The sequence below is a fragment of the Rhipicephalus microplus genome, chromosome 6 (assembly GCF_043290135.1).
Source record: "Rhipicephalus microplus isolate Deutch F79 chromosome 6, USDA_Rmic, whole genome shotgun sequence".
Lineage (NCBI taxonomy): Eukaryota > Metazoa > Arthropoda > Arachnida > Ixodida > Ixodidae > Rhipicephalus > Rhipicephalus microplus.
Genome location: NC_134705.1, coordinates 92,738,450 through 92,882,628, shown reverse-complemented (window position 1 = coordinate 92,882,628; position 144,179 = coordinate 92,738,450). Strand labels below are relative to the sequence as shown.

The 144,179-nt window shown below is 46.4% G+C and overlaps 4 protein-coding genes across 4 annotated transcripts in view; 2 read left to right on the top strand and 2 right to left on the bottom strand.

The window, feature by feature from the left end:
• The window catches only part of LOC119168531 (protein Skeletor, isoforms B/C-like), a 38,060-nt gene extending 16,701 nt beyond the window's left edge, over positions 1-21,359 (top strand). Inside the window, exons 7-8 of the mRNA XM_075866217.1 lie at positions 16,778-16,864; positions 21,204-21,359. Coding sequence (XP_075722332.1) covers positions 16,778-16,864; positions 21,204-21,232 — 116 coding nt within the window. The 3' untranslated portion in view covers positions 21,233-21,359. The remainder of the gene's footprint in view (positions 1-16,777; positions 16,865-21,203) is intronic.
• Positions 21,360-23,893: 2,534 nt separating this feature from the next.
• LOC119168532 (neprilysin) lies at positions 23,894-25,672 on the bottom strand. The gene has a single exon (XM_037419932.1). It carries the CDS (start codon positions 25,670-25,672, stop codon positions 23,894-23,896), a length of 1,779 nt encoding a protein of 592 aa, XP_037275829.1.
• Positions 25,673-69,563: 43,891 nt separating this feature from the next.
• On the top strand, positions 69,564-91,653 carry LOC119168533 (muscarinic acetylcholine receptor DM1). The gene is made up of 5 exons (XM_075866216.1): positions 69,564-69,752; positions 83,183-83,254; positions 84,191-85,531; positions 86,756-87,520; positions 88,583-91,653. The coding sequence occupies exons 3-4, from the start codon at positions 84,239-84,241 to the stop codon at positions 87,266-87,268; spliced, it is 1,806 nt and encodes a 601-aa protein (XP_075722331.1). The 5' UTR covers positions 69,564-69,752; positions 83,183-83,254; positions 84,191-84,238; the 3' UTR covers positions 87,269-87,520; positions 88,583-91,653.
• A 9,083-nt stretch (positions 91,654-100,736) lies between these two features.
• Positions 100,737-131,268, bottom strand: LOC119168534 (iris-like). Its single transcript, XM_075865360.1, has 7 exons — positions 131,034-131,268; positions 123,886-124,251; positions 121,551-121,704; positions 113,222-113,335; positions 109,344-109,548; positions 106,318-106,535; positions 100,737-100,977 (listed from the first exon to the last, which is right to left on the bottom strand). The coding sequence occupies exons 1-7, from the start codon at positions 131,135-131,137 to the stop codon at positions 100,807-100,809; spliced, it is 1,332 nt and encodes a 443-aa protein (XP_075721475.1). The 5' UTR covers positions 131,138-131,268; the 3' UTR covers positions 100,737-100,806.
• Between the last annotated feature and the right edge of the window lie 12,911 nt (positions 131,269-144,179).

The following is a 144,179-nucleotide window of genomic DNA, read 5'->3' as shown; positions in this document are numbered from 1 at the left end:
TGGAGCAGAGGTCAGACATTCGATGATGGAAAGTAACGATGGGTCATGTCGTTGTTCGGTGGAGATATCACGCAAAGCATGGATGGAGAGCACGCAGGGGTCTAATTCAAGGTCTGTCAAGCCGGGTGTTTCAACCAGATGACGTGACGAACAGTCTGCGTCTGTGTGCAGGCGTCCTGACTGTAGTGCACGATGAACGAGTATTCTTGTAGACGCAGCGCCCACCGACCGAGACGTCCAGATAGGTCCTTTAGCGATGAGAGCCAACAGAGAGCGTGATGGTCAGTAACAACGGAAAGGTTCCGCCATACAGCTCAGGCCTGAATTTTGTCACGGCCCACACTAAAGCTAGGCATTCACGCTCAGTGATGAATAACTTCCGTTTGGCAAGTAAAAGAAGACGACTGGCGTAAGCAATCACGCGGTCCTTCCCGTGCTGTCATTGGCCGGGGACCGCTCCAATTTCATGGCCACTAGCATCGGTACGAAGCTCTGTAGGTGATGCAGGGTCGAAATAGGCCAGTATTGGTGGCGTAGTCAGCAGATGGATAAGAGCTGAAAAAGCGTCTGCTTGCTCTACGCCCCATGCGAAGGGAACGTCTTTCTTTAAGAGATCAGTAAGCGGTCGAGCGACGTCGGCGAAGTTGTGGACAAATTGACGAAAATAGAAACATAGGCTTACAAAACTTCGACGTCCTTGGTTGAACGTGGTTCAGGAAATTCTTGTACTGTTCGCACCTTGTCGGGATGTGGTTGAATACCAGTGGCACTGACAAGGTGGCCGAGTATGGTGATTTGGCGATGTCTGAAACGGCATTTCGCAGAATTGAGCTGGAGAGCGGCTCTTCAAGAAACATCCAGAGCGGCCGACAGACGTGCGATATTGCTGTCGAAGGTAGGTGAAAAGACGATGACATCATCTAAGTAACATAAGCAGATGGACCACTTATATCCTCGGAGAAGGAAGTCCGTCATGCGCTCGAAAGTTTCCGGCGCATTACATAGTCCTAACAGCATTATCTTGAACTGGTAGAGGCCGTCGAGCGTAACGATTGCGGTTTTTTTTCGCGATCCATGGGGTCGACGGAAATTTGCCAATAGCCCGACCGAAAGTCGATAGACGAGAAAGCAATCGAGGGCGTCATCAATCCGAGGCTAAGGGTATACATCTTTATGAATGACATTGTTCAAATGGCGATAGTCCACGCAAAAGCGCCAGCTGCCATTCTTCTCAACGAGGACGACTGGGGAGGCCCAAAGGCTGGATGATGGTTCTATGACGTCTTTAGTAATCATTTTGTCCACTTCATTCTAAATTACTTGGCGTTCCTTGTGAGATACGCGATATGGACGCCGCCGTATAGGAGTGGCATCACAAGTGTTGATCCGGTGAGTCATGGCAGTTGTTTAGCCGAGAGGGTGGTGGTCAAAGTCTAAAATGTTTCTATATGATGTTAGCAGACGGTGGAGCCCGGACTCTTGCGCTGGGATGAGATCGGCAGCAATCATCTTGTTAATGTCATCGGAAGGCAGAGTGTAATTGCGGCCAAGACAGGGGGATGTAGCATCGGTGTCCAAACCAGTAACGTTGCAGCCGTCAAGCGGACATAGGGTGGCCAAAGACTTGTCTTGCGGAATAACTTGAGTCAAAAGACTGACGTTGAGTAGTGCTATAACCACTGTGTTATCGACGACGGAGACAACAGTGTGAGCAGGGGTGACGTTTCGGGCCATCAGTACGTCGACTGTAGGAGTCAAGAAGTAGTCACCATCGGGCATATCACGTGAGCACGACAAAGTGACGTATGTAGCAGCTTTCGGAGGCAAGCGAACGTGATGACGAGAGCATAAACGTGAAGAATGGTCAGCTAGAAAATCGGCAAGCTGCGGCAGCTCAAGCTGAAGAGCACCAGTGGCACAATCAATGAGCGCAGAATGACGTGACAGGAAGTTTAAGCCAAGTATTAGGTCATGAGGACACATTTCAATGACAGCAAACTTAACTAATGTAGGATGACCAGCAATGGACACGCGGGCCGTGCACATCCCTTGATCGGCAGGGGTCCTGCCATCAGCCACTCGGAGTATGCGGGAAGCGGCAGGCGTGAGTACTTTATGTAGGCGTCGGCGAAAGTTCGCACTCATTACAGAAATGCGCACTCCAGTATCTATAAGGGCAGGAATGGTCACAACGTCAACGTCTAACAAACTGTCTCATCGGAAGCGTCAAGAGAGGAATTTCGGAGGAAGTCGATAATCCAGCGTCACCTCAAGGCGCTGCACCGTTTACTTTCCGTGTAGGCAGGAGCGGGGTTGAATGAAGACGACGGCCTGTGAGTCTACGGTCAGCGAGACGACTGGCGACGTCTTGGAGGCGAGCGCGACTGACGACCATGTGGTGACGGAGATCTGCTGTTGAGCATATTGTAATTCTTTGGTGAAGAAGGCTGCGCGGCAGCGGGCACTGTCCTGTCGGTAGTAAGGTTCCGACGACGGCCAAAGTGCGAGGACCAGCGGTAATTGTAGTAACCGACGACATGACCAATACGGTAAAAATGAAAGCAAATTGGTCGATTGTCGGCGGTTCTCCACGCAGCAGGGTCGCGAGATCGAGCCGTAAACTGCTGCTCGTGATAGGACGAGGGTGGGCGCCATGGAGCTCGCTGCGGCCTGGGCAAAGCGCACACCCAGGGAATACCTATCCTGGCGAGTTCTTGGTGGACGGTGGCTTGAACCATGTTAGCAGTGAGTGCGGTCGTGTCACTTGCTGAAGTGTGAGCCGGAGCAGGGGTAATGGCTTCAAGTTCGCGCCATACAACTCGGGTCACCTAATCTGATGAAATTAGATGTGGCAGCTGTGTTCTCACACAGTCTTCGCAAGACGACGTTGCAGCCGTATTCGGAAGGTGGGCAAACACGCTGTCAATCCGCCGGCTCTTCGCTTGCTCAAAGCGCCGGCATTCCTTTGTATTGGTGCCCACTGTGGAATAATTTTTGCAGATTAGGAGGTTGAATGCGTCATCCGCAATTACCTTAAGAATATGTCCAACCTTGTCAGCCTCCGTAATCTGGGCATTGGCTTTGTGACACAATGCTAACGCATCTTCTATATACGAGACGTACGACTGTGTCGAGGTCTGCGCCCGAGACGCGAGCATTTTGTTCGCGGCCCTTTTTCTTCCAATAGGCTCCCCGAACGGGTCCAACATTTTCTCCCTGCACATTCCCCAACTCCCAAGTTCTGCTTCATGGTTCTCATACCACGATTTGGCGGTTCCACTAAGATAAAACAACAGGTTCACCAGCATAAGAGTCGGGCCGCATCGGTATTGAGTACTCACACGTTCGTACTCTGCCAGCCAATCTTCAACGTTCAGTTCATCTGGATCGCCGGAACCACTAAACGTGCCAGGATCCCGCCGGGGTTCGAGAACGAAGGTTGTGGTCGCAGAAGGAGATGTAGTCGCCGCATTATCTCCAGCCGCAGGAACACCAGGAGCAGATGCAGACGCCATAATTTCCATCTCGTAGCAGAATGACCCTTCAAACGACGGCCCCTGCGAAGTTCCGTTGCGAGGCGGTTACCCAGGCCGTTGTTATGCCTGCGAGTCCACCGCGAACGGCCGTGCCTCTCAAAAAGGCAATCGGTGTCAAGGCCAGCCCGCAGTCCACCTGACGCGAACAACTCAACGGCGTAAACACGCGCGGCGCCTTTCTGGCACCCACGTGCAGTGAGTCAGCGCCCAGCAAGCGAGCCCGTCGAGTAAACAACGGGAGTCTTCATGTCTGGGGGTCTGACGCGGCCCAGCGGCGACCCCATTGGAGGAATCTGCCCTGACGACCAGCGGCGCCTCTGGTTGGACATTTGAGTTGGACCCGGTGCATATGAAAGAAGCCCTGCGGCGCGTCGCGATCGGCGGTCCTAGGTGAAAGCTGACATGTGTGTCAGAGTGGACCCGTTTGAGAGCAGACCTATGTGTTAGAGAGGAGAGCTCGGCTCTTCGAGTCTCTGTCGGCCCCAGTGCCGAATTTGTAACGCCTCGCCTCTATATATATGCTGTACATATACCTTGTTTAACTCACCGTCATCTCGTCCGCTCGTCTATCAGCTTTGCGCAGAAGCAGTCGCGAGCTGAGAAACCTACGCTACCAAAACGGCTGGTGACCTTCCCGGCGGAGTTCGAAGCAGTGGCGCCTTCGGGACCGTGTTGGCGTCGCCGTCGTTTGCAACAGTGGTGGCAGCGGTGGGATCGGCCGGCGTCAGCGACATCGATGCGGTGAGTGCCTGATGTTTTCCCCTCAGTTCACCAGATTACTCTAGCCCAGGTTGTAGTAGTTTAGAGAAGGGCTGTGTGAAGCATTGAAGTGAGCTTTGATCGTTTCAAGCCAAGTCGAAGCGCTTTGAAACCAAAGTTAATGCGGAGGGGGTAAACACGTGAGTGTGAAAATTGCTTGTGCGTCTTGCTAGTAGGCTTATAGTGGGTACGGAAAGTAGATTCTTAACAGGGGCAAACAGCAAGAGGCTAGTGTGAACGATGGAGAACCTCAAAGTCAAGGAACTCATTGAAATTTGTGAGGAACTCGGCATTACTTTGGGCCGTGCGAAACGAAAGCAACTGATCCTTGAGATCATGAAGCATGAGGGAGTGTCGGCTGAGGAAGTCGATGAGGCCTGGGTGGATATCAAAGCACGCCGCGAGGAGGCTGAAAGGCGAGAAGCTCGCGAACGTGAGGAGGCTGAAAGGCGAGAAGCTCGTGAAGAGGCTGAAAGGCGCGAAGCTCGCGAAGAAGCTGAAAGGCGCGAAGCTCGCGAAGAAGCTGAAAGGCGCGAACGTCGCGAACGTGAAGAAACTGAAAGGCGCGAACGTCGCGAACGTGAAGAAACTGAAAGGCGCGAACGTCGCGAGCACGAGGAGGCCGAGAGACAGGAGCGCCTCGAGTTGAAACGAATAGAATTGGCAATCCTACAGTGTTCGCAGGCGCCTAGCGTAGCTTCTCCGACGATTCAGGTCAGTGGTTTTAGAATTCGGGACCAACTGCCACCGTTCGTAGTAGGCGAGGACATGGCGAAGTATCTCGTCAAGTTTGAACACGTCTGTGAGCGAAACGCTTTGGAGCGGTCTCTTTGGGCGTAGAACCTCTTAGCTCTTCTTCCCGGCGAAGTGTCCGACGCGATAACTTGCTTGTCGAGGGAAGCGTTTGAGAGCTATGACGAGGTTAAGGAAGTGCTCTTGAGACGTTATAAGTTGTCACCCGTGTCTTTCAGGCAAAGGTTCCGGTATGCTAAAAAGGGGAAAGAGTCACACGTTGACTTCGCGTTTCGTCTTAAAGCCGATTTAATTGAATGGTTCAAGGGCGAAGGTGTTTATGACGACCGCGATAAAGTGGTGGAATGCGTTGCATTGGAGCAATTCTACCGCTGCATCGAGGAGGATGTCAAACTTTGGCTGCAGGACAAACTTGGGGAAGTACAGCTAAACAAGGCAGCAGAGTTAGTTGAGGAGTATTATACTCGCCGAAAGTTGCATAGCAGGGCAGTGCGCGTGGAAAAGGGTGAAAGCAAAGAGGGCTTTTTAAAGAAACCTGATCAACAGAAACCCGCTCCGCACTGTAATTTCAAGAAGGACCCGTCTCTTACGAAGGACACTGTAGGGGAAGGACAAACGGAAGCGGAGAAATCAAGTGAGGTTTCTACCACACGGGCATTTGAATCGGAAAACAAACGGAAGCCGCTAATCTGCTACAACTTCAAAAAGGAAGGACACATCGCGAGAAACTGCCAGGAAAAGTTTGCCTTCGCAACGATTCGAGAATCAGAAAAGAACATGCGGTTGTTGGAGCCGTATCTCCAAGAAATTAGGGTGAATGAGAAAACGTGCCGAGCACTTAGAGACTCAGCGACAACCATGGACGTTGTCCATCCTTCATTGGTGTCTCCGGATGGCTTTACAGGAGAACGCGCGTGGATCAGGCAAGTCGCCGAGGAGCAGAGTGCTTGCCTACCAATAGCTACGGTTGTCATTGAAGGCCCGTTCGGTAAGCTTCGCACCGAAGCGGCTGTGTCTGCCCCGCTAAACAATCGTTTTCCTTATCTTTTCTCTAACAACTCAGAGCAGCTTCTCAAAGAACAGGGCAAATCATTCTTCCCCAACTTAGCGTACATGGCCCTCACGCGATCGCAAGTGCGGAAGCTTTCGCGGAAGCTTGATCTTGTTCAATGCGGTGAACTCTCAAGTGACCTTGTCGGTGGGTCGACGGAACCCCAGAAAGGAAATTTTCCGCGTGAGTCATGTGAGCAGTCACGCGAGCGGCCCGTCGGCGAAGCGACCGGCGCGGTATCCGTAGGGGGAGACGACATGGTGCCATTGAGTCAGAGCGAGAGGGTTGCAACGCTCTCGCCTGTAGCGGAAAGTTGGAGCGAGCTGTCGAGGGATGATCGAGAGACGCCCATTCAAGAGCAGCGCGAGGACCTCTCGATTAAAGCGCCAGTGGAAAGCCACATAAAAGCTGCACAAGTGTTGTCGAAAGAGTACTACGACAAATCGGCAAAGAAGCGCGCTTTTGAACTAGGAAATCAGGTAGTGCTGCTGCGGCCGTTCAATAGAAACAACCTTGAAATTCATTGGGAAGGGCCCGCCAAAGTAATATCGAAGCTTCCCGATACGAATTACGAAGTGAAATTAGGAAGGCGGCCGAACAAAATTTATCACAGTAACTTGAAAGCAGTCGTAAATTTACTTTTAAGTGCTTCAGAGGAAGAGGGAGCGGAAGTTTTGAGTTCTAGTGAGGTAATCAAAGGGGGATCGAAAGTAATCTAAGAGCAGATAAACCTAGAGCCTAGGTTAAGTGAAGTCCGGAAGGATGACCTGAGAAAGATTGTTTCCGAGTTTGGAGACGTGTTTTCGGACCGCCCCGGAAACACGAGGGTGATCGAACACGATATCGAGCTAAGCGGTGAGGAGTCAATCCGTAGCAAGCCGTATCGTTGTTCCCCTGTGCAACGTCGCAAGTGTGAGCCGCTCTTGGTGCCGCATAGGTATCGTCGCCTAAAAGTGGCCGGTTACTGAGGTGAAGCATGTTGCTCCACAGCGCAACTTTGACGTTCGCTATCAAAAAAAAAAAGGGAAAGCTAAACGCTAATGCAGGTGCATTGAGCAGTGCGTTCTAGCTAGTACCTTCTCAACCTTTCGGTTTCTCGCTGGCGATTCGGGGCAAACTTTTCACCTCATCACGACCGGGGCTGAGCGCTCTCGTCCAGAGTGAACTCAAGGAGCCAACTTTATGTTGTATTGTAATTCGTTACGTTGTTGTACGTGGGAAAAAAATTGAGTCGTCATTTTAAGAGTCTTGTGTCCTACATGTGCCTCTTGATGTAGAGGGAACTATATTCAGATGGACACGTAGCTAGGTATATGTTGAACTATACTTTGTCTGGTGTTCTGTCGGGTGACCGAGGGCTCTTGCTCGTGTCGTGTGTTGTCTGTTGTCGATCCGTTCTTGACAAGTTGCAGAACCATCGACAAGTGCTGAAATCGAAGATGGTCAGAAGAGACGAGTGAGCTGGCCGGCAAGTTGTGGCGACAAGCCAGTGGAGCTGGGATCCGTCGTCAAGAATGGAATGTGTTCGCGGAACAGTCTGGAGCTAAATTCTCCCCATGGCCCTGGAGGCGAACCTGGAGGGACCTGGCGAACGAGCGCGCCTGACATACGAGCCTTGTGGAAGCAGCTCGTCTTTTCGGCGCATCATCTGGCGGCGGGGTGCTGTTATGCCTGCGAGTCCACAGCGAACGGCCGTGCCTCTCAAAAAGGCAATCGGTGTCAAGGCCAGCCCGCAGTCCGCCTGACGCGAACAACTCAACGGCGTAAACACGCGCGGCGCCTTTCTGGCGCCCACGCGCAGTGAGTCAGCGCCCAGCAAGCGAGCCCATCGAGTAAACAACGGGCGTCTTCATGTCTGGGGGTCTGACGCGGCCCAGCGGCGACACAATTGGAGGAATCTGCCCTGACGACCAGCGGCGCCTCTGGTTGGACATTTGAGTTGGACCCGGTGCATATAAAAGAAGCCCTGCGGCGCGTCGTGATCGGCGGTCCTAGGTGAAAGCTGACATGTGTGTCAGAGCGGACCCGTTTGAGAGCAGACCTATGTGTTAGAGAGGAGAGCTCGGCTCTTCGAGTCTCTGTCGGCCCCAGTGCCGAATTTGTAACGCCTCGCCTCTATATATATGCTGTACATAAACCTTGTTTAACTCACCGTCGTCTCGTCCGCTCGTCTATCAGCTCTGCGCAGAAGCAGTCACGAGCTGAGAAACCTACGCTACCAAAACGGCTGGTGACCTTCCCGGCGGAGTTCGAAGCAGTGGCGCCTTCGGGACCGTGTTGGCGTCGCCATCTTTCGCAACACCGTCCACCAAATGTGACGGGGCGAGATCTAGGTTTATTGAATAGCGTCCACAGAGAATCGGCAGCCGAACAAGATGGCCGAGTTGCCTCTCGCACAAGCGTCTAAGGCACAGGCGTCTTCGTCCTCTTTTGAAAGTGCTCGATGGTGCACCGTAACTATATCATCATCATCATCTTCATCATCATCATTATCATCAGCCTGACTACGTCCACTGCAGGACAAAGGCCTCTCCCATGTTCCGCCAGTTAACCCGGTCCTGTGCTTGCTGCTGCCAATTTATACCCGCAAACTTCTTAATCTCACCTGCCCACCTAACCTTCTGTCTCCCCCTAACCCGCTTGCCTTCTCTGGGAATCCAGTTAGTTAACCTTAACAACCAGCGGTTATCCTGTCTACGCGCTCCATGCCCTGCCCATGTCCATTTCTTCTCCTTGATTTCAGCTATGATATCCTTAACCCCCGTTTCTTCCCTAATCCACTCTACTCTCTTCTTGTCTCTTAAGGTTACACCTACCATTTTTTTTCATTGCTCGCTACGTCGTCCTCAATTTAAGCTGAACCCTCTTTGTGAGTCTGAAGGTTTCTGCTCCGTAGCTAAGTACCGGCAATTGATTGATTGGTTTGTGGGGTTTAACGTCCCAAAACCACCATATGATTATGAGAGACGCCGTAGTGGAGGGCTCCGGAAATTTCGACCACCTGGGGTTCTTTAACGTGCACCCAAATCTGAGTACACGGGCCTACAACATTTCCGCCTCCATCGGAAATGCAGCCGCCGCAGCCGGGATTTGAACCCGCGACCTGCGGGTCAGCAGCCGAGTACCTTAGCCACTAGACCACCGCGGCGGGGCTAAGTACCGGCAAGATACAGCTGTTATATACCTTCCTCTTGAGCGATAGTGGCAATCTGCCTGTCATAATTTGAGAGTGCTTGCCAAATGTGCTCTACCCTATTCTTATTCTTCTAGTTACTTCAATCTCGTGATTCGGCTCCGCGGTTGTTACCTGCCCTAAGTAGACATAGTCTTTTACAACTTGAAGTGCACTATTACCTATCTCGAAGCACTGCTCTTTTCCGAGGTTGTTGTACGTTACTTTCGTTTTCTGCAGATTCATTTTAAGGCCCACATTTCCGCTCTCCTTGTCTAACTCCGTAATCATGAGTTGCAATTCGTCCCCTGAGTTACTCAGCAATGCAATGTCATCGGCGAAGCGCAGGTTACTAAGGTACTCTCCATTAACTCTTATCCCTAACTGTTCCCATTCTAGGCTTCTGAAAACCTGCTGTAAGCACGCGGTAAATAGCATTAGGGAGATTGTGTCCCCCTGCCTTACACCCTTCTTGATTGGTATTCTGTTGCTTTCTTTATGAAGCACTATGGTAGCAGTTGATGCCCTGTAGATTTCTTCCAGGATGTTTATATATACTTCATCGACGCCCTAATTCAGCAGGGTCTGCATGACGGCTGATATTTCTACTGAATCAAACGCCTTCTCGTAATCTATGAAGGCTATGTATAGTGGTTGGTTATATTTTGAGCATTTCTTTTTTACCTGATTGATAGTATGAATGTGGTCGATTGTTGAATAGCCTGTTCGAAATCCTGCATGTTCCTTTGGTTGATTGAATTCTAATGTTTTCTTTACTCTGTTAGCAATTACCTTTGTAAATAGCTTGTACACTACAGAGAGCAAGCTAATCGGCCTGTAATTCAAGTCCTTGTCATCTCCTTTTTTATGTATTAAGATGATGTTAGCGTTCTTCCAAGACTCTGGTACTCTTCCCGTCAGGAGACACCTCTTAAACAGGGTGGCTAGTTTTTCTAACAATCTGTCCCCCATCTTTCAGCAGATCTGATGTTACCTGATCCTCACCAGCAGTTTTGCCTCTTTGCATGCTCTCCAAAGCTTTTCTGACTTCTTCTATCATTACTAGTGGGGTGTCATCTGGGTTACTGCTAGTTCCTATAGTATTAAAGTCGTGGTTGTCCCAGCTACTGTACAGATCCCTGTAAAACTCCTCCGCTATTTTAACTATCCTATCCATATTGGTAGTTATTTTGCCTTCTTTGTCCTTTAGTGCATACATCCGATTTCTGCCTATCCCAAGTTTTCTCTTCACTGCTTTGAGGCTTCCTCCGTTTTTCAGAGCGTGTTCAGTTCTCTCCATGTCATACCTTCTTACATCGGATACCTTACGCCTATTAATCAACTTCGAAAGCTCTGCCAGTTCTATTTTGTCTGTTGTACTTGAGACTTTCATCATTTCACGCTTCTTAATGAGATTCTTTGTTTGCTGGGAAAGCTTGCCAGTGTCCTGTGTAACTACCCTGCCTCCAACTTCCACTTCACACTCCGCATTGATACTCGTCAGATTATCATTCATTGTATCTATGCTAAGGTTGGTTTCCTCACTAAAAGCCGAGTACCTGTTCTGAAGCGAGACTCTGAATTCCTGTACTTTCCCTCTCAGTGCTAGCTCATTGATTGGCTTCTTGCGTATCAGTTTCTGTCGTTCCTTCCTCAAGTCTAGGCGGATTCGATACCATACCATTCTATGGTCACTACGTGGTACCTTGCCAACCACTTCCACATCCTGCACGATGCCTGGGTGTGCACTCATTATAAAGTCTATTTCGTTCTTATTTTCGCCATTAGGACTCCTCCATGTCCACTTGCGGTTTCCTCGTTTTCGGTTGAAGGTATTCAAAATTCGTAAATTATTCCGTTCTGCGAATTCTACTAGTAGCTCTCCTCTGGCGTTTCTTGTACCGATGCCATAATCTCCTACTGCCTGGTCTCCAGCCTGCTTCTTCCCTACCTCTGCATTAAAGTCGCCCATCACTATAGTATACGGTGTTTTTACCTTACTCATTGCCGATTTCACGTCTTCATAGAAGCTTTCAACTGAAGCGTCATCATGGCTGGATGTAGGCGCGTAAGCCTGTACCACCTTCATCTTGTATCTCTTATTCAGTTTAATTACGATACCTACGATCCTTTCATTATTGCTATAGTATTCTACTATGTTGCCAGCTATGTTTCTGTGAATTAGGAGCCCTACTCCCAGTTCTCTCCTGTCAGCCAAGCCCCGATAGCAAAGAACGTGCCCATTCTGTAGCACCGTATAGGCCTCATCTCTCCTCCTAACCTCACTGAGCCCTATTATATCCCATTTAACACCCTCTAGCTCCTCGAATAGTACAGCTCGACTTCCCTCACTAGATAAGGTTCTAGCGTTAAACGTTGCCAAGTTCAGGTTCCAATGGCGGCCTTTCCGGATCCAGAGATTCTTAGCACCCTCTGCTGCGTTGCAGATCTGACCGCCGCCGTGGTCAGTTGCTTCGCAGCTGCTGGGGACTGAGGGCCGTGAGTTATTTGAGGTTTGCATGTGGCAGGTAGTGGCCAGATACTGCACCAGGGTGGCCAATCCTTCTCTGGTGAGGGAGTGCATTCCCGGCGGTGGTTACCGGTGAGGCCGCACCCCAAGCCTCGTAATGCAGTTCCATCGCCGCACAGGTTTTTTTTATCCGGTTGGGAAGTGCGCGGCACCGTGATTTGAGACACGGACCTTTTGCATGCGAGGCGGATGCTGTAACCACTACGCCATCGCTGCAGAAGAGTCGGTAAGCGCAGTCACCGACTCTTCTCTATCAATTGGACGTGTCATCATCATTTGTATAACTTCCTCATCTGTAGATATCATCATCAGTGTGTGCCAGCTCGAGCTCGCCTCGAATAAGGCTCTTCCTCATAATATATACGTAATTACAACACGACCGAATGCATGTTGCTTGCCGTTGCCTGGAGTTGGACTATTTTTTGTGTCTCAGATATTGTTTAATTAGATACGTTTAATTAATTAACTTTTCAAGAAACGAAGGTAGGTAAAATTTTCAATGAGAGAGTTGGAGATTCGTTTGTAAAACGTCCGATTAGACAGTTTTGAACTTAATATCTGTTAGGCTTTAGTGTTTTTCTGCTAATCGCAAATGCCCGTAAAATACAAAGAAATACCCCGTGACAAAACCACTCGCGCGTCAGTTCGCACGATTATTCTAGTGCTCCCTAACGTTCCGCGTACGAACGACAGGCTTCCCTCGCACTGGTTCATGACAGGGATAAGCAGTCACAGTGGTTATCGTTTTTGTGGCCGATAACAAAACATGTGTGTGTGTGTGTGTGTGTGTGTGTGTGTGTGTGTGTGTGTGTGTGTGTGTGTGTGTGTGTGTGTGTGTGTGTGTGTGTGTGTGTGTGTGTGTGTATGTGTGTGTGTGTGTGTGTGTGTGTGTGTGTGTGTGTGTGTGTGTGTGTGTGTGTGTGTGTGTGTGTGTGTGTGTGTGTGTGTGTGTGTGTGTGTGTGTGTGTGTGTGTGTGTGTGTGTGTGTGTGTGTGTGTGTGTGTGTGTGTGTGTGTGTGTGTGTGTGTGTGTGTGTGTGTGTGTGTGTGTTCTAGTAACCTGCCCATTTGAAGAAACATCGTTTGATATTTTTAACAAGTGCACTTAGCAGTCTATTGCAGCTCCACGGCCAGCTGTGTTGTCCTTCATCGGTTCTATTCGGGGTGCTAGCGATAAGCCGGGCGGCCTATTGAAAGAGCGTTCTTCTTGGACTGTTCTTCTTGGACTTCAAAATTGGCTGGGCATCTCTCCATGGGCGCTAATGGTTCGAATACAATTGATATCACATGATCATGTTACTTCTACAGATTTTCCAGTTCAAAACACAATTTTTCTGCAGCAATTTTTTTATGAATGAAGCATCCCTTAGAGTTGAAACATATGTTCATATTAGGTGGAAATCTTTTTGATTACCTGCTCGGGACTAAAACAACACGATCAGCGCAGAACGAGTAAAATGGGGAAACGAACAAGAGCACTGTTGTTTGTGTCCTTTTTTTGTTGTGCTCCATCTGTTGCATTGTTTCGTTTCCGAGATGTACCAACCCGCCCAAGCTCCACTCCTGCTTTGATCACCTGCTTTGTTGTTGTTGTTGTTGTTGTTGTTGTTGTTGTTGTTGTTGTTGTTGTTGTTGTTGTTGTTGTTGTTGTTGTTGTTGTTGTTGTTGTTGTTGTTGTTGTTGTTGTTGTTGTTGTTTCCTGGATGGGCGGGAGTGGTAGGAGTTGTGAGGAGGTTTATGAGTCGTTAAAGACAGCGACGAGACAGCGTGAACAACCGTCCAGCGATCGGCACAGCAACGAACCGAAGCACGAGCCGAGAGAGCCGGGCGTTGGCGATGCTGCTCGCTGCAGGCACATCTTCTTCTTCACAATCGCCCCCGCTGAAAAAGGAGCCATCCTGGCGACTTCAGAAGTTTCAGGCAGAGGCTCATGGTACGGTTTCAGTCGGTAAACATGGACGATGTCACGTGAACGCCGGCGCATGTCGTCCGATCGGGAAACTGGTTCAATTAGAAAATTAACCGGAGATGTTTTCTCCAAAACGGTGTAAGGCCCCTCGTACCGGGGGACAAGTTTCGAGGAGAGTCCCGGTGTTTGGTGTGGGATGGCAAGCCACACAAGAGACCCTGGGGCATAGCTGGGATCCGGAAGAGAGGTGCTACGGGTTTCTTTCTGGCGTTGTTGCTCTTCCGAGGTGAACGCACGGGCGAGCTGGCGGCACTCTTCGGCTTGTCTAGCAGCATCGGAGATAGGTAGACACTCGGAAGCATCAGGACGGTAAGGAAGTAGGGTATCAATTGTATGGGAAGGCTCGCGTCCGTAAAGAAGAAAGAAAGGTGAGAATCCCGTGGTGGTTTGTATTGCGGTGTTATACGCGAACGTGACGTATGGGAGAACACGGTATGGTCTTTGACGCAGTGGCTGGTGTAGGCCGGTGTCAACATGATGTTTGACTTGTGATGTGCGGCCCAGTTGAGGTTGCGACACATGGAACGAACTCCTGAACTCATGCAGAAGATCCAGCAGGTCGGCATGTTCGGTGGGAGTGAGAGTGTCGGCGATGGCGCTGGAAAACGTATCATTGGATGACTCCCCGAGTGCCGACAGTGCTTTTGGGTGGTCGCAGTAGTCGTCCGGGACATCAAACAGAAACGAAGGGTCGAGATCCTGCACGCGGCCGAGACATTCCCCCGCAAGCAATGTGACAGGTGTGGAAAGCGGATTGCTTACGAACATGTTGCTTCTTCCGGCGGCAAGGTCAATTGTTGCGAAAGGCAGCGGCAAAGCTCGACGACATTTGAAGATATCGGAAGGCATAAAAAGAACTGTAGCGTCAGTGTAGGCGTTGCATGAAACGGGAACAAGGGCGCAATTTTCAGGCGGAATATCGGTATCTTCATGAACGAGCAACTTCGGCGGCTGATGAGAAGCGTCCAGTAATGGGACATCACACAAGGGTGAAAACTCAACTTCGGCGCGTGCGCAGTCTATGACGGCATTGTGGCGGGATAGGAAGTCCCACCCGAGGATGACGTCATGCGAACAGACAGGAAGAACAATAAACTCCACGATCTAAAGAATGCCTTCGATCGAGATTCTTGCAGTACAGGCTGCGAGAGGCGTTACCTGCTGTGCGCTTGCGGTGTGAAGCGACAGTCCGGAAAGCGGCGTCGTTACTTTGCGTAATAAACGGCAGAGATTAGCGGCAATAACAGAAACAGCGGCGCCAGTGTCCACAAGGGCGAAAGTACAATAACCTTCAACAGTTACTGCGACCACGTTAGCAGGAGAGGAGCGAGGGCTTAGACAGTTCGAAAACGGCGCAGTTCTTGCCTCTTGAACTGCGTTGCTTATTTTTCCTGGTCGGAGGGTCCGGGCCGGCGACGCATGGGGGAGGGCGATCGCCGACGAGGAGAGGGTGCGCGTTGCGGCTGGAAGTCAAGGTGGTCAGTAGGCGCATAGCGAGGTGGCGAGACGGGCCCGTATTGGACAAAGGGTTGGCTGCCGGGATGCGACGACCGGGCATAGTTGCCGAACGTCTGAGGTCGACGGCGGCAGTAGCGAGCAACGTGTCCGGGAGTGAAGAAAGCGTAGCAAATCAGTCGGTTATCGGGCGTCCTCCAGGGATTGGCGACTGGTGCTGCCGCCCAAGGTGCGGTATAAGCAGCCGGGTGTGCGGGCTGTGAGCGCGTGGTGTAGGGTGGTTGCGGGAGCCTACGTACAGCGTCTGCATATGTGAGTGGCGCGGCTACGGGCTGCATCTCTTGCGAAAAGGCGACAGGAGGAGCCACAGGCTGCGCTGCATACGTTAGGGGCGCGGCCACAGGCTGAACGGCTGGTGGATAGGCGACAGGAGCGCCTACCGGCTGTGCGCCACCCGGGCAGGGACCACGGCTAGGTAGAGGTGGCTCGTAGTGCACAAGAGGAACAGCTTGTGCAACCTCTTCCGATATAGCAGTGCGAAGCGGGGCAGGTAGACGGGTGGTGGTCTCGTGAGTAAAGGGCACTAGGGAAAGTTGGCGGGCGACTTCCTCCCGGACGAAGGCTCGGACTTGCTGAAGCAATGGTGAATTGTCCGGCATGAAGTCGAAACTGGACAGCGACTCACCACCTGGCTTAGGCTGCCTAGTCAGAGTGCGTTGCTTTTTCAACTCGTCGTAGCTCTGACACAAGCTGACGACTTCAGAAACTGTGCTTGGATTCCTTGCCAAGAGCATTTGAAATGCGCCGTCGTCGATGCCCTTCATGATGTTTTTCACCTTGTCAGATTCGGGCATGGTGTCATTCACACGTCGACAAAGGTCGACGGCGTCCTCAATATAGCTGGTAAAGGTCTCGCCAGTCTGCTGAGAACGGACGCGCAGGCGCTGTTCTGCCCTCTGCTTGCGGACAGCCGGCCGACTGAACACTTCAGCACATGACGTCTTGAAGACGCTCCATGTGGGATGTTGTGTTTGTGGTTATTAAACCACAATTCGGTGATGCCAGTGAGATAAAATATCACGTGGCCCAGCTTGTCGGCTTCATCCTATTTATTGTTGGCGCTCACCAGTTCGTAGTGCTCGAGCCAGTCTTCGACGTCGGTCCCATCTGCACCGCTGAAGACCTTCGGCTCCCGTAGCGTAGGATGGCCAGGGCAGTTGAACTGGAGCGGAGGCGTCGATGTAGTGGCGTTGGCAGTCATGACAGGTGGTAGCGTGCGGCTTCGCAGCTCCAGGGTGTAGCGACGGGGATTAACAGCACCTTCCACCAAATGTGAGGAGGTTTATGAGTCGTTAAAGACAGCGACGAGACAGCGTGAACAACCGTCCAGCGATCGGCACAGCAACGAACCGAAGCACGAGCCGAGAGAGCCGGGCGTTGGCGATGCTGCTCGCTGCAGGCACATCTTTTTCAGAGAGTAATAGCTTGAGAGGACGGGAAGCGAAAAGTCGACCTAATGAAAGTTTTTTTTTTCATTTTGTGCCTTGATGCAGGTTCCATAATGAGCCCCTTCTCGGTAATCACCCTGTTTAGTATGGGTGCGGCTTCAGCAGCGGCAGCTGTCACGTTGCAGTGTCTCGGTGAGTGTCACATTCTTGTAAGAGCACCATCGTTGTTTGGTTTTTCATTTGTTCTTCACGTGCATTTTGTCACAAGATCAAAAACAAAGTGCGAAACAAAGCTGTCAATCGTCGCGTACATTTTTTCACAACATCTAAAACAAAGTGGCAAACGAAGTTGTCATTTGTCAATTGTTCGTGCCTGTTCCTGCACGCTGCTGAGCTTTTCGGTAGCCACTCTTAGGAGCTATAGTATACGTTATATACTTCCGAGTAGAGTAGGCGGAAACGTCCAGTTACTTCGTGAATTAGCATCATCTGGTTAGTGTCGAAGCATACTAGTTGCCTTGTAACAAAGACCTGCATGTCTCAGAGTTAACGTTTTTGGAAGAGACTGTCTACCACTCGCAATTTTTTATTGGGGCTATAGTGATAAGATTGTGACATCAGTGACAACGAGCATGTTTTGGATCTGTAAAAATAAACTATATCTTTAATTTAGCTCTGAAACTCGTACAAGCATGGCGACTAGTGTCGCCAATCTGCGATGTGGTTCATTTTGTTGATAGAGGCTATTCGCATGCGAATATCAAATTTACGAACCTAATCCAATTTGAATACGACTCGAGTTGTATTTAAATTGTTTTCGAATAGTAAGACAACAGCAGAGCCCAGTAATTTTACAAATTTTCATTCGAAACAAACATGGTCTGCCACGCTCGATCAAGGGTTATAGTGCTAGGTTGCTGGCCCTAAGGTCGTTGGTTCGATCCCAGCCGTGGAGGTCGCATTTAGGAGGAGGCGATATTGTGGAAGCCTTTAAATTGTGCAATGTCCGTGTACGTAAAAAAAACACTAGATGGTCAAAATTCAAGAAGCCCTCCTCAGTGACATCCTTCATGTTCATATCGTGGTTTTGGACCTAGAGCTCCAAACATTGTAATATAGAAATAAGTATTCGCAATTTTAACAAAAAATTACAAGCACTTTTACTTCACAAAAGATAGCATAATTGTGAAAATTGAGGTAAGCTCACCTATTGCAGTGCTTAAAGCCTGCGGTAACGTGAAGTTAAAACACCAGAGCAACTACCGTACTCTAGGTGGTACTTTGCCTGTAGCTTCTAAATAAAATTTATGCATGAGAATCTATTACTGAACCAAGCGCAAAATTTACGACATCTATATGCTTTTTTCATTGCTGTTGCCTCATCAAGGGCGAGGCCCCCAGAACGATTTCCAGCTCTTCTATAGTAGAGTACCAAGCACTTTGAATCGTTAACCACTCTTTCTGAATACACCTATAGCAAAATATGTGACGAAGCAGGTGAACATGTAACTTATCACATGTGCTTTCCCACAAAAAGCAGTTAACCGTCATTGCAGAATACTGTACCGGCAAGATGAATTGACAGAAGAACTCACTTGTTATTTCTTCACACGAGTGAAAAATTACACTTCTGAATGTGAGGGTAGCTGTATAGTCATTTTACTTCGATTAATACTACATGAAAACTGGAACGTATGACCCCTAACATTCTGACTGTTTTGTTCCTTTGCGGTTTTCCCGTCGGTGCTCACTGCTGAATATTCGAAAATTATTCTATTATTGAAAGAATATTCTGAATTATACTTGACTCGGTATTCGAATCGAATAGCACATTGAATTCAAATACCGAGTCAAGCACAATGCTGCTCGAAATATTTTTTCTAATGTTTCGAATATTCGCGTGTCCTAGTAGAAAAGAAAACTGTCACAGCGTAATTTTGTTTTTCTCCGCAAACACGGGTGTATAGCCTTAAATTATATTTTATGCAGTTCTGGCAGCATTTCTTTGCGTCAAACAGGAACTTTAGCTTCTTTTTTTTCTAGCTTGTTATTACCCATTTAAGAAATGAAAGCTAACTCAGCCTGAAAAACAGCGTGTGGTCATGGTTCTACACATGCACCGTTACAACCAAGTGTTGCAACCGCTGTTCCGGGCATTCCTACACCATTTGATAATGACAGCGCGGGCATTTAAATAGTCTGTTCTAAGTACTTTTAGTCATTTTCCACTGAGACCACTGCGAGTTATAGTACATCAGGTGGTACCCTTTATACCGCGGCACGAAACAAAACGCCCCACCGCGGTGGTCTAGTGGCTAAGGTACTTGGCTGCTGAGTCGCAGGTCGCGATATCGAATCCCGGCTGCGGCGGCTGCATTTTCGATGGAGGCGGAAATGTTGCAGGTCCGTGTGCTCAGATTTGGGTGCACGTTAAAGAACCCCAGGTGGTCGAAATTTCCGGAGGCCTCCATTACGGCGTCTCTCGTAATCGTATGGTGGTTTTGGGACGTTAAACCCAATAAATCAAGCAGTTACAGAACAAAACAAACAGTTTGAGGGTCCTTAATCTTCGCCTTTCAGAGTTGAACGCGATAGCAAAAACATGTTCATAGTGCGTTTACTAAATTCAAAGTGGCTCTTGTCCGTGAAGCTTTCGTATACGGCAGCATTCTGTGTAATGGGTTGCATGCTTTAAACAACGAGCAATTGTGCGCGTGAAATGTTTTCGGGCAGCAGAGGAAGTCATTTTCACTGTTTTAACAAGCAGATGCACGGCAGTGAAGCAGACCACCCGCTTGCCACGCAAATGACCCGGTTTCGATACCCACCCCCAATGCAGATTTTTTTTACTTTTTTCTTTTCATCTTTCTCCATTTTTCGGTCATGCACAAGATGATGATCGTATGCTCACAACTAACGACACTGACACCGACGCTGACAACGGAATTTCTGCGTAACGAGCTCTTAAGCGCCATCGCGTTAAGGCTGGTAACGCATGTTAGAATCTCTTTAACAGAGATGCTATTTAGGCTATCGGCCACTTTTGCGGCACCCTTCGAAATTCCTCGGTTGGTGGGCACCATATAAATGGGGCTAGCTCGACTACCAAGTGAAACAGTTGCGAGCGTTAAACGAAAGCTATGCTCAGTGAAATTTAGAACGTGCCACACGTGAAAAAGAAAAAAATGTGATACAGAAAATAGAATGATAAAAAAGAGGAAATGGGTAAGAGAGTAAGAGTCAGACAAAAAGTTGAAAAAGAAACAAGAAATATCAGGAACGAAGACCGAAAAAATGAAAAAAACGGAGGAAGATATACGAAGAAATCGGGAAAAACAGAAATCAATGCAGAAATACAGAGACAGAAATAAAGAATTTCAAAGAAACAAACAAAAACAGAAATTAGCAGACAGAGAAAGCGAACGAAAGAAAGTAGAAATGAATAAATTTGACAGAAAGTGATGTCAGACAGAAGAAAAATGGGGTAAATAGAGAGAATTAGGAAGAAATGAATACCTAAAAATAAAGATACAAGAAACGTTGCAAACGAGATAGAAAGTAAAAAATAAAGCCAGACAAGAAACGCCCCACAGCTGCGCTCTTCCTTCGAACATAGCAACACTAGTGCGAAAGTACATAACTTTTGCGTATTTACTTTGCCTTAATTGACAATTCATATGCAGAATAATCTATATACTTAACTTCGTTTCAAACGTACGGTGTGAAGCCCCTTCGAAAATATGATCTCTGAACAAATAAAAGGTTCACTTCAAACATGCTGTCTTGTTAATTGGCGCAAAGGAAGAACATCGCGCAATATAAAAAAATGCTGCAACGTAAATTGGGGAAGCTTCGACCAAGTCGCCCAAGAAGTGTAAAAGTAAGACTGGAAGGTTCTAAGGACCACTCTGGTTGTTTCTAGGCCTTAGCTAATGGGTGCAGATTGATTCCAGGTTGCTTCAAGGTCGTTGCTGGGCTTTATCGAGATGACGCTTGGTTGTTACTGCGTTGATTCTTTGCGCACAGAGGTTCGAGTCAAGCCATGAAAAGTCACAGACGCAGGATGGATGTCCAGAGGCGTAAACGTGCTCAAACCAAGCATTGGCGTTTCTCATAGACATTGTCGGTGACCTGCCATCGCTTCGCAATCTTCTTGTAGTTGCCAATACCTTTCCTGTTGCCTAGTATTATGTTGTTTCATGAACTCGACAACTTCGGCACACCACCATCGCTTCACAGTAATTTTTGGAGCTAACTCTTTGTATTCTTCATTTTTAGTGGACGAGCAAGAATTAGTGCGATCTGCCCCGCTTATTGTGGCTTTTTGTGGCAAAATATTAAGCGTTAACGCCTACATTTTTGGTAGTCTCACTCTCTACAATAGTGCTATTGAACGTACCAGAATGTCTGCTGTCAGTAGCGATATGATGGATAAATAAAAAAGCCTAATGATTTTGGTGTCGTCGACATTACGTTTGTAATTATCCTGTTATGTGCATTTTATACATTTTATACATTTTATTCGTTCCAGAAGCTGACCAACGGGCGAAGAGTTCCTGAATATTGCCGCCTGCAGCACTGCCACCATAGTTTGACCCATAACATGTTCACTCCATACAGGCCTGGCATCAATTATGCCCACCGAAATGTTAGCGTCTCTAATAAATCGATTTTCTTGTTCACTAAAGCGTTGGCACAGGCTTTTTGTTTCCCTAACTTATACCTCTTTGACATCCATAATGCATGAAACGTTGCTTGCATATACAACAAATGTGCATATACAACGAGGACTGTATACAATGGTGAGCGCAGGATATTCGTGCGAAGTGTTTGACAGGTAAATCAGGCTTTCGATTTACAATAGTGGCGCCGTTATTTCTTCACCTAAGCGTTAACACAGCGTTGGTTGACCGATTCTGCGCTGCATCCCTTTGCCGAGGTATAAAGGATAGAAGTGAAAATTTATAGGCTCGTCTTTGATTGTTAGACACAACATTAGTGGCAACAAATGGACAATGATGCCTAGGGGCTCGCGTGCGGGCTTCGCGAACACATCCATATCCCACATCTAAGACTAGAATGCATTTCTCAAAAACTTAAATGCCTAATGGTCATTTTTATTTCTTTACGGGAGGTCCTGTGAAACGTTTTTTGCTTCAAGCAGCTTTTTGCTCTCACCTTGTACTTAGAGGCTGCGGCTTAGTAACGCTTTTTATGACAGCTTTTTCTGCAACTCCCCTATCATTGTATTTTTGAGGCAGAAACACAAAGCACATTATTATTATTATTATTATTATTATTATTATTATTATTATTATTATTATTATTATTATTATTATTATTATTATTATTATTATTATTATTATTATTATTATTATTATTATTATTATTATTATTATTATTATTATTATTATTAGCAACAGCTTCAGCTCTACTGCTATTATCGTATGGTTTACGGTATAGGAAGCATGTATTGCCCGAAAGCAAAACCGTATCTCCTGTCAGCCTTGTTTTCACACTCACAGTACACACAAATTCATTTTTATTTCCTTTTATTCGCGTACCGAGTGAAACAATGGTACAAGTTGTTTGGAATACATTTATAGGAAGAGTGCGAAGAAAAAGTGTATGCTACGCGGCCATCACTTGGACTACCCAGTGAGTGTCGTTTTTTTGTGAGCGACGCCGGCTTTCTCGAGCTGTTTGAAACTTAGAGCCCACTCGAGCAGCGTCCAGTGTTGTCCATAGTACCATGTTTGAGTCCCCCGCACCCAACGGCGATAAAATTGTCATTAGAGCATGTCTTTAAATTAACCGACAACTGCCCATAGCATAAAACAAGATGACTGCACGGATGGTAAGATTGTCCCTCATAGTGACTCAAACCAACCCAATTTTTATCGTGAGAATTCGATTTATATTTTTATTTCATTTTTATTTCTTCATTAAAAAGCGCGAGAATAGTCGGTGGCGCCACCTGGTGGCAGAAGCTTTAAATATCTTAACTGCCCTACCACGTGACTGTAAACTAGTGTACGCGGTCAACATTTTTTTCTGTTGGTATTGCAATAGTGTTTGCTTTTTATAGTAAAAGATATTACTGCATAAAATGTACTTATAGGCCTGCGTTAGCAGTGCGCAATAAAGTGGCGCTGCCTTCTCACGACGTAGCGATCCCGTGCTCGTCAGCGCGTCTTGAGCAACTTTTTTCATGTGCTCATGAAACAGTTCACGCAGTTTCCAGGTCACTAAGATTTTGGAGTGACATAGTTTTTTTTTTACCAACTCTTGTCACAGAAATGAAACACAGTGACATTTTCAGTGACTTGGCTTAGCTCGTGTGTCGAGAGAGTAACGATGATGAGACAATCCACGACAAAGGTGCGTCAACCTTGGGCGCAGGCGCACGCTACGCGGTACAAAAACAAGGAAGCTGTATACACCTTTTCACAGGAAGGAAAAAACACCGCCATGATGGGCTGTGCGCGGGAGTATAAAGGCTAAGGGCGCAACGTTGCCAGTGCATTTTCGAGGGGACGCGCCAATTTGCACAGCCCAAGGAGGGCTATGGCGGCGCTTAGGGAGGCGTTTATGAAAAGGTGAATAAAGTCATATTGCCTCATTGTAATGGCTTGTTAGTTTCAAAAATAACTGTAGACCTCAAAAAAACGTAGTTAAGCATAGTTATAAGAAATTCTGCGTAGGCAGAACAATGACCACATGCCCAAGTCACTAGGAGGGCTACCGGCATCACTATCAATTCTCAGCGTTGGCGTTCAAAGCATTTCGAACCGAAAGATACTGCTTATAAAATAACTACGTTCTTTTGGGAGTAACTACTGCAGCTGTAAACACTGCGATGGGTAAGCTTTCGGTCGCGCCGGAAAAATCTGGGTCGAAAAAAATCAGTTGTCGGTCCTTTTAAGCTTTAAGAAAATTAGCAGATCCTACGTACCGTGTGAATCAATGATATGCGAAAGATCTGTGTAGAAGTTTGCTCTGTGGCACTTTTAAATGAGCACAATGTACCCAGGTGGTTGGATGTACTCGGTAAACATATTTAGACTTTTTAATGGAAGTCCAACAGAAGTGATCATAAGTTTTCACCAGCGTAAATTAGATTCTACGTCGTGGTACAAAACAGGCCACGAGAAATTGCAAAGAAAACTGCTGTAGTAGACTCCAACATGCTTTCTACGAAACATTGTTGTGTATCATATATCAACTGAAAAAAGAGCACTTTCTTTCGGGGTTCATTGAGGATCCTTTCGGACATTCGTAAGTTTCGGCGAAATAGGCCGAATTCCGCACTAGCTTGTTGCAGTCGGCAGCCATAGGGTTGTAGTAGCCAGCTTCCGTGCACGTCATGTAGCAAATAGTCAAGAAGAATACCTTCCCACTTGTCAGTTCAGAACTGAGGGCGAGGTCTGGCTCACCGCGAAGCGTTGCTTCTTTGAAGGATGAGTAGGTGATCTCCAGAGCTGGTATTTCCGGAAAGATGTTTTCTTCCGGTGCACCGAGGCAACTGACCTTGTCGTCATAGGCACGGCGACTGTTATTTGGCAGAATGGACTCTACGAGAGATCCGTCATCCGTCCACCGAAGTCCTTCTCCGTCGATGGACTTGACCAGCTGCATAGCCATAAGGAAACCGAGGCCTCCGTAAAACATGGAGAGCGTACCATTACTGTAATACGATGGAGGAGCCACGGTGGCGGTGGCCACCTTGACGCTGTTCAATGCGTAGTCGTAGTCAACGTACAGTGGTAAGTAGTTGCCTAGTAGGCGCGATGCTTCTTCGAAAGCTTTAGTGGCCCTTGGCTTAAGCATTACCTCGTGGGCTTGGATCCAAAACTCGGCGACGGATTTTCCGTTCCCGAACACGTCAGCGTATATTCTCTCGAGGTTCTTTTGCACCAGAAGAGACTTCGGTGGCCACATTCGTTTACTGACGAGTGCCAACTTATTCGCAATTTGGAGTTTGCTGTCCGCGCCAAACCAGGCTGAGCTCTTGACTTTCTTCACTGCCATTGCGACAAGTCCGTCGAAGCGCGCATCGATGCTATTGCGCAGTTCAGCAGAGAAGTGGGCAACGACGCCTAAGGAAAGGAGGAGTACCTTGAATGATGCCTCCACGTGGTGAGCACAGTATATGGGACGTTCGACGTCCGCCTTGCGCTCGCTTCCAAAGCGAGTAGCCAGGAGGCTGAGGTTACTGAGAGGGAAGTATAGCTGTATGAATTCCCACATTAAAAGGTACTTCATATTTACGTCACCATATTTCTCAACCAGTCTAGCTAGTATCCCAAGCAGAGGAGCATGACTTAGAAGGAGCTCGTCTTCCGGTGTCAGCTGCGGATGCAGCAACAGGCCCGCTTCAAAACTCTTAAACCAGCCACCTTTGATAGTAGATTGGTTGTTAGCGACCATGGCGTCGAATTCGCCGAAAGAAAACGAGGCAGCCTGCTTCCTCTGCTCAAAAACGGAGTTGAACTGTTCCAGGACGTCCGTCTCCATGTCCCGTATTTCGGCGATAAGCGCGTCGCTCAGTCCAGGAGTGCTGCTGTTGCGTTGCGGAAAGACAGCGGCTACATACGCCTTTATGTACTGGTTGTAAAAGCCCATTACCTTGCGATGTTGGGCGAGAAATATTGGAGCGTAGGTTCCAGGCTTGACCACTACGCGTCGCTTCACTCTGAACGATGTGCGGCCACTGAATACGTCTACAGAAAGCCATAAGGGCGACTGCCACTTGTAGGCAAGCCACAAAGCGAAACTAGCCGTCGAGACACTAGCATTAGAAAATCCTCGCCACTTAGGTGGCAGATGGTGTTCGAATTCCACTATCAGCGGAATCTTTGTGGCGTTTGTCGATGACTGAGTGCCGCTCACGCACATGTCGTACATCGCCAACGGCTTTTTGCCCTCGTTTAGCGTGAGCGAGCCTCGACGCAAGGTTTCTCTGAACTTGGCGTACCACGAGTAGCGTAGGTCGTCCATGACGGAGCGGATGTTATCGCGAAAGGGCGTATGCTTAGGGACCCAACGGGAGCAGACGTAAGCTGAGAAGTCATGGCAAGGATCGACGCTCGTGTTAAGGATATCCTTCAGCATATTGGCGTGTACGAGGCAGTCCTCTGTGACGCAGGTCTCGGCGACAACGGCTCTATGGGAGTGTATGAGAACACAAGCCCCTAAAAAGAGTAATAAAATGAAGGTGCCTCCGAGGAAGCCCAGCCATAACGCTGCCCGGCCAACAGATGCTCTCGCTGTTGCCGTGACCTTTTCCGTTGTTCTATCCTGCGAACAAAAAAGACAAAGCAGACAAGAGTGTGAAAATGCCTCCGAGTGTGTTGACATCACGCAAAACAAATTCAGTTTCGACACAAGTCCGAAGCAGTCAGTGCCGTAGCAACCAATTGCAATGTTGTACCAAGTAAGGCTACCACCTAACACTACTGGCTGACATCCCACGTAACTCTAAAAACTGGTGTCATAGAATACGGTAGCTCTAAGAAGAAAAGACAGAGATGCGTTTTTTGTGCAGCCTGTAGCCTGCACACGAAGCGCTGAGATCGCGGCACGTAGAAGGTCGTGCGAGTGGCGTAGCAGCCGTAAACAGCTTATATAGCACTCGTGACCATGCCCTTGTGATCATAATGCACAGGTGCTGCTCAATTGATGCAGCCGGTATTAATTCATACGGCTCCGCCGTGGTGGTCTAGTGGCTTAGGTACTCGGCTGCTGACCCTGTGGGGATCTGAGGCGCGCCTGCGACCATTTCGCCGGCATTCCGCCACACGGCCACACCCTTTCGCTTTCCTGCTCTGTTAACACCACGTGGCGATAGATGGCGCCACGTGCGGGCACGGCGCGCGCCACTGCGCGCGCCGATGGAGCGGGCTCTTCTCCGTTGGTCGGCGCCGGGTAAGCACGTGTTTTCTTTCGTCCGCGGCCCCTTTGGGAATCGCCGGACTGTAGCCTGCCTGGGGTGGCCTTGGGCACCACGGCAGGCGTGTTTACTTGAGTGCTAGCTTCGGTAGCGTACGCTAAGCCCACAGCGGTGCCTAGTGCTTGAAGTGGTCGTACCACAACGAGCCGCACTTGCCGTAGGCCCAGCGCGTACGAGGTTTGCCCTAACACTCGCGACTGGGCCCAGTGGCCATCGTGAGAGTGTGCAGCATAGCCGCGAGGGACCTTTTCCCGACCGGCGTGTCAAAGCTCGCCATTGCCAGCTGCGACGTGCTCGCGGTTTTCCCCTTATTGTGAACGTCCGCGTGCGGGTGCCTTTGCTACCCGCGTCCCGGGAGCGGACGTTGTAATGTTGTTCGGGGTGCCGCCAGAGGCAATAAAGTGTTGTGTACTTTTGCATTAGAACACTGTCTATTTGCCGCGCCGCGCTAAGCGCCTTATTAGTTGAGCGCGCGCGGAGCGGTGCGCTACACGCGAGTAAACGGAGTAGCGGCCCTGTGGCTCGCTAAGCGTGAACCCGCGGTGATCGTCCGCTGCAGTAGGAGCTGGGTCACCCATAACCCGCAGGTCGCGGGTTCAAATCCCGGCTGAAGCGGCTGCATTTCCGATGGAAGCGGAAATGTTGTAGGCCCGTGTGCTCAGATTTGGGTGCACGTTGAAGAACCCCAGGTAGTCAAAATTTCCGGAGCCCTCCACTACGGCATCTCTCATAATCGTATGGTGGTTTTGGGACATTAAACCCCACATATCAATCAATCAATCAGAATACACCCAACCACTACACATAGGTTACGAGAAGGCATTTGATTGAGCAGGGATATAAGCAATCATGTAGACACTTGAAAATCAGTATGTCGACAAAACATATATAAACAATTTGGAAGAAATTTACAGAGGATCAACTGCCACCATAGTGCTCCGTAAAGAAACCTACAGAATACCAATAGAAAAGGGTGTAACACAATGGAGTGCGATATCTTCAGTCCTATTTACCACGTGCTTAAACAAGGTTTTCAGAGGCCTGGTATGGGAAGAATTGTGGATAAGAGTTATAATAGCACCTTAGTAACCTGCGCTTCGCCGGTGGCATTGCATTGCCGAGTAACTCCGGGGACGAATCACAATTTACGACTACGGAATTAGACAAAGAGAACAGAAATCTAGGTCTTAAAAGCGTACGTCTACTTGAAGTAACAAAGAGAATAAATATGGGGTGGAGCAAATTCGGCAAGCATTATCAAATCATGGCTGGTAGATTACTGACAGATTGTCATTATCGCTCAGGAGGAAAATATATATCAGCTGCATCTTGCCGGTACTTGCTTACGGCGCAGAAACCTTGAGGCGCACAAAAAGGGTTCAGTTTGAATTGAGGACGACGCGGCGAGATATAAAAAACTGAGAGGTGTAAGCTTAAGAGACAAGATGGGAGCAGAGTGGCTTAGAAAACAAACCGGCGTTAAGGATATCATAGTTACAATCAAGACGAATAATTTTACATGGGCCGAGCACGTAAAGGTAGGCAGGATAAGCGCTGCTCCTTAAGGGTAACTGACTGGATTTCCAGAGAAGGCAAGCGGGTGAGAAGGAGACAAGGAGTTAGGTCGGCAGTTTAGATGAAGACGTTTGTTAGTATAAACAGGCAGCAGAGGACCAAGTTGACTGGCAGAACATGGGAGAGGCCTTTATCGTACAATGGGAGTAGCCACGCTGATGATGATGATGTTACCTGTACATTACCTCTAATGTTGAAAACATGAACAGTAAAGCGGTGGTGTTCCTCCTACTACTTTAGCTCTAAGTGTAGGTGGCTTGCGGCCACAGATAGATAGATAGATAGATAGATAGATAGATAGATAGATAGATAGATAGATAGATAGATAGATAGATAGATAGATAGATAGATAGATAGATAGATAGATAGATAGATAGATAGATAGATAGATAGATAGATAGATAGATAGATAGATAGATAGATAGATAGATAGATAGATAGAGCTTTTACCATTATTCTATCCGTGGTAGTCGCGCCCGTTCTATGCGAGATAAGGAGCGCACGTGGCTGGGAGTCTTTTGAAGGCGAAGACAGGCCGCCAGAGTTGATAACGCTTTCCGGGCCTGCAGTAGCGTTCGTGTTTGTAGTACTGCGTGCGGAAGATGGAGGCTTTCCTTTCATCACCGTTGCTGTACTCAAATGCGTCGGCCTGTGAGGTGGGGGATCTCTTTCCGTGGATAACATCGGCCTGTAGAGGCCGATGTCAATGGGCTGCGATCCCGGTCTGCTTCCCGCAGTGCTGCTTAAGGCTCCAGCTGCCATTTTTCGCGCTTCCGGACTGGCGGCTCTCGCCCTCGCATCGTCCTTCGGGGCTGTGTCACGATCGCACGACGAAGTGCGGACGATCCCCTGTGCTGCTGGTGAGGCAGTTGCTTTGATAGGTGAAAGCTTAGTCGAGGACTTCGGCATCTTCGCCATGACTTTGGGTGATCCCTGGTGTCTGTCGGCGATTTCACCCTGCTATGTCCTCTTTGCTCTCGGGTTGGCCACAGCAAGACCTGAATTGACGTGGTTGCCGCCGTATCTCTGACAATGCTCGTTAACTCGAGTCAAAACAGCGTCAACTATGATGTCAGCGAGATATTTCCCTCTCGAGATTCAAACAATATCGCTGTCCTCAATCGCACTCACCTATGATACATGAGAATCTCGAGAAAACGAGAGATCAAATTGATGATGATAATAATGATAATGAAGCCTTTCCTAAGGCTCATTCCCATTCGAAGAGAATGGCCAAAAATTTATTATACGATTTGTTTAACACTTCAAGTATTAAGTATTGACAAAGAAAAAATACACGTACTTGCAGACGAAAACACTGCAATCATAGTTTTTTTAACCATTTAGATCAGACAGTAATGTCAAAGTATCCATGTGGTATCTTCTCTCGATTTCATTCGCCAGCTCCTTTGCCACCTGGACTCAACACGGCTGGTATGAAACAGAATGCTGTGAAAGAAATGGTTGCTGTGGGTTATACTCGGCCTACATTGCTGAGGCCTCAGCCATCCGAACAGTGACGACCGGCAGACCTAATGGCAATTATTCTTGCGCTGCGTAAACTCCCATCCCACATTTCTTTAGTGGTGGTGCTAACAGATTTCTTGTCCATGTGCACTGCGCTAGTAGCATCTCACCTCTCCAGCTGCCTCGCAGATCTTTATTCGTACATGACAAATTGTGTGTGGAACGTCCGTCTGGTTTGGGTTCCAGGCCACAATGAATTAGAACTAAATGAAGCGGTGGACACCTTAGCAGCAGCATCTGTTAAAGGACCTGTCTTAAATATTGTAATACCATTCCGCAATAACACGTTCGCACGATTCAGAAAACATTGTCCGCACGAGGAAGGCACTAAATCTTTTGTACTTAAAGCGATACAAGGTTCCAGCACCTTAGGTATCCGTGAAACAGCTTATGCTGCAGCACAAGACAATTCGAAGGTGCAATAACAAAATTGTGATGCAGAATATCGTCATCAAATTTCTACTTACACAGGCCTGGATTTGTTATAGCACCCGATGTGTCTTTTGTAATGAAGCAGAAACGCTCGAGCACTTCTTCTTGGAGTGTCGAAGATGTCAAAACCTAATACAAAAATTTCTAAAACCGCCTTTTCAAAAAAGGGGCCTTGAGCTTTCTACATCGTCATTGCTCTCCCTGAGGTCGTCGGCACTAGCGCATTGTGACAGGGTCATTTACGAGGGTATGTTTAATTATTTAAAATAACCAAAGAGAATGTCAAGTCAAATATATCAATACATCTATAACAATGTTTCATCTATCATTTCACCTTATGTATATCAGTTATTTAGTTCATATCTTTAAGTAGCCTTGCATTGAAGGACACCAACATTACCACGAATATTTTTGTCCCTATTTAAATTATCTTCTTCACACTTTTTTCTTCCCTCTCTGTTTTTTTTTTGCTCTTTCTCTTATTATTGTTAGTTTTATTTCACGTTATTTTGTTTCACAAATTCTACAGCAGCACGCCTCGTGGCCGATCCCTCGTGGTGGGTAGTACCGTTCTTTCGGAAATCATCATCATCATCGTGAAATGCGTGGACGCAACTGACTAAGCTTGAGCTCTGCTGCTGAGGTCAGAGCGATATGCACACTGACTGGGCACATCGGCCAGAGTGAGCCTTGATTATCCTGACAAGTTGCCAGAAGACAAACCAATCGTCATAGTTCTGCGTTCACTGTTACACACACTTCGAGTGTTCATCGGCAGGCTGAAGTACCACGCGTTGAATCTGTACAACAGGTGCATGTTCTATGTCCAGTGCTTGCAAGCCTTCGGTAAGATGTTGTGTGCCTGGGTTCAAGGATGCGTTCCCGCTGACGCGAGTTGCTGGGACGCTAGGATTTCGTCAAACTTGGACTCCGTTTTGTAGCACGGAAATTCTCCGGGTAGTGCCAGCGCCTCCTAGAATTTGCAAGGCCCCTTCACTCCCTTCGTTTCCTTGTCTGACGTCAGCACACCAAGCCCGACGAACTGGTGGGCATTGTGAGGACCGGTTGGGGAATGCAGGCTCAGTGACTCCCTTCGTTAGGGCGAGCCTGTTAGAACTTGTTTGACCCTGACAAAGCGAGGTGCTACGCTGCACAAGAATTTTGAAATAGTGCTGGTGAACGTTCTTCGGAGATATGTGCAAGTTTTGGCCCTGGATGTGTTATTTGGAGTCCAAGCAGTGAAGTTTGTTTGCGTGAAATTACCAGGAAGTCCACAGGATGGGTCGCTGCTGCTTGCCGAACTGTCGTGGAAATTATGACGGTGGACCAAAGGTCCGCTTGTTCTCCTTCCCTAAAGACGACCGCAGGATAAAATGGAAACGCGCTATTCGTCGCGAGGACGTCGACATCGACACTCTGCTTGATCCGAAGGTAAGAATTTGAAATTTTTACCGATAAACCTTCACATAAAGCGAATTTTGTGTCGTAGATCTGTGCTAGTGCAGTGCATTACGGAGCAGCGTCCCTCTTGATCCCAATCCTTGCTAATTATAACGTTCTAGAATGTAATCAGGCAGAAAAACATATATGAAATGTTGCTAAAATAATGCTACGTAGCTGACTTATCAGCGGTCAGAAGACGACAACGAGGAAGTGGTCTGTCAGTTGTGCGTGCTGTCTTCCATCTGAGTCGACGCCATACGCATCAGTTTGAATATAGATTTTAAATAGACACGCCTCCTCTCATTTTTACGTAACATCTTTGTGGTGAAGGTGTGGGGTATCGATCCCCGTACCTGTCATTTTTACGTAACACTATTTTAAAACATTCTTTTTGCTTTTGCATATCGCAGGTCTGCGAACTTCATTTCAAAGCAGAGTATTTGAGGACTACCACCACTTACACGGATAGCAACGGAAAGACTATAGAAGTTCCGATGAGCCTTACTCGACTAACCGAAGATGCAGTGCCAACGATGTTTCCGAACAGCCCCGCTTACCTATCCGACTGTGCTTGATCAATCGTGCTAGAAAAGCTGACCTCGAAAGAGAACATTGCCCAGTTTCATGCAGCACGGCACCAAAGTCAGCTTCTTCTCAGTGTGGTGAAGCACCTTTGAATTGACAATGAAGATTTAGGCATTTGTTGCAAAGGACACCATCCAGAAACAGCATCTTGTGAGCAGCCACCAACACCTTCCTAAAAAACTACGTCCAAATGAAAACCGACAAGTTAACGGCGGCAAAGAAGGGCGCAACACTGAAGAGGAAACTGAAAACGCTCAGTTAAGCTACCTTCAACGTCTTGAATATTAACGTTAGAATAAATAAATGATGTAGACTCCATGAAATATATTGCATCGTAGTTTTTTTTTATTCAAAGAAATCGAAATGCGCCATACCATAATCTGGCACACTTTTAACGCTACGGCTTTCGGGCACAATAACCAAAGCTTCTTAGTCTTAGTTTGACATAACGTGCCCTCAAATTTATACCTGCACGCTTGGCAGAAAAGTAAATATATGTGATTAGCACTCTGCGACTTGTGGAAGGCAACCCCACACATCTAGTGCATGGAAGTGAGTACAGCCTGGACGGCTAGCAGACAAACATTTTCGCGAGGCGTGGCCCACTCGGGCAAGGTGCGTGACATCACGGAGGGAGTGCGCAGGCCTTAACCTGTTCTAGGTGGCTTTGGTAGTGCACACCATGCTAGCAAGTTGGGAAAACGAAAGCAGACTGATATACAGGAGCTTTTTTCCAACTATTTACAACATAAGAAGTTTAGAGCTTCGCGAGTCACTAGCCTGGTGGATGGACCATTAACCCATGGTCCAGAACTGCTTGCACTTTGCATCGTCGTTTTAAACTCTCAGTCGTGTCCCTGCTTCTGGAGTGAATACACTGCACCGCCCCCAATGGCAGCAGCCCCAATGGCACACACCAGTCGCCGATGAGCCATTGCACTCACCGACACGATGTTCTTCCGATCAGGGACACTCAAGGAAGGCGAGTCGCTATCAAGGGGGCAAGCTGGCAGACGGGAAGTTTACTGCCGTCTCTCCCCAGGAGGTCAACAAAAGATTAAGTGACTTAATCGCTTTTGTCAAGACCTACGAAACCAGTCGGTCGTGTAGCCTGCCCAAACAAGCCCAATGACAGCAGGAAAGTTGGGTCGCTGTCCGTAGAAGCTTGCCCAATTCTTGTTCATTTGTGGTGCTTGCTTCATAGAAAAGTACAGGGGTGTCAAGTTCTGGGAACGCATCCCGGGTATGCTTCTCATGATCAGCGTTTCATCATTGACTGAGACACAACAAAGCACCATGTCCTGACAATATACAGAGGAATGTGATATGCCTGAAGCCCTGCGTCCACTACTATCAAACGCAGCAGTCTGGGTTAGGGTTCCGTGTATTGTTTTGTATGTTTCCATATTTCTATATTTATGTTTTTTCATTCCTCAGTTTTCTTCCCCCAGCTTAAGATTGCGAACCGGACACTCGTCGGGCGCTCGTCGCATGCTCGTAGGATAGCGAACCGCACATTGGTCTTGTTCACCTTCTGATCAGCTCACACCCACTGGGAGGCATTGGCCAAGAAATAAATGTTATTGTGAATCATCATAAAATCATGAAATAATAGTGATTATAGAAAAACATTACAAATTTTGCATCAAAATTTGATGCTCACTTTCCTTCCTCTTCTTCATCCTTCTCTTCATCTGGCAATAACAGGCACTAACCAACTGCAGCGAGCTGGCGAACGATATTGTTAGAGCTACCAAATGCTTTCAGAGGTTGGATGAAAACAGATTGGATGTATCAAGTCATGCAGAGGATACTTTCCGCAAGTTGTTAATGTTGTATCTTCCTGGTACTTCAAAGTTGAGTGCTTTCAAACGGTTGTTATGAAAGCGCGGTGAGCACTGAAAAATACCACTTGGTGTCATCTTATGAGCCATCTTCAGTTTGACTGAGTAGGGATCCGTCTTTTTAGGCCTCTATAGGCGACCTAATGATATGAGTTTTGAAGAAGCCACTCAGAACACTGACCTAGCAGAGGACCTTCTCAGGGAGAAAACGTTGCACAGGTGGTTTTTATAATGTTATGTGCCTATTCTTTTTGACATTGGTTAAAGCTTGAAACGCCTACGACGACATTATCAAGCTTAAATTTATTTTCCAATCGTGCGAAAGAGTTCAAGGAGTGTTGCTGCTTTCAACTTTTGTTAACCGACCTGCAGTTTCAGGAAGCCTCAGGAAGCTTGACTCTATGAAAGTACAAAGTTAGTCGGGGATTTAGAGGAGGCCGACACCAAACGTTTCTTTCCGCTACACCGGAAGGGGCTCTTTCCCTGGTGCCATGTCCACTCGTAGCCGAGGGTTTTGCCAACGACCCGACCAACGGACGACATGGTTTTCCCCAAACGCGTGATGGCCTGGATCGGGCCACCAACTTCGTTCATCTGCAAGAGGCCAGAAGATGCCTGCTCCTGGACCAAGGTAATAATTGCTCAGTGGTTAACATATTCAAGACACGTTTACAATACTAGTGGGAAAAACTAAAACATAAAACACACTAGACCCTTTAAAAGCTTAAGAGCACAATACAAAAACAGACGCGTGTGTACAGATAAAAAAAAACCGCGAAATAGACTGAAGGCGAGGCTGCAATAGACGCAGCAAAACATGACTAGCGAACAGGCATGGCTGTAGTCTACCCTGATTCAAAAGAACCGCCTATAAAAATACCGCCTAATATGTACTGATCGGCAGGTTGGTAAGTCATGATGATTTTCAAAGGACCAGCGCACAAAAGCCCGCAAAACACGCACTCATGAAAAGACGCAAATACAATCGTTGTACTGCAACTGAACTGGTAAGTCATAGTACAGCGCTTATGTTTACGTCGTTTCATGTGTGTGTGTTTTTTGTCCTTTTGTGCACTGCTTGATCTTCTTAAAACAAAACCTCGACAGTGGTTTTCTCCACCTCTTCTCTATGTGCTTCCACAGACAGCGGAGTAGAGCCTCATCTTCCCGAGGACTGCTCGGGCTGCTAATAGACAAGCGTCATCTCCAGGCAAAAAATGACGTCACGTGTTCCATGACGCCTCTGAGAAGCCACCTATGGACACGCCCACGCAACGCGATACATCTACGTTCTGCCGTAGCCTTCCAGAACCACACCCTTCGTGTAACCGCGTATCCGCAAACGCGGATATGCCAGAGGCCGTGGTCCCGTTGTCCTGTAGTCGATAACAGCAAGAATTAATGTAGGCTCCACCCACAAGACGGCACTGCCCTTATTTAAAGACGATAGTCTTTCTAGGGGACCTTCGACGCAAAAGTTTTTTGGTCTGTCTGTCTGTACATTTGTCTGTTTATCCACTCTTACCGGCATCGGGTACTTGAAACGGCCGGCCCCATCCCCAGCACCCACCAATGTTGCTCAAGGTTGGCCGTTATGCTTGTGCAATCGTCAATTAAAACGCAATTATTGCGCATGCCTGGGGCACCACAACAACGCGTATATATTCTGCATGTGCGTCTTTTACTAGAAAAAGCCTACATAAGTAATTTTAAGGACCATAGCGCTTACTACGCTGCGCTGACCATGCAACGCTGGCACGGAAAAGCGAGTGTTTCCAACGCTTTGCTGAGACAAGATGGTGGTGGCACCTACCCGTCGCCTCGCGTCCTACACCTTATCACCTCTGAGACAGGCGCGCATGGCCACGCGCTTTGTTTTCCGATAGAAACTGCCAGATGGCGCTCATGTCTCACGTGAGACGCGACTTCATTCGCTCGTTCGCCTCCGCTGCACGCTCGAGGCACTCTAACGCAGCGCCTTCGGAATACCCTTCACCGATTTTTTTGCGCAGAACATAAAATTATTATTTTGTTCACTCTCTCCATACGCAAGACTATCGTCTTTCGACGACTTTGCAGATTATATGCAGATACGGGGCCAATTTTTTTTTCATGTTGTCACTGTGTTGCTACTTGACGCTATGGAAACAACGCAACACTTTAAATCGTTACAAAGTAGCCCCGCCGCGGTGGTCTAGTGGCTAAAGTACTCGGCTACTCACCCGCAGGTCGCGGGATCGAATCCCGGCTGCGGCGGCTGCATTTACGATGGAGGCGAAAATGTCGTCAATCCGTGTGCTCAGATTTGGGTGCACGTTAAAGAACCCCAGGTGGTCAAAATTTTCGGAGCCCTCCACTACGGCGTCTCTCATAATCATATCGTGGTTTAAGAACGTTAAACCCCACAAATCAATCAATCGTTGCAAAATACTACTGCCGCTTTGGTGCAGGTCAAACGCAGTGCTATCACAAACTTCAACTGCATCATATAACGAGTGGAGAGGATAATGATATGTACGTGTTGATTAGACTTCAATTTTTCATTGCTTCATCCTAACTATTCCGTCTAGCAAGGGCAGCTCTAGTTGGATGCGCATAACACAAATGAATGGTGGTGCACTTCACTTTTTATTCGGCTAGAGCTTGTCACCGGCTATGGTTGCCTGTGGTAGTCGAGTGGTGACGCCACCGTATACCACGAAACAGACACACTCCTAAGCTCATGGCGGTGTAAGAGCGACACGGAACATACATACAAATAAACGCATTCTGCGCCATCTTTGTACTTTATAGGCACTGCCACAAGCTATCAATACTAACCAACCAGTTTACTCGTGTGTTTTTTGCATTGCGTTCTTACCGGCATGCCAGGTATGGCCCCTGCATGACTTAAAATGTGTACTACTGAAAAAAAATGAAACGGAGGCATAAGGGAGAGACGGATATTGCAAACATGGTCATTTTGGAACATTGATGAATTCGAAATTCGTCCGATTACATATATGTTCTGAAACACGCACACAAAAGGGCAGATGTAAAAAGAACTGCCATGCTATCCAAAAACACAGATGCATTACTGAGAGACAAATGATGTACGTGTCGCAAGCACATGCCTCAAGATACAAAAGCAAAATATTTGAAATGATAACCCCCTAATAAAGAAAGCCGTTCAGTACGAATGTTCATCCACACCTTGCAATTACGAAGTGCGATATACATGTATATGTGAAGAATGTCGAATATTTATCAAGTTGCACGGACGGCTGTTACCCGCACATAGAGCCAAGCTTCCTAATATGAGATTCAGTACGAGTTTAGTTTGACACTGTGACGGAACAGCGCACAGGATAGTTCCAAAAGCAGCTTCCATTCACACTGGCACTAATGTGAGGTTAAATAAATGACGGAGCACATTTCACTGAATGAAGCTGCTCGGGCAGATGAATGCAGAGACACCTTAACTTAGCTACACATCACCATATATAGTCTCGGTGAGCACCCCACCTCCTTAAAGGTGCTACTTCATACAATTCACTGCTGTAATTACTAATTAGCTGCGTATCCATGCTCTACCTCTACGGCGGTTACATTGCAAAGTTATGGAAATACAAAAAAAATCATTTCTGTCACGACATCGGCGTCGTACTGCCGTTGGTTCACGCACAATCATTTATTTATCTTACACAAAAGTGCTGGCTCATATCATGTTTCCAGAACATCGACTTTCGCTCATTGCTAGCTGCCTGCAAGAAACGTCACGCTACGTTAAACTTAGGACTAAAAAGGTGTTGCATAAGTTTACGAAAATGGCGTAGTAGGCTAGTTGTTATTACACCTTAGAAAGGCTACAGCACACACAGGCAGCTACAAATTCAACAAGAAACAGGACGAATCACTGATTACAAGGCTCTGAAAGCACCATAAATTCAACTTACAACACCCAAGATTGTTCACACTGCCTATAATCTGCATTCGAATAATATTCCTTTTTGGGTCGAAGCTCCTTATGAACTAGGGCAATCCATCCCTCCGGAGTAGCCAGCACAGCATATTCAAATACAGACAGACAGACAGACATACGTACGTACGTACATACATACATACATACATACATACATACATACATACATACATACATACATACATACATACATACATACATACATACATACATACATACATACATACATACATACATACATACATACATACATACATACATACATACATACATACATACATACATACATACATACATACATACATACATACATACATACATACATACATACATACATACATACATACATACATACATACAGACAGACAGACAGACAGACAGACAGACAGGCAGGCAGGCAGGCAGGCAGGCAGGCAGATCGACAGACAGACAGACAGACAGACAGACAGACAGACAGACAGACAGGCAGGCAGACAGACGGACGGGCGGACGGACGGACGGACGGACAGACAGACAGACAGACAGACAGACAGACAGACAGACAGACAGACAGACAGACAGATGAATGGACGGGTGCTTCACTCCCCTCATTATCATCATTCACTCCGTGGATATACTCTGGCTTCTTAAACCATAGAGGAGAGAGAACTCATGCGATTTTTTTAGTCATGATCGATTGCGTAAGCTTCTATCAACTCCCGAGTCAGCTTGTCTTTCTCTTTCCTAATCACCAAATGCCCACCTAAAAGTGATTCAGGGGCACAATTTTTCACTCTAAAAACAAGTTCCCTAAAACAAGAGTCTTTCTAACAAGGTTACCATACTCCCTCACCTTTCTGTCATGTTTTTTATTGACTCTGTTTTCGTCTGTGTAAGCTGTAATTTTTCTAAGCTATTAACACGACTCCTTTTTCTGCGATAGAGAGAGACTGACTTATTTCATAAAGGAATTGGGAATAGCCTACGATAAAATACCATTTAGATTGAACTGTCTCTGTTATCAAAACTTTTTGTTTTTCACGAGCTTTTGTTTTTGTCCCCACAAAGGTTTGAACGTCTCATAAGCAATAATTGTTTTACCAAACTGGTTAGTTCTTCACTTATGGAGTCGCACGAACATTACTAGCTTCAAGCTTGCTTCAACCTGCAAGGAAGCACCCCTGCTGGATCATCATGTTTGTTTCAGTGTGTTCTAAGTGCTCCCCTGCCTACCCGTGCAAAATAAACCCGTTAGTAAATCCTTAGTAAATGTTGATGCACCGTGAGTGCTTCTGACGACACAGTAAAACAATAAAGTACAAAACAGATGGCACAGTGAAGAAGCCTGCCCCATTTATATCTTGTGCCAGTTTTCTGTTGCTCATTGTTTCTTGCGTTCTCGTAGGAAATGAAAGTTGGTGAAGCTCCGAATACCCAACTATACTCGCTTTTTGTATGGCCTAGCCCGAATCAGGTTTTAGTGCAAGCTGTACTGACACAAGGAGAGTGTGCACTAGCGTGAGATGTTCTCGCGAAACGTTCCCACGATGGAAGTAAGTTACGCGTGCAACGGCTTATTAGCTCAGCAAACGAGAACTCGTTGCCAACTACTCAACATCACACAGTAGCACAATAAGAACAAGTTGATATGATCAGAACTAAATTAACACATATCTTTCAATTTGGCAAGCGTTCTTTTTTGTTAGTCAATCACTTTGCTTAATAAGAGGCCCACTATGGTCCTATTCATGACATCTATCTTGCACACAGTTACACTGCATGTTAAATACAAGTAAGAGCCATATTTTCCGCATGCGTCCATCATTCCTTTGCGAAACTTGGAAGGTTCTCGTCGCGGTGTTGTCAGGTGAGTTACGGTTGCCGCTTCGTCGCTTACACAAGTATTGCACACGTGCTTTCTTTGCACGAGACAGCTGCTTTGTGTTCTGAGGCTCGAAACTGTATGCCACATACGTCACGCTACCTGCGTGTCACGAGGTTTCACATCTGTGCCACTGTTTCCACTCTTTCAGAGTTGCAGCACAGTCCACGTCATAAACTTTCCCCACCCACGCCAACACTAGACCGCTTCTAATGCAAGCCGTCCTCACGCGAAGATGACATAAACTTGCACGACTGACATCCACATCTACGTGTTTAGAGCAGTGCACAAGCGAACAGCTTTTCGTCGACAAATGAGCCGTTTTTCGTGATTCCCGCGAGCAGCAGAGTAGAAACGGATGCGTAGACCTCGGTCAAACATGGCAGCGTCTTCGTCTGTACTCTTGTAGTCAGAAAATCAGCTTTATTTCATTGTGAGTGTCTCGTTGTTAGGATTTCTCAAGACGTTGGTGTCGTTCATCAATCGGCAGTCACGACTGCGACGTTCGTGAAATCAACGTGACGCTTGGTAGGGGCGAGGAAGAGTACAACGCCAAGGCCGGATAATTGTGTCAGGCCACCATGTCGTCACGTATCCGTTGCTTTCGTCTCATTATTACCGCACTTCAAAACGATGGCCTCGTGGCGTCTGTTCGTGGACACCACAATGTGGAAAAGGTTTTGTTTGTGTCTCACCAGACTTGACTTTTTAAAGTGGAGTGGTCATTACGATGAAGTGGGACGGTACTTAGTGGCTTCCTGGTCATCGCTGCTTCTTTGCTACCATGCCCTGCGTTCCAGGAGGCGTGAGCAGTGGGTTCCCCTTGCAGCGAGTGGAATTTACGACTCCAGCTTCAGTTTAAACCAAGAGGTAGGTTCATTCTAAAGGGCCCTAAGCAGTAACTGTTTAAATTACGGCTCTGAAGCGTTCCCCGAAACCTAGTATGACATGATTGACCGACAAAAGGTTAATTACTACTTTTGAACAGAAAGAACGAACTTGATACTCTTCAACTAACCGCCCAAACTTCAACGTCGGAAATATTGATCTATGCTTTGTAATCGAGGTGTGTTTGGCTGAGCAAATGTATTCATCCCAAATATGCACCAAATAATCCCGCGTAATACATCATGACCAAACGCATAAGCCAACGATCTAACAGACATTAATGCCAAGGACAATAATTCTTGGCAAATTGTCTGTTAGATCTCATTAACATTGTGTCAAAATACGGGAAAACGAGCCCTTAGGTATACACTTCTTTCCCTAATTCATTAACGAGGGTTTCGTACTGGCAGACTTAGTGCCTTAGGTTGTATACGAGGGACTATGGGTCAGCAGCCAACTCGTAATAAGTTCACTTGCTCCGTGACGCCACACAGGCTCCTAAAAAGTGTGCCACACTCACTGCCATGGCTACTGAGGGCGCTGACTAACACTCCAACGTTCAAATTCACACATATACCCACTCAAGTGGCTGAGAGGATAGCCGCCGTGGTAGCTCAGTGGTAGAGCATGGAACGCGTTATTCGAAGGTCGCAGGTTCGGTTCCCGCCCACGGCAAGTTATTTTTTCACCCACTTTTTTTCACATTTACATTACCATTCGATCTAATAACTTCCTTTATAATTTCTATGGTATTATTGTCTCTTATATTTTAATAGTACTGTGCCAAACACAGAAAAATGAGCCCTTAAGTATACATTTCTGTCCTTAATATATATACAGGATGGTATATATTTAACACGTCATCGTTAAAGAGCTCATGTCGGGGAAATTCTGGTGTCAACATCGGCGTCAATGGTTGCGAGCGAAAAATAAGCGTTTTCCGTGAGTGAGGAATCAAGATCGATAAAAATAAAAAAATGATAGAACCTAAGCTTCCACTGAGCATCGACCATGGGCATCTTGCATGATAAACAGGTGTTCTACAACAAAGCCACACATTGCTTCGAACTGCTCGGCAAATAATAATAATATTATTATTATTATTATTATTATTATTATTATTATTATTATTATTATTATTATTATTATTATTATTATTATTATTATTATTATTAAAATATACAGGTGAGGAACAGACGTGAATATAAACTTACCGGGGTGAAATATCTAAAACGAGTGGTTGTTCTATATTTCTTGGTCCTGTGCGTTTTGTGTGTTATGCAGTCTTCGGAAAAAGAACCACTGAAGATATGCAATATTCTCGTTGCTAGTTAACAAACTCTAGTGCAGACGTAGTCAGTAGACAGAGGGCAAAATAATAGATGTTCGTCACTGTTGTGAGTGCGTGTATGTTTTTGTACATGCGTGTGTGTGTCCGTGCGTTTGCGTTTGTGCGTGCTAGACCACTTTCAATTCGTACAAACACATCCCATTGATAACATTTGGTTTTCTCCGTCGGTGGACACAAAGGGCTTTAGAAAATAGCCCACTGATTTTTTCCAGTTTCCTTCCCCTATTTGGCAAAATATATTCAGATAGATGTTGTTTTGAGCTACATAAAAATTATGAACAATTTCCTTGTACTTTACGCGCGTTCCTTTTATGTGTAAAAGAAAGAGAGACTCTCCTTACCCTTGAAAAAACTTGAACACATGGTTTCTGTTTTGACGTTAGGAGCTGTTAAATGAGGTGACAGTAAGTTTTTGGGGGTACAAAGCTTGCAACCTTGAAACCATATTTACTTTACCTTCTAGAACTAACTTGCTAAATTATGCAGACTGTCCTTGCACACGCTGCTGTGGACGACGCACATGATGAGTTATGCGCTCTAATAGGACCCCTTAAACGTCTGTATAACGAATTTAATAACCCGCATACGCCTCCGCGATTGCTTAACGGATGATAGTTGATATTTGAAGAGTTGATATGAGATTATAAACACGCGAAAAGATCACGTGACCTTAAGGAGTCTTTCGCGTGTTAAGTAACTTTATAGCGCACGTGGGAACGCCGCCAGTCTTCGATAAAAACTGGCGGGAGTTCACAAAAGCATCTCTTGGCAGCAACTCAATTTTTTGTTTTATTTTTTTTGCTTCTCAATCAGCATTAACGCTGTTTGCCGCGAGTGTGATCTGAAAACGCATGTTCGTAATTTGAGTAATGTTTATTTCCACAATGCCGTCAGACATGTTATTTTACTAGCGTGTGCGTGTTTGTGCAAGTCTACAATATTCAGTTACATCTCAGACGCTGTCATTGTGTAGCCATAGATGGTGACCCAAAATAAATGGATTGCAAGGCCCCTATTAACCTCGATCGTCCTCGCACGTGTTAGCGCATTAAGCCGTGACAATCCACAGCCACCCTGCTTACAGTCACAGCAGCGACGATACCGCCAAGCGATGCGCAAGCACCCCCACCAAGTTGTTTATCGGTCGAGGATCAAGGTTGTTGACAGAGGTCGCACATGTGTTAGCGTCTCTGATCAGTTCGTGCCATTAGAAGTTGGCCCACAAACTTCTCACACTCGCCTTCCCGTGGCTCACCGGGGGTCACCGCCGGGGGCCACGTCGCGTAAGGTCACGACAAGGGTCGCGCCGGTGGTGCTTCTCTGCAGTATTTAGTTACACGCATCGGACCACGCTGCATCGGCACCTCCTTGTTGTGATTACACGCGAGGCTGGAATTTAAAACGTCCACGTTTCGGCCGTTTCGTGTCTTACGCCAACACGCATGACCGTCTCTCGTTATCAACACCCCCTTTCTCGAATGTATACGCTTTCTTTGCGAGATTAACGTCTAATCGTCCTGTTTTGCCTGCTGGGGCCGCCCGTATGTCAATGCCAAGATTCATTGAGCGTAAAGCGTTCGCCTCCGCGCCATTCCTCTGTTACTCTTCAACACGCCCCGCCGATGAAAGCGCCTATTATTATACCATCTCTTGCCAACTTGGCAGTCGGGACATTGCTTCACCAGAGTTTTTCCACTCCCGAGCTGTCTTCTTTCGTCCTCGAAGCTCGAAGAGTGTCTGTCAAAGCTCCTTCGTCGATTCTTCGATGAGATAATACGTATGTAGCGATCGTTCTACTTCGAACGGCTGACATATTAAGACATCACAACAGTCGCTTTGTTTTCGCTTATGTCTAGTGGTGTTCAAAGGTTTTCGGTTCTGCGTGCATAGGAAGGAAAAAAGGAAGGAAGGAAGAACGACAAGAGAGAAGGCAGGGAGTTTAACCAGGCATGAGGTCGGTTTTCTATCCTACACTGGGAAACACTGAAAAGGGAGTATAAAGATGAGACTGAGAGACAGGGAAAACAAGAGAAAGAGAAAAAATATTTCAGTCAATTAGCTGACGCGTATGCAGCGGTGGCACTACACGAAAGTTAAAGGCGTTCATAGGCACGTAGCCCTCAAAAAGCGCAAGAGTGCTTTGACTGCCTTTTGAGCTGACGAAAGACGAAGACGGTGCTCCAGCAGCATCTGCACGGAGAGAGGTCAATCGTCGAATCGTCGGAACGCGTTTTTGTCTCTCAGAAACAAATCTGGGGCGACGGCATGCACAGCAGATGGTCGATGCTTTCTTCGGTGCCGCAGATGTCGCATTACGCACCGTCGGTCACTTTAATGGCGATTCTATGTGCTTTTGTGAAGGCAAACCCCCGCCAAAGCCGACAGAGAAGCGAAGCGTCACGTCGACGAAGTCCGCATGGAGGTCATAGTACCAGTTGAGGGCTGAATTGGTGTAGTCTGGTTTGTCTTTTGCTTGGGGTGTTCCACTCCAGCAGACAGACATACGTGCCGGGTGACGTACATAGCCATGGTTAGGTTGTGACAGCTGTATAAAAAGAAGGAAAGAAAGAAGGAAGGAAAGAAAGAAGAAAAGAAAGAAGGAAAGAAAGAAAGAGAGAAAGAAGGAAAGAAGGAAAGAAAGGAAGAAAGAAAGAAGGAACGAAAGAAGGAACGAAAGAAGGAAAGATAGATAGATAGATAGATAGATAGATAGATAGATAGATAGATAGATAGATAGATAGATCGATAGATAGATAGATAGATAGATAGATAGATAGATAGATAGATAGATAGATAGATAGATAGATAGATAGATAGATAGATAGATAGATAGATAGATAGATAGATAGATAGATAGATAGATAGATAGATAGATAGATAGATAGATAGATAGATAGATAGATAGATAGATAGATAGATAGATAGATAGATAGATAGGAAGAAAGAAAGAAAGAAAGAAAGATAGAAAGGAAGAAAGAAACAAGAAAGAAAGAAAGAAAGAAAGAAAGAAAGAAAGAAAGAAAGAAAGAAAGAAAGAAAGAAAGAAAGAAAGGAAGAAAGAAAGAAAGAAAGAAGGAGACTCTATCGTATGGAGAGTCAAACTACGAGTCATTTCCGTCCTTGGAAGTGAAGTGGCGTGTAATAGACACAACAAAATACGACGCTATATATAGAATGCATCGAACAGACAGCATTCAGCCACAACTGAACGACGAAACAAAAATGAAGTAAAAATACCTCAATGCCTAAAAAATTATTTAACACTGATTGCTGCATAAACATGACACTCAACGATTTTTTTTGTTTTTGTAATTACCCTCTGCTGCGCCAAAATACTTGGCGTGGTGACGACGTAGTTTATTTTTTAACCTTTATACTCTCATCTTGGTATCCACTACCATGATCCCGTGGACGCCAAGGGCTATCCCACGGTCGTCCGCGTTCACCTATGAGAAATGAAAGTGTTTTCACTTTTGAATGTTCGCAACCGAGAGAGAGAGATTTCTCTCTGTGTCAATAACTCAGCCACGAACTTGTGTATTTTGCAACGCTGGGGGATTTTCGAAGCACGTGATAAAGGCTGACCTGTGGCCAACTTCTTCAGATTGAAGGTCTTATAATGATACCGAAAGGTAAAAAGAGATGTAAAGAGACGCTTGTAGTTGTAAAAGAGTATATCTGCTTAGGACAGGTAGTAACCGCAGAGTCGGACACATTCGGCAAGCCTTCTATGGAGTGGATCATATTCGGCATGAAAATGCCACTAAAGGGTGGTTGTCTATTTTCCCTTTCATATATAGCCTCACTGTTTAAAGCATTTACATTAAGTGTCCACTAACTAGCCAGACTTGGTGCTCCGCCAGCTACAGAGTCTCGACGAGATAAGGGGTTCCCTTTCAGATTCGTTCCTTTCTTCCGCCAGTCCCCCAAGCGTGTGACAATGCGTGGTTACATGACCAGCACGTGCGACCAAGGGCCGAGGTAAACGCGACAGCTTTGACCGCAGGCTGTTTTACCGGCCTCAGCCCGTCGCGATAGGCAAGCGACGGCGGCAGAAAACTTTCCCACAAACTCTTTTGATAATTTTTTTTATATTGCCTAATTACTTGCACCATAGCGGATGCTATTGATTCCTTTTTCGAATGAGGAAGGAGAACTCGGTGTTGTAAATCGTTGAGCCAAGGGTGGGATTTTCTTTATGCGCCGGAACTTTCAAGTGCGCAGCACTCATGAATGAACATAGTTTCAGCGAGACTATGAATAAGTTTAGATTGATAAAGTGTTCTAAAAGAACTCTAATATCGTTCATTTTACCATGATAATTCATTATTACACCACAAAATCAAGGCCAGAGTACCGCATTGAAGTTTCGCGCTGAAATCTGCCCGCATGACGTTTCGAATTTCAAAGTGTATATACTTGTCTTGTATTGCCGACATCGCCTCGACAGTATATCCTGAAACTCGGTATGTTAAATTTCCATCAGAAGACCTTTTACTTCATTTTTACTTATCAGGAGCTACACACGGGCTTCGGCAAACACGATCAAAATTTATGACGTCACGGCGTTTAGTGCAGGATTTTCGAGTTGGCGTCGCCAGCTGCATCTTTTTTTTTCCGCGTTTTCTCGCTTACCAGACATTTCATCGCCGCGACCGTGGTGATTTTGAATTGTGAAAGGGTAACTTACCAATACCATAGAACATCATTCACCTCTTCCGGGCCTCTTTAACGATAACGCTACAGAAAACGAGTTAGTGATGAAATCTTGAAAGGTACAGCAGATGCTAAATGTACCAGTGTAATTTTAAGTGTATCGTAATTTATTGTCTTGCAAGTGTGAATGGTTTGACAAGCGTAAAAGGGGTGAAGAGTAAACTTGAGATTGACAAAAACCAGATTTACGCACTTAGGGACAAGGAAGAAAAAGTAATGAAAAATACGCATGCAATAGGTATAAGAAGAAGTTTTACAGAGATCTGTACAGTAGCCGGGACAAAAACAAACATAATGTAAGAACTAGCAGTAACTTAAATGACATCCCGCCACTAATGACAGAAGTCAGTAAAACCTTGAAAAGAATGTCATGAGACAAACCTGCTGGTAAAGATCAGGTAACATTAGATCTGCTGAAAGACGGACGACATATATTGTAGGAAAAACTAGCCACCCTGTTTATGAAGTGTGTCCTGATGGAGACTGTACCACAAACTTGGAAGAATGCTAACATCACCTTAATCCATATGAAAGGGGACGACAAGGCCTTGAATTTGAATAATTACAGGCCGATCGGCTTGCTCTACGTCGTATACAAGCGATTTACAAAAGTAATTTCCCACATAATTAAGACTACATTAGGATTCAATCAACCCAAGGAACAAGTAGGATTTCGGACAAGCTACTCAACAATGAAGCACATTCATACTATCAATCAGGTAATAGATAAATGCTCAGAATACAGCCAACCACAATACATAGCCTTCACAAATTACGAGAAGGCATTTGATTCAGTAAAATATCAGCAGCCATGCAGACACTGCAGAATCAAGGCGTCGACGAAGCATATATAAACATCCTGGAAGAAATCTACCATAGTGCTTCATAAAGCAAGCAGTAGAATACCATTCAAGAAAAGTATAAGGCAGGGGTATACGATCTCCCTAATGCTATTTACCACGCGCTTACAGGAGGTTTTCAGAGGCCTAGAATGGGAGCAGTTAGGGATAAGAGTTAATAATGAGCACCTTAGTAACCTGCGCTTCACCGATGACATTGCATTGCTGAGTAACTCAGGGGACGAATTGCAACTCATGATTACGGAGTCAGACAAGGAGCGCATAAAAGTAGGTCTTAAAATTAATTCGCAGGAAACGAAAGTAATGTACAACAACCTTGGAAGAGAACAGCGCTTCGAGATAGGTAGCAGTGCATCTGAAGTTGTGAAAGTGTGCGTCTACTTCAAGTAACTAAAAGAATGAGTAAGGGGTGGAGCACTTTTGGCAAGCATTGCCAAATCATGACATATAAACATAGCAGACGCCGTAGTGTAGGGCTCCGAAAATTTCGACTACCTGGGGTCTTCAACGTGCACCTAAATCCAAGCACACGGGCCTCAAGCATTTTCACCACTATCAAAAATGCGGCCGCCGCGATCAGGATTAGATTAAGCGACCTGCGGGTCACCAGCCGAATGCTTTAGCTAGCCACTAGACCATCATGGCGGGTATATTCCACGGAAGAGCAGCAACACTTGGTGCAGGTTTGAAAACTTTACTGAAACGAACAACGTTAGAGCATGAACAACGTTAGAGCATTATTTAGCAGTATTTCTGGAACTACACCAAGACGTAAAAAAGGTACTCTTTTTTTTTTTCGCAGTACCTTCCCTTTCAGGACATACCGTATAGGCCGTACTGTTCTGCGAAGCACTACCAGGAGAAACGTCTTTCCTTTTCTCGCTCTTATTGGCTGGCGCAGCAGGCATAACTGATTGCACTGCAATTGAACGGGATATAGATTTGTACATACGTATGGGCGATTGAGCGATGCATCTTCTAATCACATTGTTCTCGTGTCGATCGGTGACTTCTCGATATTATTTTCTCAAGGAATGTGAGAATTCCCTTCGGGCCACTGTTGGCACTGTACTAATCAGCATGTCGCCTCCCCAGTAGTTGAAAACTGATTGATGAATTAATAATTAATTAATTAATTAATATCATAAATATATAATTGATTGATTTATTTATTGATTGATTGATTCATTGATTGATTGATTGATTCATTCATTCATTGATTGGTTGATTGATTGATTGATTGATTGATTGATTGATTGATTGATTGATCGATTGATCGATCGATCGATCGATTGATTGATTGAGCGGGCGGGTGCGTGAGTGAGTAACAAGCTTGGAAATACATTGTCGATGTGTCAAGAGATGAAGGCTTCGGGGCGTCATCAAACTTAATCCTTGCTCAGTGCTCTTAGAAAGGTAGGGGAAAAGACAAGACAGTACTTTATTTTGTCAGGTGTGCCGATCCGAGAGGCAACGCGAAGCCAAGTAAAGTGACGAAAGTCTACATCGCTTACGATCTCAGATTCAATGCAAAACCACGTCATGTACAGAAAGCTATAGGGAGAGGGGGGGGGGGGGGGGGAATCATCGCATTGACTGAAAAAAAGCAAGACGCTTGCGCTGCTATTCACACCGTTACAGTGGTGTGAATAGCAGTGCTGTAACAGTGTGAATAGCATGAGGTTACACCGTCAGTGCAAGTGTAAGTCTCCTCCCGCTTAGCCTTCCCTTAAGATCACTTTACCATTTTAGGTTCTGTGAGCTTAGAAAAGCGGAATACCGGTTAAAATACGTTTGTGCTCTTCAATAGGTGACCCTTACGCGGCGGTCCCTCAAACTGTGTTTAGCAAGATTTATTTTAACAGACATCTCAACACAACATTATCTTGTTAGACATACGTTTTGACGATGACAAAGCAGACCTCATTTACATTTACATTAATATGAATTCACGCTGAAGTAACAAGTTTAGAAAAAGTGTTCAACGACTTGCTGCTCTATACTATTGGACGATGGAAAGGTCTCCCAGTCATTGTAAAAAAAAAAGGTATAACGACCGAGAGTGGTCCAAGTACTGTTTTCGGAGCCAAAGCGTGCGTTAAGGAAAAGTGAGGAGCGGTTTAGACTACTCGGTAGTCTGCTATGGGAGAGCAGGAATCCGTCCCATGGGCCTCACACTTGGTGAGGCCGCGTTGACAAAAATCACGCCATGAACTGTGCTGAGCAATAGTTGTTAACGATTTAGAGTACTTGGCATTCTACTACGGGAGAGTACAAAACCGTCCCGCGGGCCAAACACCTGATGAGGCTCGGTTAGCCAACCAGTTGGATATTCTGTAGACACTGTGTGTTCAGAAAAAGTGGGTAACGCTTTAGAGTACTAGGTACTCTACTATGCGAGGGTCTAAAGCCGTCCCATGGGCCTCACCTACTCTACACTACAGTGATGTTGACAATCACAAGAATCGGGGAAAAAAGACCACTTGTAGCCACGCGGCTGCGAACGATGACAAAGAAAAAAAAGCAGCTCAGTTTTCCCGCACCTATGTGCGCTTTTGACGCTGGTTTTTCGCGTGTAAATTGAACGACCAACAAATAATTTACCAGAGCTTGTGACACCAGCTCGCCCGAAAACAACATTTTTTTTACAAAAAGGCAAAGTTTTTATTTTCAAGAGCTTTCAGCATTTGCACGGCCGCTCATTGCATTAGCAGCAAGAAAATACTTGTGCTTCGAACAAAAACAAATCAATAAAGCCTCTCTAAAAGTATAAGGTAGGCACACGGCGATTTTGCGGATTTATTTTAATAAATGCGAAGCATTTTTTCGCGTGCTGCACACACTTTGAGCGTCTATCTGCGTATCTGTCTATCTATCTATTTAGCAGCCTTAGCCTGGGTGCTCTAGCGTTTGCCACACTAACCTGGGGTAAGCCAAATTTAGTATGGGAGGCTGAGATAGTTTGAAAAATACGACTCGCTGGTTATGACGGGAATAACGTCACAATCCCGTCGCGTACGTCGTAAAGCCCTTTCCGCCATATGTGTACTACTAGTATGCCGGTATGTGCCACTGTTGATAGACAGTTTATATGTCTACCTAGGAACTGTGAGAACAGAAATGGGTAACTATAACGCCTGAGTGTTAAAGGGGCTCTGAAACACCTTGTTTCGAGTAATCATGGAATAATTCACTGAAAAAAAGTATTGCCTCACAAATTCAGTGCTGCAAAAAATTTAAGAATCCGTCCATTACGAGCGGACTTACAAAGATTTGTCACACGCTGCAATAGCATTCTCACTGCTATCATCTCGACAAAAGCGCTAGAAGCTAAGCAGGGAGGGATGGGAGGGGCAAACAAAAAATTTCACGCACGCCCTGTGACCTTGAGCATTTTTTTTTTCTGCGAATACGTGGCGTGGACAAGTGCCTCCCGCAGGGATCTTTGTAACGACCGAGCGCGCCATGTTCAAATCAGCCAATGGCTGATAGATGGGCTTACTACGAGTGATTTTTGGGCTTATTGCGTGATTCGTCGAGAGAATAGAAATCAATTTTCAGCTGACTTTCATAATTCTGTGTGGATTCCAGGCCGCAATCTGTGCTATATTATTTGGCTCGCATGTTGTCGGGAGCCTCCACTACCGATCGGCTGCATTTTCTTACTATGCTCAAAAAGTGTTTCAGGGCCTCTTCAAGGAAAATTTGACATCGGCAGCGTTCACCCTACGAACGCAAAAAATAAATACCAGGGTCTCAGCGGGAATCCAACACCAGCAGTTTGCGTGGCATTCAAATATTCTACCTGGTTTGGGAACTACCTTTGAAATAGACCCTAATGTTCGTCACACGTCAATTGTGGTTGCAGTGCTGGCTGTCCAATTTTATAAACAATACATCTGTACTCCTATGGTACATCCGTCACGTTTGGTTAGCGTCAATAGCAGTTAGGCGCCATCCGCTGAAGTTGACTTATCTAGCAGCGTCCAGGGGCACCACCCTCGCGAGAACCAGCGCGTCATACCAGCTTCGTTACGCAACTGTAAAGAATTGGTTCTATAAAACATACGTGGCTGTTTAACAAGCCTCTGTGCGTAAATTTGTACACATTTTTAGCGTCACTTCACAACGTTTCCCTCGATAAATAAAAATTACAATACAGTGACCTTCTATCCGCATGCTTTCCCTAATACCGACTCCCGGGATCTGCCGCATTATATTTATTTATTCATTTGCCTTTTTGTATGTAGATTTATTTAAATGAAATTATTTTGTTTATTTATTCGCTTATGCTGCAGACCAGTGCTCTAAGGCAGGAGCGCTAAGATCACATGTCAATTACGCACATAAAGTCTGTCAAAAGCAAAGAACGAACCCTTCCGGGCCATGCATTTCAACGTTCAATCGTCGATAGAAAATAGCTATGTTTCTAACAACATTAGGTGTGGTTTTACGTCCCGAAATCACTCTGTGATTATGATAGACACCATACTGGCGGGTTCCAGAAATTTTGATTATCTCGTATTGTTTAGCGTGCAGTGTCTAACAAGGCACAGGACACGAGCCTCTAGCATTTTTTCTCTATCAACCACAGTGACCGAGATCGAATCTGCGACCTTCAGGAGGCAGTAGCCGAACACCACCACCACATAACCACCGCGACAAACCTGCTAGCAATGTTTGTACATGTCAGTTCTACATTGCAAGAACTACAAGTAGAGGAAGGCTAAAGACAAACTTGAACTATATATCTAAGTGGGTACAACACGCCGGAACATTTAAGCTCTCGCTGTGGAGGGGGCACAGGAGACGCTGCATTCCACCGATATGCGAATGGTATTTTCTTGTTTAACAAGAGCCTGTTCCCTTGTCGCCTAAGTAGAGTTGGCACAAAAACTAGCAAGCTCCAGAAATTTCTCGCATGTCAAACCAGAATCCTTTTGAAACCGCATAGCTCCCAACTTGTCAATGCAATGATCTACACATTTCGTCAAGTCGCTCTGCATGAGATAATATTAAAGATCATTGATATCAATAGAACTTTAGAAAACAATATCCCTGCGTTGTTTGTCATTAAAGAGTTTTACCACGTATAGTAATCACTTACCACGAACGAATTGTTGATCCGCAAAAGGTTCAAGCACTTTTTCGAAAAAAAAATTGCTACGTAATTGTGCCAGATGAAGTTTTCGGACATTAAAAGCTTAAAAACTCGCCGGAAAGAAAGAGCGGTGGTGCTAGAGCTGAGAATTATGATATGTGGGGTTTAACGTCTCGAAACCACCATATGATTATGAGAGACGCTGCAGTGGGAGGCTCCGGAAATTTCGACCACCTGGGGTTCTTTAACGTGCACCCAAATCTGAGCACACGGGCCTACAACATTTCCGCCTACATCGGAAATGCAGTCGCCGTAGCCTAGAGCTGAGAAACTGGCCGATGTGCGATACATGCATTGCATTCCGCACAATCTCAGAACTCCGACAAAGAGATGGGTGGAAGCGGTTTTTACGCGTGTCTGTAGAAGTTACGCCAACAGGTTAATTGAGAAAGCAATAAAACAAACGCATATCATATTAACCATGGAAAAAATTACAGCTTATCCACGAGGTGAATGACAACGAGTGGGGCGAAGCGGGTGGACGGACGAAAAGATGCTCGGACGGACGCATGGATGGTTGGATGAACGCATGGACGGATGCATGCATGGGCGGGAGGACGGACAATTGAACATACGGAAGCGCGGACGGACTGATGGATTCTTCGCCCAACTCCATCATTCACTTCGTAGGTATGCTGTGACACCGTTTTTATTCACATGCAATGCAATGCAACTGGCTGCTACGACGACTACGACGGCTACTACTACACGGGACATTCGACCCACGTCGTAAGGAGCTTCGCCCCTAAAACTTTTTGTAACCTGTATTCCCTATGTTGTCTATGCCACTCCGCTTTTGTGTAAAAAGGTATTGTTCAGGCCGGCGGATGTATTAACCAGAGACTAAAAGATTATTATGATATAAAAAAATTGGCAGATCCCACGTATACTGGGAATAGATGATATGCGAAGCACGAATGAGAAAGGTTGATATGTCACTTCAAGATCAGCACAACGTTACGAGGTGGAGGTAAATGATGCCGTACATGACTTCCGTGTCAGGTTTGTCATGTAGGGATGTGTCGTTTACCTTCATCATTTATTCACGACACGTAATACCAAATTCATTATATGTAGAGCTAGCGAAACGGCCGTGAGCACGCTGTGAGCGTGGTATGTTGTCATGTTCTCACATGTCACGCCTGTCAGGATTATCATGTTTTCATCAGTCATACATTTTGTCATTCATTGACGTCAAGTATTACCAAATTTGGTATATGTGAAACTACTAAAACGGTCATGAGTGCATCATGAGTGTACCACGTAGTCATGTTGTTACATGGCACGCATGTCGTGATTATCATGTTTGGATGTGTCATTTACCTATGTCGTCCGTTCGCATTGTGTAATAGCGAGTTTAGTACACGTGAAGCAAGCGAAACGGCCGCGAGTGCATCATGATCGTAGCATGTAGTCACGTTGTTACATGACACGCATGCTATGTTTATCATGTTAACACCAGTATCATTCATACCTTCGTCACTCATTCACGTCTCATCATACCAAATTTGGTATAAGTCAAGCTAGCGAAACGGCAGCAAGAGCATCATGAGCGTGGCATGTCGTTATATTGTTACATGACACGCATCTCATGATTATCATGTTTGCACCAGTCACATACCTTCGTCATCCATTCACGTACCTTAATACCAAATGTGGTATATGTGACGCTAGCGAAACGGCCGCGAGCGCATCATGAGCGAGGCATGTAGTCATGTTGTTACATGATACGCACGTCATGATTTTCGTCTTCGATTCGGTCGCTTCTGTTCGCCATGCAATAACGTCACACCATACTAAATTTGCAACATGCCATGTGAACAAAACCACCGCAAGAGCTACAGGACCATGAAATGTAAATCATGACATTCATGACATACGTGCCATGATTTTCATGTTGGGAATACTCAAATATGTTCCTCATACAGTCACACTATGCCATACCAAGTTTGGTATCGATACCATTATCGAAACAGCCAGGAGAGCTAAAAGTCGTAGGCGGCTAGATAGATAGATAGATAGATAGATAGATAGATAGATAGATAGATAGATAGATAGATAGATAGATAGATAGATAGATAGATAGATAGATAGATAGATAGATAGATAGATAGATAGACAGACAGATAGACAGATAGATAGATAGATAGATAGATAGATAGATAGATAGATAGATAGATAGATAGATAGATAGATAGATAGATAGATAGATAGATAGATAGATAGACAGACAGATAGATAGATAGATAGATAGATAGATAGATAGATAGATAGATAGATAGATAGATAGATAGATAGATAGATAGATAGATAGATAGATAGATAGATAGATAGACAGATAGATAGATAGATAGATAGATAGATAGATAGATAGATAGATAGATAGATAGATAGATAGATAGATAGATAGATAGATAGATAGATAGATAGATAGATAGATAGATAGATAGATAGATAGATAGATAGATAGATAGATAGATAGATAGATAGATAGATAGATAGATAGATAGATAGATAGATAGATAGATAGATAGATAGATAGATAGATAGATAGATAGATAGATAGATAGATAGATAGATAGATAGATAGATAGATAGATAGATAGATAGATAGATAGATACGCTCAAAGTCGCCGAAGTTCGCTATGAAATGCTTCGCATTTAAGTGATTCGAGGTCAACTTGCAATTCATTGCAGAGGTTCTGGCTGCATTTCCTTCTTTGAAAACAGTCCCGCCGCGGTGGTCTGGCAGCTAAAGAACTCGGCTGTTGATCCGCAGGTCCCGGGATAAATCCTGGCTGCGGAAGCTGTATTTTCGATAGAGGCGAAAATGCTGTAGGCCCGTGTGCTCAGATTTGGGTGCACTTTAAAGAACCCCAGGTGATCGACATTTCCGGAGCCCACCACAACGGCGTCTCATAATCATACGGGGGTTTGGGACGTTAAAACACCCCATATCAACATACCGTTTTAAATGCGAAGCATTTCTTAGCGAACTTCGGCGACTTTGAGCGTATCTATCCATCTATCTATCTATTTAGCCACCTACAACTTTTATCTCTCCTGGCCGTTTCGATAATGGTATTGATGATACCAAACTTGGTATGGCATAACATGACTGTATGAAGAACATATCTGACTAGTCATGACATCAAAATCATGACATGTCATGAATTTCATGATTTACATTTAATGGTCCTACAGCTCTTGCGGTGGTTTTGTTCACATGGCATGTTGCAAAACCGGTTTGGTATGGCATGATTGCATAGCGAACACAAGCGACAGACCCTAACATAAAAATCATGACATGCTTGTCTTGTAACAACATGACTACATGCCACGCTCCTGATGTGCTCGCGGCCGTTTCGCTAGCTTCATATGTACCAAACTCGGCATTACGCGACGTCAACGGAAGACATAGGTAAATGACACATTCAAACATGATAATCACGACATGCGTGTTATGTAACACGACTACATGCCACACTGATTATGCGCTCGCGGCCGTTTCGCTAGCTTCATATATGCCAAATTCGGTATGACGTTACACCAATGGATGACGAAGTAATGTGACTGGTGCAAATATGATAATCATGACATGCGTGTCATGTGAGAATATGACTACATGCCATAGTCAAGGCGCCAATACATTTCGACGTGACGTGATGCGCGTGCTTACCGGCATTCATTACGTCGCGTGACGCCTGCGTTGTCACGCCAAGCGCTGTTCCTGCCATATACTCGCAGGCGCGCGCCGCGCTACGTTCCTTTGACGCATGCACGTTTCAGCGCGTCCGGCGTCCCTCCGTCAGGAAAAGAGGGAGACGCAGTGTTGTCTGGGTAACGCATCGGCACGAAATGCAGCATGTCGCATTTTGCGTCGGTTGCCGTCGGGCCGCGCCGACGGATGCTGGTCGTGCCTGGCGTCAGACTATAGAGTGCTCGCGTTTTTCTGACGTAGTGTTGCTGTGCCCAGCGTGCGCGCACGTCAACGCGACATTGGAGAATATAGGGCGCTTCATGATGCGCTCACGGCCGTTTCGCTAGCTCCACATATACCAAATTTGTTGTTACGTGACGTCAATGAATGACGAAATATATTACTGGTGCAAATATGATACTCCTGACACGCGTGTCATGTAAGAACATGACAACATATCACGCTCATAGCGTCCTCGCGGCCGTTTCGCTAGCTCCACATATACTAAATTTGGTATCACGCGACGTAAATAGATTACGAAGGTAAACGACACATCCAAAGAAGATAATCAGGACACGGAAGTCATTAACGGCATCCTTTACCTCCACCTCGTAACGTCGTGCTGATTTTAATGTCATATATCAACATTTGTCATTCATGATTCGCATATCATCGATTCCCACTGTACGTGGGATCTGCCATTTTTTTAAACACTTCTCTCTACTCAAGATGCACACTAAGAGGACAAGATCAATTGTTGATGCCTATATCAGATAGCAAAGTTAAAAGAAATATGCGTTAGACGACCTTCCCTCTCGCTTTCTCAGAAAGAGTTGCAAAGCCTTGCTTTGTGGCAGCAATTTTTTTATATATCACGGTGTCACCCTGTACACATGTTTGGTTCGAGCAAAAATGAAGTATCAGTTATATGTAGTGGTGTTACTCCACATTCTAGGTACCTAACGATATGGCTGTAGTGATTTTTAAGGCTTCTTAATCTCAGAAAGCGGGTGAAGCCCGCGGGACGGCTTTATGCTCTCCCATAGTAGAGTACCAAGTACTCTAAATTGTAAACCGCTTTTTCTAAACACACACAACTTTTAGATCGGACGGTGGCTAACGGGACGACTTCTTGCTCTCCCATAGTAGAGTACTAGGTACTCTAAATAAGTAACAACTTTTTCCAAACACACAGGCACAAGTTTAAGGACGCTACGCGATGCTTTCGCATTTCCTTACGGCTGTACCCACGAGATGGCTTTCAGCTCTCCCATAGAACAGTACTGTAAGTCGTTAACTAGTACAGTACTGTAAGTCGTACTGTAAGTTGTTAACCCCTTTTTCTAAACGCAAGAGTTTTTTAGTATACGTGCACACTGGCAGCGCAGCCACTGGGACAGCTCTTTGCTCTTCCACAGTAGAGTTCATCGTACTCTGAATTGTCGGACATTTCTTCTAAACTCATGAAAATAAAAGCCTGTATCACGTCAGTAGCATACCAAACGAACAGACTTTTGTAGCGTCAGCTACATTGGCCGAACAAGGGCGTTTTTGCGTTTTAGAACACCAGAGAGCCGTGGGGATCATATACCCCCCCCCCCTCCGCAGAAAGACCTCAGCAGAGAGCAGTCGGCTGACTGGAGACAGCTGCAGACTAATACCCCAATCCCAGTCTTCTGAGTAAAATTTATCCAGCAACATACGCCAACAAACGCCCGCTTTGCGGAGAACACCCCACACTTTACCACGTGACATGGGCCTATCAACACACACAGGTAGTGCCAAGAAACTATACGCCAACACCGGATCAGTAGGAGGCTGCGCTGTCCTGCTCTAAGCCTGAAGAACAACTCAAGCTAATCGACAGAGCTTGCCAGATAACAAGGACCACAGGGGCTTTTGACTGAGGGTTCCACCTTCACCGGCAAAAAATGTTTAAAATAAAATTTTGCATTCATTTGCGTGCACCAAGAGCCGGGCTGCGCATGCGCAAGGATACGGGGCCGCGTGCTCCACAATGTTCAGCGCATTCCAGAAGATTGACGTCATGCCCGTGGCAGACGCATTGTGATCGTACCCGTGGGTGTGCCGCGGTGCTTGCTCTCTCTGGTCGCGTCTGCCACGGCGCAACATACTTACAACGGGGTTTTTGCCAGTATGGTATATAGCCGTCAATTCAGACCCTGAATGATATGATCAATGCAGTATGGAGAGAAGTCAGGGTGCCAGAGCAGTGGAAGCTGGTCATCACGACCCTCATTCCTAAGCAAGGTAGGCCCCCTTACTTAGATAACATGAGGCCAATATCCTTGACATCATGTATCAGCAAGGTTGCATAGCATGTCATACTGCGCAGGATAAACAAGTACTTGGAGGATAACGACATCTATACACACAATATGATTAGATTCAGGGCAGGGCTATCTACACAAGACGCAATGAAGCTTATCAAGTATTAGGTCATCGACAACAAAGCCAGAGACGTAAGAGCCATTCTGTGCCTAGATCTAGCGAAAGCGTTTGACAACTACCACTCATTCACATTCGAAGCGATTTCCAAGCTTGGTCTGGGGAAGTCTTCTATGACTACGTATGGTCTTTCCTTACAGATCAGAAAGCCGTGATGAAGATTGCAGATATTGAGACCGCAGCAATCGAACTAAAAGCAAGGGACACGCTACTAGCGGCGGTGATTTCACCAATGCTGTTCAACATTGTCATGATTGGACTCTCAAGGAAATTATCGAGCATTGAAGGATTGAAGCACAGCATCTACGCAGATGAAATTACCATCAGGTGCACAGGGGTGAGTGGGGGAGACTGGAAACGCCCTGCAAAAGGCAATTGACCCCGTGGTGGAGTACCTCCATCCTTCTGAGCTCAAGAGCTCCTGGAGTAAGTTAGAACTTTTAAGGTATCGTACTACACGCCGGGGACCGAAGCCCAGGGGATGGAAGCTGTTAAACCAAATAGACATCCACCTCCATACAAATCAAGGAGATACCATCCAGAGGGTCGACTCCATCAAAGTCCTGGGCTTGTTGATAGCGTCTACGGGCGTTAACAGCAAGTCTCTAGCCAAGTTAAGTTGGAAAACAGACAGTGCAGTGCACCTCATACGCAGAGTGGCCAACAAAAGGAATGGGATAAAGGAAGACAACCTCATTCGGTTGATGCATGCATTTTTTCTTAGCCACTTCACGTACGAAGCAGCAATGCACAACTAGTCTGGAGCAGTATGCCCAGGAAAGTTATCAAGATGGTCCTGGGCCGACCCATACATACCAGCACCGAGCGTCTACTCGAGCTTGGCATTCACAACACGCTGGAATAAATAGCAGAAGCTCAAGACAGAGCATAGTTTGCAAGGTTATCTACAACAAGGTCGGGGAGAATAATCCTGCAGGAGCTGGGCCAGCCCCCAATAATGATTAGACTCAAGTACAATGATATTTCTGACAACATTAGAAAGAGTATCACGGTATCTCCTATACCATGAAACATGCATCGGGCACACAACATCGGAAGAGTAGCAAGGGCCAGAACTACTTCGTCAAGTATCAAACGAGAAACGAGGGGTCATTTTTGTTGACGCGGCTTCCTACACCAATGGGAAAAGCTTTTGTGGTAGTGGTGCTCGATGGGGCTGGCCATGTCGTCAACTCAGTTATGATCAGTACGATGGACCCAATCCTTGCGGAACGGGTGTCCATCGCCTTATCACTCCAGAAAGATTACATTGAAGTCGTCTACAGTGATTCCATGGCAGCACTACGAGCCTTCGCAAAGGGGTATGTCTCAGAACAAAGGCTGAGATTGCTACATGGCAAGGACATAACGCATAATCTTCTGAGTTGGTTCCCAAATCGCCTTGGACAAATCAACGACTACCGTCTCAATCTCAATGAAGCAGCTCACGAGGCAGCGCGAGACCTCTCCAACCACACCTCCCCGGGCATGCGTTCTATTGGTTAAGGGGATAACTGGGAAATTCTCGCAACTTAAAAGGAGCTCACTAATTATTTCTACCTATCCAGAAGGATCTTCTCTCTACCTCACAAAAATCTAACTCAGCCCCAAGCCCTTACATTATAGCTTTTGCAAACGCGTATATACCCTACTTTTAAAATGTCACACATCATGTACCCAGACCTATACCCATGTAATCTTTACCCACTTTGTGGGGAAATAGCTTCACTAGAACATATGCTCTGGCAGTGTACCGAATTCGGAAGAGGCAATCCGCAGTTCGTCTTTGGCAGATCAGCTCTGGGCTGTTCACCAAGCCTGCGAGGCGTCTGAGGAGCTCGGCATCTCAGTCCCCACGTGGGAGCGGCCCGCGGCACAGTGATCTGTGTTTTGGAGGACCAAATAAATGTTTATCCAATCCAGTCCAGTATAGCCATATAGAAGAAGTGCGAAATGGCTGTTCAGCGACGCAAAAGACCCGAGAAGCTTAGCTCATTAGATCCCGAAATAGTTGCCTGGCAATTAACGGTTGTGCGTAAGAAGAACAAACAGAAGAAAGCTAAACGTGCTGCGGATACACCGGAGCAAAGAGAGAAACCACTAGCAAAACTGTGTTGCCAGGAGGCCGGTTGGATGACTACACGTTGAAACAAGCGAAAACGCAGTGCGACTCGGACCTTCGAGACAAACTTCGTACACAATCCGCTTTGATATGTGTGCGAAGAGTGTGAAAGACCGTGGCACATAAAAGACCTGACGCCGGTAATTAGTGTCGTGCGTGAAACGTTCAGTTTAGCGGCGCCCCCTTAGTTCGCGCTAAGAATAGCCGAGCTAAGCTAATGATAGATTTTTTTACGTGAACTCAATTTTAACTTTGGACACTATCATTTTTACGAAATCGGTTCCGATCTTACTATTACGTTCTATTCGAGGTTAGTGAAGCGATATGAATGTCAAAAGTGCCTTTGGAGCATAGAATCACAGCACACAACATTGGAGTTGTTTTGTGTGAGCTTTTCATTGGCAAAAGGTATAACCATTCTGGGCTGTATTATATTCCTACCTTCTAACATCCCCCCCTCCTAACCGTTCTCGGTGGTTGTAAGTTCGAAGGGTTGGTCACGTGACCTTTTCGTCCACATGCGCCACAATTATTTTGAGAAACCTCTTCCTTGCCACAATTCAGAGCATACGTTCAACGAGGCAACCATACTTATTCCTAAACAAAAACTTTTGGCTGTAAATCTTGCAAATTAATGACGCGAGAACGAGCTATTCAACCCTCCATATTTAAAAACGTGTGTCACACATGGACTTAAATAATATCCCCAGCACTATTTCTACTTCTGACGTTATTATAACTTATTTCCAAATACTCCTAAGTATAATCAACATAATTGACGCTTACGGGCAGGGCTGGTCTAGTTATTATGGTGCTTCAGTGCTTACCTGAAGGTTGTGCGATCGAATACCGGTGGCGGCGGTCGCATTTTGATTGCGGCGAAATGCTTGAGCCCCGTGTACTTAGATTTAGGGGCCCATTTAGAAACCCCAGGTGGTTAAGTTACCTGAGCGCACCACTTCAGCATCTCTCATCGTTACAGCATAGTTTTGGGAAGCAAAGCCATTTGAAGTTATCGTAATCAACACTGAGTGTCTGTTCACACCAGCGACTCTTGCATGCGCCACGACCAAGTTACTCGCACAACGGCAAGTCACAAATCCTCACTTTGGTCAAAAAGGGACTGTTATTGGGGCCATTCGCTAGCTCACCACTTACTTTATGTCGCTTCACTGCAATCGCAAACATCTGTAGCAGACGCACCAAAAAGAGAACTGCCACTCATATTAGGAGGCAGTGTTGGTGCGAGCAGTCATTAGGCGGCTTCATAAAAGAAGAGTACACAGAGGTTTGCGTTAGCGTATGTCACCACTGCGCCTGCATTATACCCACATGCATCATACCCATGTTTGGGTACCCACGCTAAAGGGCCCCCAAAACAACCTCAGAAAATACAGAGAACGAGCGCGTTGTTCTCTCCCCTTGCTTCCCGTGTTTCGGCACAGTTTGTGCGCCAGCAGCTTCTTCATTTGACGTCACTAGGATATGAGCTCACGATTGGTCGATTCACGAGAGGGAGAGCTGCTGTGAATAGCCTCGCCTACCCTGCTTTGCTATGAAGTCGCACCCTCTCTCTAACCTTGTCTCGCAGGACGGTCATGCGCGATAAACGGACTTCCTATTCTGCGTTCGCGACCGCCGGGAAGCGGAGGCAGCTGCGTCTATAGTCGAGAAAATTTCAACTCAACGGTTCCTGCTGACATTCAACGTGTTTTACGAAGAAATAAGTGGCGAGAAGGAGATGGCACTTGTAGAAAGGGTAGTGAAGGCGACGGAGAAACTACTGCCTCGCCTTAGAACTCGGTGATGTTTAGGAGCCCTTTATTAAATGGCCCCTATACCAAACGGGCCCCTCAACCACCGCGAGTTCTAAGCTGAGAGAGTAGTTTCGTTCTCGCCTTCACTACCTTCCTACAATTGTGGTCATGCGTCCATATCCTGTCACCATTGAAATGTGACAATGTCGATTTGCAAGTCACCTCGATAAAAGATCAGATAGTCATATCAGAATCGGCTAATTACCGACGAGCTCACCATCGAGAGAGCATCAATTATTGCGAAATGGCGCGTACAATATTCACACTACCAGCGCATCTTCGCGGTCCGCATTAAATTGCGCTCGCCGGTCACTGGATTATCTTTGCAAAAAGCCATCAATATCTTCCACCTTCAAATATTTCTTACATACGGATCGCGTGGCATTCTCTGAAATGGGAAAAATTCGATCAATCTTATTTTTACTTTAACATATGGAGTTTTACGTCTCAAGACCGCGGTATTATTATAGCAGACGCCAAATTGCATGGTTTTGGAAATTTCATCTGATGTTCTTTTCTTTTAGCGCGGACCGGCGTGACCCAATACACAGGCCTTTACCATTCCGCCTCCCCCGAGGCTTCACTTAATCTTAGCGTGAGAACTCTTACTTCTTCAAATCATATTGTTACGCGACATAGGCAACGAGAGAGCATCAGGTAGACGACGAAGACGATGAATGCGATCGCGCTCGTGTTGTGGCTGTTGTGCCTCCATCTTTGCCACAGCAGCCTCTGACTCTCCCTGTATATTTTGTAAATATACTAATTTCATTCATTTTCTCACCCCCGTGACATTTGGTGGAGGTGCGGGGTTTTTCTACGTTTTCCAGATTTGTAGAAAGCAGAGCAAGGAACCACGTCCAGACGCCGTCAGCATATCAAACGCTGTGTATACGCGGGACACACGATCTGACCCTGAAGTGTAGATTGGCCCCCGTTGTTTGGCCTTTCGAAGCTGAGGCCCTCGTGCAATTAACCTTCACGTCATAATTATCAGTTGACTGCGCGTGTTGTTCGAAATTCCGAACATCCCGCGTGCATGCACCTGACCTTCAACTTTTGTTTTGTTTTGATTTTCTATTGCAACGGCAATTACACAATAACTGGGAGGACGCTTCAATCGTCGCCGTTGTGCGACCCAACGCACTCGCCTACTCACACAAGCAGCTGTAGCACGGAAAAGGTAGACGCTCTATTGCCCCCAAACGGCACTTGCCCAATAAAGGGAAACCGTCCAAGATTCAGCCGGTGTTACAAATGTGTTAAAGATGTATGTCACAGGCGTTGAAAGGAAGTAAGCGAAAATCCATGAGGCAAAGAGGTCAACAAGACACTTGTCTGGTTCATTACTCTGGTGGAATCAAATTTGTACAAGAGTGTGGGTCTAGGAGAAACAAGCCCGCCTTCACAGACACCGACGAAACAGCTAGGAGTATTCCGTTCATCACGAACGTTCAAGATCTTGATTCAGGGACGGCACACAGCTCTCCCATAGTAGATCACCTAGTGCTCTAAATTGTGAACTACTTTTTTTAAACACATCTTATTCAAGTCTTTCGGATGTATTGTATGTCACTGGTCTTCATTAAACCATCTTTGTTTGGCTGTGAGGTGGTAGCATAGTCTATTGCATCTTCACCATACCACTCTCATACACAGGCTTACTAAACATTAATATCTGGAGTCTTACGTACTAAAACCACAATGTCATTACAAGAGACACCGTAGTAGTGGGCTCCGGAAATTTCGGCCATGTGATGTCTTTAACGAGCACTTACATCGCACAGAACACGGGCCTACAGCATTTTGTATTCATCGAAATGTGGACGCCGTGGTTTACAAATAAGCCCTCGCTTAAGATGATACGGCGTGTTTAATCACTGCTCTTTATCAAAAGCTCTTGGTTAAGCTTTGACGCGGTAGCACAGTAACCACCTTATATAACCACAACGTATTGCGTGACAGTAGTGGGGTAACACACGCGCTATTTCCTGGGCCAAGTAATGCCTTCTTCCTCATTAGCAGAAGTTGTTCATAGTGTTTTTCACCCAATATTCGTAGCCCACACCCGTTCATGATGATGATACCTTTATGATAAGCCCACAGATTTCTGCGGCATATACCCGTCTGTTGGGCTGTCACCTTCAGTTTCAGTGGGCCAGTGGTCAGTAGCAGGAATCATTCAAATACCCGCCGCGGTAGTCTAGTGGCTAAGGTACTCGGCTGCTGACCCGCAGGTCGTGGGTTCGAATCTCAGCTGCCGCGGCTGCATTTTCGGTGGAGGCGGAAATGTTGTAGGCCCGTGTGCTCAGAAATTGGTGCATGTTAAAGAACTCCTGCAGGTGGTCGACATTTCCGGAGCCCTCCACTACGGCGTCTCATAATCATATGGTGGTTTTGGGACGTTAAACCCCAAAAATAATTATTGGGATTCATTCGATGCTTGTGGCGCCTAGCCGTTTGTGATGTCCCCAAACATTACCATGGATCCCGGAGCTGAAAGGCACGACCAACAACAGCTAGCTTCACCGGCTTAAATAAACTGTAGTATAATTGAGAAAGAAGCTTTTAGTCATTTTCATACAAAGTTGGCAAAGAGGAGTGATGGGAAAAGTTTACTAAACTGTAATTGCTTTCGATATCTAATAAACTTGCAGACGCGAATAAAACTATTCATGCAACTTGGTCACAGGGTTGACGATGCGTGAGGGAGAGTATCTGTTGAAGAAAAGAATGCTTTTGAAAATGATTGAAAGTCAGGGCGTGTTGGTACAGTAACAATATTGATGTGTTTTTCATCACAAAATGGATTATGATCAAGACGATGATAATAACAATACGTAGGGTTTTACCTGCCGGAACCACGACACGCTTGTAAAAGACACCGTAGTGGAGAACTCCGGAAACTTCTGCCATCTGGTGTCCTGTAACGTGCACAAGCATCGCACTTTATCCGGACATCTGCCCTTTTGGCTTCATTTAAATGTGACCGCCGCGGTCGGGATCGAATCCGCGACCTTCGAGTCAGCAGCCGAACAACACAAGCACTGCTTCCACCGCGGCACACCACGATGAAGACACGAAAACGACAGAAAGGTTATTGGAAAAGCGTTAGCTCTATAAACAAATATCTCGTTGATTAAGCCATAAAGCAATAATTGGGAAAACTTCACGTTAAAGGGCCCCTAAAGCACTTGAAGTTGAAAGAAAAGTGAGTGGTGTATTTTTCGCCTTTGCAACCCTTAATACCGGCAACACCTTCTCTTCAGAGCATACTATTGAAAAAGGACGTGTACAATGCCACCACTAAGCGCTGAGCTTATCAGGATATCACGCTTGTCGGCTTCGCGCTGTGATATATCCGCTTGCGCAATAGGAAACGCACACAGTAAAGCGAAAGCTGTTGATCAGGCGCGATAGTCACGCAATGCCAAAAAAAACAAAAACGGGCGGGCCACAACACGGCGAAGCAGGGTAGACGAGAGCTAATAATTGACGCTTCTCGTATATTGACCCATCTGGATTATGCATCCTATTTACGTCACATGTATCGCCGTTCTGACGTCACAAAGTGCGCCAGAAAGATAAGAAACCCCGAAAGCGAACAACGTGCTTGTATTTGGAAAGTATGTTGAGTGCCGTTTGTAGTTTTTATCTTCTTTTCACTAGCATGTTGAAACAGCAGGAGTTGACACCACTGCGGAACTCCTGCTACTCCTTGTGGCTTATAGCATATGAAATGAAGGAAAATAACGCCCTAAAATGGGGAACACAGGGTAACACTAGCTCCACAAACAAAAACAAAAACACCAGGATTGCGCGGAACGCATTACACAATCACAGGGAAAGATGAATGGACAGCCTATCACAGCTTTTTTAAACACTCTTTTGGTAACTGATACAAGTACACATGAAGGGTATCCACTACGACAATAATCAGCATAATGTTTGCGTAGTGGAGAGGCATTCACTTTGCCATTTTTCGGTGAAGCGTGTAACCTGCTACAAACTTGCAAAGTATTTTGTATAATTTTTGCTGCTGTGTCTGACGACGATGAAGAATTATGCCGGAAGTTTTTGTGATCGCGTTGGGGCAATCCTTGGACCACTCGTTACGCTATTCGCCCTATCTGACTCCTGGTTGGTCATTTGCTGTTCTAGAACCCTTTATTACTCATATTAACTAGATTCCTTTCACGGCATAAAGCCTGCGTAAAGCCAGTTGGCAACGTAGTTTCAAGCACCGGCTTGGCTCTGCGGTATAATACTGGGCTGTCATGCAAAAGATCCGGATCTAAATCAAATTATCTTCTTGGTGTAGGTACTTAGTTTATTTTTTTAACTTCACGCGATGGTAGTTACAGACACCAGCTACGGCGGCGGACAACTACGGAGCATGCCACCCTTGTTGTGATTTCATAACCGATTTCGCTATGAAACATACAAACTGTGTCCGCATGAGCACAGCAACTGCTCCATGAGTCTAGAGTGGACAAAGAAGTTTACAGGAGCATATGTACAGACACAAAGAGCTTTTTTTTTCTCTCGTTAAATTTCGTAGAGTGTGAAGTCAAATCATGTGTGCGTACTACAATTTTTTTGAGATTGTGACCACTACGCGGTCTGCTCATTGTTAAATGTTTCAAAAACGAGAATTTGGGAAGCTAACATGGCGGCCTTCAATGACGCATCCTGCCAGATTTTCCTTTTTTTTCCTTTTCATAAACTTCTAATATCATAATAAAGTTATTATCATAGGCATACGTTCTTAAGCAAAAGTTTACTCTCAAATAAAAGCAGTAACGATACATTTGTCCCTTCAACGTTTCCTTTTTTTTTTTGATGGCATGCACTTGCGTTGCTTTGTTCGATGTCTTTCAAGCTCTTTTATTACATTTTTCGCTTACAAATAACGTAACGTCTTCATACCATCCGAAAAAAAAACGAAAGACAGGTGATAAACAGCCTCACAATAAGGGCACGTCGATGCGTATTTGAGGACTGTACTTTCATCACCTTCTCAAAAAAGCATTAAGTCGCGTATCAGCGTCGAGTGCCAACTGATTTGTTATGTAAAGCAGAGATTTAATTCGGTGGGCAGCGCCAACACTCGTCTATAAGGTTAAAGCTCAACACTGATTCGTTTATTTTGGAAGTACCTGTAAGTGCAAAAAAAATCTTTTTTAGATTGTATGCTAGAACTTTGCCTCCCACCTCTTAGAAACTTATTTAAGTATTACTTAACGTCGTCTTTTTTTTCGGAGAAGATCATGCCAAAACAAAAAAAAGGCAATTCTCTGTCAACAACTGCAAAGCGTGCACGATTTATGCTCTGCTTAACCTCTCGTGAATACATGTGTCATTCGTCTCCGTCAGTACGTCATTCTTGCGAAAGCAGAGGTCTGAAGCAAAGTCTTTTTTTCTCTCTTTCACATTCTAAGCTCGTGCCTACGGCAGCATGCAGTGGGTGACTAGACAAGAGGGCACAATAAATAAATACTCTTACCTCCTTCCCTAACACGTGTCGTGAATGCTGATGTGAGAAAAGCAGAAAGCATGAAAACGCTAAGCCCTTACAATTCCTCTTGGAATTCTTCTTCGCCTTTTACCTGTTATAATTCGTCCTCTACATCAATCTGTGATCCGATGATCAAGAAAGAACTCTGCCCTTCCATGTCTACTGCGCATAATTCCTCAGTGAAACTTAAGCTGCCCAAATGTCAATTGAAATTCTGCACAGCACCGGGGGACTCTGACGACGGCGTTATTTTTTATTTCAAGTGAGCGCCAACTCATCCCGTTACTCAACTCTTCGTGGCATCCTTATTTTTACCCTCCTAGAAAGAAAAACACAAAAAAGGCTGAGGAAAAAAAGACCGCCTGACATTGTCCAGTGGAGTGATGGCTGTTTTTTGCGCTAGAGGCTTTCACCTTCAGTGAATATCTGTGCTTTTTATAGGCACTTTTTTTCTCATTCTACAGATAACATCAAGACTTCATTATCGTTGCACGGAACTACGTTGTAACAAACAGAGCTTGTGATTTTCGTCGCACCTTTTCATGTATTCCTTCCTTCGACCTCATTTCCGCCTCAGCACCTCCGATCGATGAGCTACAAAATCTACCGCACAAAGTGCCATCAGGAGTGCTGATGATCAAAGTAAACGCCAAGGAACTCGGCGCTGGGAAGGAGGATTGCTACCCATTGCACGTAACTGGGTTTTAACGGACATAGCACGTGATTCTACCGCGCCTTTTCATGTACCTCTCTCTTAGCCGGCTGTCCACCCCTGATTAATCAGCTATGATATCCGCTGCGCAGAACGGCTCTCAGGGGCACCGATGGTCAGATTAAGCACCACGAAAGGCGCTACTATAGGATGGTGGCCGTTCGCCGTTTAATATCAATGGCCACAGTCAGCTTTCATCGGTATGTGTGTGCACGTGTGTAAGGCTTTCGGAACAGGCGCCAATCTCTTCGACATCACCTTGGCGATCCGGCGCGTTGGGGTGCGCAGCGAGGGAACTTCGACGCGATCGGCAAGCAAGCAAGTCGCCGCGTTTTCGGTGAGAGGAATTTTTCGAGGAGGCGGCCACACTCTTCATCTTGAGCCGGAAGCTAAGGCTTGCGGCAGAGAGCGTCCGTCCCGGTGCCCCGGTGGGTTTTATGCAAACACCTCTCCGCATCTCTATATTTTGTGAAGCAATATCCAAGGCAACTACGTCGTTCTCTTCCTTCTTGTTGCTTTTCGGTCGGCTCTCAAGTTGGATGCTTTGACGTGAGCGTGTGTCTACCTTCGCCGACAGCGAGTAGAGGTGAGTGCGTCTCATATGACCTTGTTTGGGGACCCAAATCGTGTGACTAAACTTTGTACGTTTAGCTCGTACGTGGTTTTACGCTGCGTCGGTTTACATAAGTGTAAGTTTGTCATGACGCAAGTTTATAGCCGAAGGGAGGAGAGAATACCCGTCTGCGACGGTGTGGTATTCGTTAAGCATGTCTCTTGTCATCTAGCTGTCAACGAATGCACTAAAGCCAGCGTACGTAATATCCAAGTAGATTATTTGCAAAAAAAAACAAAAATCTTCTGCACTCAAGTGTTGTTAAGACTGCAAGTGTTGTTAAGACAAAACTTCAACAAATCTGGATGATGGGCATAATAGCGGGCCAATAGCAAAAAGCACTTACGAAAGAAAAGCCTTAAAAATTTGGCCCGAGGTCTATACAACGATACGACTTCGGATATGTGACCGACTTTACAGACCAAATTCATCAGGACGATCGTATTAGCATTAGGCGTACTAGTGCACTAGCTGATCAATTATTACAGCTAATGACCACCCACCCTAGAAACAGTGACAACCCAGAAGATGTCTGTCAATTCCTGCGTTCGTTTCTGGTGTGTATTTACGATGTTTCTCGTTCGTTTTGTACGCTGTCATAAGCGAAACTTTCGGGATTCCAACGTAGTCTGTGACATCAACACGGTTTGCTTGACCCTCACGGTTATAAACCAGAAACCGAATTCGCCAAGTTCTATCTTAAGCTCGATTTCCCATTGGCTGGCAGCCCGCAGAAATGACGTGCTCAGCGTCGGGATTGGTTGAACCTTTATTTTAGGAAAATTTTTAGAATGAGCGGTTCTTGTGACCTTGGGCCCAAGTCATGTCGCGGCAGCATGCATTTCAGATTTTGCACCACCTGAGCTATTAAGTGCATGTGACTCTATTCGTTTTTTTTTCCCTCGAGCTTCATTTAAGCATTGGTCCTTTTTTATAAAGACTTCATTTGTAATGCATCTGAGCTGAGCACTAACGACGACAAAAAAAAAATAGCGCTGAATGTTAGGAGACAGAAGACAACACCACAGCCAGGACGCTAACTTCAAACCTCCATGCTTCGAACATGTTAACTCCCGCCGACGCTTACTTCTACCGCCTGAGGAAAAGTAACACTTCGCATATGATGTGCACAAAAATCAATTTCTTAGAAATGGCAGTTGTAAGTGATAAGTGATATAGGGTGTAATAAAAAGCTCATTTTAGAGAAATTATTTGGGGGGGGGGCGAATCTAGAAATAGTATGTTGGAAGTTAATGCCTGTGCTGTGCGTGTCCTTTAGTTGTGTAACTAGTCATTCACGGATATTAAGACCTCATTTCAACAGTGCTGATATAGGCGTTAATTGGCCACCGTTTACCCTTGCGCTGAATGTAGGCGCAGGGACTTTTTCTGTTCTGTTCTTTGTTGTTTTTTAGGGGGGGGGGGGGGATGCGGATATTTAAAATCAAGAAGACTTTATAGAAAAGCCTGGGCACGAATGAAAGTTGGGCTTATTGGTTATTACCAGCGAAGAATATAGCGCTGGTAGAACAACCTAACATTAGGAACAAATCATAAGCTTCTACGAACACTATAGTTTTATGTCTGGAGCAGTGGCGCAAGAAAAATACGCAGGAACCAGGACGCCGTCCAGGGACACATCGCCTATGTCATGCTTCGTTTTTTTGTTGTTGTTGTTGTTCTTGTGTCATTGTTCAGCTTCTCAATAATTTCAGAACAAGGAAGGCTGGCTAAACAGCTGCCAGCCTTCATCTTTTTTTTTTAAATAGACTTTTTGATACATGCCGAGTTATCGACGATCTCTATTCGCTAACGCTATTCGCTGTTTGCCTGTTGGCTTCGGCAAACATGCATGTTAGACACCAATGTTGACTGAAGTTTTTTTTTTATGTAGAAGAAATTCTAACGTAAGATTTATTTTTTCAAAAACACTAAAGCGAGAAAAATTGTCTGCGTACAAGAAAGTACAATTCCGCCATCCTGAAAACACCCCTCTTACCGCGAGACGATGGTTCGTAAGCGAGAAAATGCGCCAAAATAAAACGTGGGTGGATACACCACCCTTCAGATTCTCGCAGCAAACACCATGACGTGTAAAATTTTGGCGGAGTCTAGTAGGTCCTACGTTGTTCATAACCGGTAAGATTGAAGTATATCGTCCCCTGTGGTAACCATAAACATACCGTACACGAAGTTTCAGAAAGCTTGATTGATTCGTCGAGCCAACACTGCGAAAATAGGAAAAATGCATCTTTAAATTCGTGACGTAACGCACGAATACTTCGGGGAATAATATAAAATTAAACTTCAACCACAATTTTTCCTTTAATAATGAACTTATAATGGTGAACCTTATGAAATCAGAGTTTTCAGAGCAGAGTTTATCCATCTAAACCAAGTCATTGTTCCACTTAGGTGCCCCTTTAACTCGGCCAACGCCTGCTCTTCGCACGTGATCGTAGTTTCAGGTTATATGCAAAAGAATGGACGTGCACTTTGCCATTGAAAAAATAAAGACACATCCGTATTTGCGCTTTTAGCGTGACGACCGCGTCTGTTACTTCCATAGAAACCAATGTATGGAAACGGCCGACCCTGTTTACGTGGTTCAGACGCATTGCACAGCGGTCGTCGTGTATGCAATTTCCGCGTCAATACGTTTCAGTGAATTATTGCTAAATTGAAATGCTGCGTCGTTTACGAGACTGTATACCTTCATTTCTCTCTTCTTAATTTTTTGTCGCGAAAAAAAAGTCGCGACTAGATGTTCCAAAGTGTTTATACGCATTTGATCTCGTTGATTTGCCACGTTGTGTGGGAATTAAGTCTATAGCGCTCTCGACCAGGGTAGGCGTACTTTCATGTCGCCTAAAAATAAAGAATTCCCACCATGCCATGTGCAAGCGTTGCACGTGACGTGGTGAGCTTGTCGATAAAAACCCTGCTGCTCAAATTTTATCCGCACTCCCCAGCCATGAACTATTTTACGGCTAGTTTGTCATATACAGAACCTTGATTGATATGTGGGGTTTAACGTCCCAAAACCACTATATGATTATGAGAGACGCCGTAGTGGAGGGCTCCGGAAATTTAGACCACCTGGGGTTCTTTAACGTGCACCCATACAGAACCTTGCTGTTTGGTACCTTTCATGACTTAGCGCACGTCACTAGGGTATATGCATGCGCACATAAATGATTGGGTCTGGCCGTTGGAGGTTTTATGGCCTTATTAATACACGCTGCTGTGAAATACAGTAAGTAAACGTTCGTTTGACAGCCCGAGGTGAACGGTGCACCCGTATGTGGTACGTTAAAACCATCGGTACGCTCGTCGGCATCGCAATATTATGTCAGCTTTGGCAGGCAAAAGCTGAGATTGTAATTTCAACTTCCTTGTGGTGTGGGAAATTGGGCGTTGCATCAAGCTGCATGCCAAGGAATATGAACGACCACCATATAAGATTAGTCAGGATCATTCGAAAACGTGCCCATCCATTCAGTAACCTAACCAGGAAGTGGAAGTCAAGACCAGTGCCCTCCCCATCTTCCCTCCGTCCCGGATTTTTTTCCCTTTCATTCTCATAGGACACAAAACAAAAAATCCCGGACCTTATGTCGAATCAAAAACGTGTCCACCCTCTCTCTCCTTGTTTCTTCCAAAACAAATTTCTTCCTGCACCACTGCATCTATTGAACAGTAAACCACAACTTTAGAGGATCAAAATTTTGACCAAATGTATGGTCAGGTGAGCTCGCGAACTATCGAAAGCATTCTTTTAAAAGCAGAAAGGTGGCCCGCGTGTCAACACCACATTTGTATTTTCGCGTACAACAAGGATACAAACCTGTCTATCCAGTCATCCGAGCTTCCGTCCATGTTTCCATCCGTCCGTCCATTCGTACATCCATCTGTCCGTCCGTCTGTTTGTTTGTTTGTCTATCTGTTTGTTAGTCTGTCTGATACTGTCGGTTACGCCTGACGCAGGACAGGATTAGACTAAGAGGAGCCTCGCCCCTAAAATGTAGTAAGAGCCAGTGCCCATTCTGTCATGCACTTACCTGTCGTGCCCTTACCAAAAGTAGGTCTGGAATGTTTTGAGCAACAATGTATCACAGTTATTCCCGCAAGATGATTTGTTAAGAAAAAACTGCAAGGCAGACCTTTTTTTTTTTTTTTGAAAAACGTTCTTTTCTATTGGCTTTGGGGAATATCAGGGGTTACGACGCTCGGCTGCTCACTTAATGGCCTTGTGCACGATCCCCGCCGCATTTCCGTGATGGCAGAGATATAGAGGTCGCTGTACTGTACGATGTCAGAGCATGTGAAATAACACCAGATGTGCGAAATTTTCGAAGCACTCCCCTGCGGCGTCTCTCATAATCATATGGTGGACTCGTGACGTAAAAGCCCGCATATCATTTGGACATCTTTGTGGATACGGGTCCGGATATCGCCAGCGCCTTCCTTAGGCGCAAGTCCTTCGCGCTGCTGATAAATTGTCACGTTTTTTGTACGCTGCCCACAAGTTAGATGATACGTCAGGAACACGTCGTCGCGAAATATCCACTTCAATGGCTTCGCGTCTAGAAAGACAGCGCAGCGCGGTTGCTCTATGCAGCCGGTTTTTCTGTCAGCGTACACACGTGTTTTCACCGAGCTCTCCGTGGTGATCGGTATCGGTCAGCAGCGTAACGCTCGCCGCTTGTTTACGCCAAAGTTGCCAAGAAGGTTACACTTGGCGCGTAAAACGATCGTCGGCCGTGTGAAAGTTTGTGTAACAAAAAAGTGGCTTTTTCCCGGAGACTTAAGGGTTACACGGCGTTTCTGCCTTCTTCAGAAAGTTTGAAATTGGCTGTCGAACCGGACGTGACTTTCCCGAACATCGCTACAACCTGCAACCCTATAGAGTGCGCAAGTTGGTATATTTTCACCTGTAACGTCGCGATAAACTGAAAGATATCGCTGATTTCCTATCAAGTTTACATACACCTCTGTAGACAATGTTTAGGGTGTCTTGCAGGTAATTTCTTTTCACTGATGTTTCCTTTTGCTCCACGTAGTCACCGTCATTGCTACAGACACACCTCACCTCTCCGACAAATATCCCTTGTTTGCAGCGCCATTGGTGATGACTAGTGTAATCTAGGCATTATTGGCTTTATGTTGGTTTTCTGTAAAGCATAGTCTTCAATTTTCTTGTTTAGATAGATACAGTCATGTTTAAGGAGATAATTTCGCTGGATGATTGGCGCATGGTAAATTTAACACTAAAGTGAAATTGATTGACTGATTGATTAATTGCTTGATCGATTGATATGTTGGGCTTAAAGTCCCAAAACCACCATATGAGTATGAAAGACGCCGTAGTGAACGGCTCCGAAAATTTCGACCACCTGCGGGGTTCTTTTAACATGAACCCGAATCGGAGCACGCAGGCCTACAGCATTTTCGCCTTCATCGAAAATGCAGCCGCCTCAGCCGAGATTCGATCCCACGACATGCGGGCCAGCAGCCGTGTGCCTTAGCCAGTAAACCACCGCGGCGGGGCACTAGAGTGAAATTGTTACAGTGATCGATAAATGCGTTTATTGCACTTACTCCGTGTTCCCATATAATAAATATGTCATCTACGTACCAAACATAGGGGGAAGGCTTTACTACGGATGACTCCAGCAGCTTTTATTCCAACTGTCGCATGAAAACGTTGGTGTATGCCGGTGCAAAAGCGGTTCCCATAGCCGGGCTGAAAGTTTGCTCGTGGTAGAATAAATGAAATTCGAAATGATTAAGCGTCACAAGTATTTTCAGTATCGAGATGTAAACTTCTGCATTACGTGATCGTTTCCTTTCTCTAAGTGACGTAGAGACTAGTTAAATCCCTTCAGTGGTGGGTCTATTCGTATATAAGGAGCCCACATTTAACGTTACCAGTATAGCCTGCTCCGAGAGCGTTTGTGTTTTGTTACAGGAATCTATTATGCGAGAGCAATGATGTTCATATTGCAACAAACGACGGTAAGGTAACTGAAAATGCTAAAAAAGTAGTAAAAGCCACGACTAAAAGACGTGGTGCCCCTGTGGTCTGCCTGACTGAACCACAAATGAAAAGCAAGCACCAAAGCGAGTACAGGCAAACGTAAACTTTGCTCTAATCTCGAATCACGCACACTAGCCAAAAAGTAACCATGCTGATTGTTGGCCTAGTTGGTACTTGCTTAATTACATGCTTTCGCCGAAAATAACACACACACACACGCACAAAGTAAAAAAACACTCAACGACAAGCATAAGCGGCACTTCCAACTAAATAGACCGAGTGAAAACCCAGACTTAAGTAACAACATACAGACATGCGCAGTCTTCACACAGCCTTACGCTATCCAGCTATTAAACTATCTCTTCTCCGATACGTGCAACATCACTGACAGTTCGCTGATACACCTTTCACCTTTTTTTTATGTAACAGTCTCCCATCAACTCGCGCGCAGTTTTATGTTTACTCTTACCTAGAATCTTGAACTCGTTAAAACGTGGTACACACCCACAGGCTTTACAATGCACAGGCCGATGCGCCAAGACATCGTTTATTAGATTTAATTCATGCTTCCTAACCAGTTCAATAATGCAGCGTCCGGTGGTCCCGATGTATGAGTTGCCACAAGAAAGGTAAATCTCATAAACCACGCCTTTGGGACAATTCCCGTACGTCATGCCATGTTTCTTGCCGCATCCGCTGACAGCTCATTTTCACTTTCCGAGCTGTTTCAGGGCACAGCTAAGTCAGTTTCACGGGCGCGGAAAAGGCGACAGGTACCCCATGCCAGCCTGCTACCTTTTTTCAGGTTGTGGGTGACCTTATGTACATAAGGAATCACTGCAGGTCTTGTATACGGTTTCAGTTCCTTGTTCCCCCGTGGCAGCTCAAGTACTTTCACTTTTTCTTTTCCGCAAAAGCGCTTCGGAGACAGCTGTGAATAACGAGTCAGAGAACTTCGCAGCTTGAAGTCACCAGATATGGTTCGCGAATGATGCCTGCATCATGTGCGTGCACGATTTTTCGAGAGTAGATCCCAGGCAGAGCGTAGCAATACCACGCTTGACTATTTTTGATTGGCAAGAGTCATAAGGCTTTACCCATTTCTTAGCGTGAAGAAAATATTGCCAGCACGTTTTCCCGCTGTGGAAAGTTAAACGGAGATCTAAAAATTGCAGGGTGTTTCTTTGCGGCAGTTCTTGTGTGAAAACAACACCTTTTACCATGAATCCTAAATATATTTAAAATATCATCGCAGCTCGACAAGGAGCCTTGTCTCTCAAAAAGAATTAAAAAGTCGTCCATATACCGAAAAACCTTAGCAACGTTCAAGGTGCTATCCAGATTAAAAGCTTCCTCTAGCAACCGGTCAACACTAGATAAAAATATATTGCCCAGCAGCGGCGCAATGCAGGATCCAATGCAAATGCCGCGTTTCTGCAGAAAAAGCTGCTTGTCGAAAGATATAAAAGTAATTCTTAAGTAGGCTTCTAACAGAGATAAAATTTTATCTACCGTTACACCAGCTGCATTTTGAAAGGGTATGACGCCACTTTCTTTTATGCAGGATTTCATCGCAAAGAAGAATGCATCATGTAGAATTGAGTAAAAAAGATCTTTCACATCTACTTGGAAGGCATTGCTAAGCGAGTGCAGTTCCTGGGAGATAATGAGAACTCGCTTTGCAATGACTTCTCAGTAGATGGAGAAGATCTTTGTGGAAGTAAGCATAAAACTGCGCGTGAGTTGATGGAAGCCTATTACATTAAAAAGAAAGGTGAAAGGTGCATCAGCGAACCGTCGGTGACGTTGTACATATTGGAGAAGAGATTTTTTGATAGCTTAAAGGCGTAAAGCTGTGTGAAAACTGCGCATGTCTGTACGTTTTTACTTCAGTCTGGAATTGCGCCCAGTCTACTTTAGTTGGAAGTGCCGCTTGTGCTTGTCGCTAAGTGTTTCTTAACTTTATGTGTGGGTTATTTGCGCCCAAAGCATGTCATTAGCCAAAAAGCAAATAAGTTACACAATGAATATGAAGAAATATTCTCTGGACACCTAGAGAAAAGACAATTTATAAAGGTCTTAAAATTACGGTTACATATGCTCTAGGCACCCTACGCTAATGAAAAAAAGGAAGAGCGTTTTAGAAAGCAGATTTTTGTGATTAATGAACCTTAAAAAACATTACGGAAATCAGCTTTCTTTATAAGCCAACCAAGTTAGTAGCATTAAACTATTTGTAGAAGAGAAGAACTTGCCCAATTTGTAGAACGTATATAGAGAAGATCAATTGCTGCTGATCAAGAAAAATTGCAAAGAGCAAGAATTAATAAATTCGGGCAAACAACCAGGGCCATAGAAAAGCATTTCTCGAAGTACCGAATGTCGCGTATAAGCACATTAGAAGTTTTATGCACATGTTCGTGCGTGCAAAAGTAAAGCCGCATTCCACAGGCCTTGCTGTTCTCCAAGATTCAAGACTTGCTAGCACCATCGTGATCACGTTATAGTTACAAGCACCGCAAGTGATTGCGACCTCTATGTTGAATTTAGTTTTACCTGCACTGACATAATTAAATGTTCATACTGTCACCAGAAATTCAATTAAGAAATGGGACAACCTGTCATTGTTAGATCACCGCTGGGCAACCTGTGGCCCACGGTGCAGTATTATGCGAGCTCAAGGACGACATGGCCGTTTCGACCTCAAAGGGCACCTGAAATCCTTGTAACGTATTTTGTATATTGGAATTTCACGATGTGAGTGCTCAACGTAAACATCAATTCAATATTTTTATTTCACTTTTGTTCGATATTGCTTAGTGCGCATTTAAAACACAAGAGAACTTCTCGTCACAATTTCGTGTTTTTTTTTTTTTCATCATTTCCTTAAAATGGAAGACATCGCTACAGAACTGCACCAACTAGGCAAGCCGCCATAACAACTTCTCTTGAAACGTATGTTACAACTACGCCTGATATTACCCCGAATGATGTGATAGTTCGGCTGCTACGGCACAAGGATGACATACTGGGCGAGTCAGTTGAATTCAATGTTACTTGAACGAAGAGCGCCAAGAAGAGACGAGATCAAGAGAGTACGTGTCCTCCCTTGGTTGGTCCCGCCTGTTATGTGCTGTTATACAACCACCATGCCCTTCAGTGGTGATCATACTTAGTAAAGTTGTTTGTCTACACAACAAACACATGACACAGAGGAAATAGGTAGAGATGAGACCGATGACTTCCACTTATAGGGCCACAATGCCTGCCTTCTCCTTTGGGAAGGAGATACATAGAAGAAAGAAATAGGATAAGAGGGGAAGAAAGCTTACAGAAAAATTAAATACAAACAAAACAAAACACACACATCCACACAAATCAATAGTCACATAGAAAAGTGTCTCTACACGTGACGCCAAATCAGTTTTATTCAAAAAAAGTTGGCACGACTCGATGAGCCTGGTCACGCATAGTAGCACATCCTCCCGGAACAGGCAATCGTGAAGTGTCGTGCACCTAAGTCTGGAAAGTTCATATTAGGTCGAGTGTTTCAATGCAGATAAACGTGGTTTCTCACAGGGTGCATTAAGCGGGATTTTCCGACTTCCCCGCGTCCTGATGACAGCAGAGGCATAGACGTCAATCGACAGATACCGGACGTTACTGAGGCCCTGTCTGGTATTTCCATAGCTCACTGGAGGGCTGGAAGGGCGTGGCTTACTCAAGACCAACTGACAAACGAGGCTTTTTGTGCGAGCGACAAAAGTGGCAGCATCTGCGGCACGCGGATTTTGGCTCATTATATTCATAATAATTTGAGGCCTGTGTATGGATCCTGGCTGAAGATCCGAGGAAAGCGAAGAATATCATGAAAATGAAGCACACTGCAACAGTTCGTTTCTCAGTCAATTCCCCTCAAAGGTTATGCGACATGGTAAGAGCAATACCATCATCATCATCGTCATCATGAGCAGAACATGAGAAATAAATCACTGGGTGTTCATAACATAAGTTGGAACCTTGTGACTTGTTTCCTCTTTTTCTGCTTGTACCAATTTATGACTTACCTCGGTAAAAAATTATGAACAACGTTAAGCATACTTTACCGGTGTAAGGATTTCGTTTTGGTGAAAATACATGTCGATTTCATTCGCTTAAATTGTTTAAGAAAGCTCTCTTACGCAAACATTGCAGATTACCCACGAAGAGGTAGCCAATCTCCCTCAGGGCACACAGGCATGGACACATTTATTTTTCAGCATAATGACCTTTAGGCTTATTGTTATTATTTTTTGTCAAATTCAGTAATCATGCGTTGCTCAATAATACAATATTATCAACCAATCGCAGATTTCTAAGGTGCAGACGAGCGCGATTGGAAGGTTGATCGCGTGAACGTCGACGAAAAACTACAACAGCACCACAGCCAAAGATAATTCTTCGAAGAGAGGAAGATATCAAGCGAGCTTCACTCACTCTTTTTGCTGTTTCTTAAGCTGCGATCACTGTCATCTGACGGAGACGTATTTTCTTTTTAGTTTTTTTTTTGTATGACATCGCAACCAATTTTCCTCAACTGGGCATTCAATTCAATATTGCGTGTCTTTCATTCTGCGGCTGGTTATGTCTTCAAGAAAATCTCGTGTCTCGAATTCTACAACATAATGCGGTGTTTCTCTAATGAGTTTCGTGGAGCCATCCTCCTCTCGTATTCAAAAACGCTGCTTGACTTGTGAATTCAATTTGGAATACCATCGCCTCAAGGCGGCGCGTTCGAAACGCGTCAGTGCTGCTTTGAAGGCGGTGGCAAGACAAATCATGGAGACTTTCTGAATACGAGAAAGAAGGGCCCCCACGCCATCACTTGCGGAAAACAAAAGTTTTTGGAGGCAAGTTTTGAGCTATTGGCAACACCATGGGCTACTCCAAATACTGCAGAAGCATTCTGAACAAGGTCGTTTAGGATGCCCCAATGTCTAAACTAAAAACTAAGCTTGCTACATAGGCCACAGCAGTGCTGCATTTCTCCTTTCACTTCTTGGTTTTAATGCGATAGCAAGAGCACTCGCCTCCCTCCCTCCACCTCCTCTCCCCGGTTTGTCGCAACACGGTGTGCACCATCACTTCCACAAGGTGTTTCCGACATATGGACGGCTCATCAGGACAGACTTAAAACGTTATTAAGCGTTCACCAGGTTTTCGCTTACAAGTGTTGCGGTAATAGTTACGTGATGCAGAACATTTTGGAGCTTGGATAAGCATGTTGGCTGTACATGAATTCTCCTCGGTAGCTTTTAGCGTGACTAAACTATACAAAAAAGATGACAGGTAACAGCGCTAAAATGGGGCTTCTGGTTTGTCCAGCCTAGCAGAAAAAGGAGACCTTCAGAGGTGTCTGCTTATATTGTTTAATGGTGGTGGCAGTCAGATTTTTTCAGAGACCTCAAACTTCTATAAGAAGAAATAACTTTGCTTTTCATCTTCTGAACTAAAGATGTTGCTTATCGTCAAGGTTGGCTTTAGCGTTGAACACACCAGCCGGTGCAACAGCGAAACTGCCTTCCTTGTCACTCACCAAAAAGTTGACTTCATTGTCTCTAAAGAATGATATATCACCTTCTTTATCACAGCAATGGTACCTTCTTGAACAAAAAGAAAAGCAGTGGCTCAGCCCAGTTATGCCTGGTTAGACGTAGCGTGAGCTACGACGCATGAACGGACGGACAGATGGAGAGACGAGCGGACGGATGGTCTATCGAGGGAGCACTGGCGAGTCGAGTGCCAGCCCACTAGTGAGGTGTCTCTTCAGGAGCTTCCAGGAATTCTCTGACACGCCCGCTGTACACCGTGTGACGTCACAGCTCCTCGGACATGCACATCACGGCTCTCGATGAGCAACGCGAAACTTCAACCTCAGCCACTGTAGCTTGCGCTGCAAAAACTCGGTGGAGGGCTCAGTCATCAGGCTGTCACTGAACAAACGCAAACTGAGGCTGTGCAACGATTGCAGTGACCTTTGTGCGCCCCGTAACTAGAACAGAATCGTTCCAGTACAAGCCCAACGCCAGCCAAGACGTACGATCCTCCCCACCGGGAGATTAGGGCTCGCCAGAGATTGCCCACTTTCCTCCTCTCCACGGGCCAAAGTACGCGTGAGAGGTGAGAGCCGCCACGCGCTTATTGCGCCATCTTGCTGACAATGCGCTGTCTTGCTAAAAACCCGACAGCCCCCCCCCCCAGATGCTCTAACAGCGATAAGTGGTAGATTTAAATAGCTTGTCGTTTGAACGTTCAAAAGGTATCCTTCGGTAGCTCAGTAATAAATAAAAAAAATTCCTCGGTAGCTCAGTGGTCAACGCCTCACATTCACGACGCGGTGGCCCCACGTTGGATCTCGCACGCCAGAGTCTTTTTTTCTGGATTTTTTTCTTTCTTCCGTTTTCATATATATATATATATATATATATATATATATATATATATATATATATATATATATATATATATATATATATATATATATATATATATATATATATATATATATATATATATATATATATATATATATATATATATATATACGGTGAATGACGCCGACGCCGGCGACAAAATCCAGCCGAGAGTGTCCATATAACTGCTATCGCAATAAAAATTCTCAAAAATTTACTCTCCCCGGTGCGCGCTCAGGCGCCCATATCTTGCGTTCCCGAGCGTGGACACTCCGATGCAGTGACACTCACGTACAGTGCTGGCCCGCTATCTCAGACACCGGCCGTCACTCACAGGTCAAGCACCCGCATGAGATAAAGGTACGATACACACGAGCAGGGACGCCTTATTTACTTGCAATCACAGCTGCGTTTACGTGATTTGCGCTGTCCTCTTCGAGCAGCTGGTCACTTAACGCCTAGTGTACCAGCCTAAAAAAAGGAATGCTTTGTGAGTGTGCAGGACATGGCAACAACGAACAAATGCACCCTTGATTCGCCTGAAAGCTTCACGATAGGGTTGACAGTTTATGTGGGTCTGAAGCCTGTCATGAAGTGGTTTGGTACAGCGTGTTCACCTGCGGACGAACAGAAAGGACGGACGCGTGTGGGGTGTTCCGGCAAAGTTTAGCCATGCCTAATGGAAATACAGGCAACAACTTGTGCAGTATTCGTTTATTCGAACATTCCTAAGCTAGAAGCTGGGGTTAAGATTTCATCTCCTGGGCGTCTGCAAATCCATGAGAGGAAAATTCTGAGCTATATTTTGTTTTCCTCGTTATTATTTACAAGGTATACTAACTAGATAACGAATGCAACCCTATTACAGGCGGTACGTGCAACGTCTGTCTTTTCTTCTGTTCTTGCTTCAGGTATGCGTACATCATGAACCGAACTCATCGCTTCCCAACTCATGGGCACCACGTTCACACAATTCCATAAAGGTAAGGAGCTACGAGCCGACGCAGGAATACAGTTACGCACTCGGTCGTTGTCCGTTTCTGGTACTATGATGCATGAACAAGAAGGACAAACTTTATCACGAATTTGCGTGCCCGTGGTGATTGCAACGTAGCGCGAAGACAAAATGTCCGCATGTCGTTAAATATAGAGAAGTCCGAAACCTAAGAGAACGCAAGCGCACGGGGGTATAGGTGTTTAAGGGGGCAGTTGAGATTATGTGTCCTCGGGTATCGCGGCCGCGGCAAGCACATAGCGTCAATGGCTTCTTGAATAGCAGCAACATTACAGGCTCCACAAGCTGCGTGCGCACGCATTTGTGTACATGTATAGCTTCGTTATTGCTACCGCTTGTGTATTTCAGCCTAAGGAGTTTATGTCGCTTATAAAAGAATGTAGGAGACTGCTTTAAGTGTGTGACCTTTGGCTATTGCCTAATTCCGAGAGGGCATGCGGCTCCGTGCTACCAGCCCACCGCAATTAGATAACTTCATTGAGTGGAACTGACTTGTACTTCCATTAAAGGAAGAAGTTCGGAGAAAGACGGAACATGTAGGGTGAAAAAAGTGTCAACGCAGGTTGTCATAGAGCCATCGGTATTACAAGTCAGCTTGTCGAAACTTCAGCGCCAGTGACATCCCGTGTAGACAAATTTTAGCCCATCCATTCACACTTTTTCGGCGTAGTGCTTTGGCGGGGACCTGTTGCACAAGGTCAAATTGGAACAGTTTCCATTCATCAGTGTTGTTCCGAATCGCGAGCATTTTCTGGGCATCCTAGAAGCTTGTTGTTTGAGATATCAATTCCCTACCAGCATTGTGCTAAAATTGGTCAGATGGCAATTATTGGCTTTCACAAACACATAAACGTCATCAATATATCATGAATACGTTATATCTTTCATGTGTGCATTAACGCAGGTCCATGTCCCTGCACGATGAGGTGACCTGCCAGCGCCGGAGTCCACAATGAGCGCACTCGAGGAAGCACTCAATGCCTCCGGGTTGCTCGTCACCACCGAATACCCCGACGTCAATGGCACGTTCCACGATTTCATCACTGGAAACGAAAGCGCCACAAACGCAACAACGACTGGGATCAACGACATCATCGCCGACGTCTTCCCCGCGTCACCATACTCTGTGGGCGAGATCGTAGTGCTTGCTTCCCTGTCCGCCATAGCCACCTTCCTTACCATCGTCGGTAACCTAATGGTCATGGTGTCGTTCAAAATGGACAAGCAGCTGCAGACAATCAGCAACTACTTCCTGCTCAGTCTGGCCATCGCTGACTTCTCCATCGGTGTAATATCGATGCCGCTCATGACCATGTACATCCTCTACGGCTACTGGCCCATAGGTGCGGTTGTGTGCGACACCTGGCTGGCCTTCGACTACATGAACAGCAATGCGTCCGTGCTCAATCTTCTCGTTATCTGTTTCGACCGGTACTTTTCGGTAACCAGGCCACTGACATACCGAGCTAACAGGACGCCCAAGAAAGCAGCCATCATGATTGTTATGGCTTGGATCATATCATTCCTGCTGTGGCCGCCGTGGATATTCGCCTGGCCATACATCGAAGGCCAACGAACAGTGCCGGATGAACATTGCTACATTCAGTTTCTGGAGACCAACGTCTACATCACTTTCGGAACGGCCATCGCCGCCTTCTACTTGCCTGTTTCGGTCATGTGTGCCCTATACTGGCGCATCTGGCTCGAGACGGAGAAACGCAAGAGAGACTTGGGCAGGTTACAGGAAGACCGCAAGAAGAGCGTTCTGAAGCGGAAGTCGACATCGAGCGTGGGTACCGTCGACTCGGAGGACATTCGATGCAGTGAATCCGACAGGTCTCGGTCGCAGCTGACTTCTACGCTGAGCCTCGCGACGTCCAAGAGCTCACTTACCGAGACGTCCAAGATGCAACAACTTCGTGACTTCCTAGTGTCCCTGCTTCACGTCGGAAACGGAAAGCAGCACGATGACGGTAGGAGTCACCGAAGCTCACACGGCACCCTGACACCACCCACGGCTGAGACGTCAGTGGAGTCTGTGTCCACGTCGTACCACGAAGAACATGCGGTAGAGTTCAACCCATCTGGATATCTTGGAAGTGGCGCAGAGAGTGCCGTGGTTGCCCTCCCTACCTCCGACCATAGCGACGAGAAGACCAAAGAGACGTCGCATTCTTCTGATTCGATATACACTATACCAGTCGAGCCAGTGACGCAGTCATCTCCAAACGAGGTATTGCCACAGGTATGTAGACAGAAGAGCATTGTCTGGTCTACTTTTCAAATTCTTTTGTGAGTGCTTTTGTGTGCAGATTCATTCACGTGTGGACCTTTACTGATTTCAATTGCCCGAATTGATATACTGGTGAGCGCAGAAAGCTGCAAATAAGTATAAAAAAACACACAAAAGGGGAATCACTCCTCTCCTTGAGCAAGAGGTTCTAACATTCCGAAAGCCTAAGGTCACGGGTTCATTTGCCGGGGATGGCCACCGCAATTCCAGGGTGTCCAAGTTTTGAGACAACCGCGCATCTAGACTGGATCACGTGAAAGAACCTAAGCTAGTCAGAATAACAGGATGGCGAAAGCAGAGTTAGCTAGCCAAAATTGATCCATCGTCCTCCATAACGGCGTACTACACAATCAAATCGTGCTTTCGTCAAGCAAACTGCGACATTTGTTCATGTATTTGACCTTTTATATCTGTTTTGGTACAACTCGGCAAGCGGGGCTCCCATTATGCTCACACCTGATTACTACGATTTAAATGCGCCATACCAAGCGCAGAGTGTTTCGGTTCTCTTTTGCTATTGTTTACTGCCGGGTTATCGCATACTGATTTCTCACTTTACGCTGTGTGTGCTTGTCGTGCTGCCACGCGTCTTGCTTGCGCATGCAGCATTTCAACGTGCAAGTACTCGATCACAACAAAGTCTGTTAAAGCTTCAAATAGTCAATTTCAGCCTATATTTTTAGTACAAATAATTGTGTGTGTGTGTGTGTGTGTGTGTGTGTGTGTGTGTGTGTGTGTGTGTGTGTGTGTGTGTGTGTGTGTGCGTGCGTATGCGTGTGTGTGTGTGTGTGCGTGTGTGCGTGTGCGTGTGCGTGTGCGTGTGTGCGTGTGCGTGTGCGTGTGCGTGTGCGTGTGCGTGTGTGTGTCTGTGTCTGTGTCTGTGTGTGTGTGTGCGTGTGTGTGGTGTGTGCGTGTGTGTGTGTGTGTGTGTGTGTGTGTGTGTGTGTGTGTGTGTGTGTGTGTGTGTGTGTGTGTGTGTGTGTGTGTGTGTGTGTGTACGCGCTTTCTGGTGTATTAAGCATGTATCCAAGGCTGGCCGTGAGGGCCCAAAACGCGCTATCAAAGGACGCTTCTTGTAAGCAACCATATTAATGTTCCTTCTCTCTCTCTCTCCTTACACTAGAGGAGTGATGTGTTGAGCTACTGCGTCAGTCTGATCACGTGAGTCTCTTATAGGTCGGTGTCGATCGCATCGCTGAAGAAGAGACCGAACAGCCCGAGCCCGTTGACGGAGTGCAGCTTTCGGAGGAACCGGCAACATCCGATGGCGTGGTGGCAGCCAAACAGCCTGCGGATCCTGGCGTGGAATCCATCAGAAAGCCACTAACCGTTAGCGCCGTCCAACGACATGTCAACGCCAAGCAGATACCCGCGAAGAAGGCCAAGCAGCAACAAGACAAGAAGCAAGACAAGAAAGCCGCCAAGACGCTTAGCGCCATCTTGTTGGCTTTCATCATCACTTGGACGCCGTACAACGTGCTGGTGCTGGTCAAGACAGTCTCTTCCGACCAAGACGCCATTCCTGTGCACCTGTGGAACTTCGCCTACTACTTCTGCTACATCAACAGCACGGTGAACCCCCTGTGTTACGCGCTGTGCAACGCTAACTTTCGTCAGACGTACATCCGCATTCTGACTTGCAAGTGGCGCAACAGGCGGCGGACGGCCTCCCGCCGGCCTTTCCCGTGAACGGTGTTCTAAGTCTAGTGGAATGTGGTGATCTACAAATGTGGCGATCTACAGCACACACACGCGACTAATTAGTCTTAGCTACCTCTCATAGCGTACTCCGCGCGCCTTTTGATTGACACTTTCGGAGTCTTGTCGCTGATTCACTGTGATCGATGACAAACTTTCAAGCGAAGGTGGCCATTTTTCACTCGCTGACGTATGATTTGGATGAGGGTGTTCTTGCATCGACTCAGCTGGCCTATCCTGGAGGTGAGCTTTTTATTCTTGGATCTACCTCTCGACGTCATGCATATGCGTGACGTCAGAGACATAATCACGTAATCCTAATCTTGCTGGTTCGGTGCCCACCGACAGCAAATTGTCTTTTCGACCGCTTCATTTTCTGTGCATATTTACTACAATATGTACTACACGCACTTAACGTCTGTGATACTTTCATTGTCTTCGTTATCTGCAAATATTCATTACAGTTGCGTTAACAATACGAGCCCTTAAAGCTTCCTTCTTTGATGGAAACATCAAGTTCATTCAAAGGACAGACAGACAGACAGACAGACAGACAGACAGACAGACAGACAGACAGACAGACAGATAGATAGATAGATAGATAGATAGATAGATAGATAGATAGATAGATAGATAGATAGATAGATAGATAGATAGATAGATAGATAGATAGATAGATAGATAGATAGATAGATAGATAGATAGATAGATAGATAGATAGATAGATAGATAGATAGATAGATAGATAGATAGATAGATAGATAGATAGATAGATAGATAGATAGATAGATAGATAGATAGATAGATAGATAGATAGATAGATAGATAGATAGATAGATAGATAGATAGATAGATAGATAGATAGATAGATAGATAGATTTGTGGAGAGCTAATTACAGTACTTATCACCATGTTCTCTGTACTCAACTAATGGTGTGGGTTTTTTGACGAGTGTGGTCTAGCTGCTGGCCTTAAATATTGAGGACCTGTTTAGTGCTTCCAAGTTTTGTCCTTTTTCGAGCCGTCTGTATTTGTATATACTATGCACTTGAGCCCAATGTTATGTGCCTGAAGACACCAAGAGCCGCAAGCTTTAACAATAGCCCCACTGTCCACCAAAAATCGTTCTTAGGCAACATTGTCAAGCCCCAGTAACTCCGCCTTTACGAGAGAGTGAGGCGAAGCTTTTTTTTTTTTTTTGTCCTTGGTGGGGTCAAGAGAGAAGCTTGCTCAGTTGCTGCGCATTGACATCGTTCGGCATTTGCTAATATTCTCCGAACTTCTTTTTTTTTTTCTTGTCGACAGGCAAGAAATCGGGGAGCCGGCTGGCGATGCCCGGTCGCCGACGGCTTGAACAGAGATTAAGCCCATCTGCCAAAAGAGGTCTCAAAGCAGCATGTGCGACGAGTATGGTGCTTCATTTAACCAGTGCGCTTAGGTGCGTGTTGTGTAATACTCGGCATCGATATTCGACACTTCAAGACGTCGCACACATCGCTGCGTCGTGCAGCTCACTGCTAGGCTTGGCTGCTCCAGTGAGGAGCAGCCGGGCTAGGCTTGCTTCAGGGAAGATCGGCCAGTGTCAACGTCACGGACATCGCTTCTAGGGAAACAGCAAGAAGTTTAACGTGAAACTCTCGGTGCATTTTGTGCGAGTACGTTTGCAAGTGTGTGTGTATGTGTGTGTGGGGGGGGGGGAGGGGATGGCACTCACGGATAGTGAACCCATTTCCGGATGTTGCCTTGAAATCACGCGAGCAGTATTCAAACACTGTTTGACTAAATCAGACATTGCGATTTTAACAAGAACAGCGCTGGCGGTTTACTTCACTTGTTGTTTGTACGTATGCACGCGTTTAACTACATTTACGACCACTGAGTTGGGGTAATTCCGCTCATTACGAAAAGAATGAAGGTTTGCTGTATCGAATCGATCATTAGCAACCATAAACGGCAGCTGAATATCCCCAGCGAAACATTTGTTTGCTACATAACTTGAAAACACTTCGTTCCTCGTACGGTATAGCTTATTTTTACCCCCATCTCTTGTGAGCTACTGTTGAGGTGTCGCACGCTGATGCAGACAGTTACGGGGCTCACTCATCTCTTCTTTTCCCTCTTATAACCACAATCAACAATCAAAGCTCTCTCCAAGAGTAGAACTTCGGGCCAGAGAAGCAATGGAGGGCAGGAAGGGGAACAAGACAACAGCGTGTCATTCCGCTGCGGTCATCTTGTCGTCCCTTGAGCTCTCAAGTTTGTTTTCTTTATCTTTTTTTAATCGTGATGTAGCAAAAAATGCTTAATGACTGAGATCTCTCAAAAGGTCGATGCCATCGGACGGCATCGACCCTTTGATGTGTCTTTATGATGTCCTTTGAGCACGTCTTGGATGTGTCGCAATACTGCTGAGCAGTAGTGCGACACATCAAGACGCGTGCTGTCAGGCTGGTAGGCTCATGCTTGATCATGCGTTAAAATATAATCAATAGGTAAAGCAGTTTAGGACAAGTAGAACGGCCCATTCTGTCCGGAACTCATTTGACACTGGGATGCCTTTTAACCATTTTTTATCATGTATTTCATCTAGCTGTTGCAAAAATGTACAAGAACACTGTATATCTCTCGGAGCATCGCACTTATCACATTTGAAGCAATTTAAAATGTGTGTTCGAAGCGTCCGAATGGTGATGTGAAATAACCGTGTACAGTCATTTCACCGTGCTCTATTCATAGAGCTACACCAATGCAGAACTTCGTATGGCACGTGTTGAACATGAATTTAGAACTGGTCCGTAGTTAAGTCCTTGTGAATTGATGACTTCACTTTCTGTCATGCTGCCAGACCGTGTCCGTTTGACATGTGTCAGAGGAAGTACACTGCGTGAACATTTCCGTTTAGACCTATTCTGTGCGTGCTTCAGTGCCTCTGACGCCCTTTGTTGATACTCGTACTCTGCCTCGGTCATGGCCAACTTCATAGGAACATTTCATCATTTAATGTACAAACTGAAAGAGCAACTTTTGTTCAGACCACTGCCTCTTTCAAACAGTAGCATGTATTGTAGAGAGACAACTGTTTGCTTTAACGCTGATCACTGTATTGTCCAAACATTTCACCAGTTGTCGGGCAGTTGCATTTTCTTCTCAAAGACGGACATATCGTTGACCATTGAATTATCCAAACATTTCATGAGTAGTCGTGTAACATTTTGAAACTAGATGACATCTTTTTATTAATATCACCATGAACCAATGGTCGCGAACGCTAGACTGACGTTATAAGTAGGGTGGGTACTTAACCCCACCTACAAGATCGCAAGTGGGGCTTCGTCACTAGTCAAGGAGGTAATCGGCGGTTAAAACTAGCACAGCAGATTCCCAGCTTTTGTGCCAGTTATCACGTGGTCGGAGAGGCCGGAGCCTACGCAGCACGACGTCGCTACGTCATCATGTCGACGGCGCATCGCGCTGTTTAAAAACATGGAATAAGTCTATGGCAAGCAACGCAGTGCGTAATCGAATCGGTGCATTATCCGTTAAATACCCGTACAGCATTGTAACCCCCCCCCCCCATGTTTGCTAATGCTGTCGAGGTCAAGATAGGCGACGTCCCTCTTTTTCTTTCTTTTTTGCAGCATCTCTGGTCTCAATATGCTGCTCTCAATTCTATACGCACGCATTACATCTTCATATGTAAATGTTGATCTCTACAAGGCCCGTACTTTGTTCTATTTTGAGATTAGGAGTGAGTGAGTGAGTGAGTGAGTGAGTGAGTGAGTGAGTGAGTGAGTGAGTGAGTGAGTGAGTGAGTGAGTGTAGGAGAGCGATGCTGGCATTGCTCAGGTACATATTTATTTATCTGTGGGGCGTGCCATTATTTGCCAGAGTAACAAATCAACGCCTCCAACTGCCACCACAACCCTCACACGTACATTCTTTGAGTACAAAACATGACGTCAGACGACAGCCTGCATTCGCAGGTGGTGCTGATTGCATGGACATTAATTTACATGCCTGAGATGTTTGATCTTCAAGAAAATGCATTATACGTATATTATGCCTAGAGATGATACAGACGCTCTCATGTTGCAATGACTACTGTTGTTCGGCAGAAACGTTACCGCTTTGTATTGAAAGTCCTCAAAAAGCAGTTTAAATAAAAATGTACTGTCTAATACTATTAAGCCGAGCACCTTTACCGCACAACTAATACTATTAAGCTGAGCACCTTTACCGTACAATGGTGAGTGTAATGAAGGGACGTATATCTCTGTCATTTTTATATTGTTAGTATGCAGTGGGCGCTAAATTCATTACAAAGAGAAAGCTTGCAGCGAACATCTGCATTTAACAAAATAAACATTTTGATCGCATCTGCCCTGCGTCTCTGTGACGGCGAACTCATTCATTCGTTGCGTGTCTTTACGCTACTCTTGTTGGCGCAACGTGGCTTCTACATTGCAGGCAACACCGAAAGGAAAGACTTCACACCAACCAACGGGGCTTCCCAGTGGTGCATAATTTTTCCAAGGGGACTTTATCTTGCCCACGGGGATTTATCTTGTCGGCAGGGCTTTATCGAAACAAGCTAACTTCGCGTGCATGTTTTAAAATGAGGTTATGAATGTCATCTGCGCACCAAAAATCGCTTTTGTTGTTTGAACGGACACTAAAGTCAGATAACAGTTCATGCAAGAGTGAAGACTCAATGCATGACAACGTCTAAAGCGACAATATTTTCTACAGCAGTGGCCTAGTTATTGAAAAATTAAGGTAAGTGCACGACAACACATGCGCCAGGAGTAGGACATTCGCAAAATGATCCCACTGATGTCAGAGGCCTACAATTAGTCACTAGTAATTGAACTAGCTGCAATAAAAAGTGAACCTTCCGTGCCCCTAGAGACGTAATAAAATGCTGCTTGGTTGTTTCTGTTTGATTCATAGAAAAAAGTACCGCAGGACGTTACTATGAGGAATCGCGCGAGTGGTTCGAAAGTTCAGTTTTCACCTGTTTATACTTGCCAGGTGGTGCCATCTAGTGGGGCCCGATTGAACCAAGCACATCTGCCATCTTGGGGGCCATGGCAGGAAATCGCTCAATGGCCGTGGTTGCTGCTGTGGCTCCCACTACTCACTACTTTCGCTCTGCTGCTATAGTAGTGTCGGCGGCCGTGCAGTAAAGCCGGGCAACGTTGCCCACGGCAACAGTGACGTGGACGTTTCCGCTTTGAAGCGGGAAACTTGAAGTGTGCTAACGGGATGCGGACCACTAAAACTGTATTTTATTTCAAAATATGTACTTTCTTAGCACAAAAGTAGCACCTTGACGTTTCTGGACCGCTATTTCAGAAATCAACATCGACTTATTCTTTGCCTTTAGTGTTCCTTTCAGAACGAAAAAAATACCTTATTTTACTTAAAGATGGACCTCCACAGCTCCTATTCAACAACGCGGGCACAGGACACCACTTCGTGGCGTAAACTGAAAGCTGTAGCTATACCTGCAAGGGCGTTTGTGGCATCTTGAGCTAGGCTGAATTCAGGCCATCGCAAGGTTCTCAGTCAACCCCAAGTGAAGAAACATAGAGAGAAGCGAGAGCTTGAACTAAGAATGGACGGGGAAGACAAACACAATACATGTACCTGCAGCCGAATCTATCACCTAATCCTGGTATAGTGTCGCGTAAATTCATCTACTGCTCCCAATTCCCTAGCTAATCTGACGATGACAGCGCTCGATCTCTCTTTATATGGCATCGTAGCAAGAAATGGGCTCCTGAAACGCTTGATGTTACTACGCCCATGCGAAAATCTCAACAAGCACCTCTGTGGCATTGATGGTAGTGATAACCGCATGGGAGATGCAATAGGCCATCACTGGATACCCAGTATTCACTTCTGTTACCATTCACAATAGAATTCGCTGCATGCGGATTCCCATAGTCAAGAAGTGCTCGCCCTTGTCTAAACTGCGCATCCTGCTTCTAACTACAAGGTGCAGCTATTCGGAATAACTGTATCTGAGAGTAAGCTGGCATGTGGATGTCGATGCACCTATCATTTGAGTGCATTGGTGTGTCTTTTAGTTTCCTGACAAAGGGACTTTTCGGCTGCTTTTTTGTCGATTACGACGGGTAAGACGCTGCGAAATAACCTGAGACAAACGTTGTGTCTGACGAGTAACATTTATTAGTAAAGATCGGACTGACTCCAGACAGAGATATTGCTGCCGGACGTGCATGACATAACGCGAGACGTGTGTGCAAGTAGTTTATGCGTAGATGCGCTGTTTCCTCGATCGATTCGCTTGTCCGCCGCGGTGGAGCAGCAGTTATGGTGAACAGCTGCTAGCGCGCAAGTCTCGGGTTCGATTCCTGCGGTGGTGGTCACACTATTATGGAGGCGAAATGGTAGAGACCCGTGTATTGCGCGATGTCTATGCAAGTTAAAGAAAAACAGATGGTCAAAGTTTTTAGTGGTCTCCACTACGATGCCTCTCATAAATATATCATTATTCATGGGCGTAACACCTCAGATATCACTCTTATTATTGTTATTATTGTCACTTGACCGGTGGGTCCTCGGGCAGCATTTAAAGCTGACGCGGATGTGTTAGTCAGACTAGCACATCCTTTCGTACGTCTGCTCACGTGCGATCCAATGTCGCTTAACTTCATGCATCACAATATTTATTACTTTGTGTATTTCGATATCTGAGGTCTCTCCTGACGAAAAGAGTACCAGAATCTTGGAAGAATGCCAATATTATCATAATACATAAGATAAGAGATGACAAGCACTTGAAGAATTACATGCCGATCAGCTTGCTCTCCGTAGTATACAAGCTATTTACAAAGGTAATTGCTAACAGAGTTAAGAAAACTCTAGAGTCCAATCAACCAATGGAACAAGCAGGATTTCGAACAGGCGACCCAACAATCGACCACATTCATACTATAAATCAGGTAATTGGGAAATGCTCAGAATACACCCAACTACTACACATAGATTACGAGAAGGCATTTGATTCAGTAGAAATATCAGCAGTAATGCAGACACTGCGAAATCAGGGCGTCGATTAAGTATATATAAACATCCTGGAAGAAATCTACAGGGGATCAATTGCTACCATAGTGCTTCATAAAGGAAGCAACAGAATACCAATCAAGAAGGGTGTAAGGCAGGGGGACACAATCTCCCCAATGCTGTTTACCGAGTGCATACAGAAGGTTTTCAGAAGCCTAGTATGGGAACAGTTAGGGATAAGAGTTAATGAAGAATACCTACGTAACCTGCGCTTCGCCGATGACATCGCATTGCTGAGTAACTCCTGGGACGAATTCCAACTCATGATGACGGAGTTAGACAAGAAGAGCAGGAAGGTGGGACTTAAAATTGATCTGCAGAAAACGAAAGTAATGTACAACAACCTCAGAAGAGAACACCGCTTCGAAATAGGTAAGAGTGCACTTGAAGTTGTAAAAGACTATGTCTACTTAGGGCAGGTAATAACCACAAAGCCTAACCACGAGATTGAAGTAACCAGAAGAATAAGAATGGGGTGGAGCACATTCGGCAAGCACTCTCAAATTATGACAGGTAGATTGCCACTATCCCTCAAGAGGAAGGTATATAACAGCTGTATCTTGCCGGTACTTAGCTACGAAGCAGAAACTTGCAGACATACACAGAGGACTCAATTTAAATTGAGGACGATGCAGCGAGGGATGGAAAGAAAAATAATAGTTGTAACTTTAAGAGACGAGAAGAGAGCAGAGTGGATCAGAGAACAACCCGTGGTTAAGGATATCACAGCTGAAATCAAGGAGAAGAAATGGACATGGGCCGGGCATGTATAGCGCGTAGACAGGATAACCGCTGGTCATTAATAGTTACTGACTGGATTCTCAGCGAAGGCCAGCGGCTTAGGGGGAGACAGAAAGTTAGGTGGGCAGATGAGATTAGGAAGTTTGCGGGTATAAGGTGGCAGCTGCAAGCGCAGGACTGAGTTGACTGGCGGAACATGGGAGAGGCCTTTGTCCTGCACTGGACGTAGTCAGGCTGATGATGATGATGTACTTCAATCTGCACCCGTGCGCTCGATCTTCCCGCAGTGCCAAAGTAAGTCACTGTTTTATTAAAACTAATACATGAAAAATACTAATGCTACATGTATTTATCATTATTATTATTATTATTATTATTGTTATTATTATTACTATTATTATTATACTCTATTAAATACAGTTAATAGGGTGTTTCTGCTTGAAACCTGGAGAGGGAAGAAGCTTGCGGCCTGCGCCGGTGTTTCTCACAGCAAAATCTTTACTGCTTCACTCGCCCCCGATCCACTTAGGCACCATCGCTTTGCAGATATGCTTTGAAAAGTCGTGTTTCAAATAGATGTCCTTACCGTAGAGATGCACGTTTGTGTCTCTGGTTTTAGATAAAAAACTTCAGTTGCTTGATAAGCTTCGGGGATTCTGACACCACTGCTGATCGAAACGAAACGTTTGAAGCAGTAACGTCGAACCTTAAGCTCATAATATGCATGGCCGGTGGCAAGCGGTGTTATTTTGCCAATTTTTGTGGCGCATACTCCCTTACGACCGACCATTACGATGACATGACACGCCAAGACGCCGATATCCTAAGTTGCTTATAGACTCTAATCTGTGAGAAGTTCGTGCGCCAAAGCCACGATATTTTTACGCGGTGTCAGTAGCCGAAGAACACCGGGAATTTCTACAACCTGGGGTTCTTTAAGTTTTACCCGAATCGAACAACACGGGCATCTAGCATCTCACCTTTATCCATATATGTGACCTACGCAGCAGCCGATCGCAATTCCAAACATAGCAGCTTAATCGGCGTCGAGCACTAGCCAGTACGATAAAGTTATCTGCGTCCCTACCGTGTACGGACAAATAAGAAACAGCAAAAAAAAATATTCCCATCACACGGCCTGCTTTGAAACACCTTATCGTGAATGGAACGAGCTTTATATCAGCCCTATGGCGACCCGTCGACCTCCGATTGCCGCGTATAGAGAGGGGGGAGGGGGGGCAGCCCGGATGTAACTTGGCTCAGCAAGGCCGAAAATTTTTTTTTCTCGCGTGCCACCACGTACAGCAAAATGTTAAATAAAAAAAAAGGTGTTGCATGGTAGCAGAAAAATAACATAAAATGTGTATTAATTTTTATAGGGGGGAAAAGGGGATGTCATGTCGAAGGACGGTGCGGAAAATGATTCGGTAGCTTTGAACACCACTATGCTATACACAGACGTGAAAATTGTGAAACGAGATAAAAGGTACTTTTCAACAAACGTTACCACCACATCATTCTGTGCAAGAAAAGTAATTTCTGATGTTTTACCTGCGAAAACAACTTCATTATCAGCCATGTCGTAGTAAAGCAGTGTGAGAACTTCGACTATGTGTTTTCCTTAAACGTGCACCTATAAACCTAAGGGGTAGATGATGGCTTTGACGGGCTACAATATACTAGCTCAGAAATCACCAACAAACGCTATGAAACATCAGCGACGACAACGAAAACTATCAGTCAAGTGGTGGCGATGCCGTACACTATCATAAGTGCTCAAGAAGTGTCCAGTTTTGTTGCGCAGCAAATGAGAATGCGAGGGACAGTCAGCTGTGACGTGACAATGGCTATACTTTTATTCTTTGCCATGGAGTTCAATATTTATTACGGGAATTTGTGGCACTTTGATCGTGCAGAAACCGTAGTAATAATGAACACTACATGGATTTGCCTGGCATTCGTACTTGAGGCTTTTAAAGCACTTGTGACTTTGCTTATTGTAGTTTGGCTTTTATTACTTATTGTAGTTTGGCTTTTATTGGTGTAGGAACTGCCCGTCATTCAGTTCCTGAGCTGATTTTAATCGGATCCGCCTGAAATGGCCGAGGTGATAAAGTTGCGTTGCTGAACGTTTTCTGAACTTCCTGTTCTAACAAAACGGCTGCAGGCCACATGAAGCGGCACGAAGCCGAAAAAGATGTAGAAGATCCGTCCACTATACCCGTCATCTCCATGCTGGCAGAGGCGTGATGCATTGCTGTTCCCATAGACAGTGGCGCCAGATTTCCCTCTTGTGAAGTACTATGAAAATTTAAGCTTTCTATAGTCAGCGTATGAATATGAGCACATTCCTGTAGCGGTCACGTTAAAGGGCGTGACAGTATGTACAGCCGTCAGCACACTTAACGCGAACGCTTCGTAACCATGACCAGGATTTCGGGACGTTTGCGCGTAGCACCCCCTCTCATAGGCGCACGTGGGCTGCTTAATGTGCTGTGTTTATTGATCTTCCGTCTCTCCTCTCTATCTTAAATTTGTTCTCCCCCATCCCCCTTCCATGCGCAGAGTAGCAAACCGGCTGCCTATAGGCTGGTTAACCTCCCTGTCAATCCTTCCCTCCTATTTTCCTTCCACTCATCGGCCAGAACGGTAACCTGCCGTAATTGAATAGGAAACAGGCGAAAAAGAGTATTAGCCGATTAAAAAAACTAGATATCAAAAACCGCTCACGGTTCTACACTGCAAAGTTTAGATAAACATTCTGTGAAACTTGCAGTGCCGCACTACGAACCGCCGGCCTTTCCAGAGTATTTAATATTTAAAGTGGGACCCTAATTATTCCCAACAGGTGGTGTTCAATTGTCCTGAAAAGTCCCACGCTTCGTAGCACGGTACTAAAATTTTAACAAAAGTTTCCAGTAGGTCCCTGCTTCAAATATCCCGGAGTCATTTTTTATACCTGCCTTTTTTTAAGAGACGTGATTTTTTTTCGCCTATTTTCCATCATTTACAGCAAGACGCCTTTGCTGCCGCTGAGAGATGGCGCCACGCACAGATGTCCCCACATTCGAATCCTTGCACAGCTATCGGCCCCACGTTAAGAGGGGGAAAGGGAACAGCTGTTATGGATACCCGGCCACTCCGGCGTTAGAGGCCAAGAGCTCGCCCATACCTCGGCCCTAGAATTACTCTTCCGGACCTCGGCATATCGCACCCACCCTCGGCTCTGCGTATGAATTCGCTTCTCACGTATACAGAAATTCTACAACACCAAAGACACGAAAAACAGAAACCTCCGCCCCCAGAACCAAACCTCAGTAAGAAATCGCAGGTACCGCTGAGTCACCTGAAGACCCTGTTTTACCCCAATCTATACATGCTGCCTATAAGATAGATCCCGACACACACACACCACAGGGCCGGCTCTGCTCGAACAAAACAGCCACCCTGTGGGAATCCCCTCATGTTCCTGTGGGAACATGTTCCTGTGGGGACATGAATTCCCGCATAACCAACCACTGCGATCCAGGACACAATACATGTAAAGGTGGAAGACAGCTCTGTCCAGCTCAGATCTGAAGACTTAAGAGGCCCTTGTGAAACGTGCGAGGACAGCGGCCCGCGCCCATGGGATCCCAGACTACGGATCCCACTCCCGATCTTCTATAACAAACGTTTTATTCTCCCTCACCCCGGGAATGGTGGCCTTGACCAGTTTAGACTAGCGCCTGCTCCACGAATGGATCTCACGGAATGTTTGAGGCAGCTGGCGATAGCGGGAGCGCAGCTCTGTTTGACAGGTCGACTTGTCTTCTACTTGGGTCTGACCGGCGGGAAAGCGAGCTAACTATCGATAGCGCCGGCTATCGTCCGCCGCAATGAACATAACGGCAAACAATTCGTGGCGCTGGAGTCTGTTCTAGCCTCCCCAGCCCACGTTGCTCAGCCTTTGCGTCAGAAGAACGCTTAAGAGCAGGACGATTTTTGTCGTATTTGTAAACTACTTCTTGATGGTGCCTAAAACAGAACACTTGCTGCGAAAAGACACTAGGTAGGCGAGAAAACGTGTAAAAAGTTATCTATTACTAATACAGGAACATTACATTTGGCACATTTGAGTGGCCATCAAGATTTTTTACAAAAGTGCGTAATGTTTTTTTTTCTGTAACCTCCATCACTTTAACATTCCACAGATTTTATAAGACCACTTAATTCTTGACTAATTTACGCCAGTGCGTATGAGCCGCAAGAGAGCGCGGAAAAAAATAAACAAGGACAACCATGCCGACCATGTAGTTTCTCGTGAGAAAGTCTATGGTGGCGACCCCACCACGTTTCCACACCATTCGCCGTGACGTCCCATATTTGTACGACGTTTACAGGTGCCTACATAGTTCCCAGTGATTAAAAACCGGAATGAATTGTCCTCTGAATGTTCCATATTCTTAGAATGCCAACCTTAAAGACATTTTGTTGAGGAAACAGTGTCAAAATATGATAAACACCTTGAAATTCATCCATCAGGCACAATTTCGTAGCAAAATTTAAAAATGAGTTTCAACTCGCGTTTCTCTTCCATCAATGAAACTATGATTATGAAGTTTACGACATTAGAGTTCTCCGAGTACAGTCTATCAATCTAAACCAATTCAACGTTTCTCTTTCGTGTCCCTCGAAGCATGTTGGCAGCTGTGCATGTGGCACGCATTGCCTTCGAGAAAATAGGTACCAGAAGCTTTCTCAAGGAGACACAATGAAACACCATACACCTCGATACGATCTTAACTGCGCGTTATTGGTGTGCTTCTAGAGTGTTTTCAGCCCCACGATCTGAGCTCTAAGACATACGTAAAATCTTCTCAATGCTAAATCATCACGGATGACAGTCTGTGTGTTAATGAGACAACGCAGCTTCAGCTCAGATGTATTTATTCAAAGGTTTATTGTGACTGACAGCCCAGTTTGACCTGTTCAGATCCGAAGAATACGACCCAGAAGCTTTTACGGCAAGTTCTGTCTTTGAGAAGGCTTCAAAATTCATAAAAGTAAGATGTAGACAGCCATACCGAGACAGGATACGCCTAATTATCGGAATTTTCCGTCCAGTCACTGGTTACGGGAAGCAGGATATTATTCATAATGAGTGCATGATGTGTACGATTGTCATTGTGGTGATTCACAATCATACCAGTTTTTCCACTAGCAAGAGTCAGTCTTCATCCTACTTTTCCTGTTCCATTTCGGGATTGGCTTTTTTTTTTTTGGCCAAATGCGAGAGAAAACAAGTTTCACAGTAAGCGCGAAAAATGAAAACTAAGCGGTGACGCGCGACTTACCACGGCCTACCCATGATGATGGGTTTTTCTGGGGGAAAGGTACGTTGTTCTCAGAACGCCATATCGTGTCCTCTCTACCTCCAATAAACAAAAGCCTGCATGGCTGTGAACCTGCACCTTAAGCAATGGCGGCACAGGTCCTACTGATTAAACGCATATATAGAACACACTTGGCGCACCTTTTGACAATTTTTGCATCTCCCTGTGCAGCTACGTCTTCAAACAGACAAAATGAACACACTGCAAGTGGACAGTGGCATTTTATAGAAGTAGAAGAACACGTTCACCGCAGAGAAAATAACTCTTCTCAGAGCCGTATGGATATAAGGAGCTCTGAAAACGACGGCTGGCCACGACCATCTATTTCCAGGCGAATATCTTGCGGACGGAGCCGAACAAGAGAACAGCCTTGGGCTCGCTGTTCATGATGAGGAACAGGAAAGGTCTGTCCACAATGAACTTCACCTCTTCGTCCTTCTGTTCCCCATCATCGTCCGCTGCTGGCGGCGTTGATGTGCTCCCAGCTGGAAGCTGCACAGGCACGATTAACAAGTAGGCGCTGAAGAGAGTCCTATATATGACCCGTTCCTAGACGAGTATTACTTCGAAATTCCACGTTCGGTAATTCCGCGGTTATGAGATGTATCTTTAAAAAACCCTCAATCATTTGAAAACCCTCATGTGTCCTCAGTATTCTTAAGGCACAAGTCATATAGGTAGGCGCCACTAGACGCGTCGACATATATTTACTTTAAAACCCTGCCGGCGTTTCCTTTTTTTTTTCTTCTTCTTTCTCAGTTGCTTTCATCTTCGAGGCGGCACACTAACAAGCTTCTGCGCGGTTGGCACGCCAATTCTGAGGACCACCACCGTGCACTAGAGGCTCGTTCACACCTACGACTAGCTCTGGTCAAGAGACCAAGTTAGTCGCAAATGGCCGCTTGGGTCTCCAAACGACTGCTTCGGCTCAGTCACTCATTGTATGATGTTTCACCCTTTACCTTATACCCTGATGGGGGACGCTGCGCCTGCCTGTGATGATGTGTATGAGTCGCACACAAGCGCGAACAACGGCCTCCTTGAGACGCTTTTTGATCACCGCTCGCAAATGTTTGCGCGACCGGCATGACTCATAGATTGAATAAGTCTAAAGACATTCCTGCAACACTTTTCCAACTTGTAGCCTTATACATGATTTTTCAAAGTCGGTTCCGTGGAACCTGGGGAATTGTAGCCAGGCAGACTGTAAAAACCGGACGCATGGTACTTTTATTCCCACGTCTGATTACCTGGGAAGTGGATATGGTGCCGCCATTGCTTGTGAGCATTCTCGACACTATAGCCCATCTGAAAAATAAGCAAAGTAGTTGACTGAATCCAGTTCCCGACGTGCGGTTGGCCCTGGGTGTGACTGAGCTTCGCATCAGTTTGTTTTGTGCAAGGCCAGGACGTTCACCTGCGTGTCAGTGAATATTTCTGGTGTCCGTGTCATATATATATATATATATATATATATATATATATATATATATATATATATATATATATATATATGGACTGGTTTAACTGGCGGAACATGGGAGAGGCCTTTGTCCTGCAGTGGACGTAGTCAGGCTGATGATATATATATATATATATATAAATATGAAAGTAGATGCGCTTTCACATAACAACTGTTTATTGTGCCGACGTTTCGACGAGAACCCCGTCTTTTTCAAGGCATAATTATGCCTTGCAAAAGACGGGGTTATATATATATATATATATATATATATATATATATATATATATATATATATATATATATATATATATATATATATATATATATATATATATATATATATATATATCATTGCACATGAATGTAGCGTGATTGAATGTTTGCATGAAAGTGGTTGTAAAATGGGGGGAGGGGCAGGGGTGTGCAGGTTTTCTTTAACCTAATAGAGCTTAGCAGGGTTCCCTGCGTAGAGTTTCTCGCAATCTTACCTGCTGGCACTAGTGAGGTGCTGGATGCAAGGAAATTATTGACGGAATACGCGTGAGCTTCGAACTGGACTCGGATTTGTATACCTCGAAGACGCGTCTGGCTTCAAGTTAGAATGATTGATTTCCTACTAAAATAGCATGTAATGAGCTATTTATTTTTGTCATTCAAAAAAACGCGTTTTATTCAGCACTGCAACGTTTTGCGTCGGTGTACAATTTTACAAAGCGTAAGAAGTAACCAATGGCCGCTAAACTTGGCAGGCAGATGACGTAGCAAGCGTTCCCTCTGCCGCTTTTATGTTGCCTGTTTCTTCCATTGGCTGTTTGGTTGGGCCGTAAAGGTAAGAGAACTTTTATATTAGCATATAATACACGTGAATGAGATCGGCATATAAACGTTTTGTTTTAGAGAAACTTTATTTACGCACTCGTATTCGCTTTTGTGCCGAAGCCTCGCTCAACACCAGCTAACACAAGCCTCGCAGACACACATGCCGTCATTTCCAGTGGTTTCATGGAGGGCTTTTAAAAAGAATTCGCAAGGACGGTAGCGCCACACTTCCTTCCAGGTAATTTTACGAGAAACTCCATGGTTCCCTGGGATCAACGTGCTTGAGTACCTCTGGTCTGATGGCTTCATTGAAAGAGCTTACTAGAGGCGAAGGTTCTTATGGTCGAGCTCGATCCGATGTGTGACGTGACCACCCTTAGAGCGCATGCGCACCCTTCTTCCTTTCTCTCCTCTCCTACGCTCCCCACACTCTCTCTTCGCAACGCCGACGCAGGCAGCGTATCCTATAGTCTACGCTCGCTCCCCGCTCTCCCTCCTCAAGGCATCTCTCCCAGTGGCATTTACACCCCAACTGCCTGGCATCTGCACATGGTTATTTAGCGGGAGATCGTGTAGCTTTTGCTCAATCGACTTCCGCAAAAAAATTCATAATCCATCAAGAGTAAGTGGAGTTCAGGGGTGTCTCATAAATTTCATCCAAAGTGATGACGATTACTTTTTCAAAAGCATCCCCAAAAAGCTTTAATTTTCACTCATATTGCAATTATCGCATTTATAAAGATTTATAATAAGATAAATGTGCAATATGGTTCAACTCGTTCTGGCTTATTAGCATAATACCTTTTTTTAACATGTGAGAAATATTTTCAACTTCAGCGCCTTAGTAAAAGCTGTCAAAACAGACCCCTGAATTTAAGGTGTGAGGCAGTTGCTCAACATTCAAGGTTCGTTATTATTTTATGTCAAAAATGTACAGGAAATGATATAATTTACCTCTCCGTAGGCCGATAGTGTAAACTAATGAAAAATATATTTTGTGTCAGCAGTGCGCTAATTTTTTTAGTGATAAGCCTCCAAATTAGTTACATCCAAAGTTGCGGGAGTAGCCTTTTCTTCCTGTGGGTAAACAAGAGTTTGTTCAAAAAAATTTGTGTAGTTTTTGCAAAAACGAAAGTGGTTGAGCGCTCGTACAGTCCTCGTCTCTTGTTTTGTGTTGTCCATTTGCGCTCAAATATATTCCAGATGGATGATTCTTTTCTAATGAGGCCCTTTCCCAGCTCATAAAAATTTAACACAAAACAGAAAACAGTGGGGACCCCCCCCCCCTTCGGCCTGTTATCTGAACATACGAAGCAGTACCACCACAACCAGCAGATGCAGTAGTTATTTTCACAGCAGTAGTAGCTGCAGGCGTTACGCAGGTGTCGTGACCAGACAAGAGAATGGATAAATTGATGAAGGGAAATGATGATAATGACGCTTCATAACGACAGTCATCACCATCATTAATGTTACGGTTTTCGGCGGCTTTCACGACTTGAAAGAAGCTGAATTCCCCTTTTGTTTTCTGCGCTCCTGCTGCTCGGGCTCAGAGCTTCTTTATAGACCTTAAAGGTGACTCTTACACTGGTGTCTAGAGGTGCTGCAACGCATGGCGCTTCAGCGAGCATGAAAATTACAAGTGTAGAACGCGTATTTGTCTAATTTTTGTTTTTTTTTGCTTCGTTTGGCTTCTTGAGGGCTGAATTCGCTTTGGCGCAAGACGAACTCCAGCTAAAATTTGCTGAAAATTTTCGCAATAGGATGGAATGTGGGCTAGTTGGTAGTTCACTATTGATCAGCGAACTGGGAGCGCGGGAGGAACAGAGACACGAAGCAAACAGGAGGCACACAGCGCTCGTGCTGTGTGACTCCTCTTTGCTTCTCGTGCTGTGCGCCTCTGTCACAAAACGAGCGCTCAAAAGGGCGCGCCGCCAAAATCTCCCGACGAAGCACCGGAGAGACGCCTCGAAGTCAACGATAAAAAAAGAAAACAAATCCAAAGACTCCCCGGGCGCGCGTCCCTCCCTTCTCGGAAGCGTAGGTTCGCCGACGAACCTCCTCACATCGCGGCCGAGCAAGCCCTGGAAATTTCTCGATGGAAAGGGGCGTGGTGATGCCGGGTTGCGTCATCCGTCGCGGACGGCCGTCGAACCGTCTCGCGCTTTCCCCCAGCCTTCGCTGCGCATCGCGCCGACGAAATGATGAGAATTTTCTGGAATCTCGCGCGGAAGGTATTTAACCGAGCAGCAGAGATGGGAAAGCAGGAGAAGAAGGAAGATAGCGCCAGTATGCGGGGGGGGGGTTGTTCCGCCGCGTCTGTCGGTGAAGGTTTTGCCCTTAGCGACAAAGCAGGAGAAGAAGAAAGTAGGCGCCAGAGTGCGTAGGGTGTTCCGCCCGGTTGTGGGCGAAGCCTTTTGTCTTCCGTGACAAAGGAGGAGAAGAAGAGGATTTTTACCTGAGGGGTGAAGACTCGAGCTACAGGCAAGAGTGTGTGTCTACCGCTATCGAGCGAAGACGCGTGGCAACAGCTGCGTCTGTGAAGCCGACGTGTTTCCGGCGAAGAAGTTTGAAGCTTGGAGAGCGGCCAAGTGAAGACGCGAGATTTCCTGGAAGAGAAACTTCGGGGACAGTGGAACGACAACAACACTGGACTTTGAGTGAGTGATTCTCGGAAGAGTATCATTCAGACTTTTGTTCCAAGAAGTTTGGACTGAGTAAGTTTTCTAACTCTTTAGTCTTTAAGTGTCTTGGTTGTTCGATGCATATATGCGACTGCATTATAGTGCGTATTGTTGTGTGTGTCCGTTGTTTCAAGTGTCGCTGATTGTACTGTGTAGTACGTTGTTTGATTGGTGACATATTGTATTCAACTATTGTCGAGTGTGAATACTTGTGTATCGTTTCGATCTGCCATAATTGAGAATATAATTTTGTTTTGGTTATCAACTCTCGGCTCTGACTTGTTCTTTGGGCCACAACCGGCGTCCGCTGGCGCGCCAAATAGGACCACTTCTAAATTGTCCACGCTTTCGTGGTGCGGTTCGGGGAAGGCGATACTTCGGGCCTTGGAATTAGCCCGGCGATCGCCTCCCTAATTAACGGGACCTGTGACAGCCTCCTATTTGCTTCTCGTGCTGTGTGCCTTCTCTTTGCTTCGTGCCTGTGCTCCTCCCGTGCTCCCAGTTCGCTGAACAATTATGAAAATTTTCGGCTCACCAATACTAATCAGCTCACGATCCGTTCTTTCATTACAAATCATTATAAACAAAGCCGAAACACAGCAATAAACAAAACCACAAGTGCGTTCACACCACGCAAGCACAAAGAGTAGGCAAACTTTTATGTACTACCCATCATTACCATGGTTGCCAAACGATTGCAGTGCCATAGTCCCCTCAAGTTAATTTTAGGAAACTCTATGATTGGGCATTTCTGTCCTTCCCATACAAAGTATATATGATGTAGGCGACGTCATGTACGCCTGCACAATACTTTTGACTTCTGTGAAAAACTGTTACTTTCTTTTTCTCTCTCTAGCAGCTTACCTGCGCTCCACTGCACTTGGGTGTTTGGCTGGTGGAACGTTCGCGAGCGTGGAACACGGCCACGTGACGCGCGAACGAGACCCTGGCGGCCGAGTCGCACAGCGTCGAAAAGTCGGCGTCCGGTTGGAACGCGTCGTTGACGCCGAGCGCCGGCAGCGCCTCCTTCAGGTCGATCACGTCGCTCACGCGGAACATGGGCACGCTCACATTCAGGGGGCCTGCGTTCCGCTGCTTGTCATTCATGGCAGTGCAACCCGAACGTCACGTAAGTTGCAAGGCCACAAAGCCACATGACTATGAAACGGTGGGCAAATGTGGAGGATCTACAATCCACCGGAGAAAAAAAACTGCACGGAAAATGATCATCAGGCAGACTTAGAAGCTGATCGATTGAAAAAGGTTTCAGTCATACTTTACTTTTCTAAGGTATCTCATCGTCTGAAGGAAATAAGGGCAACATTGCGGTGTTCCAAGTGTTTTTTTTTTTTCAGCCTTCCATAAACTGTCATACTTTTCATCTCTAACTTTTCCTGTGACGAAAAGGAAACGCCAGAGCCCCATCAAGCATCGCAAACGATAGAATACACCAACAATATGTCCACTTGCATGCAGGGGATGCTATGTAGGCCAAAACATAAGGAAGGTGCCTCAATGATTGTCTTTGTGAGCACAACAATAATGTGCTCAATGCTAATGAAGGTTTTTCGGCCATTCATCGCCATTCCTGTTGATGAACCCCTCTATTTCAAAAAAGCACAATCATCGGCAGACATGAAGACCAGCGCACTCAGGAAATAATTGAAGCCGCCCATATTGCGCGAGAACGTTGATTGTGCATCGGCATGGCATCTGTTTGTTTATTGACGACAGAGTTATCTTCTTTGGAAGAGCACGTGTAAGCATTCCTCAGAATAAATGCTCTCATGCTTCATATGTTTCTCGTGTTTTTGTATATATTTGTTTCGTGTTAAATAAAAATTCCGTTGTTAGTCAGTGCCTGTCTGTGTCTCCTCTTTTGTGTCCCCGTGTAGAATATCGCGATCTTTAGACTTTGCCTAGAGCAAATACGAACCACTAAAACCACCTCCACCATATTATGATTGTTTTTTAGCTTGAGACGACAACAATACAAAGCTCGTTACTTTAAACCTGACGGGTACTTTAAAATTATTCGAATTAAAAGGAATTGGAATTAGCGGCTGCTAGAATGAACGGAAATCGCGCCAAACTGCGCCGATAAAAACCAACAAAGTCATCTGTGGATTCGTCATGTGAATCAGGCGCTACTATAAGTTTGTGGCAGGTTATTTTGTCAATTTATTTCAGTGAGCTGTAACAGCGAACATAAACAGTTTATCAGTGAATAATACGCCACTATAACAAGCCTCTATGTACATTCATTTGAGAAGTAAGCCTTAAAATCGAAATATGTGATGCTATTTATACTCCTGAAGTTTCCACGACAGAGTTAAAGAAACCAAAATTTAAATTGATCAGTAATTTGAATTTACCTGCTTTTCCACTGCCTAATCTCCATAAGCATCGTTTGCAGCTTGCCCAAGAGCTGAAACGCCAGGTCCGAATTCTCCCCTAAGAAGTACTGCTGTTTTCTTCTTTTTCATTTCTATTGAATTTGGTTTGGTTTTGCAACATTTTGTGATCACTAAGGACCGACTACTGCGAGGAATGATAAAATGCAGGAGATTCCCAGGTCAAATCAACCATTGTGGATACAAACGCGTTTAAGTTATCGGTAGTACTCCCCCCTAGAAATTCACAGGTCAGCTCAGGCACCAGTGTGTAAGATCAAACTAACTGCAAGTTTCAATCAATCCAGTTCGGATGAACGGGCGCTTACTGTGTGATGTATCGGCTTGCTTCGTGAACGGGTCTGTGAGCAGCTTCACAAACAGCAAAAGGTGGCACACCGAACCAAGCTTAATACAGTTAAAGCAATTAAAAATAAACATTGTGAGGGCATTTCCTTTGCCATACGTCAATTCAATTTTAAGGCAGCGCAAGCACACCGAGAGACGTGGAGAAGGCCGGTGCGGCTGACGAGGCCTTCGCCTGTCCAGGCGTGCAGACTGTATTGGCGTCCGTAATATTCCGCCGTCCGTGTCACGTGGCCTCGTGACATGACGTCATAACCTGATATTTTGACCTTGTAACTGGGGGTTTTCAATGAGCCCTTTTCATAACTCGCAAGCATGCTTCTCTGCACTGCCTATATGAACAAGAAATGGCAGCACTTGTCGTGCTTCAAGCGCACATGCGGTCCTAGTTGAACATGCTGGGGCTTGTGAATTATGAGTGTTCATATCAAAAGAGGCGGCTTAACATTTTCCGCGTTATTGCGTAAGTAAACCGCACTTAAACAGGCTATTAGCACTAAACGACAAGACACCAATAGTTGTTCAAACTGCATAGCAGCAAAGCTGACTTTACAATATTGAAAACGGTCTAATGGCTATGTCAATACGTTTTTTATAATCAAATCAGCTTGGACATTAGCACAAGATTGGGGAAAGACATTCATTTTGTTGCGAGCCGCAAACTTCAACCGCGGCCGTACTCAATCCGGAAAAGGGTCATATCGCCCTTGAACGCACGTCTACTCAATTTTTGGACTAGGCATATGCATTTTGTTGGTTCGGGGCGAGGTCCATGCTCAATTCATATACGTGACGTCTGTGATTAGTCGTGAGTGTGTGGTTGTCATCTGATGTTAGCGCTTGACGCCAGGTTTTCCGCTACATGATCACAAAGTGCTTTTTTCACCTACGCACGCTAGTGTCACAGGAGAATCGCGGTCATACGCTCCAAATAATACACCTACATGCACACCCACCATTTATTTCCGCCTTATTCGAACGATCACACCGCTCATGGCAATTTCATTCAGAAATTCAAGGAGGTCCCTGCCCCCAGTGGCTTTTACGAATCAGTCACGCCACATGTCTGCCATGGCTAATGTAATGACAAACAGCCAACAGAGGCATCTGCTGTGCCAACGCGAATCTCACCCTTGTCCTCGAGCTTGTCGAGACAGGCGAGGATGTGGTGGGCGTTCAGCTTCCTCTCCAGGTCTCGCAGGCTGTTGGGAGGGTCTGGCAACAAGATCACCATGGTCTTCTTGTGCTCGCGATACGGAAGCTCAAGGAAACTGGCACCCATCTCCTCGCTGTGGGTCATACGAAAGCGTCCCGTGTGGCTCATCATGCGAACCACCTGCACAGCAACGAGTACGATTTCCATTAAAAAGAACATGGCAGTGGTTTAGCTCGACTAGACCCGCTTACGCAAGCTACACTGTTTACTTCACCATGCGTGTTTACCCTCGTAGCCGAAGCTCGATGCGCCAACCTAACGTTATCTATATAGCTAGTCGAACGCTCCATAGTTCGTCCACTCGCTAATATTGTATGGTTTGTTTCCGAAGACGTTGCCGCAGTCGGTGCGAGACACGTCAGGCTCTTAAACCACCAAAAGACACTCTCGCTTGAGTGCTCCTCTGTTAAAGAACCACGCACTCCTCGCACTTTCACCTCGTGTGTAGGTTGATGAAGGGTATGCGGAGTAGTAGATAGACCGACGAAAGCTCTCGTTGTATGTTATAGAGCACAGCTGCAACGCCAGCACTGAATTTTGCACGGATGATTAATAATATGTCGGTCATATTGTCCCAGAACCACCATATGATTATGAGAGACGCCACAAGGGAGGGCTCCGGAAATTTCGACCACCTGGGTTTCATTAACATGCACTCAAATTTCGCGTGACTTGTCCCGGGGTCTTGGATACAAGGCCACGCGGAGATACACAGCGAAGCTCGTTCGACTATAGGCCGGTAAACCTTTCACTTTAATATTCTCGGGGTCTCTTACGCATTCGCCTAAGATTACTCTAAAGCAAAAGCAGTTTCCTTCTCTCTCAATAGACTCATTAACCCTGTACCGCTCCTTCCCGGAATCCTTCGGAACCGAACATGATTTTTCACCGCTTCTTGGGTCGCAGACACTACAAGCACTCAGGACTTCATTGTTCGTCATGGTCATTTCGCAACATTTTTACACGAAAACGTTTTTTACCAGGTTCCACCTTCAGTGACGTATTTCCGTCACGGAAATGCCAGATTATGAGATATCGGGTTGCTTCGTAAACGGGTCTGTAAGTAACTTCACAAAGAGTAACATGCGATGCCCATAATTAAATTAAGCCTAATAGAGTTAAAACAAATGAAAAAATACACAAGTTCAGAAAGCAAAAAAAATGTTCCGCATAATGGAGACAAACCTACGACCTTTCGGTACGCGAGACTAGAGGCTGGTCAACGAGATTGCGTTTACGTGAAACGCTGCTACAGCTGTTAAGCAGACAATGTGCAGGCTCTCTTACATTTATGTCCAGAGAATATTCAAATACTTTTGTGAGGAAAAGTTACATTTCGTGTTATATTAACTTCTGTAATGAAGGAATCAACCATGTGTTTCATTATCTGTGGCTTAATGATGACGTCATATGATGAAGTCATCACGTGATATTTTTTGCATCACTCGTGTTGACGCCAACGGTCGAATTTCGCGTTTGAAGAAAGATACAAGGCTTCCATCTTACTAACCTAATACGACATGCTGTGATACGCTGGGCTTTGTTTGTTTCGCCACTATGTTGCATTATTTTGAGTTCCCAATCAACAGACAGAAACTCACCTTACAGCCCTGAGCTTGCATGTTCGCCGATGCCTACACGTTCACCCTATGTTCGCCTTACAGCCGAATGTATCGTAACACTTGTGAAAAGAAAGCTTTCCTAAGTTTCGAGCAACCACTCGGGACACGTAAAAAGAGCCATAACTTTTCTTGCACTCTGCATAGGATCAAAACCTCCTGTCAACGTCTTCCGAAACACAAAAAGTTGAAAGGCAGTGGCTATCCCCAAAGCATGCTCGTAGGAATCAGTGATGTAGCCAAAAACCCACGTGCCGTCAAGAAAAAAGGAATGGTTCGCTTCCGCAAAGCGATAGTCATTCCGAGCTCACAGAGCATTTCGGGCTGTATGAAGCGGGTAGGACAAATATATGGAGTCAGTGTCTTGTTTTGAGCGCCTCATAAGTTTAAGACACCCTGCAAAACATAGAACGATAAGTCAACAAGGAGAAATGTCCAACAAGCCACCAAGACCTCTTCGAACGATGCGTGAAAAAAGGCCGAGTGAAGCAATCTCCTATATAACTGCGGCAATAAATGGACAAGGCAGGCAGGACGCTGTGTTAAAGAATGTCTGCTGCAGCACAGATACACCAGCCAACAATTGCAGAGAGCGTGCGCCTCATGGTACATTGCAAGCGATTCTTATGCACGCCTAAGTTCCATGACAGCACGTTGCTAGCACGTGGCGGTGACAAATATATTGTGAAAGAACTTTCTTAAACTTCGCGAAACATGGTGACTAAATTTGTGGTTAGTGCTAGTGCTGGCGGAGCGCTGCTTGTCACGTCTTCTAAACGCCTGGCCACACACACGCGCATGCGCTGTCTCTCCATAGGCAGAGGGAACGCACTAGCTGCACACGCTGCAACGCGTTATGTGTGGCCAGGCGCTTTAGAAGACGTGGCAGGCAGTGCTCTTTGAGCGCTGCCACGACCACAAATTCAGTCACAACGTGTAACGAACGCTCTTAGCGTCCCCAGTCATCATCGCCACCGCTATAGCACTAGCAATAGCGTGCGCTCCAGTTATGCCACTAACCTGAACGTAGGGCCTAACTCAGATCGGAACGCCAAATGAGACAGAGGAAACTTGGTGGTCGACACGCGACCCGCATGGTGACGTATACAAAAAAAATACGAGCATTGCAGATTGGTCAGTCTTCACTGTCCCACCAGAAACTAATCACTAACTCATACGGCAGGAGTTCGTATGAAGGCAGCAACAAAAGGACTCCATTCCAACCTCACTTCCGTATTCTTACATACCCCGCAACATCTACACTTCAGTGCTGGCTGCACCGCGCCTTTCTGGTCGACCTCTTTCAACTACTATGGGGCTGTCATGCTATACGTCTCCATGGCAGCCCACAGTACTTGCTAATTGCAACGACGCAGCAGTGGGAGGCCACACTGCTTCGCTCAGACCTCGACGAGCAAGTGGTCTAGGTCACGTGGCGCGCAGAGGGAGCCGCCAAAGAGCAGGGGCTCTTGGTCGTCAAACCACCCTCGCCTCTCACAGTCGGAAAACTCATTGGTTTTCAGTAAAAGCTTTGTCGTCCTCGCGTGGCACTTCAATCGCAGAGTGCTGTACATGACTTCACTGTGTCACTGCAATGCGTAGGATGTTCGGTGGCCGCAACAAAGTCCGCCGAGGCGGTGTATTGTAATTACAATGCTCGGCTGCTGACCCAAAGGGTTTCGATCCCGTCCGGAGTGGTCGCATATCGACGGAGGTGAATGCTTGAGGCCTGTGTAGGGCCGTTCCACACACTTCCCGCACAGCCGCAACGCACGTGCTGGCACACCTGCCACACACAAGCAGAGGGTGAAAGAGCGTCGCCTATTGGCTTATTTGTCCCCCGCTTGCGTGCGGCTGGGGCGGCAGGGGTCCCGGCACGTGCGTTGCGGCTGTGCGAGAAGCGCGTGGAACGGCCAGTACTCCGCAATTTCAGTGCACGCTAACGAACACCATGTGGTCTAAAGTTCCGGAGCCTTTCACAACAGCGTCTCTCATAATCACATCATGGTGTCGGTACGTCAAAGCCCAGGTATTAGTATACTATTACCGCAACAAAACATTGAAAGTAAGTGCATCGTCAGACGCCTTTCTCAAGCCTATAGGCCGTAGCGTTGTATGCCGTAGTTTTAATAAGTTATAATCAACTAACACAAGTCCTTGTAATGCGTCCTTACCTTGGATTTCTTCTGCGTTTCGTGGAAAAAGCCACGGGTGACGTGGAATACGTGGCGCCATTTCCCTTTGATGAAGAGGAGGCTTAGCAGGAAGAGCGAGGTCGAACGGTCCACCTAGATAGGACCGCAGAAAGCAAATAAACAGATTGTAGGATGCTAGGGCCCGTTGCTTGTTGCTAGCGCACGTGTAGCTTCACGCCAAGTCATCGTGTCATGTACACTCACGAGTTCGGATGATAGCTGAAGACCAATACACCCCTACGACTAGTTCAAAGACAATTTATCAACGCTGCTGCAATTCATAATGCGTGTACTGTCCGATCTTGTGATGTGGTTCCGCACAATACGTTTTTGGGGATGGTACACTTCTTAAACTTGCTACCAGCCTATAGTACAACCGATTCATGTATTGTGATACTGTTTATCTGTTAAGATTCTCCGTTTCACTTTTTTTTTTGCTGTTCATACCATTTTTCTTTTACAGTTTTCGGGCATCACACTGATAGAAGCCTGCATTTTTATATGGTTGATTTGGTCGCGTTCGTTCCTGACTTTCGAGGCGGAAATGTTGTAGGCCCGTGTGCTGAGATTTGGGTTCACGTTAAAGAACCCCATGTGGTCAAAAAAATTCCGGAGCCCTCCACTATACGGTGTCTCTCCTAATCATATGGTGGTTTTGGGACGTCAAACCCCACATATAAATCAATCATTCCTGACTTTTGATAATGCAAATTTGCAAAAGAGGGCTTTTGCTGAAGCTCCTCAAGGCGTCATTCGATCGTCTTCTGTAGTAACCACCTCTCTCGGGTATGTGCCACAAGGGAGTTTAGTTCTTGGAATGTCCCCTAGGTGGCGGTACTTGTATATAATCAATACATCATGAAAAGATGGGATATGGTGGTACTTTGAGTGTTCACTAGACGGACGGACGCACAAACAGACAGATGGACAGGCGCGTGGACGAACAGATTGACCAACAGCTGGACATATGCACGAACGGGAGAATGAATGCTTCCCCCCGCTCATCATCATTCATTCCCTGGATATGCTGTGATTTTTTGAACTAATAGCCTAATTTATAGCGTACCGGATCAAACATTACAGATACGATCGCACGCGATCGTATCTGTAATACGATCGCGAACACTAGCGAACACAACAGTGGTGGTGCCGATTCTGCATGAATATGTAAAGAAATGCTATATAGAGGGACAAGAGGCAGAGAGATGCAAAGCTACACCACCTATTCGCAATGCTGTGGAAATGCCTGCTGTCTGTTACCAAATAAATAGTTTTTTGTACTTTCCAAGTCTACTTGGGCTTTTCGAGCTTTCGCGGAAAGGCAGAAAGATTGTGCCCCGCCGTGAGGGGTGAGAGTGGGGTCGACGGATAGGGGAAAAGTAAATGAGGCGCGATAAGCAGGTCGATGATGAGCTTGGTTCCACTCCTCTAAAACCGTTGAACGTCGAAGCCATTGACATTTGCAAAAAGAGATTACCAAAACAGCGAATGAAGACTTGTGCTCTATTGCACATATCATGTGCATCGACATGGAAACTAGTGAAACTTGCAACTTCTTACAATAGATGCACTAAGAGATTGTTCAATTATATTACCACCCACAATGGAATCTTTTTTTATTATTAGGAAGATCAATAAACAAAGATGCTATGTGCGTGAAAATGTTTAAAAAATTATTTTATTTGGTTTTCAATAGGTTGTCTAAAGAGATAGCGTATGATCTCTCTAGTTTCGCGTCGTGGTCTTGGCGATTAGTTTTGGCACATGCGCTGCTGGAGGCAGTTGCTGAGGCCACGTGTACGGCAATGAAATCAAAGCAATGGACGCTCAAACTTGCATATTTCGCTGACCGTGCTTCATGAGTTGCACTGTGTTGTCCCAGATGTAAGAGACAACATAATAAAGTACTTCGATCTTCAGGCAGTCATATCCATCTATTGTAACCACATATGCCTAACTGTAACCACATAGCACCAGCAAACACACACCCACATAGCGCAAATTATATAACCACATAGCACATTGCAACCACATAGCACAAACAAAATGAACAACAAAGAAGGGTATATGTTTATTGTAAATTGTATGAGCGGACAAGCAGACGGAACAGAAGTGAAGCGGTTTGTTGGAAATTGTTTGAACCTCCCGCGCGAATAGCGCGCGCACCAAGAGACGGAGAACGACGAGGAAGAGGAAGAGACCAGCCGAAATAGAACACGCTCTTTTACCATGGATGCTGGCGTTTGCGTCTCCTTCATTTGGTGCCTTTAAACTCCGAAGCGTGGTTTTCCCACATCGATTTTGGTGCCGACGACCCGGGAATCAAGCCTACAACGACCCGAGCCTTTCATTCCTGGTGTGGGTGAGCTGCGCTGCGAGCTAGACCGACATGGAGCGAGCGAAGAGCAAGCGGGCCTCGCGGCGATCGATGAACACGAGAATCATCAACGAGGTCAACCAGGTGCTCCAGTCCAATGAGTTCGAGCTTTCTGGACTTCGAATGCTGCACGGCCGCCTACGCGCCAGCAACGTGGAACTTAAAGCCTTGAACAACGAGGTTGAAACCCTGATCACTGACGACCTGGCGGCAGACGACTATGAGGTGGTCATGCAATACGATGACGCCGCTAACAGTACTCTGGCGTTGCTCGAGCACCACATTGAAGTTCTGAAGACTTCTGCTACGCCGGCGTCGTCTACAACTCCAGCCATGGGCGCAAGGACCTGTGAGGGTGCACCGAGCGAGCATGAACGACTTCCACAACGTGAGTTCGGCGCACGACTTCCCAAGCTGGAGCTTCTTCGTTTCGATGGAAACGTGATCAAGTGGCAACCCTTTTGGGATATGTTCCTGCACTCCGTGCACGAGAACCCAAGGCTGTCCAACACAGACCGGTTTCACTACTTGGCCTCACTTCTAGATGGACCTGCAGCTCAGGCCGTCGCCGGTATTCAGGTGACAGATTCTTGTTACGATGACGCGCTGGAAATTTTGAAACGTCGGTTTGGAAACAAGAAAGTCATTGAGCAGAAGTACTTAGGAAATTTGCGCACGCTCAAACCAGTGAAATTAGCGAGTGATGTCACTGCTCTGCGCAAGCTTTTCGACACAGTTCAACTAAACAGGAGGGGACTGCGTAGTCTTGGAATCACGGAGTCATCCTACGCGGCTATGCTGAATGAAGTTCTGCTCAAAGTCATACCAGCTGACATTGTCGTAGAATACTTCAAAAAAGAAAGTATGGAGAACACGACGGAAACGAGCCAGGCTTCATCTGATCAGGAACTTGAGCAGCTGATGAAATTTCTCCGCATCGAAGTTGAATGTCGAGAAAAGAGTTCTTTAGTGAACAATTTGCCAACGACATCGAACAACAGCGTACCTGTATTAAATAGATCATTCAAGAAGCAGTCCGCGACTCCTACAGCATCCGTTCTTCAAAACAAGACACTATCTTCCCCCTCGTCCTGTTTTTTCTGCGCTGCTACCGATCACAAGACAGAGGACTGCACGAGTGACATGACTCTGGCCGAGAAGCGCAACAAACTTGTAACAGACGGTCGATGCTTCCGGTGCACGTCAAAAGGACATCTGGTCCGCAATTGCCGGCGGAGAGTGCACTGCCAAGCATGCAAGCGCAGACACGCCTCCTCGATGTGCAATGCTAGTAGTTCTGAAACACCATCAGTGACTAATGCTCAGAAGAAACCGAATGCTACGGTGCAAGTTTCCACTCAGAGAGCTTCAGTTCCCCGACTCATCAATGATGTTCTTCTCCAGACTTTTCGAGCTTGGGTAACGACTTCATCTCATTGTTGCTATATACGCGGTGTTCTCGACAACGGAAGCCAGCGAACGTTCGTCACTGAGAGCGTCGCTTCCAAGCTAAGTCTACCTGCTGTTGCCGAGACCGAACTCGCCATCAGTGCGTTTGGTAGAGCGAGCGACCCAACCCGACGATTCAAAATGGTCAAGATCACGCTCCGCAGTCAGCACGACGACCTAACCATTGACATTGAGGCCATAGTGGTGCCCTTTATTTGCGAGGAGATGATTGAAGCACCAAGGCAGAGTCGTCTTCTTCAAGCCATCGCAGCGGAGGGGAAACATCTGGCTGACGCAGTCGTTTACCCGAGTGTAGATTGTGAGCCAGGTGTGAGTGTCCTCATTGGTTGATTGATTTGTGGGGTTTAACGTCCCAAAACCACCATATGATTATGAGAGACGCAGTGTCCTCATTGGATCGGACCAGCTTTGGAAGTTGATGCCCAACACGAGTGAAGTGAGGTGGGATGAAGAAAACCCTGCCTTACTCGCCATTAACACAAAGATGGGCTGGACTCTCCAAGGCCCCTTATCTGGTGGTGGAAGCACGAGTAACAAAGCAAGCACCCAAGTATGTGTTCTTCGAACAGGTTCCCACGAAGACGACCAGATCGCCTTCCCATTACAAAGATTTTGGGACCTCGATGCTATCGGAATTGCCGACACGCCGACGTCTCAGTGCAACGCAGATATTTTGGAAGAATTCAACAACACTACCAGGCTTCGGAAAGGACGCTATGAAGTTGCGTTGCCATGGAAATCACCTCTCGTCGACATGGCCGACAATCGCAAAGTAGCCCTTTCGAGGCTCCATGGACTCGTCAAGCGGCTGTCACCAAACGACGAAGCCATGAGAGCCTACGATAGGGCTATCAGGCAGTATGAGGTGGACGGTCATGCTGAAAAAGTTGAAGATGCCCCTTATTGTACACAGCACCTATACTACATGCCGCATCGAGAGGTAATCCGCGAAACATCTACGACGACGAGACTTCGCGTAGTCTTCGACGCATCATCGCATGCATCAGGAGCTTGTTCTCTCAACGAACAACTCGAAAAAGGTCCTAATCTGAATGCTGACCTTTTCAAGGTTTTGATCCGGTTTCGCCTTTTCGCCATCGGAATTACAGCAGACGTGCAGAAGGCGTTTCTACAAATCAGCATTCGAGAAGAAGACAGAGATGCTCTTCGTTTCTTGTGGTTTGAAGGGCTACCAATGTCAGGCAGACCACTGCCAAAAATACAAGAAATGCGAATGACCAGAGTTCCATTCGGCACCTCCGCAAGCCCTTTCCTATTATCTGCAACGTTGAAATACCATTTCGATCACGTTGAACAAATTTACCAAGTAACGGCCGCAAAACTGAAGGCAAGCTTCTACGTCGATGACCTAGTTTTCGGAGCTTCAACGACAAAAGAAGCGCTACAACTCTACGAAGAGACGAAGGCCATAATGGAGCTGGCCGGAATGAAAATGCAGAAGTGGTCAACAAACTGCGACCTGTTAAGAGAGAAGCTCAAGCAAGCAGGAGAGACGTCAGCTGAGCAGGTCACACAATCTAAGGTTCTTGGGCTATCCTGGAACTACACCGACGACACCATTTCGGTGAAAATTGACTCTGTGACGAAAGTCTTAAAAGCGGGACTTTGTACCAAGCGAACTGTGCTTCAGGCTTCATCACGAATTTTCGACCCCTTGGGACTGCTAGCACCGTTCACCATTCGAGTTAAAATACTTTTTCAGAAGATATGGATGCAAGGACTCGATTGGGAAAGCGTTCTCCCCGAGACATTGAAGATCGAGTGGGACAAGTGGACTGTCGAACTTCAAGACCTCAAAGACTTTAGAACCAAGAGGTATCAACTAGACAACAGCAGCCCTGATAAAAGCACTCACCAGCTGCATATATTCACGGACGCTAGCCCGTGTGCCTACGGAGTAGTGGCATACATACGAGTGGAAGACAGTACCGGAGCGGTTCGACTCCAGCAGCTGCTCGCTAAGTCTCGGGTCGCTCCAATCAAGGGTCTCACTTTACCACGCCTGGAACTCGTCGCTGCGGTTCTTGGAGCTCGACTTCTTAAGCTACTTGTGGATACTTTGCCACACACAAATATAGAATACTTCTGCTGGACCGACTCCCAAGTTTGCTTGAGTTGGATCAAGTCTACAGCCACCAAGTGGAAGCCCTTCGTTTGTAACAGGGTAATTGAGATCCAAGAGCTCACAGACCCGAGTCGCTGGAGACATTGCTCTGGAAAGACAAACCCAGCCGACTTAGTTACAAGAGGGATATCAGCGCATCACCTTTGTACTAGCGATTTATGGTGGCATGGGCCTGACTGGCTATCTGGTACCCAAGAAACGTGGCCGGCAAGTGAAGCTGGTCCTCATGAGTCAACGGATGAACTATGTAGATCAAACGACGAAGACACAACAGTTTTGGCTTGTCAATGCTCGCAAGCAGAGCCACTTTTCGAGCTCGACAAGTACAGCAGCTGGATACGAGTTGTTAGAATCACAGCTTGGATTCGAAGATTTATTCACAATTGTCGAGTGCACACCAGTCGTCGTCTGATGGGCCCACTCACTGCCCCTGAGATAAAAGAAGGCGAGTTTACATGGATGAAGAATGCACAAGCGGAAGCCTTTAGTATAGAACTCGCCTCATTGTTAAAAAACCAACCATTAGCTAAGGCATCCCGAATTCGTAATCTGCATCCATTCCTGGACAATGATGGGATTTTAAGAATCAAGACCCGGCTTGACAACGTAAAAACATCAGAATACGTGAGGTGCCCGATTCTACTACCAGCTGACCACCGCTGCACATACCTCATCATCGACCGCACGCACCGGCGCCTGCTGCACAGTGGTGTAAACGATACCCTTTCAGAGCTACGCGAGTGTTTTTGGGTGATTAAGGGCCGCCAGTGTGTGAAAAAAGTGCTCTCTAGGTGCAAAGTGTGTGCTAGATTCAAGCTCCAACCTGCAACAGCCCCTACCGCACCACTGCCGACCGACAGGGTTAAGAGATCACACCCTTTTCAAGTTGTGGGTGTTGACTTTGCTGGTCCCGTTTTTGTGAAAGGAACCAGTCCCGTGAAGGCCTATATCGTTATTTTTACGTGTGCCGTCGTTCGGGCGATCCATTTGGAGTTGTGCTCCGATATGACGGCGGGGTCATTTTTAATGGCTTTCCGTCGGTCTGTGTCGCGACGCGGCTTGCCTAGTGTTATTTATTCCGACAATGCTCTAGCTTTTCATGCTGCCAGTCGCGACTTAAAAGTGATGTACAGAGCTTTGAGAGACTTCCAAGTACAGGACTTTTGCTCTAATAACCACATTACCTGGAAATTCATTGCAGAACGTAGTCCTTGGTGGGGTGGATTTTGGGAGAGGATGATTCGCACTGTTAAAAGCTGCCTACGGAAAATTCTAGGGAAAGGTTGCTTTGATTTCGAGCAGCTTGTGACCATTCTTGCCGAAGTAGAAAATGTAGTGAATTCTAGGCCATTAACGTACCTCTCCGCTGACGCTACCGATCCAGCTGTACTTACACCTTCGCACTTTCTAACCGGTAGGAAGTCTACTACACTGCCTAGTGCTAATACTGCTGAAACGTCGGGAACTCGCTCCGATACTTTAAAGCATTGGAAGTACAGGCAGCAAATAGTGGCTGATTTTTGGAAGCGTTGGTATAAAGACTACCTCTTGTGCTTGAGGAGTGCACACATTAGGCGAGTACAGCCTTGCAACCAGCTTAAGGTTAACGATGTAGTCGTCATTAAGGAAGACAAGGTGCCCATAACTTTTTGGAAAGTTGGTAGAGTTACTGACGTGTACTTATCAAGTGATAATCACGTTAGAGCCTGCAAGATTGTCTTGGCAGGAGGTACGGAAGTTACGAGGCCAGTACAACTTTTATGCCCGTTGGAGCTGGGCGATTGAACTTTCGGGCGCGGAGGATGTTGGAAATTGTTTGAACCTCCCGCGCGAATAGCGCGCGCACCAAGAGACGGAGAACGACGAGGAAGAGGAAGAGACCAGCCGAAATAGAACACGCTCTTTTATCATGGATGCTGGCGTTTGCGTCTCCTTCATTTGGTGCCTTTAAACTCCGAAGCGTGGTTTTCCCACACGGTTGACGAGGCAGCGTTTGTCCTGGCAATATCTCTTCACCTTCACCTGCTGTCTGTCCATTTACATCGCGAATCCGCTCATACAATAACAAAATCTTGCAGAAACTAGCTCAGAAACTAGCCCAACTAGCACATCTTATACAATAAACTGGGAACAGTGGACGTCCAAGAGAGAGAGTCTAGTGGGGTAGTTAGACTGTCTCATGAATTTAGAGGAGTGGAGATGACAGTAATTATTTCGTTCACGCAGAAAATTCCTGCTCTGTCAACCTCATGTCAGCTTTTTTTTTTTCACCTAAGTTTCAAGCCATGATATATCAACCGCTGACAACTTATTACCTCGCTCCAAAAAGAGGCGTCCTCTGGCGTCTTGCATGAGAACGAAGTGAGTGCCCCAATCCACGCCGTCATGCGTGTGGGGAAAACCACGCCATCTGTCGGGTCATTGGCGAAGTCCTCAGCCTCGACACGGCACCAGCGAGAAAGCCACTTCCTGCATTGCAAATGAAAACTTCCGTGACATGCGGCTGTATTGGGTAGGCAGCACTGCAACAACTATCACCGTTTCATGAAGATCAGCGTCTATTTCAAAAGCAGTCCCGAGACCTGGCGTAGCTGTGTGTTAGAATGCTTGACTGCCACGCACAGCACTCAAGTTCGATTCCTGCTTTGACGCTGAAATTTATTATTTGCATTCATCGGGGGGTCAACGCTGCCTATGTCAGGTTTTTCTTAACATTGACATTTATTCTACGCCTTCGTTTGGTCGACGCTACCGATGTCGGATATTGCTTAACGCTGACGCGTTCAAATTGCCCATGTGTGTTCTCGTCGTTCCTGGACGCTAAGCGCCAATCACCTGTGGCACATACCCTCATGCCAGCGGCACATACATGCCCGTGGGTATGTGCCACTGTCTGGCGGGAAGTGTTTGACGTCGTACGCGACGGGATTGTGACAGACAGGACAGGACAAACAACTTTATTTGGTCCTGAGAGGCAAGGCAGCGGGCCAACTATGTAGGTCCCCACCCAGCCGTTGGCTAGTCCCATGTCGGAACAGAGAGGCCATGCCTCTCCGCTCGTTCACGGGCCCTCTGGACAGCCTGAAGCTGGACGTCTTGTCTGGGGTCTGTGATTGCCGTCGTCCAGTCTTCTTCTGTTTTAAAATCCTGTAACGCAGGGCACTGCCAGAGCATGTGACTCAAAGAGCAAAATTCACCACAATCTGGGCAAAGTGGATCAATATCCGGATGAAGCATGCTCAGCGGATTGTGACATTATTCATGTACTGAAAAACGCGACGTATTTGTCAGACCATCTTACTATCTCATGCTAATTTTGGTTCACGCCAAGTAAATGGGTTGACCACGAGAGCACCCAAATGTAAGCGGCTAGATATAGTGATGGATAGATACGCTCAAAGTCGGTGAAGTTTGCTAAGAAATTGATATGTGGGGTTTAATGCCCCAAAACCACCATATGATTATGAGAGACGCCATAGTGGAGGGCTCCGGAAGTTTCGACCACCTGAGGTTCTTTAACGTGCACCTAAATCCGAGAACAAGGGCCTACAACATTTCCGCCTCCATCGGAAATGCAGCCACCTCAAGTTCGCTAAGAAATGCTTCGCATAGAAAAACCCTTCATTCGCAACCTTGTACTGACCTGCTGCAGACAAACAGGTGCTTTGTTCAGCTAACGTAACGAAGTGGGCGTACTGACGTCTCGGCCAACGCTGGAGAAACTGGAAGACCCGAGACGCAGGCGCGATTTTTTTCCATTCTGCTGCGAAACACGGCTCGTAACTCACGAGAGATGTGATGCGGGCTTGTTGGCAGCTCATCTTCGGTAAATTTTCTTGTAGCGCACGTAAACAGGAAGAAATCAAGGCATATGTTGGTTTTAGGACGTTAAACCCCCCATATCATTATCAAGGCTCATGTAGACTGTGTCTGTCTACCTGTGCCTTCATGTCTTCCTATTTACGTTCGCTACATGTAAACTTACTCGAAGCGCTGCCGCGTTTGGCATTGTTAGTCGAGACGTTGTTGTGAACCTTGACCTACCCAATTTAACTGTCCGGAGGAAACTGGCGCGACTGCATTTTTTTCATAAGATATTTTTTCACAATCCATCAATGAAGCGAGACCTCATTTCACAACCGTCATACCACTCATCGCGCATTGATCATCAGCATAAGGTTGCCATTCCGTTTTGCCGCACCAAATTCTTTTCAGCAGCCTTCTTACCGAAAACAGCCGCCGATTGGAACCACCTTCCCTCTTCCGTTGTAGCAATAACAGACCCTTTGTTATTCAAGACTGCAATTTCTCAGCAATGCTTGTAACTATACGCAGTTTCCATTATCTATCTTTGTCTTGTATGTGCTTGAATTCTTATACATTTTTAGTTGACTTATGTTGCCTTCCTGATTTGCGCATCTGATACTTGTTTCTTTATTTTGTCTTTTTTTCTTGTGTGTTATATATGTTGTACCCACCCCCTCTGTAATGCCCTACGGGCCCTGAGGGTATTCTAATAAATAAATAAATAAATAAATAAACTAGATGTGCGTTTCTAATTGAAATACTAAAAAATATCGGATGTTCCTTCAGGGTCCTTGGAGCGCCAATCTATCGTTGCCGATGACGTGGCGGCCTGCGTGTACTGACCTGTATCCGTCAGAGATCCGTATCCCTTTGTCGTAGACGAGGCAGCAGTCGTGGTGTATCTCGAAGTTGCGTCTGTTGCTGTCGGGCCACGTGGGGAACAGGAGCGAGTGCCATAGGGGCAGGCAAGAGGACACCACGGGGGGTTCGTCATATCCCAGCCGGGCGGCTCGCGCGATCTGCTCGGCCGTGCGGCCTCGGGCGCCGTTGTACAGTGCCATCAGGGCGCTAGACAGCATGAACGGGGAGAAGAGAATGTTGCGCGATCCAGCCGACTCCCGAATGACCTCGTGCAAGTCCAGGGCACACTGCAGGCTGCTCCGGGCAAAGTCCGGTGCAAGGATCATGCACTGTTCACGTCGACGTTTCCTGCACGAGTAATGAATTCTACCTGCATGGTGCATAGTTGACCGCACGAAGGCCCAAGCAGCTGGCCCAACACTGATCTATTAAAATGTTCATTAAGCTAATGAGTGACGATCTTGCTTTTAGGGGCGAAGCTTCTTATGCCATAGGTCGTGCGTCCGTGATGTATGTAGTAGTAGTAGTAGTCGTCGTCGTAGTGTAGGTAGCCACCTCTCGTTTAGTCTTTGGAAAGTCCGATGGATGGCGGTACTTCTGTATGACGAATATATAATGAAAAGATGTGAGATGGCGGTACTTTGCAGTGTTCACTAGATGTACAGACGGACGGACAGACATATGCATGGACGGATGGATGGACAGACGGACGTATGAACGGACGGATGGATATACGGGCGCACGGATGAGGTCGCACGGGCCGCGGACTGACGCACGGACGGACGCATGGACAAACGTAAGCAAAAACAAAAGGACGAACTGAAGCGCGGACGGACTGATGGACACTTCGCCCCACTCATCATCATTCAGTCCATGGATATGCAGTGATCTTTTTTCTGAACATATCCGCTTGACTAGGTTCCGGTTTTTCTTTAACATTAATTTATAAAATCCACACATGTTCACGAAGTGAATGCTGTTGATAGGGAAAAGCAGTGTTCATATATATCATAAATCATGTCCTATCTTGTTTTTGTTATTGTAATGGAATGAAAAAAACTTTACTTTTTTTTGTTAACAGTGTTTAATTTTGTTCTTGATAACGATTTTTTTCTGTCGACGTATGCTTTGACGGGTGGTTAAATGTCGGTTTTCTTACGGCGTTGCAGCCTTTTATTTTTTTTCTAATTGCCAGCCTTTTGATAACCATTTTTTTTCGTTGTTCACACATGTTTCGGTTTGTTCACGCACACCTGAGCAACGGCTCATGTAGACACCAGACGGTGGTATACGGCCAATGTGCGCTCTTAAGGGGCTTCACCCCTAAAATTCTAAGGAAAGGAACTCTTGTTCGGGCCCCAAGAGTTGCAGTAGATGCATATGATATTCGTGCATACGTTTGCCTACGACAGGGCCATTTAACTGCCAGTATAAGTAATGAAAATTAATTGACTCAGCTGTGGTTGGGATTGTTGCCACAACTCACGAAGCCGGCCGCCACCACACGCTCCGATTGTGGTGGCTCTGATACTCTTATACAAATGGGGTAGTACTATAAACACACAGGTACCCCAAGAAATGCACCGAGGCAAACGAACTCCAAAGCAAGAGTGCCCCCAGACACTCAAGTCAAAGATTGTTGCCACATCTTTTTCCCTCATGGCGTCATTTTGTGTCTTTCCTGATGGGATAATTTAAAAAAAAAACAGTGGTTACGGTACAAAATATTGGAATAATGGAAGCAAACTCGTGCTACAGTTGGCAAGCATCAATCAGATGTTTTTTTTTAAAATTGTAAACTACCACAAACTGAGTTGTGGTTGCGGCATGGCCAACACGACAACCTTCGACTTTCTGATCACGAATTGCGATGTTGTAAACCATGCTTAAAGTAAGTACATTTAACGACCGCTGTTGTGACGCACGAGGTATAAGCCGTACAATTACGTAATTAAATGCAATTATTCTTTATTATTATTTGCAAAATCCGTATACCGAGAATCTTCCAAGATTCCGGTTGCAAAAGGTTCTTCCTCCACAAATATCCGCCGAGCTAGAGATTGTGTTGGCGACAGAGCAAGAGAAAACGAGGGCAATGCGATAAAGGCTGAAGTCCACCGGGGAATAACTAGCCAAGGTGAACATAGGAGCGGCCTACGGAGAGAACAGTAGGGAACCGGCAACCAGAACGGCGGAGAAGAAAGAGCAAGCAAGTTTGGAAAAAACAGGTTTAGCCGGTTCAATTGTCGCAAGGCCCAGCTTCAGCGAAGTAGTGGTGGGGCTGGGAGGGGACAAAGCAGCCGTTGTCACAGGGGCAAATAACCCCCAGGTGAAGGACGCTCCAGCTGAAAAGTCAACGCATGTAATAATCGCCGGGGACTCGAATTTAAATCGATGCACAGAAGCAATCAAAGAGAGGGTAAAAGGTGACAAGAGAGTTGCAGTAGGGGCGTTCCCAGGACGCAAGCAGGAAGCAGTCATGAGGCAAGCGAGCGCAAAACTCAAAACTACAGCTGATAGACGAAATCTTGTAATAATTCCAGGCGGTTTAAACGATGTCTTAAATGAAGATACGGCAGGACTAGCAAGCACACTGACGAAAGGGGTCGATGACATGCACGTCACTTCTCCTCAGGTACAGGTAGCGATATGCACGATACCGGAGGTACCGGCGCGTGACAGCAACCTGCAAAGAGCGGTTGTCAACGCAAACCAAGAGATATGGCGGATGAGTCGAGATAAAGGTTTGAGCTGGTGGAAATAAACAGAGAGGCGCATAGGTGGGGTGGTTTTCAGCGAGACAGCATTCACTTCGATGGGTGGCTAGGTCATGAGGTGGGTTGGCGACTTGCAGGACGCACAGTAGCTTTTTGGGGGGCACGTGGGCCCTTCGGGGTGCAGGATAGCCAGTAACGAGGAAAACAACCAGGGAGACTCTTTGACGGGTGGTATGAAGAGATACGATTCCAAAGTAGCACCAGTATCTAAGAGAGGTAGAGTCCGGGCCAGAAATAGACGTAGCCACGAGCGCCGAGCCAATTCAGGCATAGGGTATATTAACATGCAGGGTGGTAAGAACAGGCTGAAGTGGGAAAAGATAGAAGAACAGCTGAGCAAGGAGAGGCCGATGGTATACGGCTTTGTAGAAACACATCTTAGGGACATAGAACAACCTCCTAAAAATCTGGACTACGCGGGGGAATATTGTAATAGAACAGAACGCAGCAGAAAGGGGGGTGGTATTGGGGCATTCATCCATAAAAGTACAGACTGGCAAAGGGTCAAGCAGGAGTGCAAGGAACATTTATGGCTAAAATGGAAAGTGACAGGGCAAATGACACTCCTTGGTTTCGTGTACTTGTGGACGGGAGCAAAGGCCAGAGAGGAAAACCAGGCAATGGTAGAGTGTATATCAAAGGACATTGAGGAGTTAGGAGGAAAGTGCGAGTAAATTATATTAGGAGATATGAATGCGCACATAGAAGATATAGATGGGTATACCGACCCGACAGGCAAAATGATCATGGATATGTGTGAAAAGCATGATTTGATCATTTGCAACAGTATCGAGAAGTGTGAAGGGCAAATAACATGGGAGGTAGGAAGGCTGCAGTCGACGATAGATTACGCACTGATGCCACATAGGATGTATGACAAGCTCAGGGGAATGCACATAGATGAAGGTGGCTCCAGAATTTTGGGTAGTGATCACAAAGGTATCAAGCTAAGTTTTGAAAGAGCAGTGAAAGTGAGGAGACAAGATGAGCAACTACAAATTGAAATAGCTACTAAACAAATTGAGAAAGTAATCACTGAGGATAATGAAACAGAGTAGACATAGACGAATCTGATCAGACTGTTTGAGCAAGAGCTTGCTAAGGCACGTGACAAGTCACCCCGGAAAAGAAGACACAAAACCAAAATTTAGTGGAATGAGGAAGTTAAGAGAGCCATATCAAAACGTCAGGAAGCCTCTAGGGAACACAGAAGGGCTAAGCAGCGGGGTGAACCGCCAGATGATGTTGAAAGAAAATGGAAAATCTTTCTAAGCTGTAGAAGGGATGCATCCCTTCTGATCAATGACAAGATTAGAAGAAAGGGAGCTCAGTGGCTGGCAGAAGTACATAAAAAAGATAGAAAGGCAGCTGCGAAATTTCGGAACCATCTAAACTCCCTAAGAAATGAGACGAGCCTTGAGCAGAGGTTTATAACTACAGCTCAAGGTGCTAGGATAGATGGGGACGAAGCTATTGAATATATAAGAACAAGGGTGACAGAAAATGTTAAACAAAGAAGTGCTTTGCGCACCACAATAGACAAGGATGAATCAAGTGGCGCAATGGCTCCATTTTCACAACGAAAGTGGGAAAGTGCTGAGAAGAGGGTTCCACGGTAGTACATCAACAGGCCCAGATGGCATTCCAATTATGCTGATAAAGACATTGGGTCCAAAGTCTGAACAGACTTTGAGAGAGGCAGTGAGCAGAACAATAATCGATGGTCCCCGATGGATGGAAACTTAGCAGGATGAGCACCATCTATAAAGGAAAGGGGGACAAAGCTGACATAAACAACTACCGTCATATAACAGTGACATCAGTGGTCTACAGGCTGGCGATGCAGATTATAAAGGAAAGACTGAAGGCATAGATAGAGTATGAGGGGTGCTGGGGGAACTGCAGAATGGGTTTCGGAAACACAGGGGGGGGGGGGAAGACAATCTGTTCTCACTGACGCAGTGCATCGAAATAGCAGAAAAGGAACACAGGCTTCTGTGGCTAGCATTTTTGGATATCAATGGAGCGTACGATAGCGTGGTTCAAGAGGGATTGTGGGGAATACTGGACACACTAGGCGTGGAAGATGGAGTCACTAATCTTTTAAAGGATATCTATAAAGGTAACAAGGTAGTTATAAAGTGGGAAAAACAGATATCCAAGCCTGCAGAGGTAAAACGGGGGCTTAGACAGGGGTTTCCTATGTCACCCTTATTATTCATGATGTACCTACGATGATTACAGGCCAAATTAGAGGGAAGTGGACTGGGCTTCAACTTCTCTTTCGTCAAACAAGGAAAACTCATTGAACAAGCACTACCAGCATTGATGTACGCAGATGATATAGTGCTAATGGCCGACAACAAGGAAGATTTGCAGATATTGGTGGACATCTGCGGTAATGAGGGAGATAGGTTAGCTTTCAGATTCAGTAAAGATAAATCAGGAGTCATGATTTTTATGACAATGAAGGTAGTAAACTTAGAATACAGGAGGTCGCGCTAGAGATAACAGATAAATACAAATATCTGGGCGTATGGATAAGAAATGGGGCCGAGTACCTAAGGGAACACGAAATATACGTGACGACTAAAGGTAACAGGAATGCAGCGGTGATAAAAAACAGGGCACTGTGGAATTACAATAGGTATGATGCTGTGAGAGGAATATGGAAAGGGGTCATGGTTCCTGGTCTGACGTTCGGCAATGCGATCTTGTGCATGAGATCAGAAGTTGAAGCAAGATTACAAATTAAGCAATGTGGAATAGGTAGGCTTGCCTTAGGAGCTCATGGGAATACACCAAATCAGGGAGTACAAGGTGATATGGGATGGACATCATCTGAGGGCAGGGAAGCTAGCAGTAAGATCCAATTTGAGAAGCGATTGAGAGAAATGGGGGAGGAGCGTTGGGCTAGGAACGTTTTCAGCTGCTTGTACGTGAAGAATGTCGATACAAAATGGAGGAAGCGAACCAGAAAATTGACTGTTAAATACTTAGAAAACAGCAGGGGGCCAAACCAAAAAGAATTATCGGTTAAGAAGAAGGTGAAGGAAGCCGAGACTAATATGTGGAGAATTGGCATGATTAAGAAGTCCGCACTAAAGATCTATCGAACTTTTAAGCAGGAAATTGCCAAGGAAAGGATCTATGATAATACTCGGGGTAGTTTTCTACTGTTTGAGGCCAGGACGGGAGTATTGGGAACCAAAACATATCGGGCCAAATACGAAGGGGTAGACACGGTATGCAGTCCCCGGTATGTGTTGTCCCAGGTGGAACACTGACACACGACTCAAAAACCTTGTAAGTATGCGCAGCCTCAATAAGTTCGCCCCTGTGGTTTTTATGCCGAAACGCATAGATAGGCTTTCATCCTCTAACCTCTCCTTTCCCCAGCCCTTGCCATACTACACTATAGATGGCTTTGCTTGCGCTCACCGTTTTGTTTTTTTTTTAGCCAAGAATTTCTCTCTCTACTTCTCTCGCCCGTCAGAGTGATTGCATCTCACGCCGGAGCTTGAAATGGCTGCATGTGGTCTGGGAGTGAAGAAGAACACGAAGAAGAGGATGACAAAAAAAAGAGGGCGCTCCACTTTGTGGTCATGATAATTTTATATAAAGAACACATGACCAAATTCGACCATAACAGCTGTGCTGTGGAATATTCAACAAGAACGTTGAACTGCTTGCTGAGCCATGATTTCACACCCACAAATTACTCGAGCTACAACTGTATTAAAGCCTCAAGTAAAATCTTTGCGGGAAAGTGGAGTTAGATAAGCTGACCTAAACATAAACGTCTCCCTATTTTTGTTCTCTCTCCTCGTGGCTGTATCGTTCCTACACCGGAATGCGAAGCCGTTAAGCCCAACCAATGTCAATTATCATGGGCTTAACTCTGTCAAACTGACACTGCTACACATTTAAGAGCAGTCCCTAGCTGCCCTGCTACATTCAGCGAGAAAATAGAGTGATAAACACCATGTGATGGCTAACCAACGACGAAATAGCATCTAACTGCGGCCAACCAATCGGCTTAGCCACTCTAGCTCAATGCGGCGTCCTCACACATACAAGATCCATCCCCGCCAGTATATAATGCCACTCTATGTGAGAAAAATGCGAGCTAACACGTGTCATAACGCAGGATTCTTCACCTTGACATTTTCGCTCCTACTTCAAGCCTCACGTTATTCCGCCCAATTCTCCGACGGCCAGATTGAAGCCCACCGCTTTTCAAGTAAGTATCATTGCATTTTACCTGTTGATTTATTTCCTGCCTCGTACTTTTCCTTAACCTCACCTACACGAGCCCACAAGCTTCAGCCGGCCAATACAGACCATACTTACTCGGCGTCATCGGGAGTCCCCTCACCACTCTTCGTGGTGGCCTCGATGATCGAGCTGTTGCCCGAGAACGCCGGCTGGTGCTCCACCGATCCCTCACTGTCCATGGACACGCTTGGGGTCTCTCGGAAGGTCACCTCTCCGGTGGCATACAACAGAATAGGCGCGGCTGACGGTAAAGAAGGACAACTACACCTTGGACTATTTTAACACCATTGGCGTCGACCTCAGTGGCTAATGTCCGACGGAGCTAGCAAATAAACCTGATGATGATAGTCCAAGGTTCAAACCCACTGGTGAAAATTGAGGAAGAATCGAATGGAAATAATTCAAAACGGAAATAACTTCGAAAGTTTGCCAACTGTACACAACTAGGGCAATGCGAATAATTATATACAGGGCGAATCGAAAGCGTGCCAACGCAGTAAAGGAAATGCTGCAGCAAAGCACTTCGCTTGGATTTGGTTGCTTTTCTTTTTCCATCTGATTGCGACATAAACTTGCCCATGGGGGCAGCCTATTTAAATATGTATTTCAGCGCAAGAGCACACACGTACACGAAAGATAACTGTGCGTTAAATGCACTAATCCGCTCAACGCACTGCACTGTGCAATGCGTTGAGTTATCCAAAATGGACGTACACAGTGTGCAAGGAGGAACGCCGCTTGCTAGACGCGAGCCGGACGCGCTCGCATCGGCTCCTGCTTTTTTAAATGTTTTTGACCGCAAATTTGCCGATCGACCTCGGTTTTTCGACTCATCTGTTCCAGTTTCTTTCAAGGATCGAGTGGATACCCGACTTTTGCTGGTAGGTCAAGCTTTCGAACTTTTATTTGGGTGTTTCACCCTGTGCCACGTTGGCGCTCAGCTCGGCCTGCCGAGCGAGACGCTTCGAGGATGCCGCTCGAGGAGATGTTCTTCGGCGAAGAAATCTCCAGGCAGGAGGATGAAGCCTCCGGATGGATTGTTGCCCACTCTCGGAAGAAGCAGCGTCAGGATTTTACGCCCGGCGACAGCCCTGGCACCAGTGCCGGTCATCGTGCCGCCCGTCCAGCGCACCCGAAGGGGCCGATAAACAAGCTCATCGCCGCGTCGCGCCTGCCGCGATTGCCTAAAGATCACTACCGGGTTGTCGTACGTCCCAAGGGAGGCATGGATGTGCGCAAGGTCAGTGGAATCAAGGTTACCCAAGCTTTGGTGATGGCTGCTTGTCTCGGCCCGCCGCAGGCTGAGGAAGATATTGTTTGTGCCAATGAAATGCAGAACATTTTTGTGATCAGCACGCCACACGCTAGGAACGCAGAAGCCTACGCTAAAGTGAAGCAAATTCGAGTGGGAGAAACGCTCCATGAAGTCTCTACTTACGTGACGCCACCCGGGGATACGTGCAGAGGAGTTGTTCGCGGTATCGACCCTGAGCTCTCTGATGACCGGCTTGGTGAGCTCTTCGTGCACGCAAGAAATCCGAAGGTTCTTGGAGTACGGCGCATCAAGAAAACGCCCACGGTGATCGTCCTGTTTGACGGTATGAAAGTTCCAAACTACGTCATGTGTGGGACGAACCTGATCCGGTGCACGCTCTACCGACGACAAATCGACGCCTGTCGAACCTGCGGAAAGCTGGGACATCGCTCGGACGTTTGTCCCACTCCTACAGTCATCACCTGCCCGGACTGTGGGGTCTCATAGCCCCCTGAGAATCATACATGCCAGCCGAAGTGCTCCATCTGTGGAGGAGCGCATCCGACGGCGGATCGGGCCTGCCAAAGCAGGTACCAGGTTCCCTACATCGTTCGGCGTAGAAGGCGACGACGGAGAAAAGCAAACAAGCGGCGCGCGGAGTTCGTGCCACAGCAAGCTCCTGGGCTTGGGTTCAACCTTGATAACCCTGGGCGGGGTGCGGGTCACCGCTCTCGCTCGAGGGATAGGTCTGCCTCCTGTGCCCGGATTCAGCAGGAACCTACCTGGGCTGAACGAGTGGGCCCAAAACGTGAGTCTCGCACTATCGTGCAGCGCCAGTTGCCAGAGCAAGCTACGGCTAGAATACAGCAGCTAGAGCATGAGAATGCAACTCTGAGGAGTGAGCTTCAGGAGATTAAAGCATTAGTTGAGGAGCTTAGGCAGCGCGAACGCACGCCGGAAGGGGCGGTGAAAGTGCAGCAGGCCGAGGCACAACCTAGAGGCGGTAAGCGAAAAGTCGCTGACCCTCCGGTAGATATCGAGAAGGAGTTCAGTGACTTTAAACAGGAAATTATGGGGGTGGTCCATGAAATTAAGAAGGCCATCGCTGGCGTCAGCTCTGTCATCCAGTCCCTTTCTGCAAGGGTGGTGGTGGTGGAGCAAAACCTAAGTAGCAATCATGGCGAAGCTAAATAAAACATTTGTCATTTGGCAATGGAATTGCGCGAGCTTCCACAGGAAGAAGGCAGTCTTGCAGCAGTTCGTCAGCTCACAGGAGAATAAGCCAGCCGTAATACTCCTCCAGGAGACCCTTAAAGGAGAGGTGGCCCTCCGGGGTTATCGCTTCGTGGCCTGCTGGGGGGAAGGAAAACGCGGGGTCGCCACCCTCATATCCAAAGAGTTCTCCTTTGAGGTTCGCGATGTACGTCCAGACCTAAAGGTGGAACACATACTCATTGAGTTAATCCCAAACTCTCGGCTTAAGGAGCACCTATTCATTCTCAACGTTTATAGCTCACCATCTGATACTCGGGAGACTTTTAATGCGCTTCTCTGCAAAGCCTCCAAAATCGCAGGCTCGGCTCCGTTGACAGTTGCTGGCGACTTCAATGCGCAACATCAGACATGGGGCTATATCAATAATACGGCTAAGGGGCGGGCGCTTCTGCAGCATACTACCAATCTTAATATGTTACTAGTTACTGATCACAACTTTCCCACACGTCTCGGCAATTCTGTAGCAAGGGACACCACGCCGGACCTGGCTTTTGTCAGGAACGTCGAGTGCCCTTTCTGGCAGAACTTGCATGAGAACTTGGGGAGCGACCATTTCATCGCGTCTATCTCCCTCGATGTTAAAGCACCGCCGCCGCGGGTTTTCAAAATTGTTGATTGGGATGCCTTCCGGGAACTCAGACAAAGCGATGAAAAAGAGTACGATGACCTTGGCCAGCTACTTGAGCGTCTTAAGGCAGATGTTAAAGATGCCACTAAGGTGGTGGAGACGGATCTTAAAACGGAACGCATGGACAGCCGCCTAGCGAGGCTCCTTGAAGCCAAAAACTCCTTACTTAACAGATGGCGTACGCAGCGACTCAAGAGGCGGCTCAGAAAGAAAATTGCTCTGCTCAAACAGGAGATTGAATCGTACAGCCAAACCCTGGCCAGACAACAATGGGATGAGGTCTGTAACGCTGTCGATGGGCAGATGCGGTCAGGGGCGAAATGGAACATTCTCAAGCACCTCCTGGGAGATAAGCAAACTAAAGCTAATCAGAAACACACTGTTGATCGGCTCATTCACAAGGAGAGGTCTGCTGGGCTCTCCAATGATCAAATCTTACAACAGCTGGCGGATAGGTACCTCCCCCTGGGGGCTACCACGGATGCAGACTACCCGGATTTCTCTGGTCTGGAGGATGCGGAGCTGGACTCCCCCTTCAGCACGGCAGAGATCAGGGCGGTCCTTTTTGATCTCAATGGAAAATCGGCTCCCGGGCCGGATGGTATCACTAACAGGCTACTTAAAAATCTGGACGATAGATCCATTGAGCTACTAACTGACGAGGTCAACCGGGTTTGGGAGTCGGGGCAGGTGCCGAAGGAGTGGCGAACGGCCTCTGTCGTCCTCATTCCCAAGCCTGGTAAGCCTCTCGGGCTCGGCACGCTCCGACCGATCTCGCTCACGCCTTGCGTGGGTAAGGTCGCGGAACATGCAATCCTTAACCGAATCTCCCATCACATTGAACAAAACGAGCTCTTCCCTTTCAATCTCATTGGCTTTCGTCCCGCGCTCTCTACGCAGGACGTTATGAAAATGATTAAACATCAAATTCTCGACATAGACACCAGAGATGTCCGAGGGATTCTTGCACTCGATCTGGAGAAAGCTTTCGATAATATCTCACATCCTCACATACTGGATTCGATCTCTGAGTTGGGATTGGGGGCCCGCTTTTACGGGTTCGTCCGCTCTTTTCTCAGGGATCGCGTTGCCACCATTCGGCTCGGGGACCTCTGCTCCAAGGAATTTCACCTTGGACCTAGGGGAACCCCTCAAGGATCGGTCATTTCGCCGCTAATTTTTAATATCGCGATGAGGAAACTCTCGCTCGAACTCTCTCGTATCGACCGCATCGGACATGCGCTGTATGCGGACGATATTACTATATGGTGCACTGGGGGTAGGGACGGAGACGTTGAGGAGTCCCTCCAGCAGGCCCTCAGGTGCACGGAGGAGTTTTTGGATAGCACGGGGCTGCACTTGTCGACCGCCAAGTCGGAGCTCCTCCTGTACACACAGCCGGAGAAACGCAAGTTCACCACTATTCCATTTCCGCCGGAAGAGATCAGGATCGAAATTCACACACGGTCAGGGCAGGCCATCCCCCGTGTCGATAAAATTCGGATATTAGGCATGTTCCTGGAGGAGCACGGAAGTAACTCTCATACTCTGACTCGTATTGCGGCAAAGGCGGAGAGCATGGTCAAGCTTATACTTCGGGTGTCTAACAGGCGTGGAGGGCTTTGTGAGGCCAACCTCATGAGGCTTTTCCATGCCTTTCTTATGAGTCACATTAATTACATTGCCGCAGCGCATAGGTGGGAAAGGAAAGAACAAGGGAAACTGGATGCGATTATTCGAAAGTGCATTAAGAGGGTCTTGGGCCTTCCAAACAACACAAATGAGGAAAAGCTCAAGGCTCTTGGTATGCATAACACATTTAGTGAGATTGCAGAAGCGCAACAAACAGCACAAGCTGCACGACTGACCTCTTCCAAAGCTGGGAGACGCATCCTGGAGTTTCTGGGCTGCGAACCAACTATGGTAGCAGGCAAAAAGATACAGCTTCCACCCAAATTGAGGGAGCAGATTACGGTCTCACAAATTCCTAGAAATGTTCACCCTCTCTACAATGTCGGCCGCCGGGCCGCTAGGGCTAGGTCGCTCCTCAGTTCCGCCGCTGCCACCCCTGAACTCGTGGCGTTCGTTGACGCAGCACAGTATCCCGGCACATCCAATTTCGTGGCTGTGGTCACTGACCTTCACGGTAAAATCCTCACAGCAGCATCTCTTCGAGATACCACGCCTGCTAGGGCAGAGCAGGCTGCTATAGCAATGGCCGTGGCAATTCCCATGCGCACGCGCATTTTCACTGATTCTCGAGCTGCTGCACGAGCGTTCATGACCGGGTCAGTCTGTGAGCAGGCGGCCCATCTTCTTACCAAAAGACCACATTGCACGGAAATCGACGGCCATATCACCTGGTTTCCTGCCCACATGGGCAAGGATGTCCACCCTGTTATCCCCAATGCCAATGAGCTTGCCCATGCCCGAGCACGCGAACTGTCCCACCGTGACGGGCAATCGGCATCTAATTTTGGGGATGGCATCCGGCAGCTTGATTCGCTCCTCACCTTTAACGAAATTTGCAAAAATTATCAATTGGCCAGGCGTAGCTTTCCGCTCCCGCACCCGCAACTCTCTAGGGCCCAGTCAGTCACTTTAAGAATGCTGCAAACGGGTACTTACCCGTCGCCTTTAGTGTACAGCAAGTTTATCGACAGCATAAAGCCGCAATGCCCTCATTGCGAAGAGAGACGTTGCACGTTACCCCACATGCTCTGGCAATGCGCGGCGCTGCGCGATGGCGAGCCTCTCAGCACAGAAGCTGCCTGGAGGACGGCAATTACCAGCTCGGACCGAGAGGTCCAAATCCGGGCTGTCCAGAGGGCCCGCACTTTGGCGGAGGAGCTCGCTCTTCCTGTCCCCACGTGGGTGCGGCCCGCAGCCGACCCTCCCTCTTGAGGGGAATCGGCTCCTCAGGACAATTTGTAAATAAAGTTCATTGACTGACTGACTGACACAGTGTGCATGTCCGTTTTGGATAATTTCAACAGCTTTCTGAAGATAGCGCCCACCGTAACTCATACAGGGCACTTTCGGAAGTGGTTAGTAGAATTAGGTGAGCGATTATTAGCCGAGAGCTATAAGCAGCAAAAGAGACGTAATCCAGCACGTGCTTAGCATCTTGGAACGCCAGCAGCCGAAGGTGGCGCCCCCACGGGTTTGACGCGAGTGGGTTGCTGCTCTGGGGCGTCCGAGCACACTAGTGAGCTTATCTGGTCCGTTCGATTCACCTGCACCACGTGAACCAGTTCACGGGGTGCTGCACTTTGCCATTCGTTTCAGCGGTGCAGCATTGACGACCTTTGAACCCTGTCATTCGTTTCAAAAGGTGCAGAAGGGGTGCAGCACTGGTTCAAGATTTTCCTGCACCTCCTACGCTGATGGTAGGCCCGTTCGATTCACCTGCACCAATTGGAACCAGTTCACGGCAGTGCACGCGAAGTTCAGAAGTTGTGCAGCGTGAGTTCAGCGGCGCAGGCGCAGCGTGACCCTCGAAACGAATGACGATGCACCAACAGTGTGCAGGCCTTATTTCTCTTCGCTTAATTTACACCGTACAGCTAACACTGAACGATGGCGAACCACATATGTGGACAGTTTATGAGGCGCAAACATATCGGCAAAACACGCCGCGTTTGTAAAGGCGGGCATGACGCCTAAGCCACCTACGCCAAAGTGCTGCGTCGTCTGCTCGGTTGCACATGCGGCTGCACCAAGCCGGCACCATCAGCGCAGGAGGTGCAGGAAAATCTTGAACCAGTGCTGCACCCCTTCTGCACCTTTTGAAACGAATGACAGGGTTCAAAGGTCGTCAATGCTGCACCGCTGAAACGAATGGCAAAGTGCAGCACCCCGTGAACTGGTTTACGTGGTGCAGGTGAATCGAACGGACCAGGTGCCGGCTTGGTGCAGCCGCATGTGCAACCGAGCAGACGACGCAGCACTTTGGCGTAGGTGGCTTAGGCGTCATGCCCGCCTTTACAAACGCGGCGTGTTTTGCCGATATGTTTGCGCCTCATAAACTGTCCACATGTGTGGTTCGCCATCGTTCAGTGTTAGCTGTACGGTGTAAATTAAGCGAAAAGAAATAAGGCCTGCACACTGTTGGTGCATCGTCATTCGTTTTGAGGGTCGCGCTCTGCCTGCGCCGCTGAACTCGCGCTGCACAATTTCTGAACTTCGCGTGCACTGCCGTAAACTGGTTCCAATTGGTGCAGGTGAATCGAACGGGCCTATCGATTTACCAGGTCCCGGATCACTCGCGGACGCCTCGGCTCACAGGTGGCTACGTCACATGCACGTGATCTAAAAATCTCGAGCCAGCCCGAGCAGCCCCGGTGTGGCGTTTGCTATGCCTGGCTATGCCGTCTGCTCCCTCCATAGCTGAAACACAGGCAACAACGCTGACTCATTTGCAACCTAAACAGCAGTTAGGTAATGAATTATACCTACTTCTGTTATGATGCAGCTTACTGTAAGTGAACTACTCGAGCGCGTGTGCATCGTAGACCGCCGCGGCCGTTCCACCGCTGTTTCTCCTAGTGAGCACAACCCGTGTTTGCCCGACCTTCGGGAATACGCACATGCTCGACGTGGCTCAGAACACCGATGACAAGAACTGAGTGCGCTAACAATGCGAAATCCAGAAACATGCGCGAAGTGGACAGAAAAGCAAAAAGAGAAGAATAGCGCATCGAAAATTTCCCGTGTCTAACATAAGATGGCCGCACAGCATGCGCACCGCGCTGTCGTCTGCCAGTGGCCCGAAAGAAAATGTTCGGGTGGTCCCGGGCAGCCCGCAGGCCGCCAGGCAGGAGAAAAACAAACGTGTGTCCGAGTGATCCCGGACCAGTGGGCGGACCTTCTAGTTGGTCCCCGAGAAGAACGATTGCGGCGCCGGCGTCCGGGGCCGTCCGGAGCCATCCGGGACGTGTAAATCGATGAAGCTCAGTGTCTCACTTTCATTCCCCAACCGCTTCCCCTCTTTATACCAAATCGTCAATACAGTTGTTTCAGTCACTCACCATGGACTGCATATCGATGCCCAACGTTCACTAATTACGATAGTTATGGCGCGAGAATAAAACGACGACACAGAGACAAGGACACGAAAGACACGAGCGCTACGTCTTCCGTGTCCTTCCTGTCTCTGTGTCGTCGTTTTGTTCTCGCGCTATAACTATCGTCATGCCGTACCAACTAGCCCAAGCTGCCACACCTCACTAATTAGTCACAGGTACTCGAGGTTCACTGGAGTCGCTTTAACTTGCTATCATTAACTGTTTCTTCAGACCCCATCCGGTATCATTTACCTTCGACATCTTGGCATTGAAAGGTACGCCGCCGCTTCTCCCCCTGTTTGTGGCTGCTTTCTTGTTGAGCGTCCCATTCATAGGTGTTCGGGAACAGACGTACGCCACGACCGTCGGCAACCCTTTGTGGGGGCTAGACACGGCGACCGTCCGCCGGCTTCGAAGTTTCGAACTCTTTCATTTGTTCGTGTCTGAAGTGGCCACCACTTTGCAGCACGCAGCTCCTACTTTGCGTGTTCTCTTTTTTCCCCTTTCCCTTTTTTCCCACCCTCTGAGGACAACTTGAATTACTACCACCTAACTTGAAATGAAGCGAGGACTGCACTCCTCCGCTTTATAGTTTTTTTTTTTTTAGACGGCGATGATCAACAGGGACACGCGCCACGACCAGGAGATAATGCCACTACTAACCCCTTTAAAACTAACACGCCAAGGAAGAAAGATAGGTCCTCCTATCGAAACATCGACCAGCCTGTCTGAGGCACTTCCACTGTTTACCCTGATTATTCCACTGCGTTGTTTCCACCTGTCGGCTCCCACCTTGATTATGGTTACTTGGTGGTTGTTTGCGATATTGCATTGTGATTGTGCTCCGATCTGCACACCTATGCACTGGCCTGTCGGTTTCAAAATAAACAGTTGGTAGTCAGCGCTCAACCATGTCTTCTTTTTTCTCTTGTTCTGCTTGTACAGCCAGCCCGAATCCCCATCATCCCTGATGAATGCTCTACTTGCCCTCTTTCTTTCCTACGTTCAGTGTAGTGTGTGCTGGAGGAATGTTGGCCATGCTTAGCCCTTTGTAATGGAGTACTTGCTAGGTGATGCTTGTACTAGGTCTCAGTCCCTTTAAACTCTTTCACATGCATTGTATTCCGAGGAGGGACCTTAACCTATCCAAGGTGTACCTGAGACCTCAAAAATGAAAATGTGGTACGAGCCTCTTTAACTTTTCACTCTTTATAAAAGCAAACAGATGTTATTACGACCTGGCACTTTATATGGCACAGTTGCTTTGAGATTGGTTTGTTGATACCCCCATTGTCAATAAAATCATTTGACAGAAGTGCTTCCTTTCGTGTGTGGGTTTTTTTTTTCTACTGTACGTTCTAAACTTCATCATTAGAAGCACCAAGATAATTCTTGATTAATTAGGCCAAAGGTCTCAAACTCAGGCGGCAGTCTGAAAATTTAGTCGCCCATAAAGCCTGGGACAATGATGGTGAAGGGGGGGGGGGAAGTTTGAACAAAATGGTACCTAACGTTGTTCTTTGAAAAATATCTTTACCATATTTCATGTATATGCCTCATTTCTGAAGGGTATTTGATGTCAGGTTTTAAGAAATGTTGATGCTGATTTCCACAAGGACTAAAACCTGGACGTTCGGTTCTGAAAATAAAGATTTTGTTTCAACTCGTAGCATCACGTCACAGCAACCACACGGGATGCCTCAAGAAAAAAAAATCTTGAAACCAGTCCCATCTTTCTAGCTTACTCGAACAAGCTGTAAATTGCAATAGGAGATAAAATAAAAGCAAGTACTATTTAGGAAGGTCACAAAAATCTTTTTCACGTGGAGCCACGGGCCGCTAGAAAAAACTCCACAGGCCGCGTATTTGAGACCTCTGAATTAGACAATGAAAAGTTACTCAGATAAATAGCCAGTCAAATAGCGTGAGGAAATGAATCAACGTACTAACTGATCTGTTCATTCTCTAGAATACATTTTGCAAAATAATATTGATACGCAACAGCCGGCACAGCCTGTCTGAAAGAAAGAGAAAGACGACGTTGGTGGCTGGTTGTTGATGAACTGCTCCGCTGTGTTTGATTACATCAACGCAACTAAAAGATTACCATGCTAGTGAACCACTACCTTTTCAGATCTTTAGTTTATGATTCGTAGTTATGTCTTTCACAAACAAAAGATGGTTTGACCGCTTGCTCAGCACACATTTTTGTTTTTTGGTAGTAGTATTTTAAGCTACTTTTTCAGATTGGCTTCATTTTCAGTTTAGTTTCATTTAAGTATCCTGCCGCCCGGTTCTTGGCCCATCCCCCTTTGTGGGTAAGCGCCATCCATCAAAGGTCATCAGCATCAGCATCAGCATCAACTGTCGCCATCTTGTTCGCCGAGCACAGTGCATCGTATTTAATTTATTAAATAAGTTACCCGTAACATTATTGGTGGAGGTGGACGACTCCCGTACCTCGATGGAGACGCGCAGCGGTCGCAACACCGGGGACTCTTCGGCTACTTCAACTACCAGTGCCTCATCCCCACCGGTCTCTCGATCCGAGTCGACAACCTACGTCACCCTGCCACCCCTGCGGGCTCCTGGAACTTTCTCCGCTGACGGCACCATCGACGTTGACTCCTGGCTGCACCGGTACGAGCGAGTCAGTGCTACCCACCGCTGGGATCCCACGCTCATGCTCGCCAATGTTGTGTTCTACCTCGACGGCACGCCGCGGACATGGTTCGAAACCAACAAAGCCGAAATCACAAGCTGGGATCTTTTCGGTGATTTATCTGGTCGTCAGCTCGCTGCCAAGAAGATTCTCGCCACTCGCGCCCAGACGTCTACTGAATCGTACGTCTCATACATTCTTGACGTCTTGGCGCTTTGTAGCAAGGTCGACCAGCGCATGTCAGAAGAAGAAAAAGTTAACCATGTCCTCAAAAGGATTGCTGGCGATGCCTTCAACCTGCTGGTTTTTAATAATGTCACGAGCATCGACACGATCCTGACAGAATGCCGCCGTCTATAACAGGCTAAAGCCCGCCGCGTCACCCACGGCATCACGCGCCTGCCGAACAAAGCTGCTATACTTCCTCTTGTGATGACTCCGTCCGCCCAGTTCCCCGATGTGACAACCTCACCCGCATCATTCGCCGTGAGATCGAGGCAGCCCCTACTCCATTTCCAACGCCTGATCCTTCACCGACCACTATCTCACTGATACAAGCCGTCGTTCGTCAAGAATTATCGAATGTCGGCCTACACCCCACTCAACCAGTCTACTCTGCCGAGCCTTTTTATCGTCGTCCATCCGCTCCTCGATTTGGTTCCAACTACTCTCGACAGCGCAATTTGTCCGAATGGCGTACACTGGACGACAAGCCCATATGCTTCAACTGCCGACGTGTCGGTCATATTGCTCGCCACTGCCGCAATCACTGGGCTCCGCCGGCACGCTATGGGCCTCCTACCCAAGCCATTTCTGACCACCAGTCGTCCTCAACATTTGATTTTGGTTCCCCTATGCCGACCACATCCTCTGATTCTGCCGCACCTCTGACGAGACCTCGCTATGCCCGCTCACCATCCCCTGCTCGCCGTCAATCTCGTCCACCCCCACAACGCCGTCCTGCCTCTCCGACCTATTCGCAGCGCCCCCGACCGGAAAACTAGGCAGTGCAGCTTCTGGAGGTGAAGCTGCATTGATGACGACCTCTGCAAGAAATCCTCGTGTAACATTACCGACCACCCGGAATCTGTTGAACGTTACTTTACACAATGTACCTGTGCGCGCGTTGATCGATACCGGCGCGCATGTGTCCATAATGAGTGCTGCTCTTCGTCGCCGCCTAAAGGAAGTTGTCACACCCGCCTTGAACCGAGCCGTTCGAGTCGCCGACGGGGGAACTGCCACGATTATTGGCATGTGCTCTGCCCGTGTGACTATCGCCGATAGAAGCACTGCTGCTCTTTTCACCGTTATAGAAAATTGTCCTCATGAAGTAATTCTAGGCATGGATTTTCTAACCGCTCACTCGGCCCTTATAGATTGTTCAGCCAGCTGTCTTGACCTTGAAATGCCTCTACTTTCTGACCTGACCAACCGACCCCAAAGTCGCCTTTGCTGCATTGATTTCGCACGCCTTCCGCCTAACTGTGTCACACATATCGACCTCTTCTCTACACCACCTGTACCTGACGGCGATTACATGGTGGCACCAATTCATGCCGTGATGCTTACGCATGGCGTCGCTGTTCCGCACACCATTTTGACAATCGTTGAAAACCGCACATGCCTTCCTATTGTCAATTTTGGCCTCACTGCCCAAATTCTTCCACAAGGTATCTCCCTGGCCGAAATTACTGCTCTACAAGACCATACGGTTGAACCCTTCAGAGTGGATGATTGCTGCACTTCAGACAATGAACCAACTCTATCCCGTTCATCGGGCGTCGACGTTGACCACATGGTACCATCAGACCTCGCTTCTGATCCCAAGAAAGCCCTTCGTCACGTCCTGGAGTCCTATAGGGACGTTTTCGACTTCGCCAGCACGGCTTTAAGCCGAACGAGTGTTGTTACTCATCGCATCAATACCGGTGACGCGAGTCCCATTCACCGACGTCCATACCGTGTTTCCGCGTCCGAGCGCACAGTCATACAACAGGAAGTCGAAAAGATGCTTGCAAAGGCATAATCGAACCCTCTTGTAGCCCCTGGGCTTCTCCTGTCGTCCTGATCAGAAAGAATGATAGAATATGGCGCTTTTGTGTAAATTATAGGCATCTCAACAAAATTACGAAGAAAGATGTTTATCCGTTGCCTAGAATCGACGATGCCTTAGACTGCCTTTACGGTGCTACGTATTTTTTCACTATCGACCTGCTATCTGGCTATTGGCAGATCGCTGTGGATGAGATGGACCGTGAGAAGACCACATTCGTCACTCCTGACGGGCTTTATCACTTCGAAGTTATGCCCTTTGGTCTCTGTAATGCGCCGA

Coding starts and splice junctions, on each gene's coding strand:
- LOC119168534 (XM_075865360.1), bottom strand. CDS start 131,137: ATGGACAGTGAGGGATCGGTGGAGCACCAGCCGGCGTTCTCGGGCAAC. Junction 113,336..121,550: donor ACGCCTCTTTTTGGAGCGAG/GTAATAAGTTGT, acceptor GGTCCTATCTAG/GTGGACCGTTCGACCTCGCT. Junction 100,978..106,317: donor CCAAGTGCAGTGGAGCGCAG/GTAAGCTGCTAG, acceptor GTGCCTGTGCAG/CTTCCAGCTGGGAGCACATC.
- LOC119168532 (XM_037419932.1), bottom strand. CDS start 25,672: ATGGACGACCTACGCTACTCGTGGTACGCCAAGTTCAGAGAAACCTTG.
- LOC119168533 (XM_075866216.1), top strand. CDS start 84,239: ATGAGCGCACTCGAGGAAGCACTCAATGCCTCCGGGTTGCTCGTCACC. Junction 85,532..86,755: donor CAAACGAGGTATTGCCACAG/GTATGTAGACAG, acceptor AGTCTCTTATAG/GTCGGTGTCGATCGCATCGC.